Below are 127,156 nucleotides of genomic sequence, written 5' to 3'. Positions count from 1 at the left end.
TGTCTACCAATTGTTACCACGTTTTAACTGATGTTGTGTAACCTTATATACAGCTGTGCTTTAAATATTAAAAAAAAATCTAATTATAAAGCTTTGGAGCTCTAAGAGTTCTTGGGGATTATGAATTCTTCGCAAATATTGCACTCTCAAAATAAATTAATAATAAAACATGCAGGAATGTTGGTCAACATCAGAACATATTAACCACTTCCAGTTTCTCTTCATTCAAATACAAGCACATAGATGTACAATATTTTAGTGATCTTACCTTACAGCACAGTTCTTTAAGTAAGTGTCAAGATCCTTATCCTTGGTAGTAAATCTCTGGCCATTGACACCACTGAAGCTATCACCAGCATCTCCAGTATACCCATTAACCTCAACTTTATAAGAGGCACTCCGGTCATGGACATAAAAGAATTGGTACTGTGCCCATCGGATGCCATTGTCAAAGTCTGCCAGGTCAAAGTGTATTTGGTTGAGTGTCTGCTCAGTGAGGGCGTGAATGTGGTCGAGTCCAAGCCAAAACTCGCCAGAGAGATTACCAAAGCCCAAGGTGTATTCCATCCATGTGCGGTAGAATTCTTCCCGCGGGAGTATATCTTCTCGACGCTGAATTACAGTCCATCCTCCTCCATTAGAGTCCATATCACAATAGACACGAACAGGACGTTTTGGGCAGCAGTCGTACGGATAGATGGTGTAAACACCACTGGTCTTGTGGCCGTGATCTTGCAGTTCACGGCAATTACGATTTTGGAAGCCAAGCCGTAGCCACAAAGGCTCTGTCAGGTACGAATTAACAATGGTGTCCTCTGCTGCCACCAACAATAACATACTCCCTGTGCCTACTACCACCAGCATCCACAGTGGCTTACCCATCATCCACTTGATAAATCTGAAATATATGAGATTAATAAATACTTATTTTTAAAAGTTATCAAGTATAGTTCCTCTACTATACTAGATGTGATACCTGACACTGTTCAGGTAACGGAGGCCATCTGGGTCGACCTCTACTATACTAGATGTGATGCCTGACACTGTTCAGGTAACGGAGGCCATCTGGGTCGACCTCTACTATACTAGATGTGATGCCTGACACTGTTCAGGTAACGGAGGCCATCTGGGTCGACCTCTACTATACTAGATGTGATGCCTGACACTGTTCAGGTAACGGAGGCCATCTGGGTCGACCTCTACTATACTAGATGTGATGCCTGACACTGTTCAGGTAACGGAGGCCATCTGGGTCGACCTCTACTATACTAGATGTGATGCCTGACACTGTTCAGGTAACGGAGGCCATCTGGGTCGACCTCTACTATACTAGATGTGATGCCTGACACTGTTCAGGTAACGGAGGCCATCTGGGTCGACCTCTACTATACTAGATGTGATGCCTGACACTGTTCAGGTAACGGAGGCCATCTGGGTCGACCTCTACTATACTAGATGTGATGCCTGACACTGTTCAGGTAACGGAGGCCATCTGGGTCGACCTCTACTATACTAGATGTGATGCCTGACACTGTTCAGGTAACGGAGGCCATCTGGGTCGACCTCTACTATACTAGATGTGATGCCTGACACTGGTCAGGTAACGGAGGCCATCTGGGTCGACCTCTACTATACTAGATGTGATGCCTGACACTGGTCAGGTAACGGAGGCCATCTGGGTCGACCTCTACTATACTAGATGTGATGCCTGACACTGATCAGGTAACGGAGGCCATCTGGGTCGACCTCTACTATACTAGATGTGATGCCTGACACTGGTCAGGTAACGGAGGCCATCTGGGTCGACCTCTACTATACTAGATGTGATGCCTGACACTGGTCAGGTAACGGAGGCCATCTGGGTCGACCTCTACTATACTAGATGTGATGCCTGACACTGTTCAGGTAACGGAGGCCATCTGGGTCGACCTCTACTATACTAGATGTGATGCCTGACACTGTTCAGGTAACGGAGGCCATCTGGGTCGACCTCTACTATACTAGATGTGATGCCTGACACTGTTCAGGTAACGGAGGCCATCTGGGTCGACCTTGTGCTTTAATCAATCTAGCATGAAGACTGACACTAAATCACTTATGAATCACCAGTCCAGAGATCTAGGAACTTGGCCAGTCACCTTCCAACAATTTCACTGAAGGGAGCCACAGTGGGACTGACCCCAACCTGCCAATGTTGGGTACATAACCCACTGCTATCACTGTGCGAAGTTGGATCAGGGTTGCCTCCAAGCATAAAGGCTTCAGACTCTGTGGTATAGGTATATACAAGGCAACATACATTGCATTCATATCCTAGACCAGTGATATAAGTGAATTTGTGAGATCTTACAAGAGCACTTAAGAGACTCCATTGGGATTCAGATCGTAAATTTACCGAAGGCGTCAGCCAATGGGATACTCTTGCAGGCTCTTCACCCCAACTCCAGATGACTGGAAACAGACCCACTGCAATAGGCCAATAATGGAGAACATTGCTCCAGCAATGCTGGAGGCAGCTTCTAGGAAGAATACAGCATACCGCACTGTGCAAGCCCCTCATGTTGGGGACTTCCTGTTGGCTATCCCTAATTCCTCCTTGGGCATCCATCTGGGCCATCAGGTCTTAAGTATTGGTGTTGCTCTGATCTTTGCCATCCCTCTCTCCACCGAGCACTGGTGTATCTGCAGCTGGTCTTAAGTATTGGTGTTGCTCTGATCTTTGCCATCCCTCTCTCCACCGAGCACTGGTGTATCTGCAGCTGGTCTTAAGTATTGGTGTTGCTCTGATCTTTGCCATCCCTCTCTCCACCGAGCACTGGTGTATCTGCAGCTGGTCTTAAGTATTGGTGTTGCTCTGATCTTTGCCATCCCTCTCTCCACCGAGCACTGATGTATCTGCAGCTATGCATCAACAGACCAATGCGGCAACAATGGTCTCATCTGTTGCAAGTCAGGAAGACTATCAAACATAAAACAGTCGATGACATTACGAGGGTTGACTACAGCCAAGTGTCCAGCACAAAGGGAGCCTCAAATGTGCAGACCTAACAACAATCACAAGTGCCCAAATGGAGCTACCCTGTAACCTTGGAGAGACGGTAAATAGGTTGTGTGGGACTACATGTGTGCATCTATATTAGCTAATACCAAACAATGGCACATTTAAACTGAAGGTGGTGGGGCTGCCACCTTCAGAGAGACCCAGAAAACCATTAAGTATGGGGACTTTAGTTCAGGACTGCCATGGGTGAACTGACTCCTATCGACCAAGATATCACCCACATCACTTCTGCGGACTAAAAATGTGACATAACGACCATTTGGAAATGCAGGATGAAAGAACTAACAGCTGGATCCATCAAGCACAAATAGATGAATAAAAATATGGTTACTAAACACTATTCAAACACCAGTAAACTACATAGTTCAACACTTGCAGAGGGTGGACCAGTACTTGCAGAGGGTGGACCAGTACTTGCCGAGGGTGGACCCGGTACGTGGTTCAACACTCACTGCTTGCGAGAGTAGAGGTTATGCTGGAGATGAAGTGAGGCTGTGTTGATATATATATATAGTGGCGCTCATTTTGTTCTCTCACGTCTCGCCTAATACAATGTAAAGTCTGTCCTGACATTCTCAGAAAGAACTCCTCTGCCCCGCCTACCACCTTGGGAAACCCTGCTAGGCTGGGGAACCTTGGGTCACCCTGCTAGGCTGGGGAACCTTGGGAAACCCTGCTAGGCTGGGGAACCTTGGGAAACCCTGCTAGGCTGGGGAACCTTGGGAAACCCTGCTAGGCTGGGGAACCTTGGGAAACCCTGCTAGGCTGGGGAACCTTGGGAAACCCTGCTAGGCTGGGGAACCTTGGGTCACCCTGCTAGGCTGGGGAACCTTGGGAAACCCTGCTAGGCTGGGGAACCTTGGGAAACCCTGCTAGGCTGGGGAACCTTGGGAAACCCTGCTAGGCTGGGGAACCTTGGGAAACCCTGCTAGGCTGGGGAACCTTGGGAAACCCTGATAGGCTGGGGAATCCACACATTCTCCATCTCCACAATCCACCAAAGTTTTAATGTAGCAAATAAATTTTTCTTGTAACTTTGACTGGTCAGTATAAACACGGTGCTGCTTCTTACAAGTCGGCATTCGGTCAACGATAGTAAGTGTTTGGACGGCGTTCCTTTATCCCAGCTTCTATCCTGCCATTATATACCACTTCTAAGTGCTATATCATCATGCTGGCTTAGCGCTTTCTCGTGGCAATTACCCTGCAACTTTATCACTTAACACGAAAGTCCTTGTATACAAAATAGGATATTTTTGAAAATCATATGCATCTGTTTAATTGTTTGTAATAATATATTAGTGCAGTGCGTGTAGTTTGCTAAATGAACACAAATCTTTGTGTGGGTTGTACATCAGCTCATGGTCCCCGACCCAATTAACCAAGAGGTTCTCTTCCCAAGCCTTACTGTGTAGTTCCCAAGAGACACTCCCGGGCCCCCTACGTTGCTACACAGACTCTCCTCCCTTCCTCCCCCGACGTTTTGCGTCGCTACAGTGACCCCCGGGACCCATGAACTACCCAAGCCCCCCTCCCCCCCGGCACCCACCTCTAAGTTGCCACAGAGTCGACACAGTTTGTCGTTTGTTGTTGTTTTAGACTCAGTTACTCGGAACAAAAAGTTCAAAGCAGCACAGGCTATGGTGAGCCCGTAGCGGACAAAAAAAATTTAAGTTTCACGTGTCGCTGCTGAAATCCTCAGGGATTTCTCATTCCCCATCATACAACTTAGGCACCAAACTTTTTTATTTAATATTTAATATATATATATATATATATATATATATATATATATATATATATATATATATATATATGTTTCATTGAATATGACCGCATATTCTGTATTTATAATTTTCTGGTTTAGGGCTTCTATCCCTCTAACTATTTTCTTAGCATCAGGGCTTAGTTGAAATAGGAGTTCTCCAAAACTCATTTTCGTACTTTTAAGGTGAAGAAAAGAAGTGATTTACTATAGAATGAATTACACATTTATACAATTTGCACAACGTTTCGAACCTCCATGGTTCATTCTCATGTGATGCGATTTTACATAGCTAGTTGATTTTATACCCGCACTGGGTCAGTTGATAAGACAATAAAGGTGAAAACATGGGGGGATACATTAGGGATAAATGTGGGGTGAAACATAAGAACATAAGAATAGAGGTAACTGCAGAAGGCTTATTGGCCCATACGAGGCAGCTCCTATCTAAACACAAAGATTAATCCAGTGTAATTGGCCTGTTATGTTGGACATTGTCTTCTGTGTTGGCATCGTTATGTTCTGGTCTTGTCCTTACTCTCATGGTGGGTAGAGTAAATAGTTCCGTGATTTGGCTGTTCATGGTAGGTTGTTCTATTCTTATGTGAATTGCCTCAAGAATTTGTAATCTTCTTGCATCTTGGGTTTTGTCTATTATGCAGGTATTCTTGTTCAACATTTCTCTTGTTAGAGTGATGTCATGGGCTTGTCTCATGTGATTTCTGGGGGGCACCGGATTGAAGATGGCAAATATATATATATATATATATATATATATATATATATATATATATATATATATATATATATATATATATATATATATATATATATATATATATATATATATATATATATATATATATATATATATATATATATATATATATATATATATATATATATATATATATATATATATATATATATATATATATATATATATATATATATATATATATGTATATATATATATATATATATATATATGTATATATATATATATATATATATATATATATATATATATATATATATATATATATATATATATATATATATATATATATATATATATATATATATGTCGTACCTAGTAGCCAGAACGCACTTCTCGGCCTACTATTCAAGGCCCGATTTGCCTAATAAGCCAAGTTTTCATGAATTAATTGTTTTTCGACTACCTAACCTACCTAACCTAACCTAACCTAACTTTTTCGGCTACCTAACCTAACCTAACCAATAAAGATAGGTTAGGTTAGGATAGGTAGGGTTGGTTAGGTTCGGTCATATATCTTCGTTAATTTTAACTCCAATAAAAAAAAATTGACCTCATACATAATGAAATGGGTAGCTTTATCATTTGATAAGAAAAAAAATAGAGAAAATATATTAATTCAGGAAAACTTGGCTTATTAGGCAAATCGGGCCTTGCATAATAGGCTGAGAAGTGCGTTCTGGCTACTAGGTACGACATATATATATATATATATATATATATATATATATATATATATATATATATATAATGTGTATTAATTATAAGTGCTAACCTCTAGAAGAGGTAGGATTATAGCCTAGTGATAGCAGATACCCTAGGCTACCATTAGTACTTGTTCAGCATTATGAGCAACCCAAGTACAAGCCCAACAAGGCTTCACCAACTAGCCAGTATGGATAATGCAGGGAGAATGAAAAGAACCCTTGCAGGTCTTAAAGGCCACTTAACAAGACAGATCAAGAAATGTGAAGATTTGTCACAATCTCCAGTTGATTATGCTGACCTGGAAAGCTATTATCAAGCAGCTGCAGGTAAATTTGAGCAAATCAAATGCCAAGTAGCAACATATGTGTCTGAACTTGCCAACACCAATTTATCAGAAACAGAAATAGACGACAGTATGACAGACCTAGCACAATATGAAGAAGAAACTCAAGCCAGGTTGGAGTACTTACACAGGATTATTGAATCAGAACCAATAGCAAGTACATCAAATAAAGTAGTTAATATTATGGATGATCTGGATCTTTTTGAGAATAAATGTCAAGTGAGATTAGATCCTTTAATCAACGAGGATAAAGCCTCACCCACTACAGCATCACCCAATATTATACCACCAGAAATTAAAGTTCTCAGACAATTTATCCACAGTCTCTGTGGATTCTGAAAACCCAATACCTGAGGCTACTAAGTTAACATGCCTCCAAGCTAGAGGTGAAGCTGAACCAGTAGTAGAAAATGTAAATGAAAATAGCGACAGCACTAATTTCCCAGTCCAGCCTCCTAGGAATAATGCTGGCAATGAGAAAACTGTCATATATCTAGTACTACAATTGCTGGATTTACCTCAACCTGATCAGACTGCTGACTCATTACAATCCTTCAGCATGGAGTTTGAGTCACTACTAAGAACATTGTCTTAAGGTTGATATAACTACTAGTGAATGGATGACCAAAGTAGTACTTCAACGAAAATTGTCCAGTGATATACTAGATGAATTATGCACATCAACATAACACTATCCTGACAGTACAGGACATCACTGAAGTTTTATATTCCATCATAGACAAACGACGAGCAAATGAGGTAGTTAAAGACTCTTGCGAGCCTTCAGAATAGAAAATAATAGTCAATTAAAGGGTAAAACAACTACCCTAAATAAACATCAACCAAGTACTCTCACATCTAATTGCAGAAAATCTGGTAATGCAGCAGAATCCTCCAAGCCTACTGTTACTAGTTCACCCAAACCGGTAACTTCCAAACGTGCAGTAGGCTGGGGGACATGTATGTTCTGCAAAAAGAAACATTCAACATACTGTTGTGCTAATTATCCAACCAGAGACATTCGTATGGAGCGACTCCAGGAATTAGGGAGATGTGCAAGGTGTCTCAAGTCACACAACATAGACTATTGTGATACCCAATTCAACACCTGCAACAGGTGTAGAAGAGGTAGGCACCATGCAGCACTGTGCAAACATACGAAATAAACATATTCAAGACCCAAGGTGGAAGATAGCATTCCCACCACAGTACAGTTTTGCAAAGTGCGAGAGAAAATTAGTGTCCAATCGGCAGAGTCCAAAAGAGATGCGACTCTGCCTACTGCACAAATTACCATCCAGAATAAGAGGGCCAAGGTCCATACCCGAGGGTTGTTTGACCAAGGGTCCCAGAGAACATGTATCACTAAAAGATTGGCAGATGAAGTACATTTAAGGCCTATAGCCCAGACGACAATCAACATCTCAGGGTTTCTAACAGATGCAGGACCTCAAGTCTACCAGGTGGTACAACCATCAGTACGTTTAGGCAGGTACGTCTGTCAAGTACAAGCCATTGTGGTGGACAAAATACCAGCAGACCTACAAGTTCAAGGTCTGAGAGCAACAGCCAAATTCCTGAGAAATAGAGGAATAAAATTGGCAGGTAATATTAAGTCTGATCACCTCACCGCCTTCGGTATCCTTGTAGGTACAGACTACTACCATCGATTCATCGGTAGCCCTACTAAATATCAGGGCATAACCATGCTAAATTCTGCAGGAGGCAAATTACTCTCAGGGCCAGTATTAAGCCAGAGGAGACCTATGCCTGCAGATAAACAATACCAGTAGAAATCTAAATTTGTCAGCTGATTATATATCTGCAGTAGCATTATTCTAAAGAGATTACAGCTGACTATAGCAACAGAGGTTAATGTTAATATCATTATTTAAAGCTGAAGATGAGTTCATGAGGCCTCAGTGGCTAATCAGTGAATTGTAGCCTAAACAGCTACAAGTCATTGCGACCAATGTCACTGAACCCACTGCAGTCTTAGAACCATACTTGACTTTAATGTTGAACTATTCAATCCTCTGAATTAACTAAATTAAACCCCAATAAATCTGATGACTGATTTGATACATTTATTATTTAATCAAGATGTATTCCATGGGCCTCAGTGTTTATATATCAGTGACCAGTTACCTGAACAAACTTCAAGTTATATCTAATGTCACTGATCTCACTGCAGTCCCTGAATCATACTTGAATGTAGTACTTGATCACATTCAATCTTCTGGGTTAAATAATATGTAATTAGGCTTGAATTTTAGCCTTTCAAGAGTTAACAGGGAAATGAAATCGCATTAGACTTCTAACCTCTGCAACTCTAGTACGGGACATCCGTCCTGTACGAACAGACGCACAAATGTGTGATTACTAACTTCTAACATCAAATTAATCTAATAATCCGAAGGAGGAGTATCGGTGTTCGTCTGTTCTAAATAGGACTTCGACCCGTGAGCAGCCCCCTGGGGAATTATGTCGGAAAATCTGACACCATTTAATAATATCATACAGGCAGATAATATTGCTGTGTTGTATAAACAAGTTAACCCATAGAAAATGTAACTTGTAGTGGAATTTCCATCTATAGAAAATGGGATATCATTACCACATACTATTATAAATTCACCACCTATTATGGTGGGAATTATTCTTAAATACATTAGTCTTTGGACTTTACCATCATAAAAACATCTCATATAAATTAACTTAATTATCAGAATTAAAATAGAGTAAATGTGACCCTTCTATTACTTACTGTCATCTGGATAATGTAGGCGAGTAGCGTCAGTGAGGAGGGAGTGGTCAGCCATTGTTATTGTACTTAGACCAGAGGCACGGGAGCAATTCGGCTCCTGTTAATTTTACTTGGACGAAGTGTTATGGAAACCAAAGGTGTACCATCATCAACACGCTGTCAACAAATGCAAGTTAAGTGTTCTGCCGAAACTCGTTTATCTAATTATTTGTGGCCATGAATATTAGGTAGATATAAAGGGCGAGCTGGTTAGAATACGAACTGTCTCTTAATAAAAGGTAATTAAGCCTAGGTCTTTACGGTTCAATGTACAGTGTTTTCTCTGATATAGCTGTCATATATTAGGATTCTGGCTTTATAGCTAGCGCCCTTTTGACAGGTCAAGACGAGGAAGCATGCTTTGTGTACCAGTTACTGGGTGATGGAAGCTACCTCAAAGAGGATAATTCGGTGTCTACATCCTAGTTATATCTGGTGAACTAAGGCCTGCTGTACAATAAGATAAGGAACCTCTTCAATGTTTAACAATATATGTAGTTTAATACTGTAGTTTGATTGACTGCATATATATAAATTCAATATAACCCCCCCCCCCCCTAATGTGTAGAGGATCGATTTGTGAGATTATTGCAGAAATACAGTCCACTTAACATCATACAAATTGCTATCGAAGTATACAAATTAACGTAAATATAAATGCTATATAAATTCATATAAATTAAATAAATATAAATCTCACAGGTCGGTTCCCACAAACAAGTACACAAGGCTGAAACAAACCCTTAAAAGATTGCTCCAGATGTTTATTGGATTATCTATTTTTACACTCCATCTCAAGATCACTTTGGCGTCATCTTCATGACAAGTGAAGCAGAAGCATATAGTAACTCGGGCCAGGGAAAACACAATAGGCTCTCAGGCTATTACAATGGTTGTATATTTGTGTTCCGTTCAACAATTACTTCTATTACCGTAAGACAAAACTAGTGACCCACAACCATAGTCTTACTACGACAAACACCAAGACTTAACATAATAGGTTTTGTTATCTTCAATCAGAGATATGGGGGCTGGTGGGAAGGTTACGCCTCTAAGGTTTGGAAGAAAATTAGATATGAAATACAGCAGTTTTCAGGCCACTCCCTTGCTGTTCTTATATAATTCCCTTGTGTTTAGACATGTGCACAAGATGAACGTCCACATAGCCATATCTCCAAGCTTTTAAGATTTATTTTTTCTGGTTTTACTTGATTTTTTATTTGCAAAAGCCGAGGCTGCTCTAGACACTTGCCGTTTTCTACGCGGTGTGACTGGGCGGGAACTCCGCCCAGACCGTCCATGTCCGGGAACTAGCGTACAGTCGTCGTCTGGGTCAATATGGAGAGCAATATAGTCAGCTGCACTTGTTGCCAGGGTAACCGTATGTTATTGGTTAGTTGTTTTATACAAGTAGTATTGCAGGCGGAGGGCATATTGCATTGTGAGCGTCATTATAGTGACTCAGATAGCCGTCGGCTTCAGTATACCCCGACTCCGTACCAGTGAAAAGCTGATCTTCAAGGCTATCATATGTTTGATCACCTGTTTTCATCTATATTGCTGAATCGTGCAGTCAATTATGGCAACGCCCAGGAACCAATAACAAAGCGAAGCAATTCTAGTCCCGGATGGTTAACTTGCGGGAGCCAGTGACGTCGTGCAGCTGGCGGGAGGCGAAGGAGGCGACCAAGCGGTGGTCTCCTGACCTGCGGGCCACGAAGGTGTAGCTGTAGGTGAAGGTCTCCCTCGGCCGGACCTCCCGAGTCACCCTCACGGTCCTGGGCCGGTAGGCGCCCCCGATCTCCATGCTGAAGAAGCAGTCGGTGAGGGCCACGTCGAGCGGGTTGCTGAAGGTGAAGGTGGCCTTGCACTCCTGCCCAACCTGGCACTCTGGCACCTGTGGGCGAAGACACGCAAGTTAAATGTGACAGGAAAAACTGAGTTAAAAACAAGATAACATCGACACCCGCGGATGGCTCAGTGTTCTGTGTGTACAAGCTGTGTGATCTTTACACTTGGAACCTTTAAACGAATATAACAAATTGTTGCACGAGTAGTACCTCGATGCTCATCCTTGGCTTCTCAAACTGGAAGTCGAACTCGTCGACGTAGGACTGTTTGCTCTCGGAGACATGACCCGAGGCGGTGACCTTGATGAAGCCCATGTCGACGAGGCGGTCCTGGTACTCTGAGGCGTCCAGCTTGAGGGTGAGGGTGTCCTTCTGGCCCCCGGCGAGGGTGAACTGGCCCGTCACCCTCTTCAGGTGTGACCCCAACACCCCGGTGTAGAAGGCGCTCCTGCAGGACCAGACCAGGACATGTCAAGCATCAGAAAATGGTTAATAGCAGTAGGTCTACTGGACCATGTTAGGCTGGTCTACTGGACCATGTTAGGCTGGTCTACTGGACCATGTTAGACCGGTCTACTGGACCATGTTAGACTGGTCTACTGGACCATGTTAGACCGGTCTACTGGACCATGTTAGACCGGTCTACTGGACCATGTTAGACCGGTCTACTGGACCATGTTAGACCGGTCTACTAGACCATGTTAGACCGGTCTACTGGACCATGTTAGACCAGTCTAGTGGACAATGTTAGACCGGTCTACTGGACCATGTTAGACCGGTCTACTGGACCATGTTAGGCCGGTCTACTGGACCATGTTAGACCGGTCTACTGGACCATGTTAGACTGGTCTACTGGACCATGTTAGACCGGTCTACTGGACCATGTTAGACCGGTCTACTGGACCATGTTAGACCGGTCTACTGGACCATGTTAGACCGGTCTAGTGGACCATGTTAGACCGGTGTAAACGGTCTCTCGCGGCCAGGTTGTGAGAGAGGAGGAGGACCCACCTGGTAGAGATGTTGGCCTGCACGGTGCGGGTCTCCGAGGTGTTGTTGTGGACCTGCAGGACGACGCTAATACTCTGGCCGGCGGTCACCTGCTTCGGTTCCTCCAGCACGAACTCCACATCATAGCTGCCCTGGTCCTGTGGAGGAGGGGGGGGGTTACTGTTGTGGTCCTGTGGAGGAGGGGGGGTTACTGCTGTGGTCCTGTGGAGGAGGGGGGTTACTGTTGTGGTCCTGTGGAGGAGGGGGGGGTTACTGTTGTGGTCCTGTGGAGGAGGGGGGGGGTTACTGTTGTGGTCCTGTGGAGGAGGGGGGGTTACTGCTGTGGTCCTGTGGAGGAGGGGGGGTTACTGTTGTGGTCCTGTGGAGGAGGGGGGGGTTACTGTTGTGGTCCTGTGGAGGAGGGGGGTTACTGTTGTGGTCCTGTGGAGGAGGAGGGGGGGTTACTCTTGTGGTCCTGTGGAGGAGGGGGGGGTTACTGTTGTGGTCCTGTGGAGGAGGGGGGGGGTTACTGTTGTGGTCCTGTGGAGGAGGGGGGGGGTTACTGTTGTGGTCCTGTGGAGGAGGGGGGGTTACTGTTGTGGTCCTGTGGAGGAGGGGGGGGGGTTACTGTTGTGGTCCTGTGGAGGAGGGGGGGGTTACTGTTGTGGTCCTGTGGAGGAGGGGGGTTACTGTTGTGGTCCTGTGGAGGAGGAGGGGGGGGTTACTCTTGTGGTCCTGTGGAGGAGGGGGGGGGGGTTACTGTTGTGGTCCTGTGGAGGAGGAGGGGGGGGGTTACTCTTGTGGTCCTGTGGAGGAGGGGGGGTTACTGTTGTGGTCCTGTGGAGGAGGGGGGTTACTGTTGTGGTCCTGGGGAGGAGGAGGGGGGGGTTACTCTTGTGGTCCTGTGGAGGAGGGGGGGTTACTGTTGTGGTCCTGTGGAGGAGGGGGGGGGGGGTTACTGTTGTGGTCCTGTGGAGCAGGGGGGGGGGGTTACTGTTGTGGTCCTGTGGAGGAGGGGGGGTTACTGTTGTGGTCCTGTGGAGGAGGGGGGTTACTGTTGTGGTCCTGTGGAGGAGGGGGGGTTACTGTTGTGGTCCTGTGGAGGAGGAGGAGGGTTACTGTTGTGGTCCTGTGGAGGAGGAGGGGTTACTGTTGTGGTCCTGTGGAGGAGGGGGGGTTACTGTTGTGGTCCTGTGGAGGAGGGGGGGTTAATGTTGTGGTCCTGTGGAGGAGGGGGGGTTACTGTTGTGGTCCTGTGGAGGAGGGGGGGTTACTGTTGTGGTCCTGTGGAGGAGGGGGGGTTACTGTTGTGGTCCTGTGGAGGAGGGGGGGGTTACTGTTGTGGTCCTGTGGAGGAGGGGGGGTTACTGTTGTGGTCCTGTGGAGGAGGGGGGTTACTGTTGTGGTCCTGTGGAGGAGGAGGGGGGTTACTGTTGTGGTCCTGTGGAGGGGGGGTTACTGTTGTGGTCCTGTGGAGGAGGAGGGGTTACTGTTGTGGTCCTGTGGAGGAGGAGGGGGGTTACTGTTGTGGTCCTGTGGAGGAGGAGGGGGGTTACTGTTGTGGTCCTGTGGAGGAGGGGGGGTACTGTTGTGTTCCTGTGGAGGAGGGGGGGGTTACTGTTGTGGTCCTGTGGAGGAGGGGGGGGTTACTGTTGTGGTCCTGTGGAGGAGGGGGGGTTACTGTTGTGGTCCTGTGGAGGAGGGGGGTTACTGTTGTGGTCCTGTGGAGGAGGGGGGGTTACTGTTGTGGTCCTGTGGAGGAGGGGGGGTACTGTTGTGGTCCTGTGGAGGAGGGGGGGTTACTGTTGTGGTCCTGTGGAGGAGGGGGGGTTACTGTTGTGGTTCCTGTGGAGGAGGGGGGGTTACTGTTGTGGTCCTGTGGAGGAGGAGGGGGTTACTGTTGTGGTCCTGTGGAGGAGGGGGGGTTACTGTTGTGGTCCTGTGGAGGAGGGGGGGTTACTGTTGTGGTCCTGTGGAGGAGGGGGGGTTACTGTTGTGGTCCTGTGGAGGAGGGGGGGTTACTGTTGTGGTCCTGTGGAGGAGGGGGGGTTACTGTTGTGGTCCTGTGGAGGAGGGGGGGTTACTGTTGTGGTCCTGTGGAGGAGGGGGGGTTACTGTTGTGGTCCTGTGGAGGAGGGGGGGTTACTGTTGTGGTCCTGTGGAGGAGGGGGGTTACTGTTGTGGTCCTGTGGAGGAGGGGGGTTACTGTTGTGGTCCTGTGGAGGAGGGGGGTTACTGTTGTGGTCCTGTGGAGGAGGGGGGGTTACTGTTGTGGTCCTGTGGAGGAGGGGGGGTTACTGTTGTGGTCCTGTGGAGGAGGGGGGGTTACTGTTGTGGTCCTGTGGAGGAGGGGGGGTTACTGTTGTGGTCCTGTGGAGGAGGGGGGGTTACTGTTGTGGTCCTGTGGAGGAGGGGGGGGTTACTGTTGTGGTCCTGTGGAGGAGGGGGGGTTACTGTTGTGGTCCTGTGGAGGAGGGGGGGTTACTGTTGTGGTCCTGTGGAGGAGGGGGGGTTACTGTTGTGGTCCTGTGGAGGAGGGGGGGGTTACTGTTGTGGTCCTGTGGAGGAGGGGGGGTTACTGTTGTGGTCCTGTGGAGGAGGGGGGGGTTACTGTTGTGGTCCTGTGGAGGAGGGGGGGTTACTGTTGTGGTCCTGTGGAGGAGGGGGGGTTACTGTTGTGGTCCTGTGGAGGAGGGGGGGTTACTGTTGTGGTCCTGTGGAGGAGGGGGGGTTACTGTTGTGGTCCTGTGGAGGAGGGGGGGTTACTGTTGTGGTCCTGTGGAGGAGGGGGGGGTTACTGTTGTGGTCCTGTGGAGGAGGGGGGGTTACTGTTGTGGTCCTGTGGAGGAGGGGGGGTTACTGTTGTGGTCCTGTGGAGGAGGGGGGGTTACTGTTGTGGTCCTGTGGAGGAGGGGGGGGTTACTGTTGTGGTCCTGTGGAGGAGGGGGGTTACTGTTGTGGTCCTGTGGAGGGGGGGGGGTTACTGTTGTGGTCCTGTGGAGGAGGGGGGGTTACTGTTGTGGTCCTGTGGAGGGGGGGGTTACTGTTGTGGTCCTGTGGAGGAGGGGGGGTTACTGTTGTGGTCCTGTGGAGGGGGGGGGTTACTGTTGTGGTCCTGTGGAGGAGGGGGGGTTACTGTTGTGGTCCTGTGGAGGAGGGGGGGGTTACTGTTGTGGTCCTGTGGAGGAGGGGGGTTACTGTTGTGGTCCTGTGGAGGAGGGGGGTTACTGTTGTGGTCCTGTGGAGGAGGGGGGGTTACTGTTGTGGTCCTGTGGAGGAGGGGGGGTTACTGTTGTGGTCACCTGGCAGTGGTGGTGTCACCTGGTAGTGGTGGTGTCACCTGGTAGTGGTGGTGTCACCTGGTAGTGGTGGTGTCACCTGGCAGTGGTGGTGTCACCTGGTAGTGGTAATGTCACCTGGTAGTGGTGGTGTCACCTGGTAGTGGTGGTGTCACCTGGTAGTGGTGGTGTCACCTGGTAGTGGTGGTGTCACCTGGTAGTGGTCGTGTCACCTGGTGGTGGTAATGTCACCTGGTAGTGGTGGTGTCACCTGGTAGTGGTGGTGTCACCTGGTAGTGGTGGTGTCACCTGGTAGTGGTGGTGTCACCTGGCAGTGGTGGTGTCACCTGGTAGTGGTAATGTCACCTGGTAGTGGTGGTGTCACCTGGCAGTGGTGGTGTCACCTGGTAGTGGTAATGTCACCTGGTAGTGGTGGTGTCACCTGGTAGTGGTGGTGTCACCTGGTAGTGGTGGTGTCACCTGGTAGTGGTGGTGTCACCTGGCAGTGGTGGTGTCACCTGGTAGTGGTAATGTCACCTGGTAGTGGTGGTGTCACCTGGTAGTGGTGGTGTCACCTGGCAGTGGTGGTGTCACCTGGTAGTGGTGGTGTCACCTGGCAGTGGTGGTGTCACCTGGTAGTGGTGGTGTCACCTGGTAGTGGTGGTGTCACCTGGTAGTGGTGGTGTCACCTGGTAGTGGTGGTGTCACCTGGTAGTGGTGGTGTCACCTGGTAGTGGTAATGTCACCTGGTAGTGGTGGTGTCACCTGGCAGTGGTGGTGTCACCTGGTAGTGGTAATGTCACCTGGTAGTGGTGGTGTCACCTGGTAGTGGTAATGTCACCTGGTAGTGGTGGTGTCACCTGGTAGTGGTAATGTCACCTGGTAGTGGTAATGTCACCTGGTAGTGGTGGTGTCACCTGGCAGTGGTGGTGTCACCTGGTAGTGGTAATGTCACCTGGTAGTGGTGGTCATGTCACCTGGTGGTGGTGGTGTCACCTGGCAGTGGTGGTGTCACCTGGTAGTGGTGGTGTCACCTGGTAGTGGTGGTGTCACCTGGTAGTGGTCGTGTCACCTGGTGGTGGTAATGTCACCTGGCAGTGGTGGTGTCACCTGGCAGTGGTGGTGTCACCTGGTAGTGGTGGTGTCACCTGGTAGTGGTGGTGTCACCTGGTAGTGGTGGTGTCACCTGGTGGTGGTGGTGTCACCTGGTAGTGGTGGTGTCACCTGGTAGTGGTCGTGTCACCTGGTATTGGTGGTGTCACCTGGTAGTGGTGGTGTCACCTGGTAGTGGTGGTGTCACCTGGTAGTGGTGGTGTCACCTGGTAGTGGTAATGTCACCTGGTAGTGGTAATGTCACCTGGTAGTGGTAATGTCACCTGGTAGTGGTCGTGTCACCTGGTGGTGGTCGTGTCACCTGGTAGTGGTGGTGTCACCTGGTAGTGGTCGTGTCACCTGGTGGTGGTCGTGTCACCTGGTAGTGGTGGTGTCACCTGGTAGTGGTCGTGTCACCTGGTAGTGGTAATGTCACCTGGTAGTGGTCGTGTCTCCTGGTAGTGGTGGTGTCACCTGGTAGTGGTGGTGTCACCTGGTAGTGGTGGTGTCACCTGGTAGTGGTAATGTCACCTGGTAGTGGTAATGTCACCTGGTAGTGGTAATGTCACCTGGTAGTGGTAATGTCACCTGGTAGTGGTGGTGTCACCTGGTAGTGGTGGTGTCACCTGGTAGTGGTGGTGTCACCTGGTAGTGGTAATGTCACCTGGTATTGGTGGTGTCACCTGGTAGTGGTAATGTCACCTGGTAGTGGTCGTGTCACCTGGTAGTGGTAATGTCACCTGGTAGTGGTGGTGTCACCTGGTAGTGGTCGTGTCACCTGGTAGTGGTAATGTCACCTGGTAGTGGTGGTGTCACCTGGTAGTGGTCGTGTCACCTGGTAGTGGTAATGTCACCTGGTAGTGGTAATGTCACCTGGTAGTGGTCGTGTCACCTGGTAGTGGTAATGTCACCTGGTAGTGGTGGTGTCACCTGGTAGTGGTGGTGTCACCTGGTAGTGGTAATGTCAACTGGTATTGGTGGTGTCACCTGGTAGTGGTAATGTCACCTGGTAGTGGTCGTGTCACCTGGTAGTGGTAATGTCACCTGGTAGTGGTCGTGTCACCTGGTAGTGGTAGTGTCACCTGGTGGTGGTCGTGTCACCTGGTGGTGGTCATGTCACCTGGTAGTGGTCAGTGTCACCTGGTGGTGGTAGTGTCACCTGGTGGTGGTAGTGTCACCTGGTGGTGGTCATGTCACCTGGTGGTGGTCGTGTCACCTGGTGGTGGTCGTGTCACCTGGTGGTGGTCGTGTCACCTGGTGGTGGTCGTGTCACCTGGTGGTGGTAGTGTCACCTGGTGGTGGTAGTGTCACCTGGTGGTGGTAGTGTCACCTGGTGGTGGTCAGTGTCACCTGGTGGTGGTAGTGTCACCTGGTGGTGGTAGTGTCACCTGGTGGTGGTCGTGTCACCTGGTGGTGGTAGTGTCACCTGGTGGTGGTGGTGTCACCTGGTAGTGGTAGTGTCACCTGGTGGTGGTCGTGTCACCTGGTGGTGGTCGTGTCACCTGGTAGGTGGTAGTGTCACCTGGTAGTGGTAGTGTCACCTGGTAGTGGTCGTGTCACCTGGTAGTGGTGGTGTCACCTGGTAGTGGTCGTGTCACCTGGTAGTGGTCGTGTCACCTGGTAGTGGTAGTGTCACCTGGTAGTGGTGGTGTCACCTGGTAGTGGTAATGTCACCTGGTAGTGGTCGTGTCACCTGGTAGTGGTAATGTCACCTGGTAGTGGTAATGTCACCTGGTAGTGGTCGTGTCACCTGGTAGTGGTAATGTCACCTGGTATTGGTGGTGTCACCTGGTAGTGGTCGTGTCACCTGGTAGTGGTAATGTCACCTGGTAGTGTTGGTGTCACCTGGTAGTGGTCGTGTCACCTGGTAGTGGTCGTGTCACCTGGTAGTGGTGGTGTCACCTGGTAGTGGTGGTGTCACCTGGTAGTGGTCGTGTCACCTGGTAGTGGTAATGTCACCTGGTAGTGGTAATGTCACCTGGTAGTGGTAATGTCACATGGTAGTGGTGGTGTCACCTGGTAGTGGTCGTGTCACCTGGTAGTGGTAATGTCACCTGGTAGTGGTAATGTCACCTGGTAGTGGTAATGTCACCTGGTAGTGGTGGTGTCACCTGGTAGTGGTCGTGTCACCTGGTAGTGGTAATGTCACCTGGTAGTGGTAATGTCACCTGGTAGTGGTAATGTCACCTGGTAGTGGTGGTGTCACCTGGTAGTGGTCGTGTCACCTGGTAGTGGTAATGTCACCTGGTAGTGGTAATGTCACCTGGTAGTGGTGGTGTCACCTGGTAGTGGTCGTGTCACCTGGTAGTGGTAATGTCACCTGGTAGTGGTAATGTCACCTGGTAGTGGTGGTGTCACCTGGTAGTGGTCGTGTCACCTGGTAGTGGTCGTGTCACCTGGTAGTGGTAGTAGACGTGGTCCTTCCTCACGCCTCTGCACGCGTTGAAGACTGTGAACCTCTCAGGCTCTGAACGCTCCAGGTCACGGTAGATCTTGGTGACGTCCTCACAGTCGGCGTCACCGTCGTCATCATGGCGACCCACAGCCTTCGTCACCACCGACCGACACACAGGCAGCCTGAGGGTGGTGTGGAGGAGGCGTTAGTGTGCAGCCTGAAGGTGGTGTGGAGGAGGCGTTAGTGTGCAGCCTGAAGGTGGTGTGGAGGAGGTGTTAGTGGGCAGCCTGAAGGTGGTGTGGAGGAGGTGTTAGTGTGCAGCCTGAAGGTGGTGTGGAGGAGGCGTTAGTGGGCAGCCTGAAGGTGGTGTGGAGGAGGCGTTAGTGTGCAGCCTGAAGGTGGTGTGGAGGAGGCGTTAGTGGGCATCCTGAAGGTGGTGTGGAGGAGGTGTTAGTGTGCAGCCTGAAGGTGGTGTGGAGGAGGTGTTAGTGTGCAGCCTGAAGGTGGTGTGGAGGAGGTGTTAGTGTGCAGCCTGAGGGTGGTGTGGAGGAGGTGTTAGTGGGCAGCCTGAAGGTGGTGTGGAGGAGGCGTTAGTGTGCAGCCTGAGGGTGGTGTGGAGGAGGTGTTAGTGTGCAGCCTGAGGGTGGTGTGGAGGAGGTGTTAGTGGGTAGCCTGAAGGTGGTGTGGAGGAGGTGTTAGTGTGCAGCCTGAGGGTGGTGTGGAGGAGGTGTTAGTGGGCAGCCTGAAGGTGGTGTGGAGGAGGTGTTAGTGTGCAGCCTGAGGGTGGTGTGGAGGAGGTGTTAGTGGGCAGCCTGAAGGTGGTGTGGAGGAGGTGTTAGTGTGCAGCCTGAAGGTGGTGTGGAGGAGGTGTTAGTGTGCAGCCTGAAGGTGGTGTGGAGGAGGTGTTAGTGTGCAGCCTGAAGGTGGTGTGGAGGAGGTGTTAGTGTGCAGCCTGAAGGTGGTGTGGAGGAGGTGTTAGTGTGCAGCCTGAAGGTGGTGTGGAGGAGGCGTTAGTGTGCAGCCTGAAGGTGGTGTGGAGGAGGTGTTAGTGTGCAGCCTGAGGGTGGTGTGGAGGAGGCGTTAGTGTGCAGCCTGAAGGTGGTGTGGAGGAGGTGTTAGTGTGCAGCCTGAAGGTGGTGTGGAGGAGGTGTTAGTGTGCAGCCTGAAGGTGGTGTGGAGGAGGTGTTAGTGGGCAGCCTGAAGGTGGTGTGGAGGAGGTGTTAGTGTGCAGCCTGAAGGTGGTGTGTGACCAAGAAGTAACCATATAAGGGCTGGAGGCCCACAAGAGAGGGCTCACCTGTGCTGCAGGCCCACAAGAGAGGGCTCACCTGTGCTGCAGGCCCACAAGAGAGGGCTCACCTGTGCTGCAGGCCCACAAGAGAGGGCTCACCTGTGCTGCAGGCCCACAAGAGAGGGCTCACCTGTGCTGCATGTAAGGGCTGGAGGCCCACAAGAGAGGGCTCACCTGTGCTGCATGTAAGGGCTGGACGCCCACAAGAGAGGGCTCACCTGTGCTGCAGGCCCACAAGAGAGGGCTCACCTGTGCTGCAGGCCCACAAGAGAGGGCTCACCTGTGCTGCATGTAAGGGCTGGAGGCCCACAAGAGAGGGCTCACCTGTGCTGCATGTAAGGGCTGGACGCCCACAAGAGAGGGCTCACCTGTGCTGCATGTAAGGGCTGTAGCCCCACTCGGAGTCGTCGTCCTCGTAGTAATATCTGACGAAGGAGTTAAGGGCCGAGAAGATGGCGCTGGTGTCGTGGGAGAAGCCAACATCGCCCCTCTTCACAGCCTCCGTCGAGGAGGGGCCGCACCCGCTCCACAACTCTGCAGGAACACCAAAGTAAAAGCTTTAGCCGTCAGTGGAAGAGGAGTGAGCTGGCCTCCATCCGGCCCCGAGCCGGGCGATCATGGCTTGGGTGACCAGTTAACAAAGTTCCTTATAGAGAGAGATAGAGTTTTGGTCTTATCTTTCTATACAACATGCAGCCACTGTGGTGCTTCTAACTCCTCCCTCACTGAGCCACACACTGCCGGGGCCCGGGAGCTGGAGCTCAAGCACTGTAAACATTGACTGGTACTCACTGTAGCGGTAGGCGCGGGCTGGGTCTGTGGTCTGCCACCCGGAGTACCCAGATGGCAGGTCTGGACGGACCATCCAGACGTCGCACCAGGTATGGAAGGCCCACAGGGAGTCGGGCTGGTCGCGTCCAGGTCCACGCTCGATCTGTCGGAAAATGGAGGTCAAGACAGGTTAACCTTGACAGGCCCTCTATCCCCTCTCCTCCATCCATCCCTACAAGGTCGTCAGGACCTCCTCCGGTCAAATTACTCACCCACAGGGTGGAAGAGAGAGGCCTCCGGGTTAACCGCCGGGGATCTCAGACCCCGTCAAGGTCAGTTGCACCTTCCTTGCCTCTTCCTGCAGGAGCTTACTGCTCCAGGCAAGGCAGCTCCTACTTATCCAACCTCTCCCTCTCACATTTATCTCAATGATGTTTGAAGCTTAACAGTTAAGTTTCTCAGTAACTTGATCTATATAACAGCAACCATATTTCAGCATCAGTGTTTGCCTGTTTATTGTCTTAACCCAAACTGATACAACTTCACCGCGTTGTTTAGTGTTTATAATGGGTTAAATCCTTGCTTTGCGCTACACGGGTCAACTTACGAGGTCACCGAAGCGATCGATGTATCGGTCGATGGTGAGCGTCTCCTGCGTCTCGTGGGCGGAGGTAAGGGCGGTGGTGGGGCGGGCAGGCATACCCAGGGCACGGCACACTGTGGGCGTGGGCGTGGTTAGTGAGCTGCATTTTAAGGGTGTGATGAGCAGTGGGTGTGCTCTGTTGGGTGGGTTTTGAGGGTGTGATGAGCAGTGGGTGTGTTCTGTTGGGTGGGTTTTGAGGGTGTGATGAGCAGTGGGTGTGTTCTGTTGGGTGGGTTTTGAGGGTGTGATGAGCAGTGGGTGTGCTCTGTTGGGTGGGTTTTGAGGGTGTGATGAGCAGTGGGTGTGCTCTGTTGGGTGGGTTTTGAGGGTGTGATGAGCAGTGGGTGTGCTCTGTTGGGTCGGTTTTGAGGGTGTGATGAGCAGTGGGTGTGCTCTGTTGGGTGGGTCTCGAGTGTGTCAAGCTGTGTGTTGGGAGTGTGAGCGTCACGAGACTGACGCTCAGACCCAAGGCCTGAGTAACATTGTAAGTTGACCAAGGAAGTGATCACTTTCCGGGATATGTGTGTTATTGTCAGTGTTTCATAAAGTGCTCCCTAACACTCTAATGTCGTCATAAGGCAGGCATTCACCCTCCCAAACACTCACCCGTCGTCATGAGGCAGGCCGTCACCCTCTCAAACACTCACCCGTCGTCAAGAGGCAGGCCGTCACCCTCCCAAACACACCCGTCGTCAAGAGGCAGGCCGTCACCCTCTCAAACACTCACCCGTCGTCAAGAGGCAGGCCGTCACCCTCTCAAACACTCACCCGTCGTCAAGAGGCAGGCTATCACCCTCTCAAACACTCACCCGTCGTCAAGAGGCAGGCCGTCACCCTCTCAAACACTCACCCGTCGTCAAGAGGCAGGCCGTCACCCTCTCAAACACTCACCCGTCGTCAAGAGGCAGGCTATCACCCTCCCAAACACTCACCCGTCGTCAAGAGGCAGGCCGTCACCCTCTCAAACACTCACCCGTCGTCAAGAGGCAGGCCGTCACCCTCTCAAACACTCACCCGTCGTCAAGAGGCAGGCTATCACCCTCCCAAACACTCACCCGTCGTCAAGAGGCAGGCTAGTCACCCTCTCAAACACTCACCCGTCGTCAAGAGGCAGGCCGTCACCCGCCCAAACACTCACCCGTCGTCATAAGGCAGGCCATCACCCAGCAGTGACCATACTTGACGGGGTTGGCACCGTTAAAGAGGAACTCCTGGATGATCTTGACTGAGCCTGTCCACAGGTGGGGGTTTTGACCCCCGCGATACTCGTCCTCGTAGTGGGGCTCCAAGAGGCCAGCCCGAGCATCGTTCTCGTGGTCTCTGCGATTGCGAGACGCTTGGATCTGGGGGAAAAGGTGCGAGAATTTCTGTTACTGCTACTATTTCTGCAGTTGTGGGATAGGACACGTTAATATAGAACATTTCACTACGGCTCCAGGGTTTGGTCTCTGGCCCACCGACAAGGCGGCCATACTCTATAAATGGTCTTATTCGTCAGCACCTTTAAAGTCGAGATCAACTTCCTACACACACACATGGCATAATGTTTTAACATACCACTGTTACGGCGGACACGTGGTGTTTACCCAAAGATCATAAATTACGGCTAAACAAAGAATCCTTTCTCAAATACCAGTTCTTTTCCCCCTACGCCAATACATACTAGACTATGCAAGAGCTACAATACTGGACTCTGTGAGGGGGCTACACATGCTAATACATACCAGGGTATGTGAGGGGATTATACTTGTCAAACGAACATTACAGATTTAATATCACCTTCGTCCCTCACATAATAATTATGTTGTTATCGACATTATGGTGATATCGACCAGTGGATCGGATGAGCCCTGGCTGCACGGGGCCAGCAAATGGCGGGCGTTGCCGATGAAGTGGATATCATGTTATGAGGAATCTAGTAGTAGGCATCTATCAGTCTCAGGAGACTATGGCGTAGTGCTCTGGAGTGGCCTCTCCAGGGAGCAAAAGCCGTGACTAATATTTAGTACAGTCATTGCCCGCACCAGCTCCATCGAACGGAATGGAAACTGTGAGGCGAGAGATTTGCAATTGCGGAACATCGCACTAGATGCCTCGTAAACATCTAGCAATATAAATGTTTCTCCTTGGTTGGGTTCCACTGGCAGTAGGAAGAAGCAGTCAATCAAATTCGAGGAGTATACACTGAGAGGAAGGAATTATAACCGATCCCTAGGATGGGTGTGCGAGGACCCCCTCGTCGAAGCTTATTAAAGATGATACACAAAGGCCAGGGGGCCAGTTCTGCCTCTCAGCATGCATGACAGGCCCTCTGGATTGACGGGGATATGTCTGAAGATTCAGAGGTCTCTATGAACCACAGCAGATGATAGTAAACAAGGCATCCCATTAATTTAGAAATACAAGGAAGGAGGCTGATGGATCTGTAAGAACTGGCGACAGGCGAATCTCGCCTGGGTCTGGGGAACGAAAGAGAAGTAGTGCACGTTTTCAAGGATTTGGAAAGATTTCAGAAGACCAGCATGAAGTGAAGACGACCAGGAGGTTACAACGAGCATCCGCTGGTGTCCGCCGGAAGACTGTTTGGAAGGCAGTCCACATTCTGCACTGTGCCCTTCAGGACCTCTTCCAGTTTCATTTGCTTAAAATGGTGATCAACGTCGTGAACAATGCCACGGCCCGGGTGAGTAATCCAGCAGACTGGGACGAAGGGGACTAATGGGAATCAGTCTCCTTAAAGTGATCAGTGACATGTTGGCTGTGCTTTACTTCCCCACCATCGTGCTCCCACTAGCATTCCGAAGCGGGAATGACAGTTGTGAATAGTGATCCATCATTTAGCATACAAAGGCCCAGGCAGCCGAAGAGGGGTTGGCATAGAGTAATACGCAGGTCATGCCTCGCGTTCAGCATGGAAGACTTGCTTAGGATTTGTGGTATCCACCCAGCAGAACTCAGCGAAGGTGTGCCGGAGCGATACCACTCATCTCATGCACCTTCCTTGACTCACCTTACTACATCCAGAGGTCCTCCACGGGGCCTCATGGGTGGCTGTAGTGGGGGGTCCACAGCACATACAGCTCCGGACCGTGCTACTGCCGCCCCGTGCAACATGGACCAAGCAGTGATCAACCACGCCACCCACTCCTCCACGAAGACCCACTGTAGTCTATGGTTGTCGGGGCGCCATTTACATTTTGTGTGAATGGACACTGGCAGTCCATCTGCCAATGTCCATTCACTGCCCTGCTCATCATTCACCGAAGAGAATGATGAGCAGGGAGTCGCCACACAGTTAGAGCTGTCCACACCGTTACCATGCAGAGGTCGAGTATGTTACCATGCACAGGTCGAGTATGTTACCATGCAGAGGTCGAGTATGTTACCATGCAGAGGTCGAGTATGTTACCATGCAGAGGTCGAGGATGTTACCATACAGAGGTCGAGTATGAATGCCCGACTCGTGAGAAGTCAGCAGGAAGAGGTCCAGCCGTCTATGAGAGGGATAAGGCCCTTCCTGCAGTGTTCTGATCAGGACTGAAGTGCACCTTGCCAAGACTAATGATCAACAATCAAATCACCAATGACTCGGTAATTGTCTATGATCTGGCCCAAAAAATAAGAAACACCCCCCCCCCCCAATGTAAACGGTTTACAAAGGTTATAGAGGATACCATAAGTAATCCAATCACTGGAAAGTGTCAACTTTATCGCTATGAACTCCAGGTTACCTCTGGTAAGTTGGGGAATTGGAGTACTGAACTGGAAGCCCACTCCTGGACCAACACTTCCGGGTTACTTATGCCCGTGCCACCTCTTGGGTGGCTTAATCTACAGCAGTCACCTGGACCAAGGGGGGGGGGGGCAAGCACCCCCTCTCCCTCTGCATCTGACCGGCCGGTTCTGCTCCCTGGCACCAAACATGAGTCGATCCCATGGCCACGTTTCCCAGAGCCCACAACTGTTCCTTTTTTTTTGCAGGGATATTCCTGCGCGGGCCCTAAGCCTCTGGCTGGCCCACTACGCGGGCCCTAAGCCTCTGGCTGGCCCACTGTGCGGGCACTAAGCCTCTGGCTGGCCCACTGCGCGGGCCCTAAGCCTCTGGCTGGCCCACTGTGCGGGCACTAAGCCTCTGGCTGGCCCACTGCGCAGGCCCTAAGCCTCTGGCTGGCCCACTGCGCGGGCCCTAAGCCTCTGGCTGGCCCACTGTGCGGGCACTGAGCCTCTGGCTGGCCCACTACGCGGGCACTAAGCCTCTGGCTGGCCCACTGTGCGGGCCCTAAGCCTCTGGCTGGCCCACTGTGCGGGCACTAAGCCTCTGGCTGGCCCACTGTGCGGGCCCTAAGCCTCTGGCTGGCCCACTGTGCGGGCACTAAGCCTCTGGCTGGCCCACTACGCGGGCACTAAGCCTCTGGCTGGCCCACTGTGCGGGCCCTAAGCCTCTGGCTGGCCCACTGCGCGGGCCCTAAGCCTCTGGCTGGCCCACTGTGCGGGCACTAAGCCTCTGGCTGGCCCACTGTGCGGGCACTAAGCCTCTGGCTGGCCCACTGTGCGGGCCCTAAGCCTCTGGCTGGCCCACTGTGCGGGCACTAAGCCTCTGGCTGGCCCACTGTGCGGGCACTAAGCCTCTGGCTGGCCCACTGTGCGGGCCCTAAGCCTCTGGCTGGCCCACTGTGCGGGCACTAAGCCTCTGGCTGGCCCACTGTGCGGGCCCTAAGCCTCTGGCTGGCCCACTGCGCGGGCCCTAAGCCTCTGGCTGGCCCACTGTGCGGGCCCTAAGCCTCTGGCTGGCCCACTGTGCGGGCGCTAAGCCTCTGGCTGGCCCACTGTGCGGGCACTAAGCCTCTGGCTGGCCCACTGTGCGGGCCCTAAGCCTCTGGCTGGCCCACTGTGCGGGCACTAAGCCTCTGGCTGGCCCACTGTGCGGGCCCTAAGCCTCTGGCTGGCCCACTGTGCGGGCCCTAAGCCTCTGGCTGGCCCACTGTGCGGGCCCTAAGCCTCTGGCTGGCCCACTGTGCGGGCCCTAAGCCTCTGGCTGGCCCACTGTGCGGGCCCTAAGCCTCTGGCTGGCCCACTGTGCGGGCACTAAGCCTCTGGCTGGCCCACTGTGCGGGCCCTAAGCCTCTGGCTGGCCCACTACGCGGGCACTAAGCCTCTGGCTGGCCCACTGTGCGGGCACTAAGCCTCTGGCTGGCCCACTACGCGGGCACTAAGCCTCTGGCTGGCCCACTGTGCGGGCACTAAGCCTCTGGCTGGCCCACTGTGCGGGCACTAAGCCTCTGGCTGGCCCACTGTGCGGGCACTAAGCCTCTGGCTGGCCCACTGCGCGGGCCCTAAGCCTCTGGCTGGCCCACTAAGTGTTGCTTGTTTCTGTTTTACTTGGGCGGAGTATGAGTATTTAAGACTCGTAAGGTCGCTTCAGGAAGATTTTGTCCCATGTGTTTAACAACTTCTTATCTTAGTGAAGCAGAAACAAGCAACACTTAGTGGGCCAGTCAGAGGGTTAGGGTCCGCGCAGGAATATCCCTGAAAAAAAAAATAATTCCGCTCTGTTGAATCTAAGTTAGAACCTTAACGGGTTTGTAACTGTGCACTGTGTTAGATAATGTTCCAGTGGTCTGTTGTGGTTGTAACTGTGCACTGTGTTAGATAATGTTCCAGTGATCTGTTGTGGTTGTAACTGTGCACTGTGTTAGATAATGTTCCAGTGATCTGTTGTGGTTGTAACTGTGCACTGTGTTAGATAATGTTCCAGTGATCTGTTGTGGTTGTAACTGTGCACTGTGTTAGATAATGTTCCAGTGATCTGTTGTGGTTGTAACTGTGCACTGTGTTAGATAATGTTCCAGTGATCTGTTGTGGTTGTAACTGTGCACTGTGTTAGATAATGTTCCAGTGATCTGTTGTGGTTGTAACTGTGCACTGTGTTAGATAACTGTGCACTGTGTCAGATAACGTTCCAGTAGTCTGTTGTTGTTGTAACTGTGCACTGTGTCAGATAACGTTCCAGTAGTCTGTTGTTGTTGTAACTGTGCACTGTGTCAGATAACGTTCCAGAGGTCTGTTGTGGTTGCAACTGTGCACTGTGTCAGATAATGTTCCAGTGGTCTGTCGGGCATTTCTCCATAGTCTTGACATTTCCTCTCATCTTCCGGAACCTGTAAGCCTATTTCCCATGCACATGGGTATCCAAGCCTGATGCGATGTAAGTGTACTTCTGTTGCTTCTACTGCTCCCTTTCATCAAACTAAGTGGTTCGTAGTTGGTTGAATTCTTGTACCAACCCCGAGCCCACAACTGAAGGTTCCAAACCGGATAGAAAGTTGCGAAGCTCCGACGTTCTCTTGAAGAGGGAATATGCATGCCATGATACCAATGTGTTCCGCTGGTGTGGCTGCCGGTATTAATGAAACACAGTGACTACAATGTCAATCACCACCACCCAAACCCGTTCGTGTACGAACGTGTGGTACGCGAACGGGTTTGTACCGTAAAAGTACGTGTGTTACTTTTCTTAAAAAGTAAGAAAAGAATGGGAGAGAATATATTGCATTTCTAGCGCTTTATCTTTAATTGTATTTTTCGACAATTTTTGTGTTGACAAATATTTTGTCTTGATGGAAGGTTTACTAACCATAGAGCAGAGGGCCTGGGCGACCTTGATGGGGTTGCCCCTCTCGGTGTGGGCGAGGCCTGACCGCTCCAGCAGGAGGCAGACGACGGGCAAGACGCAGTCGTCGAACTGACCGTAGACCCAAGGGCGCCCGTGTGTGTAGCGGGAGCCCCCACGGTACACCTTCCCGCTCTCCGTCAGCACATACTCCGTCCTCTGGGCCTCGTTCTCCAGGTAGACTGCGTCATCTGGTGGTGGTGAGGGAGAGTGGTGGTGAAGGGGGAGTGGTGGTGAGGGAGAGTGGTGGTGGTGGTGAGGGAGAGTGGTGGTGAAGGGGGAGTGGTGGTGAGGGAGAGTGGTGGTGGGGGAGAGAGGTGGTGAAGGGGGAGTGGTGGTGAGGGAGAGTGGTGGTGGGGGAGAGTGGTGGTGAAGGGGGAGTGGTGGTGAGAGAGAGTGGTGGTGAAGGGACAATTAGATAAAGACAAGATCTAAGACCACTGACCTCTGGAGAGGTACTTCAAGACCACTGACCTCTGGAGAGGCACTTCAAGACCACTGACCTCTGGGGAGGTGCTTCAAGACCACTGACCTCTGGAGAGGTACTTCAAGACCACTGACCTCTGGAGAGGTACTTCAAGACCACTGACCTCTGGGGAGGAACTTCAAGACCACTGACCTCTGGAGAGGTACTTCAAGACCACTGACCTCTGGAGAGGTACTTCAAGACCACTGACCTCTGGGGAGGTACTTCAAGACCACTAATCTCTGGGGGAGGTGCTTCAAGACCACTGACCTCTGGGGAGGTACTTCAAGACCACTGACCTCTGGGGGAGGTGCTTCAAGACCACTGACCTCTGGGGAGGTCCTTCAAGACCACTAATCTCTGGGCGAGGTACTTCAAGACCACTGACCTCTGGGGAGGTACTTCAAGACCACTGACCTCTGGGGAGGTACTTCAAGACCACTGACCTCTGGAGAGGTACTTCAAGACCACTGACCTCTGGGGAGGTACTTCAAGACCACTGACCTCTGGGGAGGTGCTTCAAGACCACTGACCTCTGGGGAGGTACTTCAAGACCACTGACCTCTGGGGAGGAACTTCAAGACCACTGACCTCTGGGGAGGTACTTCAAGACCACTGACCTCTGGGGAGGTACTTCAAGACCACTGACCTCTGGGGAGGTACTTCAAGACCACTGACCTCTGGGGAGGTGCTTCAAGACCACTAATCTCTGGGGGAGGTACTTCAAGACCACTGACCTCTGGGGAGGTACTTCAAGACCACTGACCTCTGGCGAGGTACTTCAAGACCACTGACCTCTGGAGAGGTACTTCAAGACCACTGACCTCTGGAGAGGTACTTCAAGACCACTGACCTCTGGAGAGGTACTTCAAGACCACTGACCTCTGGAGAGGTACTTCAAGACCACTGACCTCTGGAGAGGTACTTCAAGACCACTGACCTCTGGCGAGGTACTTCAAGACCACTGACCTCTGGAGAGGTACTTCAAGACCACTGACCTCTGGGGAAGTACTTCAAGACCACTGACCTCTGGCGAGGTACTTCAAGACCACTGACCTCTGGAGAGGTACTTCAAGACCACTGACCTCTGGAGAGGTACTTCAAGACCACTGACCTCTGGAGAGGTACTTCAAGACCGACTGACCTCTGGAGAGGTACTTCAAGACCACTGACCTCTGGAGAGGTACTTCAAGACCACTGACCTCTGGAGAGGTACTTCAAGACCACTGACCTCTGGGAGAGGTACTTCAAGACCACTGACCTCTGGAGAGGCACTTCAAGACCACTGACCTCTGGGGAAGGTACTTCAAGACCACTGACCTCTGGAGAAGGGGTTAAAGATGACGAAGACATCCTCTGGGGCTCGGTACTGGATCCTGTTCTTCGGGTAGTTCTTGGTGGCCGTCTCCACCACACAGCGCCACACTCCCACCTGACACGTCACTGGGATGTGTACCTGTAGGGAGGTCATGGGTCAGGCCAGGTCACAACAGGTCACAACAAGTCCCCACAGGTCACAACAGGTCACAACAGGTCACCACAGGTCACAATAGGTCACCACAGGTCACAACAGGTCACCACAAGTCACCACAGGTCACCACAGGTCACCATAGGTCACAACAGGTCACCGCAAGTCACCACAGGTTTTTGGCTGTTTGGTCCCGTGTCTCAGTTGTCAATCAACCCCCCGTCCTTCATTACCGACAAAACCACTCCTCTCCCTTCCCTTTCTTTAATACATTGTAGTCTTGGGGAAATGCTGAATTCGTTATAGTTCACTCAAAAGAAATTGTCAGGTGCGCTGTTACATCCGGGTCTCTTGTGAACGTTCACCAAGTTTGATTACTTTATTTGTAATCCCATCGACGTTTGAGTACTTTACTTTCAGGTTAAATTTCATATGAGCGGCCTCACTCTCATCCTTCCCCTGGTGTAGGAGGCACAGTGGTTGATATTCCATGGTGAGGGGGAGACAATGGTGAGTGTGAGGCATCAGGTGGAGGGGAGGAACGTGGAGGGTGTTAAGGTGGGGTGCGGGTAGGGGTTAGTTGTTGTAGGGGGTTATTAATTCTTATAATTTCACGCGGGAAGGCAAGGGGGGATTTTGGATTGAGGACAGGGCGGGCCAGGGGTATGGGGCAGGGAGGTGGGGTTTTGGAGGTGAGGTATTGGAGGTGGGGTTTTGGAGGTGGGGTCTTGGGGTTGGGGTCTTATAGGTGGGATAGGGAGGAAGAGAAAGGGCATGAGAAGGGAACACTCAATATGGGATGGTTGGACGGGGTGGTGTTCTGGATAGGAAGATTACTGGCGAGATGGATGGTGGGTGGTTCATCACTGGCCTGTGGTTGGTGGGTTCATCACTGGCCTGTGGTTGGTGGGTTCCACACTGGCCTGTGGTTGGTGGGTTCCACACTCACTCTAAAGTTACTGAGTTGAGGACTGTGATTCTTCCATTTCCTTGCCTCTCCCTGCACCTCTTCCCTCCCTCTCCCTGCTCCTCTTCCCTCCCTCTCCCTGCACCTCTTCCCTCCCTCTCCCTGCTCCTCTTCCCTCCCTCTCCCTGCACCTCTTCCCTCCCTCTCCCTGCTCCTCTTCCCTCATAAGGTACTTATGCAGGAAACATTTCTCTATTGTTACATGCTGAAGTTTTATCGTGGATAAGATTACCGCTTTTGTGGTCTCGTTTGTGAACACTGTCCTTATCTATTGGTTCATTTCCTTTTTGTAAAAACCCAACCTTAAAAATGTTTCTGCATTACTTTCCGCTCCTTCCACCTGTATCCCCACCAGGATCTGTGTCACAGTCACTCTGTCCACCTGTATCACCACCAGGATCTGTGTTACAGTCACTCTGTCCACCTGTATCCCCACCAGGATCTGTGACACAGTCACTCTGTCCACCTGTATCACCACCAGGATCTGTGTCACAGTCACTCTGTCCACCTGTATCACCACCAGGATCTGTGTCACAGTCACTCTGTCCACCTGTATCACCACCAGGATCTGTGTCACAGTCACTCTGTCCACCTGTATCCCCACCAGGATCTGTGTCACAGTCACTCTGTCCACCTGTATCACCACCAGGATCTGTGTCACAGTCACTCTGTCCACCTGTATCCCCACCAGGATCTGTGTCACAGTCACTCTGTCCACCTGTATCACCACCAGGATCTGTGTCACAGTCACTCTGTCCACCTGTATCACCACCAGGATCTGTGTCACAGTCACTCTGTCCACCTGTATCACCACCAGGATCTGTGTCACAGTCACTCTGTCCACCTGTATCCCCACCAGGATCTGTGTCACAGTCACGCTGTCCACCTGTATCACCACCAGGATCTGTGTCACAGTCACTCTGTCCACCTGTATCACCACCAGGATCTGTGTCACAGTCACTCTGTCCACCTGTATCACCACCAGGATCTGTGACACAGTCACTCTGTCCACCTGTATCACCATCAGGATCTGTGACACAGTCACTCTGTCCACCTGTATCCCCACCAGGATCTGTGTCACAGTCACTCTGTCCACCTGTATCACCACCAGGATCTGTGTTACAGTCACTCTGTCCACCTGTATCACCACCAGGATCTGTGTCACAGTCACTCTGTCCACCTGTATCACCACCAGGATCTGTGTCACAGTCACTCTGTCCACCTGTATCACCACCAGGATCTGTGTCACAGTCACTCTGTCCACCTGTATCACCACCAGGATCTGTGTCACAGTCACTCTGTCCACCTGTATCACCACCAGGATCTGTGTCACAGTCACTCTGTCCACCTGTATCACCACCAGGATCTGTGTCAAGTCACTCTGTCCACCTATATCACCACCAGGATCTGTGTCACAGTCACTCTGTCCACCTGTATCACCACCAGGATCTGTGACACAGTCACTCTGTCCACCTGTATCACCACCAGGATCTGTGTCACAGTCACTCTGTCCACCTGTATCACCACCAGGATCTGTGTCACAGTCACTCTGTCCACCTGTATCACCATCAGGATCTGTGTCACAGTCACTCTGTCCACCTGTATCACCACCAGGATCTGTGTCAAGTCACTCTGTCCACCTGTATCACCACCAGGATCTGTGTCAAGTCACTCTGTCCACCTGTATCACCACCAGGATCTGTGTCAAGTCACTCTGTCCACCTGTATCCCCACCAGGATCTGTGTCAAGTCACTCTGTCCACCTGTATCACCACCAGGATCTGTGTCAAGTCACTCTGTCCACCTGTATCACCACCAGGATCTGTGGCACAGTCACTCTGTCTTTCTCTATTCACAAGTGGAGCCGTCATGTTCCTTGGCTCTTAACACTATCACAACTCTCTTCATTTCCACCAACTTGTTGTTTTGTGAGTGGCATGTTGTGTAAGGCAAGGTGAGTGGCGTGTTGTGTAAGGCAAGGTGAGTGGCATGTTGTGTAAGGCAAGGTGAGTGGCGTGTTGTGTAAGGCAAGGTGAGTGGCATGTTGTGTAAGGCAAGGTGAGTGGCGTGTTGTGTAAGGCAAGGTGAGTGGCATGTTGTGTAAGGCAAGGTGAGTGGCGTGTTGTGTAAGGCAAGGTGAGTGGCATGTTGTGTAAGGCAAGGTGAGTGGCGTGTTGTGTAAGGCAAGGTGAGTGGCGTGTTGTGTAAGGCAAGGTGAGTGGCGTGTTGTGTAAGGCAAGGTGAGTGGCGTGTTGTGTAAGGCAAGGTGAGTGGCGTGTTGTGTAAGGCAAGGTGAGTGGCGTGTTGTGTAAGGCAAGGTGAGTGGCATGTTGTGTAAGGCAAGGTGAGTGGCGTGTTGTGTAAGGCAAGGTGAGTGGCGTGTTGTGTAAGGCAAGGTGAGTGGCGTGTACTTTCATGCAGTGTGAGTGTGTCGTCCTCCCCTCACTACTGTCCTCCCCCCTTGTGCCCACCTGCAGTGTGAGTGTGTTGTCCTCCCCTCACTACTCTCTTCCCCCCACCTCCCCCCTTGTGCCCACCTGCAGTGTGAGGGTGTTGTCCTCCCCTCACTACTGTCCTCCCCCCACCTCCCCCCTTGTGCCTACCTGCAGTGTGAGGGTGTTGTCCTCCCCTCACTACTGTCCTCCCCCCACCTCCCCCCTTGTGCCTACCTGCAGTGTGAGGGTGTTGTCCTCCCCTCACTACTGTCCTCCCCCCACCTCCCCCCTTGTGCCCACCTGCAGTGTGAGGGTGTTGTCCTCCCCTCACTACTGTCCTCCCCCCACCTCCCCCCTTGTGCCTACCTGCAGTGTGAGGGTGTTGTCCTCCCCTCACTACTGTCCTCCCCCCACCTCCCCCCTTGTGCCTACCTGCAGTGTGAGGGTGTTGTCCTCCCCTCACTACTGTCCTCCCCCCTTGTGCCCACCTGCAGTGTGAGGGTGTTGTCCTCCCCTCACTACTGTCCTCCCCCCACCTCCCCCCTTGTGCCCACCTGCAGTGTGAGGGTGTTGTCCTCCCCTCACTACTGTCCTCCCCCCTTGTGCCCACCTGCAGTGTGAGGGTGTTGTCCTCCCCTCACTACTCTCTTCCCCCCACCTCCCCCCTTGTGCCTACCTGCAGTGTGAGGGTGTCGTCCTCCCCTCACTACTGTCCTCCCCCCTTGTGCCTACCTGCAGTGTGAGGGTGTTGTCCTCCCCTCACTACTGTCCTCCCCCCTTGTGCCCACCTGCAGTGTGAGGGTGTTGTCCTCCCCTCACTACTGTCCTCCCCCCTTGTGCCCACCTGGAGTGTGAGGGTGTGGCCCTCTTGAGCCTGGATGCGGACGTCCCACTTCTGAGGGGTGCGGGTGAACTCCTTCTGGATGGTGACCGGGAGCACCACCCTCGTCCTCTTGGGCACGGAAGGTTGGGGCCCGAAGTAGAAGTTGAGGTACAGCTGGTCCCGCGTGCAGTCGAACTCCCTCTCCCGCGTCACCTGTTGAACGACCAGACGGGCATGTTAACTCTTGGTCCACCTGTTAACTCTTGGTCTACCTGTTAACTCTTGGTCCACCTGTTAACTCTTGGTCCACCTGTTAACTCTTGGTCTACCTGTTAACTCTTGGTCTACCTGTTAACTCTTGGTCCACCTGTTAACTCTTGGTCCACCTGTTAACTCTTGGTGTGGAGAGAAATTTAATTTGAAATATCAAGTGCCTGAGAGAAATATTAAGTGCTGCAGTTGTGCTATTGATGGGAAGAGGCGTTTTAGATGGTAGGAACACGTGTAGAGAGAGCAGAGGAAGAGGGAGATATCACAGCATGACAGAAAAAAAAGTTGGCATAGAGGACCATTTTTGTTTAAAAGATTATGTTAAGCTATTGGGATCTTGCACTGATGTGATGCCACCATGGCGAGGCCTCAGAGTGTGATACTTGCTGGCCCAGTGTTACGAAGTGGAGATTTTGTTTGCAGGGATATTCCTGCGCGGGCCCTAAGCCTCTGGCTGGCCCACTGTGCGGGCCCTAAGCCTCTGGCTGGCCCACTGTGCGGGCCCTAAGCCTCTGGCTGGCCCACTGCGCGGGCCCTAAGCCTCTGGCTGGCCCACTGTGCGGGCCCTAAGCCTCTGGCTGGCCCACTGTGCGGGCCCTAAGCCTCTGGCTGGCCCACTGTGCGGGCCCTAAGCCTCTGGCTGGCCCACTGTGCGGGCCCTAAGCCTCTGGCTGGCCCACTGTGCGGGCCCTAAGCCTCTGGCTGGCCCACTGCGCGGGCCCTAAGCCTCTGGCTGGCCCACTGTGCGGGCCCTAAGCCTCTGGCTGGCCCACTGTGCGAGCCCTAAGCCTCTGGCTGGCCCACTGCGCGGGCCCTAAGCCTCTGGCTGGCCCACTGTGCGGGCCCTAAGCCTCTGGCTGGCCCACTGTGCGGGCCCTAAGCCTCTGGCTGGCCCACTGTGCGAGCCCTAAGCCTCTGGCTGGCCCACTGTGCGAGCCCTAAGCCTCTGGCTGGCCCACTGTGCGGGCCCTAAGCCTCTGGCTGGCCCACTGTGCGGGCCCTAAGCCTCTGGCTGGCCCACTGTGCGGGCCCTAAGCCTCTGGCTGGCCCACTGTGCGGGCACTAAGCCTCTGGCTGGCCCACTGCCCGAGCCCTAAGCCTCTGGCTGGCCCACTGCCCGAGCCCTAAGCCTCTGGCTGGCCCACTGTGCGGGCCCTAAGCCTCTGGCTGGCCCACTGTGCGGGCCCTAAGCCTCTGGCTGGCCCACTGTGCGGGCCCTAAGCCTCTGGCTGGCCCACTGTGCGGGCCCTAAGCCTCTGGCTGGCCCACTGTGCGGGCACTAAGCCTCTGGCTGGCCCACTGTGCGGGCCCTAAGCCTCTGGCTGGCCCACTAAGTGTTGCTTGTTTCTGTTTTACTTGGGCGGAGTATGAGTATTTATGACTCGTATGGTCGCTTCAGTAAGATTTTGCCCCATGTGTTTAACAACTTCTTCTGCTCTGTTGAATCTAAGTTGGAACCTTAATGGGTTTGTAACTGTGCACTGTGTTAGATAATGTTCCAGTGGTCTGTTGTGGCTGTAACTGTGCACTGTGTTAGATAATGTTCCAGTGATCTGTTGTGGTTGTAACTGTGCACTGTGTTAGATAATGTTCCAGTGGTCTGTTGTGGTTGTAACTGTGCACTGTGTTAGATAATGTTCCAGTGATCTGTTGTGGTTGTAACTGTGCACTGTGTTAGATAATGTTCCAGTGATCTGTTGTGGTTGTAACTGTGCACTGTGTTAGATAATGTTCCAGTGATCTGTTGTGGTTGTAACTGTGCACTGTGTTAGATAATGTTCCAGTGGTCTGTCGGGCATTTCGCCACAGTGGAGATAATTATTCTCTTGTCTCAGTGGCTCTGACCAGGGACTTCTTCCACAGTATTAACAAGCCTCATTAGCCTTATGTTGTGAAGTTGTGTAAGATGTTAGTCCAAACTTTAGCACTGACATGTTCACTGGCGACCAGTCGGTGAACCTCCCTCTCCTATATTCCCTCTCATCTCCCCCCACTCTTCCTCCTTCTCCTAGAACCCTCCCTTGCTCCTTGACCATCATGAAGTAGCTGGAGGTTTAAGTCGAGTAGCACTCCAAGTAGGAGCAGCACCTTACCAGGGAGAGGTGGAAGGCTTGTCCCCTGCGGAGGACCGGGGTGGAACGGTCGAGGTCCTGAACCAGGTCGTACTGGAAGGTCCGGTGGTCTTTGGCGTTCTCTTGAGGTCGGAAGTCGACGTAATCCACTTTCAGGATGTCAGCTGGGGCGCCAGTGTGGTGGCCTGGGGGAGGGGAAAGTTAGTGGTATGGTTGCTGGCGGGGAATAATGGGGTGAGTATGGTTGCTGGCGGGGAATAATGGGGTGAGTATGGTTGCTGGCGGGATGAAAGTGAATGCCTGTTAGGGAGATGATAAGGTTTCCGGAAAATAACTAATTTATATCTATCGTTTCGAGTTCTTTTTGTGTTGATATATTTAAAACCTTGTTTAACTACCCATTCATCCATCTATTTACCTCAGTCTTGTCACCCATTGCTCGTTGTCTTTCTATAGCATGCAAGTTAAGCCTTCATAATCTCTCAGCATACAGAAGGTTTCTAATTCCCAGACTTACCATTGCCAGTCTTCCCTGTACGCATTCATTTCATGTTCTTTCTATAATCCAGACATGAACACTAAGCTTCGTGATCTATATGGAGCCTAGTATGAACAAGATCAAGCTGAAGAACATCATTAGATGTGTTCCTTGTATATCTTATAGATATAATTGTCAATATCTTGTTTTGATTAATTCCATAAAGCAAATGCATTGATGTTCTTGGCTTAAGATTGCTATTAATGACGACTCATTGGTGTCTTCCGCATTCAAACTTCGCAATTGCAACATTGTTTAGCTGATATTTGGGAGCGCTATTGTTATTACCTGAGCTCGTACTCTACATTTTGAGCATTAACTCGTATCTGCCAATATTTTTGCACCACTTAAAAGCCTCTCTAAATTGTCTTGAAGCGATTTTGTCTTGTTCTGAACTGATTCCCAGCCCTGTTGTTGTGTTGCCAGCAAGTCTTAAAATGTTGCTGTTCAATCCTGTATATAAATCGTTTTAATGTATGGTAAACAGCACAGGTCCCAGGGTAGACCCCGGAGCACTCCACCTAATACAGTCTTCCACTCGGACTTAAGTCTGTTTATGCTAAGTCATTGTTGTCTCTGAAATACTCTAGCTGTAATCCTACTTAAGGTATCTCCTTCACCCAGTGCCACGGGCCTCTAACTTTTAGTGAGTTTGGTGAGGCATAGTATCAAAGGCTATGTTAAAGTCAATACATAAAATGTCGAAGTCCTTCCTGTTGTGACCTGCTTGAAATGTACTAGACACAAATGACTGCTAATTTGTTGAAGGCGAGCGACCCTTCATAATCCTGAATTGTGAAGCCTTTATCAACCCATCTTCTTTCAAAGGAAACGAATGGCTTTTGAGATTTTCCATTCAAGTAATTTTCGTACAATAGACTTTAGGCTAACTAGACGATAGTTCGACGCAAGTCATCTATCGCCCTTCTTAAAAATGGGCACCACATTAGCAACCCTCCACGACTCAGGTCATTTATTACACACATGCAAGTCGAGGCCTCACTAAGCCTCTTTTTTACATTCATAAAGTTGTGGTAAAGACTTGGTCGGGCCCGGGGACTTGCTTGATATATCTGGGGGAACCATTTAGGATTTGTCTATAATACAAATGACAAAATACGTAACATTAATGTGGCCTTTGCCCCTTGCTTCCTCGTATTACAGAAGTTGGAATTTGAAACGGCCTCATGTTGGGCCATGTTTTGGTCACATAATGTTACTTCACGGACACTTCCTGCCGCTCAGACCTACTCCTCAACACCTGCAATATTGAATATTATAATCACTCACACATCATAGTAACATGTCCGGAGTTTAGGGATGATCGGAAATGTTGCTAACCCACTGTACCTGTGCTCATAGTGTCCTTCAGTCACATCCTCAGTCATTCTGACTCCGTTGATATCGCCCATGTTATGACTTACTGATATCCTGAACGATATCTTGGGACTCTTGAGTACTGTGTACCATAGACGGGGGTCGTCAGCCACCCCGCCGGACCGTCGTCGACAGCCCCTCCTTACTTTCTCTAGGGGGACTAGACCCCACATAAGGTCCTTCCCCCCCCCCCTTATACTCTGGCGGGCTTCTCCCTAGACCCCACCTTACTCTAGTCACCTTATTCTGCCCGTGACCCATTACTTACTGTGGGAGGCGGGGTCTGCTTGGCTAGACCCAGTACTTACTGTGGGAGGCGGGGTCTGCTGGGCTAGACCCAGTACTTACTGTGGGGGCGGGTTCTGCTGGGCTAGACCCAGTACTTACTGTGGGGGCGGGTTCTGCTGGGCTAGACCCAGTACTTACTGTGGGGGCGGGTTCTGCTGGGCTAGACCCAGTACTTACTGTGGGGGCGGGTTCTGCTGGGCTAGACCCAGTACTTACTGTGGGAGGCGGGGTCTGCTTGGCTAGACCCAGTACTTACTGTGGGGGCGGGTTCTGCTGGGCTAGACCCAGTACTTACTGTGGGGGCGGGTTCTGCTGGGCTAGACCCAGTACTTACTGTGGGGGCGGGGTCTGCTGGGCTAGACCCAGTACTTACTGTGGGGGCGGGTTCTGCTGGGCTAGACCCAGTACTTACTGTGGGAGGCGGGGTTCTGCTGGGCTAGACCCAGTACTTACTGTGGGAGGCGGGGTCTGCTTGGCTAGACCCAGTACTTACTGTGGGAGGCGGGGTCTGCTGGGCTAGACCCAGTACTTACTGTGGGGGCGGGTTCTGCTGGGCTAGACCCAGTACTTACTGTGGGAGGCGGGGTCTGCTTGGCTAGACCCAGTACTTACTGTGGGAGGCGGGGTCTGCTTGGCTAGACCCAGTACTTACTGTGGGGGCGGGTTCTGCTGGGCTAGACCCAGTACTTACTGTGGGGGCGGGTTCTGCTGGGCTAGACCCAGTACTTACTGTGGGAGGCGGGGTTCTGCTGGGCTAGACCCAGTACTTACTGTGGGGGGCGAGGTTCTGGGCGGGGTCTGCTGGCTAGACCCAGTACTTACTGTGGGAGGCGAGGTTCTGGGCGGGGTCTGCTGGCTAGACCCAGTACTTACTGTGGGGGCGGGTTCTGCTGGGCTAGACCCAGTACTTACTGTGGGGGGCGGGGTTCTGGGCGGGTTCTGCTGGGCTAGACTCATTACTTACTGTTGGGGGCGGGGTTCTGGGCGGGGTCTGCGGGCGTCTCGCTGTAGTGGCGGCGCCAGAGGTCGTAGCAGGCGCGCATGGCCACCTGGTGGGCGTGGTATCTCTCACGTCCTCCTCCATACCCCCACTCGTCCTCGTACTCGTGCTCCTGAAGGCAGCGTGTAGGGGTGAGTGTGTGTACTCGCCTAGTTGTGCTTGCGGGGTTGAGCTCTGGCTCTTTGGACCCGCCTCTCAACTGTCTGCAGGTCGACCTCTCCATTTCTCTTCTTCCCATCTTGGGTCAATCGTTTCCCAATCAGTTTAGCCATGGTTGAAGTCTCTCATTTCTACCCGAGTGCTCAATATGTTCAGCTTTGAGTTCATACATATGATGATGTGTCCTTAAGTGGAGATACAGTGAGGGGGGGGGGCAAGAAGGAGGGACCTACCACCGAAGGGGGGACCTACCACCGAAGGGGGGGACCTACCACCGAAGGGGGGACCTACCACCGAAGGGGGGACCTACCACCGAAGGGGGGACCTACCACCGAAGGGGGGACCTACCACCGAAGGGGGGGGACCTACCACCGAAGGGGGGGACCTACCACCGAAGGGGGGACCTACCACCGAAGGGGGGACCTACCACCGAAGGGGGGACCTACCACCGAAGGGGGGGACCTACCACCGAAGGGGGGGACCTACCACCGAAGGGGGGACCTACCACCGAAGGGGGGGACCTACCACCGAAGGGGGGACCTACCACCGAAGGGGGGACCTACCACCGAAGGGGGGACCTACCACCGAAGGGGGGACCTACCACCGAAGGGGGGACCTACCACCGAAGGGGGGACCTACCACCGAAGGGGGGACCTACCACCGAAGGGGGGACCTACCACCGAAGGGGGGACCTACCACCGAAGGGGGGACCTACCACCGAAGGGGGGACCTACCACCGAAGGGGGGACTATAATAAAGGTAGACTACAGTGAAAGGGATGTTGCTCTGAGAGTGTGCAGGAGAGTGCTTGACACAGCGCGCGAAGAGAGCAAGGTTATCCTGCTGGCATGACAGTGGGTGGGCTGCCAGCACTCCTTCTCAATGAAGAGAACTCATATATGTATGGGCGGGTATGAGGGTCGTGGGGGTGTATACTCACATATATGGGTGGGTACGAGGGTCGTGGGTGGGTATACTCACATATATGGGCGGGTATAAGGGTCATAGGCGGGTATATTCACATATATGGGCGGGTATACTCACATGTATGGGCGGGTATGAAGATCGTGGGCGGGTATACTCACATGTATGGGTGGGTATGAGGATCATGGACGGGTATACTCACATGTAAGGGTGGGTATGAGAGTCGTGGGTGGGTATACTCACATGTATCGGCGGGTATACTCACATGTATGGGCGGGTATGAGGGTCGTGGGTGGGTATACTCACATGTATGTACGGGTATGAGGGTCATGGGTGGATATACTCGCATGTATGGGCGGGTATGAGAATCGTGGGCGGGTATACTCACATGTATGGGTGGGTATGAGGGTCGTGGGCGGGTATACTCACATGTATGGGCGGGTATGCGGGTCGTGGGCGGGTATACCTACATGTATGTGCGGGTATGAGGGTCGTAGGTGGGTATACTCACATGTATGGGCGGGTATGAGGGTCGTGGGCGGGTATACTCACATGTATGGGCGGGTTTGAGGGTCGTGGGTGGATATACTCACATGTATGGGTGGGTATGAGGGTCGTGGGCGGGTATACTCACATGTATGGGCGGGTATGAGGGTCGTGGGTGGATATACTCACATGTATGGGCGGGTATGAGAGTCGTGGGCGGGTATACTCACATGTATGGGCGGGTATGAGGGTCGTGGGCGGGTATACTCACATGTATGAGTGGGTATGAGGGTCGTGGGCGGGTATACTCACATGTATGGGTGGGTTTGAGGGTCGTGGGCGGGTATACTCACATGTATGGGCGGGTATGAGGGTCGTGGGTGGATATACTCACATGTATGGGCGGGTATGAGGGTCGTGGGTGGGTATACTCACATGTATGGGCGGGTATGAGGGCCGTGGGCGTGAGAAAGGAGGGACGGGCGGCGGCATTTGCTGCTGTTGCTGCTGCAACTGCTGCTGCTCCCTGGACTTGCTGCTGAGCGGGTGCATCCTGCAGTGGGTGAAGACTCGTGAGTCAGGTGAGGCTCACGCAACACAAGAAAGTCAATGTCTTACAACCACCGCTCAAACCAACTGTCAAACCTCCTTCCATCTTGAAGCTGTCAACACACCCATCCTCAAGTTGTGGTCGCAGCTTGCACCATCTTAGAATGAGAATGTGTTTCAAGCCTCATCAAAAACTTAATACCAGTTAAAATATATAATATTGAGCAGTCACACCGAGGGAAGATATTGAGCAGTCACACCGAGGGAAGATATTGAGCAGTCACACCGAGGGAAGATATTGAGCAGTCACACCGAGGGAAGATATTGAGCAGTCACACCGAGGGAAGATATTGAGCAGTCACACCGAGGGAAGATATTGAGCAGTCACACCGAGGGAAGATATTGAGCAGTCACACCGAGGGAAGATATTGAGCAGTCACACCGAGGGAAGATATTGAGCAGTCACACCGAGGGAAGATATTGAGCAGTCACACCGAGGGAAGATATTGAGCAGTCACACCGAGGGAAGATATTGAGCAGTCACACCGAGGGAAGATATTGAGCAGTCACACCGAGGGAAGATATTGAGCAGTCACACCGAGGGAAGATATTGAGCAGTCACACCGAGGGAAGATATTGAGCAGTCACACCGAGGGAAGATATTGAGCAGTCACACCGAGGGAAGATATTGAGCAGTCACACCGAGGGAAGATATTGAGCAGTCACACCGAGGGAAGATATTGAGCAGTCACACCGAGGGAAGATATTGAGCAGTCACACCGAGGGAAGATATTGAGCAGTCACACCGAGGGAAGATATCATCAGTTCGTTGTATGTTGCGTGGAAATACAGTGTTGATGATTGTTTAGTAAACTGTACTTTTTTACCGCAGGGATATTCCTGCGCGGGCCCTAAGCCTCTGGCTGGCCCACTGTGCGGGCCCTAAGCCTCTGGCTGGCCCACTGCGCGGGCCCTAAGCCTCTGGCTGGCCCACTGCGCGGGCCCTAAGCCTCTGGCTGGCCCACTGTGCGGGCACTAAGCCTCTGGCTGGCCCACTGCGCGGGCCCTAAGCCTCTGGCTGGCCCACAGAGCGGGCCCTAAGCCTCTGGCTGGCCCACTGCGCGGGCCCTAAGCCTCTGGCTGGCCCACAGAGCGGGCCCTAAGCCTCTGGCTGGCCCACTGCGCGGGCCCTAAGCCTCTGGCTGGCCCACTGCGCGGGCCCTAAGCCTCTGGCTGGCCCACAGAGCGGGCCCTAAGCCTCTGGCTGGCCCACTGCGCGGGCCCTAAGCCTCTGGCTGGCCCACAGAGCGGGCCCTAAGCCTCTGGCTGGCCCACTGCGCGGGCCCTAAGCCTCTGGCTGGCCCACAGAGCGGGCCCTAAGCCTCTGGCTGGCCCACAGAGCGGGCACTAAGCCTCTGGCTGGCCCACTGCGCGGGCCCTAAGCCTCTGGCTGGCCCACTGCGCGGGCCCTAAGCCTCTGGCTGGCCCACTGCGCGGGCCCTAAGCCTCTGGCTGGCCCACAGAGCGGGCCCTAAGCCTCTGGCTGGCCCACAGAGCGGGGCCTAAGCCTCTGGCTGGCCCACTGCGCGGGGCCTAAGCCTCTGGCTGGCCCACTGCGCGGGCCCTAAGCCTCTGGCTGGCCCACTGTACGGGCCCTAAGCCTCTGGCTGGCCCACTGCGCGAGCCCTAAGCCTCTGGCTGGCCCACTGTACGGGCCCTAAGCCTCTGGCTGGCCCACTGCGCGAGCCCTAAGCCTCTGGCTGGCCCACTGTGCGGGCCCTAAGCCTCTGGCTGGCCCACTGTACGGGCCCTAAGCCTCTGGCTGGCCCACTGTGCGGGCACTAAGCCTCTGGCTGGCCCACTGTGCGGGCCCTAAGCCTCTGGCTGGCCCACTGCGCGGGCCCTAAGCCTCTGGCTGGCCCACTGTGCGGGCCCTAAGCCTCTGGCTGGCCCACTGTGCGGGCCCTAAGCCTCTGGCTGGCCCACTAAGTGTTGCTTGTTTCTGTTTTACTTGGGCGGAGTATGAGTATTTATGACTCGTATGGTCGCTTCAGTAAGATTTTATCCCATGTGTTTAACAACTTCTGCTCTGTTGAATCTAAGTTGAAATCTTATCGGGTTTGTAACTGTGCACTATGTTAGATAATGTTCCAGTGGTCTGTTGTGTGTGTAACTGTGCACGGTGTTAAATAATGTTCTAGTGGTCTGTTGTGTGTGTAACTGTGCACTGTGTTAGATAATGTTCCAGTGGTCTGTTGTGGGTGTAACCGTGCACTGTGTTAGATAATGTTCCAGTGGTCTGTCGGACATTTCTCCACAGTGCTGACATTTCCTCTCATCTTCCGGAACCTGTAAGCCTATTTCCCATGCACATGGGTATCCAAGCCTGATGCGATGTAAGTGTACTTCTGTTGTTCTACTGCTCCCTTTCATCAAACTAAGTGGTTCGTAGTTGGTTGAATTCTTGTACCAACCCGCAGATCCTGATGTTGCAACTGCTGTGTTGTGGTCACTGTACATCAGCTGCATTGTTCTGTTTCTAATTACTTTCTCAATCTGTGATAGACTCTGTGGTATGTAAATGTCTACATTTCTCCTCTTAGTTGCAAGTTTTGCAGCTTCGTCTGCTATGTCATTTCCAATTATTCCCACATGACTTGGCCTACACTGTACTAACAGCGTCTACCCGTATTGCCCTTGTAAACGATAGATCAGTTTCTCATTGGGTAATATAAGTATTAACGAAAACTGACAAACAATTACAGTTCCTCATTTAACTAACAATAGTACAAGGCTGAGGGTAGTAATGATTAGTGTGAGCGTTAATGACCAGCCGTTTAGGAGGACGTAGAGGTGACTGTGGCGCAGGTCATGGGTCCACCTGGTCGACCTGGTCGACCTGGTCCACCTGGTCCACCTGGTCGACCTGGTCCACCTGGTCCACCTGGTCGACCTGGTCCACCTGGTCCACCTGGTCCACCTGGTCGACCTGATCCACCTGGTCGACCTGGTCGACCTGGTCGACCTGGTCCACCTGGTCCACCTGGTCCACCTGGTCGACCTGGTCCACCTGGTCCACCTGGTCCACCTGGTCCACCTGGTCGACCTGGTCCACCTGGTCCACCTGGTCGACCTGGTCCACCTGGTCCACCTGGTCGACCTGGTCCACCTGGTCGACCTGGTCGACCTGGTCCACCTGGTCCACCTGGTCCACCTGGTCGACCTGGTCCACCTGGTCCACCTGGTCCACCTGGTCCACCTGGTCGACCTGGTCGATAGATAAAGTGGAAACAACAATATACATAAAGTATCCAAATGAAAACTTGAGAAAAGTCTTAAAACAAAAAATATATTTTGTTCCATGTTCGCAGTTTATAATTGCAAGTCGACTTTGAATACATTCAAGAAGCTGCAACAGGTTTATATGAATAAATTATAATGTATTCCGCTTCCCAGTTTATATGCACCGAGACTGACTGTGTTCAGTACTCAGTCCCCGTGGCGCAGTGGTAATACACTCGTCTGGCGCTTCGCAAGCACTTTAGCCTGGGTTCGTATCCTATCAGGGAAGGATTGACTGGGCGTCAATCCTTAACTCTAGCCTCTGTTCACTCAACAGTTAATGGGTTGTTAAACGATTTGGCGGGTCGTATTCCGGGGAAAAATTAGGATTAAGGAACCACCCAAAATGCCATGCATATATATATATATATATATATATATATATATATATATATATATATATATATATATATATATATATATATATATATATATATATATATATATATATATATATATATATATATATATATTATTATATATATATATTATATATATATATATATATATATATATATATTGTGCATTGATCGGCCTAAGAACGGTGTTTTCAGTTTTTGGAAAGTATAGTTTTGTCTTGAACGTTTAGTATTTTCCCGCTCGGAGCCGCCGCAGACTTCACAAAATGCTCCTGACGCCCGCACGGGGGAAGCGTGCCGGCGACACTGAAATGTGTGTGCTCGTTTCAGTGTTGTCACCTTAATTCTCGTGCTACGTCATTCGTTTTGATATCAATGTGTTCGCAATAGAATTCCCTACAGGGATGTATGCATATAAGGTCCAAAAGTTCGGCGCGACCCCCTCACAGCAAAGCCTAAGTCAGCCAACCGTTACCAGTGAGCCAGCACCAGTTGCCACACCTGCAACCTAATGTATATACTCGTTCAGTTTGATAACATCAATGTTCGTGTTACGTCTTTCATTTTGGTATCAAATTGTTCGCAATATAACGGCGCGTATTTTTAAACCTAGTCCTATAATAATAGAACAATAAATGGAATTTTAACATATTTTAATTTTGGACGCTCATCATCACAAGAGTATTTATATCTTTCCAATGTTCTGACCTCAGTTGTCAGGCTACGTCGTCATTATGGTATCAAATTGGGCGCAGTCTAAAGGCGCGCATTTTGAACCCGGTCCCAGACTGATCGGATAACATTTAGATTTGTAACAAATAGAACGCGACTCGGACACGAGAGAAAAATATCAGACGCACGCTCATGCCTTCCGGCGCGAAAGGGATTAACTAATGACTGTTGTACAGGTGAAGACTTTAAGCTGAAGACTAAATCTTAGCAGAACTACCCTGGCACTCCCTGGCACTGCCTGTCCCTCCCTGGCACACCTTCCTCCTGTCTCAACAGCTTAGGCCTACATAGGCCTTGGGATTAAATTGGAATGTTGAAACTGTATTGGAGTGTTTGAACAGCTTCCACACCTGCACACACACACACACACACACGACCCCACTTACCACCAACTCTTCAATGTACACTTTGTAGGTCTATCGAGATAAAACTGTTTTCTGGCTAACAGTACTTAGTAAGTACTTACTCAACTAAGTCTGAGAAACTATTTTGGTGTACGAAGTTGCTACGCTCACGCCAGCTTGTCAGACACCAAGTGTTCGCCCGTCGTAGTTCCCACTGTGTGTGAGGACGATGGTTGGTGGGAGTTGTTGGGCCTCACCTGGTGGGTGGCGTCGTGCCAGCGAGGGGCGGCGGTGGGGGTGTGGGCGTGGGTGGTGAAGGCTGTGTGGCACTCCTCCGCCTCCACCACCGGCTTATGTACGGGGTGTTCCGCCCGCTGGCTCCAGGACTGGTCACACCAGCACCACAATCCCTCGCCTCGGGTTACTGCAGTCACCCCGCCTGTCTACCTCTGTCATCCCGCCTGTCTACCTCAGTCATCCCGCCTGTCTACCTCAGTCATCCCGCCTGTCTACCTCAGTCATCCCTCCTGTCTACCTCCGTCATCCCTCCTGTCTACCTCTGTCATCCCGCCTGTCTACCTCAGTCATCCCTCCTGTCTACCTCTGTCATCCCTCCTGTTATGTACACGCCTATTATGATAAATATCATGAGGAGACCTTCACATATGGGACTAATAGAACAAGAACCCGGCAATGTGATGTTATAGTGGCCAGAATACGCCTGGGATATAGACGTATCTGGCAGCTTTCTCAAAACCCAAATGTCGAGTACACAATGTGTCAAATAAAACTTGCACTCTTGAACATTATATTGTAGAATGTCCCATATTGACTGACTTTCGCCCTCCTGGGCTAAGGTATGCTGAACTCTGTAACTACTATATGAATACTGGAACACTTGATGATATATTGGACTTGTACCCTAGATTGACCATGTAACGTATCAATTATACAATGTATGTATGCGATGTAACTATATAACCTGAGCTTGTAAAAGCACCTTCATCACCTTCAGTGATTAAGTGCTTAATTGCACACTAGTTTCTCTATCAGCTATCTCATTCTGTCAGAGTAAAAGACACAAATGTATGTGAATGCATGTGTGTTTATATATGAATGTATATATGTATATGAATGTATATGTGCGTGTATGTATATAAAGTATATATGGAAGTTGATCATAATTACATTTCTCCTTTGTAAATGCACATTAATGACACTACGTAAAAGACACATCGAACACTTTATGTATGGCATACGTAAATATATGTATCTATGTATTTATGTATGTAGGTTAGCTTAGCATTTTAAAAGCACCGAATCACCTTCTGTGGTTGATTGTTCAATAAACCCTTGAACTATATGTTTAACACATCTCTAACCCTGTCCATGGAGGACAGAAGAAAATGTATATATGATGGTTAGCATTGTAAATGTGTGGCCACGTCTGTGGTAGAAAATAAATATTACCTGCCCACAGTCACTCTTCCTGTCTACCCACAGTCACTCTTAATGTCTACCCACAGTCACTCTTCCTGTCTACCCACAGTCACTCTTAATGTCTACCCACAGTCACTCTTCCTGTCTACCCACTGTCACTCTTAATGTCTACCCACAGTCACCCTTAATGTCTACCCACAGTCACTCTTCCTGTTTACCCACTGTCACTCTTAATGTCTACCCACAGTCACCCTTAATGTCTACCCACAGTCACCCTTAATGTCTACCCACAGTCACCCTTAATGTCTACCCACAGTCACCCTTCCTGTCTATCAACAGTCACCCTTCCTGTCTACCCACAGTCACCCTTAATGTCTACCCACAGTCACCCTTAATGTCTACCCACAGTCACCCTTAATGTCTACCCACAGTCACCCTTCCTGTCTATCAACAGTCACCCTTCCTGTCTACCCACTGTCACCCCTCCTGTCTACCCACAGTCACTCTTCCTGTCTACCCACAGTCACCCTTCCTGTCTACCCACAGTCACTCTTTCTGTCTACCCACAGTCACCCTTCCTGTCTACCCACAGTCACTCTTTCTGTCTACCCACAGTCACCCTTCCTGTCTACCCACAGTCACTCTTCCTGTCTACCCACAGTCACTCTTCCAGTCTACCCACAGTCACCCTTCCTGTCTACCCACAGTCACCCCTCTAGTCTACCCACAGTCACTCTTCCTGTCTACCCACAGTCACTCTTCCTGTCTACCCACAGTCACTCTTCCTGTCTACCCACAGTCACTCTTCCTGTCTACCCACAGTCACCCTTCATGTCTACCCACTGTCACCCCTCCTGTCTACCCACAGTCACTCTTCCTGTCTACCCACAGTCACTCTTCCTGTCTACCCACAGTCACCCTTCATGTCTACCCACTGTCACCCCTCCTGTCTACCCACAGTCACTCTTCCTGTCTACCCACATTCACCCTTAATGTCTACCCACAGTCACCCTTCCTGTCTACCCACAGTCACCCTTCCTGTCTACCCACAGTCACCCTTAATGTCTACCCACAGTCACCCTTCCTGTCTACCCACAGTCACCCTTAATGTCTACCCACAGTCACCCTTCCTGTCTACCCACATTCACCCTTAATGTCTACCCACAGTCACCCTTCCTGTCTACCCACTGTCACCCCTCCTGTCTACCCACAGTCACCCCTCCTGTCTACCCAGACTCACCCCTCCTGTCTAACCACAGTCACCACCAGTGACAATATCTTTCAGGACCCTTTCCTCCGTTTTATGAGCTGTGGAAAAGAAGTTCCTGTAAAATAGTCTAATAGGGGGTATAGGTGTTGTGTTAGTTGTCTCTTCAGAACACTAACACAAACTAACTAACACAACTCTTATAGCCCCTATTAGACTATTTTACAGGAACTTCTTTTCCACAGCTCATAAAACGGAGGAAAGGGTCCTGAAAGATATTGTTAATAGAAACGTTATCCCTACAGACAAAAATCAGAGGATACAACTGACGATTAACTATAAAACCAAAAAAACGGCCAGCCTACTCATGAGAAACTCTCCAGACACAAAGCAGAACGCTTTAAAAAAGACCAACGTCGTCTATGCCTTCAAATGCCCTCTTGGGGACTGTAAGCCTAAAAAAAAACAGTATATAGGCAAGACAACAACAACTCTTTCCAGGCGTTTAACGATGCAAAAGCAACAGGGCTCCATTAAGGAACATATAATCTCTTCCCACTAACAAACCATCACCAGAGAAATCTTAGTAAACAACACAGAAATCATCGATAGATACAGCGATAGCAGGCGGCTTGACGTATGCGAGGCACAACACATCAAGAAGTCAACACCAGCAATCAACAGCCAATTATTGCACAACTATATTCTACCCACTTCAAGACTCTGCTCCAATATAGAAGCATAAAAAAATATGGACCAATAGGCTTTCTACAATTACTTCCATTCAATACCCATTGTTTCGTGTTCTGTCTTGTGTTTGAATTTAATACCCATTCAATACCCATTGTTGAAAGATTGTTTTCACCTCATCCACCTCACCCAAATGTAGATATAAACTCGAAGATGTGTAAGCTTTATTCGGTTTCAGTTGTGTGTTTGTAAACTAAAGTCTTTGAAAATGTAATAAGTTTTACGAAACGCGCTCAAGTGTCGCGTCAGACTAGAAATAAAAATGAATTTTATAGAATTGATCTTTGAATTACCATCAATAGTGAAAAGAAACGTAAGAAAGATAGAGAAAATTCGTGTTAGAATTATTAATCTTACTTTTTTCTTAATTATTAATAAATATATATATATATATATATATATATATATATATATATATATATATATATATATATATATATATATGTATATATATATATATATATATATGAGTGATATATATATATATATATATCAGTTATGATCTTATATGAGTGGGATTGGGTGGTTATAGAATAGGAGCTGCCTCGTATGGGCCAATAGGCCTTCTGCAGTTACCTTTGTTCTTATGTTCTTATGTTCTTATATATATATATATATATATGTATATATATATATATATATATATATATATATATATATATATATATATATATATATATATATATATATATATATATATATATATATATGTCGTACCTAGTAGCCAGAACTCACTTCTCAGCCTACTATGCAAGGCCCGATTTGCCTAATAAACCAAGTTTTCCTGAATTATTATATTTTCTCTATTTTTTTTCTTATGAAATGATAAAGCTACTCATTTCATTATGTATGAGGTAATTTTTTTTTCATTGGAGTTAAAATTAACGTAGATATATGACCGAACCTAACCAACCCTACCTAACCTAACCTAACCTATCTCTATAGGTTAAGTTCGGTTAGGTAGCCGAAAAAGTTAGGTTAGGTTAGGTAGGTTAGGTAGTCGAAAAACAAATAATTCATGAAAACTTGGCTTATTAGGCAAATTGGGCCTTGCATAGTAGGCTGAGAAGTGCGTTCTGGCTACTAGGTACGACATATATATATATATATATATATATATATATATATATATATATATATATATATATATATATATATATATATATATATATATATATATATATATATATATATGCGAACAAGCCTGAATGGTCCCCAGGACAATATGCAACTGAAAACTCACACCCCAGAAGTGACTCGAACCCATACTCCCAGGAGCAACGCAACTGGTATGTACAAGACGCCTTAATCCACTTGACCATCACGACCGGACAAAATGAGGTGATAGCCGAGGCTATTTGAACCACCCCATCGCCGGCACTCGGATAGTAATCTTGGGCATAGCATTTTACCAAATCACCTCATTCTTTGGGGCACACGTGAGGAACACAAATGCGAACAAGCCTGAATGGTCCCCAGGACAATATGCAACTGAAAACTCACACCCCAGAAGTGACTCGAACCCATACTCTCAGGAGCAACGCAACTGGTATGTACAAGACACCTTAATCCACTTGACCATCACGACCGGACAAAATGAGGTGATAGCCGAGGCTATTTGAACCACCCCACCGCCGGCACTCGGATAGTAATCTTGGGCATAGCATTTTACCAAATCACCTCATTCTTTGGGGCACACGTGAGGAACACAAATGCGAACAAGCCTGAATGGTCCCCAGGACAATATGCAACTGAAAACTCACACCCCAGAAGTGACTCGAACCCATACTGCCAGGAGCAACGCAACTGGTATGTACAAGACGCCTTAATCCACTTGACCATCACGACCGGACATAATGAGGTGATAGCCAAGGCTATTTGAACCACCCCACCGCCGGCACTCGGATAGTAATCTTGGGCATAGCATTTTACCAAATCACCTCATTCTATGGGGCACACGTGAGGAACACAAATGCGAACAAGCCTGAATGGTCCCCAGGACAATATGCAACTGAAAACTCACACCCCAGAAGTGACTCGAACCCATACTCCCGGGAGCAACGCAACTGGTATGTACTAGACGCCTTAATCCACTTGACCATCACGACCGGACAAAATGAGGTGATAGCCGAGGCTATTTGAACCACCCCACCGCCGGCACTCGGATAGTAATCTTGGGCATAGCATTTTACCAAATCACCTCATTCTTTGGGGCACACGTGAGATTATATATATATATATATATATATATATATATATATATATATATATATATATATATATATATATATATATATATATATATATATATATATATATATATATATATATATATATATATATATATATATATATATATGTCGTACCTAGTAGCCAGAACTCACTTTTTGGCCTACTATTCAAGGCCCGATTTGCCTAATAAGGCAAGTTTTCCTGAATTAATATATTTTTTTCTAATTTTTTTCTTATGAAATGATAAAGCTACCCATTTCATTATGTATGAGGTCAATTTTTTTTTATTGGAGTTAAAATTAACGTAGATATATGACCGAACCTAACCAACCCTACCTAACCTAACCTAACCTATCTTTATAGGTTAGGTTTGGTTAGGTAGCCGAAAAAGTTAGGTTAGGTTAGGTTAGGTAGGTTAGGTAGTCGAAAAACAATTAATTCATGAAAACTTGGCTTATTAGGCAAATCGGGCCTTGCATAGTAGGCTGAGAAGTGCGTTCTGGCTACTAGGTACGACATATATATATATATATATATATATATATATATATATATATATATATATGTCGTACCTAATAGCCAGAACGCACTTCTCAGCCTACTATTCAAGGCCCGATTTGCCTAATAAGCGGAGTTTTCATGAATTAATGTTTTTTCGTCTACCTAACCTACCTAACCTAACCTAACCTAGCTTTTTTGGCTACCTAACCTAACCTTACCTATAAATATAGGTTAGGTTAGGTTAGGTAGGGTTGGTTAGGTTCGGTCATATATCTACGTTAATTTTAACTCCAATAAAAAAAAATTGACCTCATACATAGAGAAAAGGGTTGCTTTATCATTTCATAAGAAAAAAATTATAGTAAATATATTAATTCAGGAAAACTTGGCTTATTAGGCAAATCGGGCCTTGAATAGTAGGCTGAGAAGTGAGTTCTGGCTACTAGGTACGACATATATATATATATATATGTATATATATATATATATATATTAGTTATATATATATATATAGTATATATATATTAGTATATTTTGGTAGCAGTCTTTCCTGTAGACATATATTATTAAATATGACCGAAAAAGTAAGATTAATAATTCTAACACGAATTTTCTCTATCTTTCGTACATTTCTTTACACTGTTGGTGGTAATTCAAAAATCAATTCTCCAAAATTCATTTTTATTTCTAGTCTGACGCGACACTTGAGCGCGTTTCGTAAAACTTATTACATTTTCAAAGACTTTAGTTTACACATACACAACTGAATAGAACTTACACATCTCCGATTTGTTTATATCTACAATTGAGTGAGGTGGATGGGGTGAGGTGGTATTAATAGGGTATTAAATTCATCAACACAAGACAGAACACGAAACAATGGGTATTGAATGGAAGTGATTGTAGAAAGCCTATTGGTCCATATTTCTTGATGCTTCTATATTGGAGCGGAGTCTTGAGGTGGGTAGAATATAGTTGTGCATTAATTGGCTGTTGATTGCTGGTGTTGACTTCTTAATGTGTAGTGCCTCGCAAACGTCAAGCCGTCTGCTATCGCTGTATCTATCGATGATTTCTGTGTTGTTTACTAGGATTTCTCTGGTGATGGTTTGGTTGTGGGAAGAAATTATATGTTCCTTAATGGAGCCCTGTTGCTTATGCATAAGCAACAGCTTACTCCCTGTCACCCCCTGGCCTAAGACCCTACTTACTCCCTGTCACCCCGTGGCCTCAGACCCTGCTTACTCCCTGTCACCCCCCTGGCCTCAGACCCTGCTTACTCCCTGTCACCCCGTGGCCTCAGACCCTGCTTACTCCCTGTCACCCCCCTGGCCTCAGACCCTGCTTACTCCCTGTCACCCCCCTGGCCTCAGACCCTGCTTACTCCCTGTCACCCCCTGGCCTCAGACCCTGCTTACTCCCTGTCACCCCCTGGCCTCAGACCCTGCTTACTCCCTGTCACCCCCTGGCCTCAGACTCTGCTTACTCCCTGTCACCCCCCCTGGCCTCAGACCCTGCTTACTCCCTGTCACCCCCTGGCCTCAGACCCTGCTTACTCCCTGTCCCCCCCCTGGCCTCAGACCCTGCTTACTCCCTGTCACCCCCTGGCCTCAGACCATGCTTACTCCCTGTCACCCCTTGGCCTCAGACCCTGCTTACTCCCTGTCACCCCCTGGCCTCAGACCCTGCTTACTCCCTGTCACCCCCTGGCCTCAGACTCTGCTTACTCCCTGTCACCCCCCCTGGCCTCAGACCCTGCTTACTCCCTGTCACCCCGTGGCCTCAGACCCTGCTTACTCCCTGTCACCCCCCTGGCCTCAGACCCTGCTTACTCCCTGTCACCCCCCTGGCCTCAGACCCTGCTTACTCCCTGTCACCCCCTGGCCTCAGACCCTGCTTACTCCCTGTCACCCCCTGGCCTCAGACCCTGCTTACTCCCTGTCACCCCCTGGCCTCAGACTCTGCTTACTCCCTGTCACCCCCCCTGGCCTCAGACCCTGCTTACTCCCTGTCACCCCCTGGCCTCAGACCCTGCTTACTCCCTGTCACCCTCCCTGGCCTCAGACTCTGCTTACTCCCTGTCACCCCCCTGGCCTCAGACCCTGCTTACTCCCTGTCACCCTCCCTGGCCTCAGACTCTGCTTACTCCCTGTCACCCCCTGGCCTCAGACCCTGCTTACTCCCTGTCACCCCCTGGCCTCAGGCCCTGCTTACTCCCTGTCACCCCCCCCCCTCTGGCCTCAGACCCTGCTTACTCCCTGTCACCCCCCTGGCCTCAGACCCTGCTTACTCCCTGTCACCCCCTGGCCTCAGACCCTGCTTACTCCCTGTCACCCCCTGGCCTCAGGCCCTGCTTACTCCCTGTCACCCCCTGGCCTCATGCCCTGCTTACTTCCTGTCACCCCCCCCTCTGGCCTCAGACCCTGCTTACTCCCTGTCACCCCCTGGCCTCAGACTCTGCTTACTCCCTGTCACCCCCTGGCCTCAGACCCTGCTTACTCCCTGTCACCCCCTGGCCTCAGGCCCTGCTTACTCCCTGTCACCCCCCCCCCCCTCTGGCCTCAGACCCTGCTTACTCCCTGTCACCCCCCTGGCCTCAGACCCTGCTTACTCCCTATCACCCCCTGGCCTCAGACCCAGCTTACTCCCTGTCACCCCCCTGGCCTCAGACCCTGCTTACTCCCTGTCACCCCGTGGCCTCAGACCCTGCTTACTCCCTGTCACCCCCCTGGCCTCAGACCCTGCTTACTCCCTGTCACCCCCCTGGCCTCAGACCCTGCTTACTCCCTGTCACCCCCTGGCCTCAGACCCTGCTTACTCCCTGTCACCCCCTGGCCTCAGACCCTGCTTACTCCCTGTCACCCCCTGGCCTCAGACTCTGCTTACTCCCTGTCACCCCCCCTGGCCTCAGACCCTGCTTACTCCCTGTCACCCCCTGGCCTCAGACCCTGCTTACTCCCTGTCACCCCCCTGGCCTCAGACCCTGCTTACTCCCTGTCACCCCCTGGCCTCAGACCATGCTTACTCCCTGTCACCCCTTGGCCTCAGACCCTGCTTACTCCCTGTCACCCCCTGGCCTCAGACCCTGCTTACTCCCTGTCACCCCCTGGCCTCAGACTCTGCTTACTCCCTGTCACCCCCCCTGGCCTCAGACCCTGCTTACTCCCTGTCACCCCGTGGCCTCAGACCCTGCTTACTCCCTGTCACCCCCCTGGCCTCAGACCCTGCTTACTCCCTGTCACCCCCCTGGCCTCAGACCCTGCTTACTCCCTGTCACCCCCTGGCCTCAGACCCTGCTTACTCCCTGTCACCCCCTGGCCTCAGACCCTGCTTACTCCCTGTCACCCCCTGGCCTCAGACTCTGCTTACTCCCTGTCACCCCCCCTGGCCTCAGACCCTGCTTACTCCCTGTCACCCCCTGGCCTCAGACCCTGCTTACTCCCTGTCACCCTCCCTGGCCTCAGACTCTGCTTACTCCCTGTCACCCCCCTGGCCTCAGACCCTGCTTACTCCCTGTCACCCTCCCTGGCCTCAGACTCTGCTTACTCCCTGTCACCCCCTGGCCTCAGACCCTGCTTACTCCCTGTCACCCCCTGGCCTCAGGCCCTGCTTACTCCCTGTCACCCCCCCCCTCTGGCCTCAGACCCTGCTTACTCCCTGTCACCCCCCTGGCCTCAGACCCTGCTTACTCCCTGTCACCCCCTGGCCTCAGACCCTGCTTACTCCCTGTCACCCCCTGGCCTCAGGCCCTGCTTACTCCCTGTCACCCCCTGGCCTCATGCCCTGCTTACTTCCTGTCACCCCCCCCCTCTGGCCTCAGACCATGCTTACTCCCTGTCACCCCCTGGCCTCAGACTCTGCTTACTCCCTGTCACCCCCTGGCCTCAGACCCTGCTTACTCCCTGTCACCCCCTGGCCTCAGGCCCTGCTTACTCCCTGTCACCCCCCCCCCTCTGGCCTCAGACCCTGCTTACTCCCTGTCACCCCCCTGGCCTCAGACCCTGCTTACTCCCTATCACCCCCTGGCCTCAGACCCAGCTTACTCCCTGTCACCCCCCTGGCCTCAGACCCTGCTTACTCCCTGTCACCCCCTGGCCTCAGACTCTGCTTACTCCCTGTCACCCTCTGGCCTCAGACCCTGCTTACTCCCTGTCACCCCCCCCCTGGCCTCAGACTCTGCTTACTCCCTGTCACCCCCTGGCCTCAGACCCTGCTTACTCCCTGTCACCCCCTGGCCTCAGACTCTGCTTACTCCCTGTCACCCTCTGGCCTCAGACCCTGCTTACTCCCTGTCACCCCCCTGGCCTCAGACCCTGCTTACTCCCTGTCACCCTCCCTGGCCTCAGACTCTGCTTACTCCCTGTCACCCTCTGGCCTCAGACCCTGCTTACTCCCTGTCACCCTCCCTGGCCTCAGACTCTGCTTACTCCCTGTCACCCTCTGGCCTCAGACCCTGCTTACTCCCTGTCACCCTCCCTGGCCTCAGACCCTGCTTACTCCCTGTCACCTCCTGGCCTCAGACTCTGCTTACTCCCTGTCACCCCCTGGCCTCAGACCCTGCTTACTCCCTGTCACCCCCCCTGGCCTCAGACCCTGCTTACTCCCTGTCACCCCCTGGCCTCAAACCCTGCTTACTCCCTGTCACCCTTTGGCCTCAGACTCTGCTTACTCCCTGTCACCCCCTGGCCTCAGACCCTGCTTACTCCCTGTCACCCCCCCTGGCCTCAGACCCTGCTTACTCCCTGTCACCCCCTGGCCTCAGACCCTACTTACTCCCTGTCACCCCCTGGCCTCAGACCCTGCTTACTCCCTGTCACCCCCTGGCCTCAGACCCTGCTTACTCCCTGTCACCCCCTGGCCTCAGACCCTGCTTACTCCCTGTCACCCCCCCTGGCCTCAGACCCTGCTTACTCCCTGTCACCTCCCCCCCTGGCCTCAGACTCTGCTTACTCCCTGTCACCCCCTGGCCTCAGACCCTGCTTACTCCCTGTCACCCCCCCTGGCCTCAGACCCTGCTTACTCCCTGTCACCCTCCCTGGCCTCAGACTCTGCTTACTCCCTGTCACCCTCTGGCCTCAGACCCTGCTTACTCCCTGTCACCCTCCCTGGCCACAGACCCTGCTTACTCCCTGTCACCCCCTGGCCTCAGACTCTGCTTACTCCCTGTCACCCCCTGGCCTCAGACCCTGCTTACTCCCTGTCACCCCCCCCTGGCCTCAGACCCTGCTTACTCCCTGTCACCCCCGGGCCTCGGACCCTGCTTACTCCCTGTCACCCCCTGGCCTCAGACTCTGCTTACTCCCTGTCACCCCCTGGCCTCAGACCCTGCTTACTCCCTGTCACCCCCCCCTGGCCTCAGACCCTGCTTACTCCCTGTCACCCCCTGGCCTCAGACCCTGCTTACTCCCTGTCACCCCCTGGCCTCAGACCCTGCTTACTCCCTGTCACCCCCTGGCCTCAGACCCTGCTTACTCCCTGTCACCCCCTGGCCTCAGACCCTGCTTACTCCCTGTCACCCCCTGGCCTCAGACCCTGCTTACTCCCTGTCACCCCTTGGCCTCAGACCCTGCTTACTCCCTGTCACCCCTTGGCCTCAGACTCTGCTTACTCCCTGTCACCCCCCTGGCCTCAGACCCTGCTTACTCCCTGTCACCCCTTGGCCTCAGACTCTGCTTACTCCCTGTCACGCCCCTGGCCTCAGACCCTGCTTACTCCCTGTCACCCCTTGGCCTCACACTCTGCTTACTCCCTGTCACCCCCCTGGCCTCAGACCCTGCTTACTCCCTGTCACCCCTTGGCCTCAGACCCTGCTTACTCCCTGTCACCCCCTGGCCTCAGACCCTGCTTACTCCCTGTCACCCCCCCTGGCCTCAGACCCTGCTTACTCCCTGTCACCCCCTGGCCTCAGACCCTGCTTACTCCCTGTCACCCCCTGGCCTCAGACCCTGCTTACTCCCTGTCACCCCCCTGGCCTCAGACCCTGCTTACTCCCTGTCACCCTCCCTGGCCTCAGACCCTGCTTACTCCCTGTCACCCCCCTGGCCTCAGACCCTGCTTACTCCCTATCACCCCCTGGCCTCAGGCCCTGCTTACTCCCTGTCACCCCCCCCCCTCTGGCCTCAGACCCTGCTTACTCCCTGTCACCCCCCCTGGCCTCAGACCCTGCTTACTCCCTGTCACCCCCTGGCCTCAGGCCCTGCTTACTCCCTGTCACCCCCCCCCTCTGGCCTCAGACCCTGCTTACTCCCTGTCACCCCCCCTGGCCTCAGACCCTGCTTACTCCCTGTCACCCCCCCCCCCTGGCCTCAGACCCTGCTTACTCCCTGTCACCCCCCCTGGCCTCAGACCCTGCTTACTCCCTGTCACCCTCCCTGGCCTCAGACCCTGCTTACTCCCTGTCACCCCCCCCTGGCCTCAGACCCTGCTTACTCCCTGCCACCCCCCCCCCCTGGCTTCAGACCCTGCTTACTCCCTGTCACCCCCCCCTGGCCTCAGACCCTGCTTACTCCCTGTCACCTCCCCCCCTGGCCTCAGACCCTGCTTACTCCCTGTCACCCCCCCCTGGCCTCAGACCCTGCTTACTCCCTGTCACCCCCCCCCCTGGCCTCAGACCCTGCTTACTCCCTGTCACCCTCCCTGGCCTCAGACCCTGCTTACTCCCTGTCACCCCCCCCCCTGGCCTCAGACCCTGCTTACTCCCTGTCACCCCCTGGCCTCAGACCCTGCTTACTCCCTGTCACCCCCCCCTGGCCTCAGACTCTGCTTACTCCCTGTCACCCCCTGGCCTCAGACCCTGCTTACTCCCTGTCACCCCCTGGCCTCAGACCCTGCTTACTCCCTGTCACCCCCCCTGGCCTCAGACCCTGCTTACTCCCTGTCACCCCCCCTGGCCTCAGACCCTGCTTACTCCCTGTCACCCCCTGGCCTCAGACCCTGCTTACTCCCTGTCACCCCCTGGCCTCAGACCCTGCTTACTCCCTGTCACCCCTTGGCCTCAGACCCTGCTTACTCCCTGTCACCCCCTGGCCTCAGACCCTGCTTACTCCCTGTCACCCCCCCTGGCCTCAGACCCTGCTTACTCCCTGTCACCGCCCCCCCTGGCCTCAGACCCTGCTTACTCCCTGTCACCCTCCCTGGCCTCAGACCCTGCTTACTCCCTGTCACCCCCCCCTGGCCTCAGACCCTGCTTACTCCCTGTCACCCCCTGGCCTCAGACCCTGCTTACTCCCTGTCACCCCCCCCCCTGGCCTCAGACCCTGCTTACTCCCTGTCACCCCCCCCCCCTGGCCTCAGACCCTGCTTACTCCCTGTCACCCCCCTGGCCTCAGACCCTGCTTACTCCCTGTCACCCCCTGGCCTCAGACTCTGCTTACTCCCTGTCACCCTCTGGCCTCAGACCCTGCTTACTCCCTGTCAGCCCCCCCTGGCCTCAGACCCAGCTTACTCCCTGTCACCCCCTGGCCTCAGACCCTGCTTACTCCCTGTCACCCCCTGGCCTCAGACCCTGCTTACTCCCTGTCACCCCCTGGCCTCAGACCCGGCTTACTCCCTGTCACCCCCCCTGGCCTCAGACTCTTTTTACTCCCTGTCACCCCCTGGCCTCAGACCCTGCTTACTCCCTGTCACCCCCTGGCCTCAGACCCTGCTTACTCCCTGTCACCCCCTGGCCTCAGACCCTGCTTACTCCCTGTCACCCCCCTGGCCTCAGACCCTGCTTACTCCCTGTCACCCCCTGGCCTCAGACCCTGCTTACTCCCTGTCACCCCCTGGCCTCACACCCTGCTTACTCCCTGTCACCCCCTGGCCTCAGACCCTGCTTACTCCCTGTCACCCCCCTGGCCTCAGACCCTGCTTACTCCCTGTCACCCCCCTGGCCTCAGACTCTGCTTACTCCCTGTCACCCCCCTGGCCTCAGACCCTGCTTACTCCCTGTCACCCCCCTGGCCTCAGACTCTGCTTACTCCCTGTCACCCCCTGGCCTCAGACCCTGCTTACTCCCTGTCACCCCCCTGGCCTCAGACCCTGCTTACTCCCTGTCACCCCCTGGCCTCAGACCCTGCTTACTCCCTGTCACCCCCTGGCCTCAGACCCTGCTTACTCCCTGTCACCCCCTGGCCTCAGACCCTGCTTACTCCCTGTCACCCCCTGGCCTCAGACTCTGCTTACTCCCTGTCACCCCCTGGCCTCAGACCCTGCTTACTCCCTGTCACCCCCTGGCCTCAGACTCTGCTTACTCCCTGTCACCCCCCTGGCCTCAGACCCTGCTTACTCCCTGTCACCCCCTGGCCTCAGACCCTGCTTACCCCCTGTCACCCCCTGGCCTCAGACCCTGCTTACTCCCTGTCACCCCCTGGCCTCAGACCCAGCTTACTCCCTGTCACCCCCCCCTGGCCTCAGACCCTGCTTACTCCCTGTCACCCCCCCCTAGCCTCAGACCCTGCTTACTCCCTGTCACCCCCCCCCCTGGCCTCAGACTCTGCTTACTCCCTGTCACCCCCCTGGCCTCAGACCCTGCTTACTCCCTGTCACCCCCCTGGCCTCAGACCCTGCTTACTCCCTGTCACCCCCCCTGGCCTCAGATCCTGCTTACTCCCTGTCACCCCCCCCCCTGGCCTCAGACCCTACTTACTCCCTGTCACCCCCTGGCCTCAGACTCTGCTTACTCCCTGTCACCCCCTGGCCTCAGACTCTGCTTACTCCCTGTCACCCCCTGGCCTCAGACTCTGCTTACTCCCTGTCACCCCTTGGCCTCAGACCCTGCTTACTCCCTGTCACCCCCTGGCCTCAGACTCTGCTTACTCCCTGTCACCCCCTGGCCTCAGACTCTGCTTACTCCCTGTCACCCCCTGGCCTCAGACTCTGCTTACTCCCTGTCACCCCCTGGCCTCAGACCCTGCTTACTCCCTGTCACCCCCTGGCCTCAGACCCTGCTTACTCCCTGTCACCCCCCTGGCCTCAGACCCTGCTTACTCCCTGTCACCCCCTGGCCTCAGACCCTGCTTACTCCCTGTCACCCCCCCTGGCCTCAGACCCTGCTTACTCCCTGTCACCCCCCCCTGGCCTCAGACCCTGCATGCTTACTCCCTGTCACCCCCTGGCCTCAGACCCTGCTTACTCCCTGTCACCCCCCCTGGCCTCAGACCCTGCTTACTCCCTGTCACCCCCTGGCCTCAGACCCTGCTTTCTCCCTGTCACCCCCCCCCCTGGCCTCAGACCCTGCTTACTCCCTGTCACCCCCCCTGGCCTCAGACCCTGCTTACTCCCTGTCACCTCCCCCCCTGGCCTCAGACTCTGCTTACTCCCTGTCACCCCCTGGCCTCAGACCCTGCTTACTCCCTGTCACCCCCCCTGGCCTCAGACCCTGCTTACTCCCTGTCACCCCCCTGGCCTCAGACCCTGCTTACTCCCTGTCACCCCCCCCCCTGGCCTCAGACCCTGCTTACTCCCTGTCACCCCCTGGCCTCAGACCCTGCTTACTCCCTGTCACCCCCTGGCCTCAGACCCTGCTTACTCCCTGTCACCCCCTGGCCTCAGACCCTGCTTACTCCCTGTCACCCCCCCCTGGCCTCAGACCCTGCTTACTCCCTGTCACCTCCCCCCCTGGCCTCAGACTCTGCTTACTCCCTGTCACCCCCTGGCCTCAGACTCTGCTTACTCCCTGTCACCCCCTCTGGCCTCAGACCCTGCTTACTCCCTGTCACCCCCCCTGGCCTCAGACCCTGCTTACTCCCTGACACCTCCCCCCCTGGCCTCAGACTCTGCTTACTCCCTGTCACCCCCTGGCCTCAGACCCTGCTTACTCCCTGTCACCCCCCCCTGGCCTCAGACCCTGCTTACTCCCTGTCACCCCCCCCCCTGGCCTCAGACCCTGCTTACTCCCTGTCACCCCCTGGCCTCAGACCCTGCTTACTCCCTGTCACCCCCCCCTGGCCTCAGACCCTGCTTACTCCCTGTCACCCCTTGGCCTCAGACCCTGCTTACTCCCTGTCACCCCCCCCTGGCCTCAGACCCTGCTTACTCCCTGTCACCCCCTGGCCTCAGACCCTGCTTACTCCCTGTTACCCCCCTGGCCTCAGACCCTGCTTACTCCCTGTCACCCCCCCTGGCCTCAGACCCTGCTTACTCCCTGTCACCCCCCTGGCCTCAGACCCTGCTTTCTCCCTGTCACCTCCCCCCCCTGGCCTCAGACCCTGCTTACTCCCTGTCACCCCCCTGGCCTCAGACCCTGCTTATTCCCTGTCACCTCCCCCCTGGCCTCAGACCCTGCTTACTCCCTGTCACCCTCCATGGCCTCAGACCCTGCTTACTCCCTGTCACCTCCCCCCTGGCCTCAGACCCTGCTTACTCCCTGTCACCCTCCCTGGCCTCAGACCCTGCTTACTCCCTGTCACCCCCCCCTGGCCTCAGACCCTGCTTACTCCCTGTCACCCCCCTGGCCTCAGACCCTGCTTACTCCCTGTCACCCCCTGGCCTCAGACCCTGCTTACTCCCTGTCACCCCCCCCTGGCCTCAGACTCTGCTTACTCCCTGTCACCCCCCCTGGCCTCAGACCCTGCTTACTCCCTGTCACCCCCCCCCTGGCCTCAGACCCTGCTTACTCCCTGTCACCCCCCCCCTGGCCTCAGACCCTGCTTACTCCCTGTCACCCCCCCTGGCCTCAGACTCTGCTTACTCCCTGTCACCCCCCCTGGCCTCAGACTCTGCTTACTCCCTGTCACCCCCCCCCCCTGGCCTCAGACTCTGCTTACTCCCTGTCACCCCCCCCTGGCCTCAGACCCTGCTTACTCCCTGTCACCCCCCCTGGCCTCAGACTCTGCTTACTCCCTGTCACCCCCCCTGGCCTCAGACCCTGCTTACTCCCTGTCACCCCCCCCCCTGGCCTCAGACCCTGCTTACTCCCTGTCACCCCCCCTGGCCTCAGACCCTGCTTACTCCCTGTCACCCCCCCCCTGGCCTCAGACCCTGCTTACTCCCTGTCACCCCCCCTGGCCTCAGACTCTGCTTACTCCCTGTCACCCCCCTGGCCTCAGACTCTGCTTACTCCCTGTCACCCCCCCCTGGCCTCAGACCCTGCTTACTCCCTGTCACCCCCCTGGCCTCAGACCCTGCTTACTCCCTGTCACCCCCTGGCCTCAGACCCTGCTTACTCCCTGTCACCCCCTGGCCTCAGACCCTGCCTACTCCCTGTCACCCCCCCTGGCCTCAGACCCTGCTTACTCCCTGTCACCCCCCTGGCCTCAGACCCTGCTTACTCCCTGTCACCCCCTGGCCTCAGACCCTGCTTACTCCCTGTCACACTCAACCCCCCCCCCACCCCCCGAAGGGCGCTGCCCTTACCCCCGGGACCCGACCCCCAGAGCATGCGTCTCCACCCCCACCTGCTGCACCTGACCCGTGGTACCCTCCCTCACCCTCACAACCCCAGCCCTCAAGAGAATACTTACTCTCCCATTCCCACAAACCAGGCCCCCAGAGCATGCGTCGACAACGCATGCTCTGGGGGGCGAGCGACGGTCGTGATTCATGTAGGTCGGCGTTCAATTCCCGACCAGCCGAATGGTTGGGCACTATTCCTTCTCCCCGTCCCATCCCAAATCCTTATCCTGACCCCTTCCCAGTGCTATATAGTCGTAATGGCTTGGCGTTTTCCCCCTGATATTTCCTTAACCGCCTCAATAACCCTGGCCCATTAACCAGGCTTCTAAAGCGTGCTTACCTTCGTCTGATAAACAACACCATGCACATCACAACAATTTATGGCCCACTTTATATTGTATGATTAATATGCATGAACTTCGCATTGGCAAAAATATATATCTTCCGTAATATGTGAAAGTCATCAGATCCGGTGGACTTGTGCCGGCCGGAGTTCAGTGAGGCTCCGTGCAGCTGCACACCCAACACTAAGCTGGGGGAAATGCTGCACGTATACGTGTATATTTTGTGTGCGTGTGTAATGAAATTCCTTCCCGTTGTAAAAGGATAATAAAAGCTATTATGAGCCCAATTACGTTTTGAACATTCAAAATTGCAAGCAAGAATTACCTTAGCTTTGTTATTCATTGTTTATGTGGTGGTTTTGCATTTAGCAAGTTAATATTTTCGCCCCGGACTCCCCTATTAACAAGGTAATTGTTCTCATTAGGTTTTTTTCCGGTTTCGTAATGGAACTACGTGCCTAAACTCACAACCTCAAAAGTTAAAATGTGTTCGATATAGATTGTTACGGAGTTCAGCATGTATTCCCCTATTCCTGCACATAAGAGTCACTAACTCCCTGTTTGTACATATGTATTAGAAGCTTTAGTTGATTTTATACACTTGAGAGGAAGCATGATGTTCCATTTGGGAGAAATTGCGATTTTAAGTTTATTTTGAGATGAGGCTTCAGGCGCCTCCGCTATGTTAAGATGGAGGTGCAAGCCAAGGGAGGAGGCACGGATTCCCACACGAGAGCAAGGCCCCCCCCCCCCCCCGGTGCATTCTGGGTATGGCGCCTGTCATGGCAAGATTGGTTAGCGGCGTGGGCCTGGGCTGGAGTACCAATGGCGTCACGCCCCGGACGTGACGTAGGCATGACAGCAGGCGCCCCTGCAGGAGGCGGGAGAACTAAGATCACTTGCTACCAGGTAGTCGAGCTGTGAAGAATTGCGCTGGAGAGCTAACCTGTCAGGGAAACATACAGTCCTCCAGAGGGGTACAAATGAAGCAGCTGACGTGTACCAACGAAGAGGAAGATCTGTCGACTCCCGAAGGAATACTGTGGCAAAGCTTTGCTGGCGTGAGGACACCACCAAGGGCTCCATGCCAACAGTGACCTGAGTAACTTACTGATGCAGCACTGGAAAGAGTGTTGGACATTACAGTGGGCTGCGCACGTCGGAAGCTGTGTGAAACAGAATCGGTAGCAGTCCTGGACCTAGATTCAGGAAGCTCTGTGTATTTCTTCGTAAGTGGGTTTGCTACGAAGGTTCCTAAGTGCGCCCTAAGAAGATGCTTAGGTGCGATTCAATAAGGTCTACTTAGGAAGAAAATTGTTGGTTCACCTGCGTGCCGATAGAGGTCACTACTGTGTTTCGTTTGGCCAATCAGAGAGCAGCAACATTCTTCATATTGAAGATTTAGCGCTGGCTTATCGGAGCTCTACTGCCTCCTATTTACGTCGAATTTCCTTATAAAATTAGTATATTTCGAAGTAAAACAATGTTTTTTCAACTTCTACAGCCAGCACCGACATTGTAGTAAACAAATATGTTACATTTGCTGTTTACCTACGTAATTCTAAGAGATACTGTGTAGCTGTCCTTGTTGCTCGGAAGATTCGCTGACAATTATTGTATATATTTACTGAATTTACCCAAGGGCCACTAACTATCTAGTGACCTCGAAGAGGACAGAAAGCCGGCGGCTTGTTAAAGGGCCCGCCAATTGTCTTAATGATATTTTTTAGCTGGAATTTGGCATTTACGGCTTCAGCGGGTAGGCGGTTCCATGGGTTTATAGCCCTCTTGGTGGAAAAAAAACATCTGTTTTCAGTCCTACTTGAGAGAACATACTCTCCAACACTATATCTGTGATTGTCCTGTTATCAGTGACTTCATACCAAATGGTATGAGGTATTTTGAGCTCTGTAATTACTTCATACACTCAGGAATATTGGAAGATTTTCTTGTGCTGCACCCAGATTTTGCCAGTGGAGGCTAATAGATCAGCATTAAGTATTTTGTTCTCTCCTAATTCCATGTATGACTGGCCATCCAGTGAGGTGAGGATGTTGGGTGAGCTTGTAGCTGGTTTTTGATCTACACTGTGTGGTCCTTTATACAGAATAGGGAAGCAGCACATTGCTGTGTATACCTAAACATGTTTAAAAATACATTGTTTGAGAGGAGTTTTGTAGAAACTGGTAAGAGTAATTATAATATAATGTTTCCATGTTTCAGTGCTTACCTCTTGTGAAAATTGCTTAGAGTTATTTAGTCAGAGTTGATTTGTTTTTTGTATTGAGGCTGGTATTTTCTAAATTGATTCCATGTACAGTATGTCTAACCATCCTGTGAGATGGGAGTATTAGATAAACTTATAGCTAGTTTTTTATCTACACTGTGTAATATTCCATATAGAATAGGGTAGCAGCACATTGCTGTGTATACCTAATCTTCTTAATAAAAAAAATCAGTAATAAAGATTTTAAATTATAGTTTGTATTATTACAAATACAGTACTGTATTATCCTTATTAAATCATGTTGACCATGGATCATTAAGATCTCATGTTGATATGTAATACAAGTCATATTTCTTTTGAACTGCTAATCCATGCTAATCATTCATTAAATTGTGCATTATGTCTCAATTTTTCACTTCCTTGGATATACTGTACAGTACAAAAAGATAGGATAAAAATAAACCAGTAATATTTCTTTCATTATATTTTTCATTTAAATAACTGCATCAATATTTTTACAGCTGACAGGATTTGTTTTCCCATACAGGTGCATTATTTGTTAAAAAAAATTTGGTTCATTGTTACACACAATGGTGCTACATAGCCTTCCCAGCTTGGTGCCTTCTTTTAATACTTACTGATTAAAAAATAATAATAAATACATTTTATTCAGGAAAAGTGCATACAGTTGATTTACAAACATAATGTTGGATTTATAGGCAGAGCTACTACATACAATACCTAAAGCCACAAATACTCATAGCATTTCGGGCGAGGTGTGGGGGGAAAAAACACAGACTAAAACTTAATAGTAATCGGGATTAGGTATAAATTGTGTTGAAAGAAGGAATAAAAAATACAAAAAGGGGGTTAACATAGCATAAATCAGCAATTGCACATATTGGTGAACAGCGTTGTTTAAAAAATAGCAAGACATGGGTTGACATTTAGGAGGTAAGTTAGGATACATGGAGTTAATTAGGCAGTACTTGGTTTAACTCTTAAACTGGTTGAGAGAGGTACAGCCTTTGACATGATTCGGGAGGTCATTCCACATTCTGGGTCCCTTGATTTGTAGAGCACTTCTAGTTTGGTTACACACAGCCAAATTGAGTAACAGGAAGAGGTCTTGGACACAAATTTGTTCCATGCTAAATGTAGAGGAATCAGCTGAGTATTCCTCAAATAAAATAAGTTGCCTCAGCTTATAAGGTAAATAAAATAAGCATTTCTCAAATAAGTAGCTGCCTCACCTCACTGTCTTACTGCTACATAGCCTTCCCGGCATGGTGCCTTCTTTTGATAATTACTTGTTCCACACCCAAATTGTATAACAGGAAGAGGTCTTGGACCCCTACTTCCCTCTCTCTTTTTTAATAATTTATATAGTCATAATTATAGCTTTAAGTATTCAATGAATAAAGTTTTTGACATTTTTACCCTTTTCCTTACCTACCATCATTTGTGCAGCATATTTTTATTTTATGTCTCACCCAGATTTAATTTCAAAATAAAACCAAACTAAATAAATTAGAAATGGGTATGTATAGCTAAGGTACACCCTTACTACTAGGTGAACAGGGGCATTTGGTGATAGTAAATGATCCCATCAGGCAGGGCTCATCACCTTCTCTCATATTTCATGTTCACCAGTGTTTATTTACTTAATAACTACTGGTATAATATCTTGCTATTATAAAACTAATTCTACTATCATCAAACACATATTTACTTCAAGTTTCAAGCAGAGAATGCATATATAACTAACACGAAGGATTCCTCTTCACTAGATTCACCAGCTATAATATTTTGGTCATGTTCCAATATCATAAATCGATCCCAGTGTTATGTAATAGAGAAAAAATGACTTATATCCAGTTTACGTAAAGCTACGAGTGGTCGAAACCACACTTAAATCCCGGAATGAACTTACGAAGGTTTTTCCACTTAGGGTAGTTAATTGAATACGGACGTAGCCGCCACGAAGGCGCTAAGACGGAAAACGCTCTTAGCTAAGAGGAAAAACCTTCGTAAGTACCTTCCTGAATCCGGCCCCTGGTCTGTTGAAACTCAACAATCCTTTACCCATGCGACGAGGCTGTGTGTGAGGCAGGGGACCATTGTGTCTAGGTGAGCCAGGCAACATCAGTCTCAACCTGTCATCCTGGGGAGGAACACCTGGTGCAGGAGCGGCACCCGACGAGGACCACGGCAACTGTCGACACGGTCAGTTGTTGTTGTTGTTGAAGATTCTCTACCTGGAACAAAAAGTTCCAAGTAGCACGGGCTATTGTGAGCCCCTAAACACACTCAGGGAGGAGGAGCTAGGTCGTCCTGGCTCTATTAGAAACCCCTCTACGCCTCTTCGTGGCTCCTCTTTACCGTAAATGACACGTGTATTTTTTTTTTTTTTTTTTTTGAGATATATACAAGAGTTGTTACATTCTTGTACAGCCACTAGTACGCGTAGCGTTTCGGGCAAGTCCTTAATCCTATGGTCCCTGGAATACGATCCCCTGCCGCGAAGAATCGTTTTTTCATCCAAGTACACATTTTACTGTTGCGTTAAACAGAGGCTACAGTTAAGGAATTGCGCCCAGTAAATCCTCCCCGGCCAGGATACGAACCCATGACATAGCGCTCGCGGAACGCCAGGCGAGTGTCTTACCACTACACCACGGAGACTGCAGTGACTGCAAGTGACACCTGAATACCACAAGTGACACCTGTATACCGCAAGTATCACCTGTATGATGATCAAGTGATCGTTGATCACTTGATCATCATGAAGGTCACCATGACTATTACACTCCCAACATCATCACCATGACTATTACACTCCCAACATCGTCACCATGACTATTACACTCCCAACATCGTCACCATGACTATTACACTCCCAACATCGTCACCATGACTATTACACTCCCAACATCATCACCATGACTATTACACTCCCAACATCATCACCATGACTATTACACTCCCAACATCGTCACCATGACTATTACACTCCCAACATCGTCACCATGACTATTACACTCCCAACATCATCACCATGACTATTACACTCCCAACATCATCACCATGACTATTACACTCCCAACATCATCACCATGACTATTACACTCCCAACATCATCACCATGACTATTACACTCCCAACATCGCCACCATGACTATTACACTCCCAACATCTTCACCATGACTATTACACTCCCAACATCATCACCATGACTATTACACTCCCAACATCATCACCATGACTATTACACTCCCCACATCATCACCATGACTATTACACTCCCAACATCATCACCATGACTATTACACTCCCAACATTATCACCATGACTATTACACTCCCAACATCATCACCATGACTATTACACTCCCAACATCGTCACCATGACTATTACACTCCCAACATCATCACCATGACTATTACACTCCCAACATTATCACCATGACTATTACACTCCCAACATCATCACCATGACTATTACACTCCCAACATCATCACCATGACTATTACACTCCCAACATCATCACCATGACTATTACACTCCCCACATCGTCACCATGACTATTACACTCCCAACATCATCACAATGACTATTACACTCGCAGCATGTTACGGCCCTATTGGGTCGCAACGGGGTTCTTCTCTGATGTTATTAGAGTGTGGGTATCCGGCCCCAAGTTAGTAGTGGCTTTCGAGGGGTGGGTTCCGTAACGCAAGTAAATTAAAGGGGATGGGATAAAAATGCACTAATTTAAATATATATATTACCACCACCAATAAATAAATATATAAACTGTCACACGAGGGGTATAAACACTATAATGTACAGAATGGCCTTCCCCTGAAGACACAGGATGCTCCACGGTGCTCAACGATGCTTAGCCCTGGTTCTCTTCTTGTGGCCTCACGATGAATCCTTCGATTCCTTAGGCGAGTCTACCCTGGCCACAGGCCAGCCAAATCACAGTCCCACTGGGTGCACCGTCGTGGAGGCCTTCAACCACAAATCCAGCCTGTAGCTGGCAGGTTCCAATCAGCTCCGCTGCGTAGGCCACTCCAAGACCGATACTAGGGTTGCGAGCACTAGGCAGGAGCCTCGTGTGATTCCGCTGAACACTCTCCTCTCTCAACACCCCAGTGGCTAGTCTTCTCCACCAGTCAGCCCCGGGTACGACAATTCCTGGTTCTGCCACGTCACAGGCAGGCTAACACAACAGTGTTCATCCGGGGGATGACTCACAGTTTCTGCAGCAAACACGTGGAGATACTATGGCTGCCTTGGGAAGACTGCCCATCGTCCAATCCAACAGTCCCAGGTCGACTCTGTAATCAGACACGTCATCAGTACTAGGGACACCCTAGGGCACCTCACTTACATGCTTAGACACAAATGCCCACCTATCCACTCTATAGATGGCGTTGCTGTCTAAGCGTCACCTCACCAGAGGTCAGCAGCGGCTATGTTACGAGCTGATTAAGACGGGAATCCAGCCCCTGTGGCCGGTATATCTCGTCCTCAGTAGATGGCGTCGTCCATTTGGAGGGGGTTTCGGGAGCTGACCCACAGATGGCGTGGTCGTCACAGCTCCGTGCTACGACGTTGGGCTCGAATCCGTAACACCTCCCCACCAAAAGGAATTTGGTTTGGGTTTCTATAAAAGAACAAACAAACCAAATTAGTACATAGGTACTCTTCCAAACGGACTCACGTACATTACAAACTTGAGTGGCGAGGATGTCTTGTCCGCAGAACTGTTCTAATGGGAAACACAAAGGAAACTTGCAGATGGAAGGCAATGACCTGCCTGATGTGATCTTCCACACCTCCACTGAGACGGCAAGCAGGGACATTACCATCTCACGTGTCTCGAGTAAGGATCGGTATGGACGCGATCTGGGGTGAATCGACACTTCCCTGTGTCGTGACACCGTTGATGGCTGATCACAGACGGCATTTCTAGTACCGGTCCGGTAGTCCTTCAGGGAGACGGGAACCTGGAATACAGGGGTCTGATAATTTAGAGTGACAGCGACAGTGGGTAAGTCAGTACTTACAGCATACGCGCCTACTAGGCCTACACCTAGTTCCAACAGGGCTGCTTGTACAACGAAGATGGTGTCTGCTCTACCACCGTCAGGTCGACCCACGTTCCGCATAACGCTACCTCCAGGCTCAACTCCAGGGGTGTCAACCTGTCGGAAACAGTCACTCATATTATCACATCTCGTACCTCCTGTATCTACCATCACCTTCTAGGTCCCTTCTTCGACTGCACTACTCACAGTGCATGTCTCCAATCCCTGGGGTCTCTTCACGATGTTCAAGGGAGCCACCATCCGTCGGGTCGTCCACTGGTCCTTACTGAGAACACACACGAGAACAAAAAATACCACTAGGAAACATTTGGTTAACTTAGGGACAAGTTTCATGAGCCTGTAATGTCCATAGCCAGCTATATCCATTAGCCTGGTTTGGACCGAAGAGGGCACTAGAACCTTCACACATACCTCACATACCTCCGACGTCTGGGGAATCTCTGGCCGGTTCAGTATACATTGTACTTTGCCATACCGCAAGTACTCGTCCGCCTTCACTCCAGACTCTTGGGTATCCGTGGGTGCTTGTACACGAGGCCTATCTTCTCGCTCAGTCGCTTCTGCCTCCTTAACCTCATGCTTCTTGTCGGGAAACGATTCAGGAGACTCTGCTAGAATGTTGTCGATCTGTGGGTGAGAGGAAGGATTAAACATGTTATTTAATTCCGGGTCTGTCTGTACCTGGACATTACCACTGCCTGTTTTTACCTCAGACCTTGCTGTTCCGGCTGACTCGTCCGCGACCTTGGGATGATTGTTGCTCCAATCTGTCACCAAGTCGTTGGCTAGTATCACGTCAATCCCAGCTATAGGTAGGGTATCACTACTGCCAACGCACATGTGCCGCTGAAGTAAGGCGAGTATAGATGTACCGGCACTAAGGGGGCGACATACTGCGTCCTAGGAAACCTAACCAGGACAACCTTTTGTCTCTCGTCCACACTCACTCCCTCGGGTAACGAGTTTCTCACGATCAGGGACTGGGCTGCTCCACTATCTCTGAGCACTACAACTGATCTACCAGTATGATCGCTCGATACATACCCGTCTGAAGTGTGAGGGGAAAACAATCTTGGTTCTTCCTGAGTAGTCATAGATTGGCTTCCTGCTGGTGGTGTCACACAGCTCATCAACATCACCTCCCTACGTGGGCCGCTACCTCTTCTGCCTCGGCACATAGCAGTTACATGCCCTTTCTGCCCACAAGTCCAACACACCATATTCCTCCTCGGACTGCGGTGTTTCGGACTGTTAGGACTCGTCCTTTGAGGGCTACTTGGGGGCGTCTTCAGTGCTTTGTGGGACGAGTCTCTCCTCTTCCTGACGAGGCTTGCCAAACAGACGGGGGTAATTCCTAGGAACATACCTAGTGGAAGACCTATGCGTCAGGATGTATTCCTCAGCCATGGTGGCTGCCGCACTCAAGGTCTCTACCTGCTGTTCCTCTAAGTACGTCTCTAGTTCTCCTGCCAGACAGTCTTTGAAGTCCTCTAACAGTATGAGCTGCTCGAGGTCTTCTTTGGTCTCCATCTTCCGAGAGGCACACCATTCTTGGAAAAGCCACTCCTTGATGGTCGCGAATTCGGTGAAAGTGTGCTCTGAGGTCTTTTTCAGGTTTCTGAACTTCTGCCTGTAAGCCTCAGGTACCAATTGGTAAGCCATGAGCACTACCTTCTTCACCTTGTCGTAATCGCCAGAGTCATCAAGGGACAACGTGGAGTAGGCGATTTGGGCCTTCCCAGTCAAGACGGACTGTATCATGATGGCCCAATTCTCCTTTGGGCACTCCAAAGAGGCTGCGACTTTCTCGAAGGCCGCGAAGAACTTCGAAACTTCCTTCTCGTTGAACTTCGAGACCATTTTGATGTTCCTTACCAGATCGAAAATACTTGTGTCCGTTGTTTGCCTCCAACCACCTAATTGCAATACTTCTAGCTCATGTTGTCTCTCTTTTTCCTCTCTGTCTCGTCGTTCTTGCCTGTCTCGTTCTTCTCTTTCTCTTTCTCGTTCTTCTCTCTCTCGTTTCTCTTCTCTTTCTCGCTCTTCTCTTTCTTGTTTCTCTTCTCTTTCTCGCTCTTCTCTTTCTTGTTTCTCTTCTCTTTCTCGTTCTTCTCTCTCTCGTTTCTCTTCTCTTTCTCGCTCTTCTTTCCTTTCTTCTAATTCTAAACGCCTCATCTCCATTTCTTTATCTTTTCATTCTCGTTCTAATTTCTTCCATTCTATCTCACAATTTATTTCTAAGGCACGTAATTTGACTGTAAGTAAACTTATATTCAGTTCACTCTCATCACTTTCGACATCACTGCCCTTACCTTCCTTTTCAGTGGAAGCTATCTCCTCACTTTCCTGTATACTATGTGCCTCGCTTTCCTGTTTCTTCTCGGCCTTCAAATGCCGGTGAATCTTGGGCAAGATCTCCACACGGGAATCACTGGCACGTATCTTGATCTCCAGATAGGCACTCACTAATACAAGTTCCTGTTTCCCCAGATATTTCAATTTGGCAAGACAGTCCTCCTTGTTCAGAAAGGCCTGAACGTCGTCCAGATCGTCGATGGTCGCTTTTTCTGCCATTGTCACTTAGATGGAACACTAGCACTTAACACACCGCTTTCACTTTAGCACTTAACACACCGAGCACTGTTCTACGTCAATATTGCACTTTATCGCACCTAGCGCCTCACTTGCCAATATTGCACATAATTACACCGGGCACCGCACTACACAATATTGCACTTAATCACAGCGAGCACCGCACTCTACAATATTGCACTGAATCACTCTGAGCACCGCACAGGACGTATAACGTCCTAATAGTCACATGCAGGGGGAATTATTTACAGGGATTGCGCCACTTCACAACCCCTGTCAAACATACTTGACAAGGGGTCGAATCCCGCTGGGGATGCCAATTATGTTACGGCCCTATTGGGTTGCAACGGGGTTCTTCTCTGATGTTATTAGAGTGTGGGTATCCGGCCCAAAGTTAGTAGTGGCTTTCGAGGGGTGTGTTCCGTAACGCAAGTAAATTAAAGGGGAAGGGATAAAAATGCACTAATTTAAATATATATATTACCACCACCAATAAATAAATATATAAACTGTCACACGAGGGGTATAAACACTATAATGTACAGAATGGCCTTCCCCTGAAGACACAGGATGCTCCACGGTGCTCAACGATGCTTAGCCCTGGTTCTCTTCTTGTGGCCTCACGATGAATCCTTCGATTCCTTAGGCGAGTCTACCCTGGCCACAGGCCAGCCAAATCACAGTCCCACTGGGTGCACCGTCGTGGAGGCCTTCAACCACAAATCCAGCCTGTAGCTGGCAGGTTCCAATCAGCTCCGCTGCGTAGGCGACTCCACGACCGATACTAGGGTTGCGAGCACTAGGCAGGAGCCTCGTGTGATTCCACTGAACACTCTCCTCTCTCAACACCCCAGTGGCTAGTCTTCTCCACCAGTCAGCCCCGGGTACGACAATTCCTGGTTCTGCCACGTCACAGGCAGGCTAACACATCAGTGTTCATCCGGGTGGTGACTCACAGCTTCTGCAGCAAACACGTGGAGATACAATGGCTGCCTTGGGTAGACTGCCCATCGTCCAATCCAGCAGTCCCAGGTCGACTCTGTAATCAGACACGTCATCAGTACTAGGGCACCTCACTTACAGGCTTAGACACAAACGCCCACCTATCCACTCCATAGATGGCGTTGCTGTCTAAGCGTCACCTCACCAGAGGTCAGCAGCGGCTATGTTACGAGCTGATTAAGACGGGAATCCAGCCCCTGTGGCCGGTATATCTCGTCCTCACTAGATGGCGTCGTCCATTTGGAGGGGGTTTCGGGAGCTGACCCACAGATGGTGTGGTCATCACAGCTCCGTGCTACGACGCTGGGCTCGGGTCCGTAACACAGCATCACAATGACTATTACACTCCCAACATCATCACCAAAACTATTACACTCCCAACATCATCACCATGACTATTACACTCCCAACATCGTCACCATGACTATTATACTCCCAACATCACCATGACTATTACACTCCCAACGTCGTCACCATGACTATTACACTCCCAACATCATCACCATGACTATTACACTCCCAACATCATCACCATGACTATTACACTCCCAACATCACCACCATGACTATTACACTCCCAACATCATCACCATGACTATTACACTCCCAACATCGTCACCATGACTATTACACTCCCAACATCATCACCATGACTATTACACTCCCAACATCATCACCATGACTATTACACTCCCAACATCATCACCATGACTATTACACTCCCAACATCGTCACCATGACTATTACACTCCCAACATCTAACTCTTCACTACACCATTGCCAGCAGTGCCAAGATCTTCACTGCTCAGTGATCATCATCATCACGACTTCTCACAATAAATCTTTTTCTTGCCTACTTCTTTGCATATTTATCATCAGTATTTCACTCACAGCTTCGTCATGAGTACTTCAATCATCGTCACCATGACAAACATGAGGGTTGGGTTACTCTGAGACTATAGCACCTTCCCTCACTCATACACTACTCTTATTCCCCCCCCCCCTCACTCTACTCTTTCTACCCTAAAAAAGTGCCCAACTGCTTGGACTGGACGGTATAGAGACAGTCTCGCTTCCTACAGGTCGTCTTGAACTCCCAATCTCTGTAAACCATTCCTTTCCTCCATTCTGTCCTAGTTACTTATCACCCTTATCCTTTGTAAGTATAAGGTCGAAATATCTGTATAGACGTAAAGATTTAGTGGTTTCTCCTGATAATTACCTAGCCTTACGCTAGAAACACTATCACCTTGACTAAATATTCACCATCTGGGATATTTACCTGAGCCTCACTGAGTCCTTCAGGACTCTTTACTTAGACCTCAGTCAAGGATGGATGAGTCTGGCAGGAACCCAGACTTGCCTGAAGGTTATGGAGAAGGGGTCCCGCCTTGGCTCATAGGTCATGATGGAGGATATGAGGCAGGGTCAGGTGTGAAACGCAGGTATGCAGAGGTTGTTCCCCCGGGGTCACATGACCCACGAATCAAGCGAGCCAGGCAGGGAGTGGTGGGCTCAGTGCCCAGTGCTCTCGCAGAGAAGCTCGCACGCATGAAGACCAAGCTTCAGAAGGTGGAGAAGAACCCACGGAAGAAAGAACACCGGCAGAACCACGAAGAACAACGGCAGGCAGAAGTGAAGCAGGGACAAGAAAAAGATAAGCAGCATGGGCAAGAAAAAGATAAGCAGCATGGACAAGAAAAAGATAAGCAGCATGGACAAGAAAAAGATAAGCAGCATGGACAAGAAAAAGATAAGCAGCATGGACAAGAAAAAGATAAGCAGCATGGACAAGAAAAAGATAAGCAGCATGGACAAGAAAAAGATAAGCAGCATGGACAAGAAAAAGATAAGCAGCATGGACAAGAAAAAGATAAGCAGCATGGACAAGAAAAAGATAAGCAGCACGGACAAGAAAAAGATAAGCAGTATGGACAAGAAAAAGATAAGCAGCATGGACAAGAAAAAGATAAGCAGCATGGACAAGAAAAAGATAAGCAGCATGGACAAGAAAAAGATAAGCAGCATGGACAAGAAAAAGATAAGCAGCATGGACAAGAAAAAGACAAAAATCATAAGCAGAAAAATAATAAAGAACGTAAACAGGAAAAGGAACTAAAAATGAAAAAAAATAAATTATTGAAAAGACATTTTTATATTAAAAATCATTGATGTTATTACTAGGATTAAATAAAATATTTTATCTGAGTTATTTAACTGTTGTTTCCTTATTCCTTGATTTTTTAAGCTGAAAATTAAGTGTGTACGGTTACGTTGGTATGTAATAAAGATGGTTACTGTGAGAATGTTTGTACCTAATAAAGGTTATAGTAATGAAAACTGTACAATTAAGATGGTTACAGTGATGCCGGTTGTGTGTAGTATAGATGGTTACAGTGGTGAAGGTTGTGTGTAGCAAAGATGGTTACAGTGGTGAAGGTTGTGTGTAGTAAAGATGGTTACAGTGCTGAAGGCTGTGAGTAGTAAAGATGGTTACAGTGATGAAGGCTGTGTGTAGTAAAGATTGTTACAGCAAGGAGAACTACAGTCCCAGCATCATCACCATGACACTTACAGTCATGACACTTGCGATCCAGAGGGGAAATGCTTGCTGCGTCCTCGGTTCCTGTCCGGAAGCGGAGGAGCTTCAAGAGATCCATAACCTTTAGGCATTTGTCTTGTATGGTTTTGTAACCTTTAAATACACAATAAAGCAAAAAAGGAAGGGGGTGGTAGGAGAAAAGCACACAGAAACTGTATTGGAGGGGACCTACATTCCCACAATGCGTTATGTGTGGTTTCCTCCGAGGCTATGGTTCCCCCTTCTTCCAGCCAGAGGTGGTACTCCCTTCCCTTAAAAAAAAAAATATATATATAAATAAATATATAAATATATATATAAATAAATATATAAATAAATATATAAATATATATATATATATATATATATATATATATATATACATATATATATATATATATATATATATATATATATATATATATATATATAAATATATATATATATATATATATATATATATATATATATATATACATATATATATATGTATATATACATATATATATATGTATATATACATATATATATATGTATATGTCGTACCTAGTAGCCAGAACTCACTTCTCAGCCTACTATGCAAGGCCCGATTTGCCTAATAAGCCAAGTTTTCATGAATTAATTGTTTTTCGTCAACCTAACCTACCTAACCTAACCTAACCTACCTTTTTGGGCTACCTAACCTAACCTAACCTATAAAGATAGGTTAGGTTAGGTTAGGTAGGGTTGGTTAGGTTCGGTCATATATCTACGTTAATTTTAACTCCAATAAAAAAAATTGACCTCATACATAATGAAATGGGTAGCTTTATCATTTCATAAGAAAAAAATTAGAGAAAATATATTAATTCAGGAAAACTTGGCTTATTAGGCAAATCAGGCCATGCGTAGTAGGCTGAAAAGTGCGTTCTGGCTACTAGGTACGACATATATATATATATATATATATATATATATATATATATATATATATATATATATATATATATATATATATATATATATATATATATATATATATATATATATATATATATATATATATATATATATATATATATATATATATATATATATATACAACTTTAGAACACTTTCCCACCAGGAGACTCGAACCCTCGCCAGCACAGAAGCCTTCCAGCAACTGGCATAACAGGTACGCCTTAACCCGCTCCACCACCTGCTCAGACCCTTAAAAGAGATGGTAATTTCGAAGTATTTATATATTCCAAAGATCACCACCTCCCAAGAGCACTAGAGCAAGTGAGGGGTCATTTATACGTTTATTTCATCAAGTCCCTGTTAATATGGGAGATATGGGTCCCTGTTATGCCAGTTGCTGGAAGGCTTCTGTGCTGGCGAGGGTTCGAGTCTCCTGGTGGGAAAGTGTTCTAAAGTTGTATACTTCACTCTCGTGTTTAGGAGAGTTGTGCCTTAAGTTCATAGACACAGTGTTCTCCCATATTAACAGGGACCACTGTCCCTGCGACCCACTGTCTACCATATTGAGTAAATCAATAGAGTCAGGCAGAGTGCCAGAGTTATGGAAAGTTGCTAATGTGATACCAGTTTTTAAGAACATAAATTATTGATTTAGTTATGTTAGTTTAGGTTAGGTTAAGATAGGTAGGGATGGTTAGGTTCCGTCATATATTTACGTTAGTTTTAACTCAAATTTAAAAAAAAACTCATACATATTGAAATGAATAGCTTTGTCATTTCATAAGAAAAAAAATTGAAAAATATTGAAATTCTGAAAAACTTAGCTTATTGGGCAAATTGGGCCTTGCATGGTAGGCGAAGAACTGTGTTTTGGCTAATAGGTACAACATATATATATATATGTATATATATATTATAAAATATAAGGCAACTGCAGAAGGCCTATAGGCCCATACGAGGCAGCTACTATTTATATCCACCCCAATCCCACTCATATACATGTCCAACCTATGCTTGAAACAATCGAGGGACCCCACCTCCACCACGTTCCGCGGTAATTGGTTCAACAAATCAACAACCCTGTTACTGAACCAGTATTTACCCAAGTCTTTCCTAAATCTAAACTTATCCTATTTATACACATTGTTTCACGTTCTGTGTTGTGCTGATACTTTTAATTCCCTATTGATATTCCCTTTGTTACGTCCATTCATCCTCTTGTAAACCTCTATCATGTCACCCCTAACTCTTCGCCTTTCCAGTGAATGCAACTTAAGCTTTGTTAATCATTCTTCATATGAAAGATTTCTAATTTGGGGAATTAACTTAGTCATCCTACGCTGGACACGTTCAAGTGAATTTATATCCGTTCTATATTACGGCGACCAAAACTGAACTGCATAATCTAAATGGAGCCTAACCAGAGCAAGATATAGCTTAAGAACCACACCAGGTGTCTTGTTACTAACGCTTCGATTAATAAATCCGAATTTCCTCTTTGCCTTATTACGATCATTCATGCATTGATCCTTTAGTTTTAAATTCTTACTAATCATAACTCCTAGATCTCTTTCGCAATCCGACTTCGCAATCTCAACACCATCTAGCTCGTATCTTGTAACTCTATCATCATTACCAAGCATCGGAACTTTACATTTATCAGCATTAAACTGCATCTGCCAATCTTTTGACCATTTCAAAACCCTATTTAGATCAACTTGAAGTGATTGTGAGTCTTCTTCCAGGTTAATTTCTCTAAGGATTTTTGTATCATCTGCAAATTTGCAAATGTTGCTACTCAAACCTGAATCTAAATCATTTATATATATTAAAAACAACAGAGGATGGCATAGTTAATTCCCAATATTAGAAATCTTTCATAAGAAGAAAGATTAACAAAGCTTAAATTGCATTCACTGGAAAGGAGAAGAGTTAAGGGTGACAGGATAGAGGTTTACAAATGGATGAAAGGACATAACAGAGGGGATATTAATAAGGTATTAAAAGTATCAACACAAGACAGAACGCGAAACAATGGGTATAAATTGGATAAGTTTAGATTTAAGAACATATAAACAAAGGTAATTGCAGAAGGTCTATTGGCCAATACGAGGCAGCTATTATCTATAACTACCCAATCCCACTCATAAACATTTAATTCCTTCATAATAACAAATTTATATTTCTCCTGTAAATTAAATGGTTTAATTATGAGTGCATCTCAAACTGCTTTCAACACCACATCCAATGCAGATAATATTTCAACAAAATGGTTGACTACAGAAATTATATGTTAAATAAGGTTCTAGGAGGAACAAAAACAGAAAAATCTTACTCGTGCATATATGAAGAAAAAACAGATAAAACTTTGCGTTATCTTTGTTAAGATAAACAAATATTTATTTAACTTTGAACAATCTTGAGTTGTTGTACACTAACACCTCCCTTGTATTATCTTGTGCTACTTCACATGTCTAAGCTGCTTGAATCTCTTCCCACACTCTAGACACTCATAGAGGACGATCACCAAAATGCACAAGCTCGTAAATGACGTATTATAGCTCCACGTGTTCTAAAATGTTTGCCACACTCGGCACATTCAAAAGGTCTTTCACCTGTATGCACCATCCTGTGAGTCTTCATCCCTACTAGATGCTTAAATCTCTTTCCACACTCTGGACACTGATGAGGTTTATCACTTGAATGCACTACCATGTGGTTCTTCATATTTCCAAGCAGATTGAATAGCTTCCCACACTCGGCACATTCAAAACGCCTATCACCCGTATGCACCATCCTGTGAGTCTTCATAGAGTCTCCGTGGTGCAGTGGTAAGACACTCGCCTGGCGTTCCGCGAGCGCTGTCATGGGTTCGTATCCTGGCCGGGGAGGATTTACTGGGCGCAAATCCTTAACTGAAGCCTCTGTTTAACTCAACAGTAAAATGTGTACTTGGTTGTAACAACGATTCTTCGCGGCGGGGATCGTGTTCCAGGGACCTGCCCGAAACGCCACGCGCGGTCCATAGAATTACCCCAATCACCCCAAATCAGGCCAAAACTACCCAAATCGTCCTAGCATTACGTAAGTAATGAAGAAATATGGCATATTTACTTACTGTAATGTTGGTGCTACACATAGAACATGATCAAACCTATTTTTACTCTGAAATAATCTAATTTCATAACGAAATTAGACGTAAATATGTGAGAGGTGACGCCATAGGAAGTCGACGGTCCAAGCGACAATTGTGTGGAGCGACTTATCCAAGAAATATGGTCGCCAGGAGAGTGTTTGCTGCCATATCAGCCTCCTGTACACAGTGATCCAGTCCTTTTCGTTCATTGAACACCGAACCCTACACGCCCTCTGATATATTGCTTAATTAACAAATATTCACAAATAAAGATTATATTTGTATATGTTATCAGAAAGGCAGATATAAAATAGTTTTTGTGAATCCATCACAGAGATTATACCTTATTAGAGAGGAAAAATATTCATACTTTAAACAAGGCTTCATGGCCGACGCTCTCCTTACCGATATGGGAACTATGACCTTCCGAAGATCAATGTTAATTTAATCTAGATATTGTAATAAACGAAGTTTTCTATGTCATCATAAAGACATAAATATAAGCTGCATGTTAATACTTTGGCATAAATATAACTGAGTTGAAAGTTAAGATATATGCCTTTTTATAGTTACTTGATGGCTCGCTCAGGGAGTGTGAAGGCCTCCACACAAGCCAATCAATTTTATAATTACTTTGCATATATGCAAAGTAACGCCATAGGTCTTTATGTCAGAATAAAGCCATGTAGACGATAATGTAACTACATTTCAAGGAAAACATATCTTAATATAATTATTAAATGAATGCAAAGTTATGGTTAAATAAATAGCCAATACCACACAATCGCCGGTGTCCGGACACATGAATAGTCGCATTAGGTGAAAGGAAATGTACCCAACCATTTCCATTTACCCAACCAGTTTGTGCACCCTATACTCATCCTCTGTGCGGTAATTTATTGTGCATCCCATACTCATCTTGTTACCAGTAGTTTGTGCAACCCATACTCATCCTGTGACCCGTAATTTATTGTGCATCCCATACTCATCCTGTTACCGGTAGTTTGTGCAGCCCATACCCATCCTGTGACCTGTAATTTATTGTGCAACCCATACTTATCCTGTGACCTGTAGTTTATTGTGCAGCTAATACTCATTCTGTGAGTCATAGGACATTGCGCAACCCTTTCTCATCGTGTGAATCTTTGTTTACTTTGCTCTCCATATTCATCCTCTGCGCGAGTTTCTTGTGCAACCCATACCCATGATGTGAGTGGTAGTTTATTGTGTACCCTATATTCATCCTGTGAGTATAGGGTACACAATTCTTGTTTGGATTCTTGTAATGTTATTTGTCTATTTGTAGTCACAGTATTTGTGCGCCCCTTGAGGGACTTGAATTAGAGGGGGGTTGAAATAACCTAAGCTACTCTATCCCTTTGAGATGTATTTATTGCTTATCTCAATAAACATACTTGAACTTGAACTTGGGTACACAATGAGTTCATTTGTACTCCATACTCATCATCAAGAAGTGTATTTTACCAGCATTGTAATATAAATTAAGAATAAAAGCTTAACTGGATTACGGACCCATAATCAAAATAAGAGTCATCACTAATTATCATGACAAATTGTCTAGGCTACACTTCCGCCTTCGACAAGCTGCCGCCGGATGTGGGTATAGTTTATTGTACACCCCCGCACCCCCAGTCCTGGAAGGGCGGGCATTGGGATGTGGACATGTGTACCATAATACCCCCCCCCCCACACACACACACACTCGATCCTCTCCTGTTAATAATAATACTAATAATAATAAAAATTAAAAATAATAACGTTAATAAATATTATAATTAAAACACTTACTGTAATACCCTAGTGCTTGAATGAAGGTGAAGGAAAGACCCAATAAATGTGTAAGTGTATTAAAAACCAAATTTTCGTTGGGTGAGCTGGCAGGTGAGCACCACCTGCCAGCTCACCCAGTAATGAACATCACCTGCACACTGCACCGAACCACTTGCCAGCAGGTGCAGAAGTACGATGGAGAGAGCAAAGTATACAATATTTCAAGTATAATATTAAAGATATATTTAGGATTTAATGTTTTCCTATAAGTTTCAATAATACCTTTATTTGATTTTTTGTATTATTTTCTACCACAGACGTGGCCACACATTAACAATGCTAACCAGCATATATACATTTTCTTCAGTCCGCCATGGACTCTAACCCTTTCCACTACCGCCCACAAGATGGGTATAGGGTGCATAATATAAGAACTAAACTAACTAACTCCATTGATAGGGTTAGAGATTTGTTAAACATATAGTTCAGGGATTTATTGAACAATCAACCACATAAGGTGATTGTAGTGTTTTTAAAATGCTAGGCTAAGCTACATACGTAAATACATAAATACACAGATTTACGTATGCCCTACATAAAGTGTTCGATGTGTCTTTTACATAGTATCATTAACGTGCATTTACAAAGGTGAAATTGAATTCTGACCAGCTTCCACATATACTTTATACACATACATATACACACACAGACGTATGCGTACATATACATATATATACATACATATATACACACATACATACACATATATTTGTCTCTTTTACTCTGACAAGGTGAGATAACTGATAGAGAAACTAGTGTGCAATTAAGCACTTAATCACTGAAGGTGATTAAGGTGCTTTCACAAGCTCAGGTTATAGAGTTACATCACATACATTCATTGTATAATTGATACGTTACATGGTCAATCTAGGGTACAAGTTCAATATATCATCAAGTGTTCCAGTACTCAAATAGTAATTACACAGTTCAGCATACCTTAGCCCAGGAGGGCGAAAGTCAGTCAGTATGGGACATTCTACAATATAATGTTCAAGGGAGTGCATATTTTCTCTTTCACAAAGTTGACACATTGTGTACTCGACATTTGGGTTTTGAGAAAGCTGCCAGATACGTCTATATCCCAAGCGTATTATGGCCACTATAACATCACATTGCTGGGTTCTTGTTCCATTAATCCTGTATGTGAATGTCTCCGCACGATATCTATCATAATATTTAATGCTACAATTTTCAGGTCTTTGTGAATTTGTTAGGTCGGTGAGATTTTCATTAGATGTTTGCTTAAGTATTCTCTTTGTCACTGCTAATGAAACACCCATATAAATTTCTACCACTGGTTTTCTACAGGCTGTCTTTGCAAGCATATCAACAGTGTCATGCCTTGAGATGCCAACATGTGATGGTATCCATAGGAATTTAATTTCAAATCTCTTTTCTTTGGCAGCTAAAATATTCATTCGAATATCACTGACTATTTTCTGGGTGTCACTACTATGTGCGTTCAATACCAGGAGTGCACTCTGCGAATCACAGTATATAAGTCGACTGCCTTTGTGTTTTAAAAATTCAGTGGCAAGGTATATGCCTGCAAGTTCGGTTTGAGTTGTACTTGCCCAATCATTGACGCGCTTCATTCATGTATGTACGAGAGAAGATTGTTCAAATATATTACATGCACATCCGGTACATCGTCCACCTTCTTCTACAGAACCGTCGGTATAGCACTGATACACATCGTTACCCATACCCTGAGTACTCTCAGTGATGCTTTTCAGTGTTAACTGTTTTAATAATGTAGAGTGTACATTATCTTTCTTGGGTGCATTTACAAAATCAACTGCTAGATCCAAGTTATCCCATGGAGTAATTGGTTGATTAATCGTTAATTGAGTTGGGTACATATTTAATATTTTGATGGAGTTGGCTACCTTGTAGAACCAAAATGCATAATCAGATTTCGCTCTTCTACGGACCTCAGGTGAGTGTAGCATATTAGAAAGTTTAGCTTGAAACTTCTTGTATTGCCGAGATCTACTCAATGCCTTCACGCCGAAAACTGTGCTAATAGACAAAATTATGTTAGAGATATGGATCTATAATTATCTGAGTGTGCTTTGGGGATGGGAACAATGACACTGTCCAATCATCAGGTAATACTCCTTCACTTAAACTCATTCTGTACAACACTAAAAGTGGATTACCTGGTACTTGTGAGACTAATCTCAGTAAACTGTAAGTAATACCGTCCTCTTCAGGAGCAGTAGACTTATTTTATTGTGCTACACAGCCTTCCCGGCTTGGTGCCTTCTTTGGTAATTACTTATCAAAGGCAGCTCCATACGAGGAGCTGCCTCGTATGGGCCAATAAGTCTTTTGCAGTTACCTTCATTCTTATGTTCTTACTTACATTTATTGAACTTTATCATCATCATCATTTACAGAAATAAATTAACATAAAAAGTAGCCATTTTAATACACAAAACAGAAGTAGATATTATGTAAATTATGATGCAGGATAGGATCACTATTAAGAACTTAATTATAAACCACAATATGTTTTATATCGTCAGAAATTCGGAAACATACCATATATTTTCAAATATTTACAATTAAAGTATTTATTTAGGAAATAAGTATTCTAGTTACCCTAGTTAGCTCTGAGAACACACATTCTTGCAGCAAGAATTTCTTCCCACTAATCTGAGAGATGCTAATGAGACCAGTCTCGACCCACTGGACAGGTCATGAACAACAATCAACTATAGCACCATCTATGTCAGAAGATATTCAAAATATTCTTGATATCATTCAAATTGTCAATACGAGAACAGAATACATAAGTTGAGTGATGTCAAAGGAATCATATTGACTGACCGAGCCCCATTGTAAATATCCGTGGCTTCCTGACCATAAAGGTACCGACGCGGTCGAGGGTAAGAGACCGGATGTACCCATATACCTATGAGGCCATCAAAAATAGTGAGTCACGCCAAACAAAAAGAAGTACTGGTAAACAGGTCAGACACAACCAGTACTATGATGATGCTAAACTGAAAGAGCTTAAATCAATTGCTAGACAGACAGGTAAAGCATATAAGAGCCTTAGAACTCCTCAAATGTTAAAACTGTTTCAGGTCGAGCTTGCAGCGGCAAGGGAGAGAATGACTGAACTGAGACAAAATGAATGGGAGGGTTTTGTTAGTGGACTTAACCTGCATACTCCCCTGGGCAAAGCCTGGAAAGGCATAAACAAAATTATTGGTAAAAATAGTAGACAAGTTTCACACCCAAACCCGCTACAGAAAGCCAATCAGTTAATTGCAAAATGGGCTCAGGTTTCCAGCCTTGGAATGCTACCAGCTAGCACTGGGGAGAAATTGCAGGCGAGGTCCACAGACAGAAATTCTCTCATAAATTTCATGTTGAGCAAGCAACATGATGAATGTGATGTTCCATATACAGATTATGAATTGGATGCAGCCCTCTCCAGGGGCAGTAGCACTGCTCCTGGTGAGGACGGTATCACCTATGATATTCTAAGACTCCTACATCGTGTACCCGGTAACCCATTATTAGAATTGTTTAATGCCAGCTATGTCTCTGGGCAGTTGCCTGTATCATGGACCACCAGTCTTACGGTACCTGTACCAAAGCCTGGCCAACCGGATGCTTTCCGTCCCATCTCACTGACCAGTTGCATGTGCAAAACCTTTGAGAGAATAGTAGACAATCAACTAAGCACCATTCTCTCTTTGAGAGAATGGTGCTTAATAGATTATTGTATAGAGTTAAAGAGCACATGTCACCTGATATCAATGGTTTCACACATGGTAAAAGTGTACACAACTGTATCACAACCTTTCTTACTGTTCATGGAGATAAAAGGCACAAGTACACAACATTTCTTGATTTAAAAAATGCCTTTGATATTGCTAATAGGGAAGTGATTATGTATGAATTAGCGAGAATGGATATAGGGGGACATTTATTACAGTGGATACGAGGCTATCTTACCAACCGGAAGTCCTCTGCGCTGTTCCAAGGCTACAAGAGTGAAACTAAAGTAATGCAACTAGGCACCCCACAAGGAGGAGTACTTAGTCCTACCTTGTTTAATGTTCTAATTAATGCTTTACTAAAATCAATCCCAACTAGTCCGGCAAACATCACTATCAGATATGCAGATGACATCCTTGTGCATACTAAAACCCACCGCAAAATGCAAACAGTCTTAAATTGTATACATACAGCTTGTGAGAGCCTTGGTCTTGTAATCAACGCTGCTAAAACTAAGGTATTTAACAGACAAATTGGCAACCGCAAAAGTGGACCACGAAAACTTAAGATAGACAACATACCAATAGACTATGTCTCTTCTTTCAAATACCTTGGAGTCTATGTCCCTTGTACCTCAACTGCAGTCAATAAGTTACATCAACAATGTAGAGACAGACTCAAGGCTCTCAGAACTGTAGTGGGGTACAGCCCGAAATATGGTGTTAATATTAGAATAGCAAGAATGATGTATTTAGCGTATATAAGGTCTCTGATAGACTATCATGCATCAGCTTTGGTCCTGCAGAATGGCAAAAGTATTGATAGACTGGAAAAAATGCAAAATGAAGCACTCAGAATTATACTTGGCTGTCCTATAACTACCAAAGTTCTCAACATGCGGAAAGAATTAAATATACTTAGCATTAGAGATAGAATATTTGAAAGGTTGAAAGAAAGAATATTTAGGGTTGGTTAGGTTCGGTCATATATCTACGTTAATTTTAACTCCAATAAAAAAATTGACCTCATACATAATGAAATAGGTAGCTTTATCATTTCATAAGAAAGAAATTAGAGAAAATATATTAATTCGTAAAACTTGGCTTATCAGGCAAATCGGGCCTTGCATAGTTGGCTGAGAAGTACGTTCTGGCTACTAGGTACGACATATATATATATATATGTCGTATATATATATATATATATATATATATATATATATATATATATATATATATATATATATATATATATATATATACACACACACATATATTTATAATATACACACACACACTCATCCTAATTTATTGTGCAACCCATACCCATCCTGTTACCAATAGTTTGTGCAACCCATGCTCATCCTGTTACCTTTAGTTTATTGTGAAACCCATAGTTGACAGAACCATTATTATTATTCACTATGATGAAGTTGCACACTTAATGCCTGAATATATATTTTGCTTGTATGTACTCGATATTTTTGTTCACTACCTTTTGTTCAAAATGGACTCGGTAAGAGATGCCGCAGTTTCGCATGATTACTAAATTGTCCTGGTTTCTAGGAACTGTGAGCATGGGTCTGAGGAAAAACTGTCCTTACTCTGAATACCGCAACGTCTGTGCTTATATGAATATATGTCACATACACATATTTTATAGCACACATTTAATTTGTATCTAGTTCTTTATTGTTAACTTACATAATCAAAGAACCTTGCAACATCTACATTCGAGGAAGGATTCCAGAAGCAGTTAACAACTGCCATTTCTTGTTTCTGGAATTCTTCTTTATGCTGTAGGTAAAGTAGTTAATAGAACTACTGTCTCCTGCTCCTGGGGTTAGTGGTTCGAGACTACTTGTGCCCAGGGTGAATGTGGAGGTCAGTAGTTCGACCTTGGAGGTGGACCTCGATATACACCTAACGAATAGACATGCACAAGCTGCCTGTCCTCAGTGTATATTTTACACACACACACACACACACACACACACACACACACACACACACACACACACACACACACACACACACACACACACACGTGAGTGTGTGATTATGCGAGACTGGCTAACATCAGAACAGCCTTCAGGAACCTGTGTAAGGAATCATTCAGAACCTTCTATACCACATATGTAAGACCAATCCTGGAGTATGTGGCCCCAGCATGGAGCCCGTACCTTGTCAAGCACAAGGCGAAGCTTGAAAAAGTTCAGATATGGCACTAGGCTAGTCCCAGAACTAAGAGGCATGAGCTACGGAGAAAGGCTGCGAGAAAAGCACCTCACGACACTAGAAGGCAGAAGAGTATGGGAGACATGATCACTACCTACAAAATTCTCAGAGGAATTGACAAGGTAGATAAAGATAAACTGTTTAACACGGGTGGTACGCAAACAAGGGGACACAGGTGGAAACTGAGTACCCATATGAGCCACAGGGACGTTAGAAAGAACTTTTTCAGTGTCAAAATAGTTAACAGATGTAATGCATTAGGCAGTAATGTAGTGGAGGCTGACTCCATACACAGTTTCAAATGTAGATATGATAAGAGTCCAATAGGCTCAGGAATCTGTACATCAGTTGATTGACAGTTGAGAGGCGGGACCAAAGAGCCAGAGCTCAACCCCCCAAGCACAATTAGGTGAGTACACACACACACACACTCACTCTCTCCCTCTCATAAGGGAGGTGGTGGCCGAGTGGACAGCGCTCTAGACTCGTGGACCTAGGGAGTAAATGTTACTCCTACTGCTATGTAACAAGATTTTGTTGGTACATTTTCATGTAAATTCACAACTCTTCGCGCCGGAAACAAGTCATGAGAGAGCCACACAATAATTTTCGGATCTAACCTTCATTCTTTCTCAATGTGTTGTATACAATGAAATGATAATACATTGCTCTGTTTTGAACATTGTATACAGTACCTCAAGATATACATCCCACAACAGTTAACTAGCTCCCAGATACCTAATTAATTCCCTACTCTCTGTAAATGTTAATGTGATGTCACCGAGCAGTAAATAGGTACCTGGAAATTAGACAGTTGCTACGGGTTGCTTCCTGGTGTGTGTGTACTTACCTATTTGTACTCACCTATTTGTGCTTGCGGGGGTTGAGCTTTGGCTCTTTGGTCCCGCCTCTCAACTGTCAATCAACTGGTGTACAGATTCCTGAGCCTACTGGGCTCTATCATATCTACATTTAAAACTGTGTATGAAGTTAGCCTCCACCACATCACTGCCTAATGCATTCCATCCGTTAACTACTCTGACACTGAAAAAGTTCCTTTTAACGTCTCTGTGGCTCATGTGGGTGCTCAGTTTCCACCTGTGTCCCCTTGTTCGCGTCTCACCAGTGTTGAATAGTTTATCCTTGTTTACCCGGTCGATTGTTTGTGTGTGTGTGTGTGTAATTACCTAAGTGTAATTACCTAAGTGTAGTTACAGGATGAGAGCTACGCTCGTGGTGTCCCGTCTTCCCAGCACTCTTTGTCATATAATGCTTTGAAACTACTGACGGTCTTGGCCTATACCACCTTCTCACTTAACTTGTTCCAACCGTCTACCACTCTATTTGCGAAGGTGAATTTTCTTATATTTCTTCGGCATCTGTGTTTAGCTAGTTTAAATCTATGACCTCTTGTTCTTGAAATTCCAGGTCTCAGGAAGTCTTCCCTGTCGATTTTATCAATTCCTGTTACTATTTTGTACGTAGTGATCATATCACCTCTTTTTCTTCTGTCTTCTAGTTTTGGCATATTTAATGCTTCTAACCTCTCCTCATAGCTCTTGCCCTTCAGTTCTGGGAGCCACTTAGTAGCATGTCTTTGCACCTTTTCCAGTTTGTTGATGTGCTTCTTAAGATATGGGCACCACACAACAGCTGCATATTCTAGCTTTGGCCTAACAAAAGTCATGAACAATTTCTTTAGTATATCGCCATCCATGTATTTAAATGCAATTCTGAAGTTAGAAAGCATAGCATAGGCTCCTTGCACAATATTCTTTATGTGGTCCTCAGGTGATAGTTTTCTATCTAGAACCACTCCTAGATCTCTTTCTTTATCAGAATTCTTTAAAGATTTCTCACATAATATATAGGTTGTGTGGGGTCTATGTTCTCCTATTCCACATTCCATAACATGACATTTATTAACATTAAATTCCATTTGCCAAGTGGTGCTCCATATACTTATTTTGTCCAGGTCTTCTTGAAGGGCATGACAGTCATCTAAATTTCTTATCCTTCCTATTATCTTAGCATCATCAGCAAACATGTTCATATAATTCTGTATACCAACTGGTAGATCATTTATGTACACAATAAACATCACTGGTGCAAGAACTGAACCCTGTGGTACTCCACTTGTGACATTTCTCCATTCCGATACATTGCCTCTGATTACTGCCCTCATTTTTCTATCAGTCAGAAAATTTTTCATCCATGATAGAAGCTTACCTGTCACCCCTCCAATATTTTCCAGTTTCCAGAACAACCTCTTATGTGGAACTCTGTCGAAAGCCTTTTTTAGGTCCAGATAGATGCAGTCAACCCAACCATCTCTTTCCTGTAATATCTCTGTGGCCCGATCATAGAAACTGAGTAAATTCGATACACAGGATCTTCCAGATCGAAAACCATACTGTCTGTCTGATATTATATCATTTCTCTCCAGGTGTTCTACCCATTTAGTTTTGATTAGCTTTTCCAATACTTTCACTATTACACTTGTCAATGATACAGGTCTATAATTGAGGGGGTCTTCCCTGCTACCACTTTTGTAGATTGGAACTATGTTAGCCTGTTTCCACATGTCTGCTACGATTCCTGTACACAGGGATGCCTGAAAGATCAGGTGAAGTGGAATGCTGAGCTCAGATGCACATTCTCTCAGAACCCATGGTGAAACGCCATCTGGGCCAGCTGCTTTGTTCCTCCCGAGCTCCTTTAGCATATTTTCCACTTCATCTCTAGACACCTCTATCCGCTCTATGTTGTTCTCTGGAATTCTTATTGTGTCTGGTTCTCTGAAGATTTCATTTTGTACAAACACACCTTGGAACTTTTCATTTAATGTTTCACACATTTCCTTTTCATTTTCCGTGAATCTGTTTCCCATTTTCAACCTCTGGATATTATCCTTTACCTGCAATTTGTTGTTTATGAATTTGTAGAATAGGCCCGGTTCTGTTTTACATTTATCTGCTATCCCTTTTTCAAAATTTCTTTCTACCTCTCTCCTTACTGCTGTATAATTGTTTCTCGCATCTTTGTATCGCTGGTATGTTTGGGGGTTTGGCCTCTTCCTATACTGATTCCATTTTTGTGTCTTTTGGTCTCTTGCCCTCTCACAATTTCTGTCGAACCAATCCTGTTTTCTGGTCCTGCATCTCTGTTTTGGTATGAATGTTTGTGTGCCTTCCTCGTATAGTTTTAAAAATTTGGCATACATTTCATTTACTTCCCTGCCTAGCAACAATTCTGTCCAATTACACTCATTAAAAAAATTTCGAAGTTCCCCATAGTTGCCTCTCTTTAAATCGAGTTTATCAACTGTTTCAATGTCCACATTTTCTTCTAGATGATATCTTAAAGCATATTTAATGTCTAACATGACGTGATCACTCTTTCCCAAGGGAGGAAGGTACTGGATGTCAAAAATCTCTTCTTCTTTCCTGGTGAATACTAGATCCAGTACTGACGGTATATCTCCTTCCCTCATTCTTGTGGCTTGCTTTATGTGTTGATACAAGAATGTCTCCAGAATGAGGTTCACAAATCTGCATGTCCAAAAGTCCTCCGTTCTTGCTTCATAGGCCTCCCAGTCTATTGCTCTAAAGTTGAAGTCCCTCAGTATCAACAGTCGTGATTTATCTTTATCTGCTTGTACAATAATATCTCTCATGACCATTATGAGGCCCTCTCGTTTGTCGTCCAGTTCTTCCTTTGTCCACGTGTTGCTTGCTGGTGGGCTGTAGGCATTTACAATTATCAGGTTATCATCCTGATTCCAGACCTGCAATGCCATTATGTCAATATCTCGAGGGTTTTCAAATATTAACTCTTTTACCTTCAGGTGTTTTTTCACCAGTACAGCCACTCCTCCTCCCTTCCTAGTTTTCCTGTCACGTCTCCAAACTGAGTAGCCTCTTGGGAATACGACTTCATTTATTATATTTCCTTCAAGTTTCGTTTCTGATAATGCAACAATATCTGGGACCCTAAGCTGGATTATATCTTGCAACTCCAAAGTTTTTGACCTCACTCCATCTATGTTGGTATATACAATTTTCAGGAACATGTTCCCTTTTCCTTTGCTCTTTACTCCCCCTTCCACTACTGATCTTGTTGCTTTGTTTTTATGTACCATTTCACAAGCTTTCCAGTCCCTGTCACTTTGTAAAAAAAAGAATTTCTGTCTTCTTCATTTCTGTCCCCATTTAGCCGTTTTGCCTCAATTAAGTTCATTTTCAGCTTTTCTCTGTCTTCCTTGGAGAGGTCTTGTCTTATTGACCAAGATTTGCCAACCTCATCACTCTGCAGTTTCCTGGCATTTCTTAGCACTTCCATCATGTTTTTCACTCCATTAAAGGTCACCCTTAAGGGGCGGTTCTTTTCTTTCTCATATTTTCCTATTCTTCTAAAATCACTGACATTTTCCTTTGAGCCTTCTCCTAAACCTACTATTTTCTCTATGATTTTCATCTCTTCTGCCGCTCGGTCCACCCTAGATGAAATTTCCTTCTCTAAACATCCAAAAATGATTATGGACTTAGTTCTATCTGCAGTGTTTTGTACCAGTTTACTGTTGGTAACCAGTTCTTTCCTAATTGCTTGCCTAATTTCTGCTTCTTGTTGGTCATTTCTGGTTTTGACTTCCGAACACACTTCTTTGATAGTCTCTTTCTCTTTTACAACTTGAGCATATGTCGCTTTTATTTCTTCTTTATACTTTTCTAGTTCTTTATTCACCTCCTCTATGTGAGTTGTCAGTGAAGTTTCCAGTTGGAGATCCTTACCTAACTCTATGTTAGCCCTTAGGCTTGCTTGGAGTGTGTGTGTGTGTGTGTGTGTGTGTGTGTGTGTGTGTGTGTGTGTGTGTGTGTGTGTGTGTGTGTGTGTGTGTGTGTGTGTGTGTGTGTGTGTGTGTGTGTGTGTGTGTGCGAGAGAAAAAAAATTAGTTAGTCAGTAATAGTTGATTGACAGTTGAGAGGCGGGCCGAATGAGCAGAGCTCAACCCGCGCCGACACAACTAGGTGAATACTCTCTCACTCTCTCTCTCTCTCTGTCTCTCTCTCTCTCTCTGTCTGTCTCTCTCTCTGTCTGTCTCTCTCTCTCTCTCTTTCTCTCTCTCTCACCACTCACATATGTGTTGTATGTGGATGCTGAAGTTCAGTCTCTTGTCTATGTATAGGTCAAGGAACTTTCCATAATCATTATTGCTAATGTTAACATTGTGTATCTGAAGTTGAATTTGGTTTCAGGATTTACTTTCGAACAAAAATAGTAGTTGGTCTTTTTTATGTTTGATGTGAGTTTGTTAGTTTACATCCATGAGTAGACTTTTTAAATCTATTATTTTCATTATTATATAGTGCGTTTGGGTTGGGGTCTGAATAGAGGAAGGTAGCATCGTCAGCACTTATGTTTACACTTATTGGAAGTATCTAAGTATCAACTAAAGTATCTTCACACTTGACTTAAACTTTAGTAGCTATTTTCTGGACCATTCCTCAAGTTTCGGAGGTCAACGAAGATGGAATTCACATGAAATGGCTTATGTTACCATCACTAATAATGTTGTGTTTTCTGTCTAGCTTCAGACACGGTCATGTTACAATTGTGTCTTAGAGAGTTGCGCGCAATTAAGCATGATAGAAATCACTTAAAATTAATGCAGGATGGTAGAAAATCACTTACAATTAATGCATCAAGTTTGGAGACTTGAATTGAAATTGAAATTGAAGTAAGTTTATTGAGGTAAAATACACACAAATGGATGAGGTAGCTCAAGCTATTCTCACCCCGTTCAGTACATCGTGTTAATACATACATAGACACACACACTTGTACACATTTTAGTGTAACAAGCAAGGCAAATAGTTCTGTCTGATGGGTAGAGGCAACTGCACTTGCAGCTGCACCCGTGAGGCGGTGTAGGAAACCATCAATGTATATGATTTGAGAGAGAGAGAGAGAATGATCTGTGGACAGAGCATCAATATGGCGTAAGGTATTGGGCTTTGCCTCAAGATGAAGCATAATAAAGAACCCGAATATCAGGAGAAAAAATTACATTAAAAACTGTCCACATGATACATATATATAATCACGTTTTAAACATTTTAATTGTATTATTTGCATATATATATAATTAGGAAGTAATGTTTATCTGGGTAAGTTGTCAGCTTATATGAACTAATAGCTAGTGCGGCTTGTATATGGGGTACATCCGGTCTCTTACCCTCTGCGGCGGTAACTTTATGGTCAGGAAGCCACAAATATTTACAGTTCAAGTTCAAGTATGTTTATTGAGACAAGAAAAAAATACATCTCAAAGGGATAGAGTAACTTAGGCTATTTCTACCCCCTCTACTTCAAGTCCCTCAAGGGGCGCACAAATTCAGTAAGTACAAATAGACAATTAACATTACAAGAATCCCATTTAACATTGCAGGTTAATATAGTAAGTACAGCATACAATTGTTACACTCTTGGGGCAAAATTTTTGTAGCTCCTAAGTATACTGTCTATCATACCATTATCACACAAACAATTTGATGTGGTACATTACTTATTTCTATAGTTATCAATAAGTTGACACTATAATACATAATGTTCTAAGGTGTGGGCGTGCGGCATACTACATAATTTACACTCCTTATCTTTTTCACTGACATCAACTCCGTATTGCCAGATATATTTGTATCCTAATCTTAATCTCATGTAAATTGAATCCTTCCAAGTTGACTTTCCTTTATCATAGGTGAAGGACGAGTTTGTATTTATTACTGAATAATTCTTAAGTGTGTTACTACTATCCACTATTGCCATTCTTTTTATCATTTCTTCATCTTCATTTCCTCTTATTAATGTTATATATACATGTACACATAATCATACATACATGTACATATATATACATATGCGGTAAATCCACAGAAATGAAATATGGAATTTTCCGCATACAAATGATTATTGTTTCGTGATCGTCAATTGCATATATACATATACATACATATACATTCACATACATATTCAATCACCCACACAAATACACACATCAATAATCTTTGTATCACAAGTGATTCAACAAGAGGCTCACAAGTCACTATACTAGGCACTTTACATCTCCGGTGAGTCGTCCAATTACTAGTCTTGCTCTACACCCACCCAACTGGGCGGCAGCTTAACAGTCATGTGCTCCACACCCACCCAACTGGGCGGCAGCTTAACAGTCATGTGCTCCACACCCACCCAACTGGGCGGCAGCTTTACAGTCATGTGCTCCACACCCACCCAACTGGGCGGCAGCTTAACAGTCATGTGTTCCACACCCACTCAACTGGGCGGCAGCTTAACAGTCATGTGCTCCACACCCACCCAACTGGGCGGCAGCTTTACAGTCATGTGCTCCACACCCACCCAACTGGGCGGCAGCTTAACAGTCATGTGCTCCACACCCACCCAACTGGGCGGCAGCTTAACAGTCATGTGCTCAACACCCACCCAACTGGGCGGCAGCTTAACAGTCATGTGCTCCACACCCACCCAACTGGGCGGCAGCTTAACAGTCATGTGCTCCACACCCACCCAAATGGGCGGCAGCTTTACAGTCATGTGCTCCACACCCACCCAACTGGGCGGCAGCTTAACAGTCATGTGCTCCACACCCACCCAACTGGGCGGCAGTTTAACAGTCATGTGCTCCACACCCAACCAACTGGGCGACGGCTTTACAATCATTTGCATGAATTACTTACAGTAAGCAAATTTTAGATACTTCGCTAAGATTTCGGGCAGCACATCATTATAAATGAAGTACTTACACTTTTCTTGGACACCAATGATGGTGTTATCTCTGAATTCCGCGATTTTTTTTAAATTCCAGTACTGTATATAATGACGCAAAGTATGCGAATAGTTCTGCAATAGTGATCCTATCCTGCGTCATAATTTACATACATATCTACTTCTGTTTTGTGTATTAAAATTACTACATTTTTATGTTAATTTATTTCTGTAAATGATGATGATGATAAATTTCAATAAATGTAAGAACATAAGAACGGAAACTGGTCAAAATGTACCCATGGAAATGGTTGGGTACATTTCCTTTCACCTACCTAATGCGAATATTCATGTGTCCGGACACTGGCGATGGTGTGATATTGCCTATTTATTTGACCATATCTTTGCTTTCATTTAAGATATGTTTTCCTTGAAATGTATTTACATTATCGTCTACATCTGTCTTTATTCTGAAATAAAAACCTTTGACGTTACTTTGCATATATGTATATTAATTATAAAATTGATTGGCTTGTGTGCAGGCCTTCACACTCCCTGAGCGAGCCATCAAGTAACTATAAAAAGGCATATATCTTCACTTTCACTTCAGTTATATTTATACCAAAGTATTAACATGCAGCTTATATGTCTTTCTGATGACATAAAAAACTTCGTTTTTTACAATATATAGATTCAATTAACATTGATTTTCAAAAGGTCATAGTTCCCATCGAAAGGGAGAGCGTCGGCCAAGAAGCCTTGTTTAAAATATGAATATTTTTCCTCTCTAATAAGGTATAATCTCTGTGATGCATTAACACAAACTATTTTATATCTGCCTTTCTGATAACATATATAAATATAATCTTTATTTGTGAATATTTGTTAATTAAGCAATATATCAGAGAGCGTGTAGGGTTCGGTGTTCTATGAACGAAAAGGACTGGAGTAGTTTAAATAGCGAACGCATACCAACGAATAACGCTAGTATCTATATAACAAATTTATTGTCATGTGGAATTGATTTAACTTCCAAACACTTTTTTTTAATAAATATTAAATATTTTGTGGCTGTTTATGAAAAATATTATTATAAATACACATTCTACTTGTTAATATTACCAATTAAATTTGCGACAATTTGAGCCATGAAATACGACGACTGGATCACTGTGTACAGGAGGCTGTTATGGCAGCAAACACTCTCCAAGCGACCATATATCTTGGATAAGTCGCTCCACACAATTGTCGCTTGGACCGTCGACTTCCTATGGCGTCACCTCTCACATATTTACGTCTCATTTCGTTATGAAATTAGATTATTTCAGAGTAAAAATAGGTTTGATCATGTTCTACGTGTAGCACCAACATTATAGTAAGTAAATATACCATATTTCTTCATTACTTACGTAATGCTAATACGATTTGGGTAGTTTTGGCCTGATTTGGGCGATTGGGGTAATTCTATGGACCCCCCACGGCGGCCACCGAGGGGGAGATAGCTGAACTAATCATGTTGTTAGCCTGGCTAGTAGGGTTATTCTTGTTAGGTGTGCTATCTTTCTTAAGGGTCTTACCGGCCTTACTTTGCATGATAGCAGCATAAATGTAGGCAGGAACAAATAGGGAAGACTCGTTGATAGGCAGCAGTGAACGTCGGGTACAGCTTCTTAGCTCCAGGGAGCAACACTAATGAGGTCGAAATGAGAGAATTACGGGTTGGTCTTGTTGGTTTTTTCAATCACATATAGGTCACTGTGTACTTAGCTGCCTTCGGGTGATGCTACATCATTTGTTGGTAGCCGAGAGCTCAAGGATCAGCTGATAAAAGAGGAGGGAGGGCAGGGCCGACAGGTGTTGTTGACGTTCTGACGTCTGTTCTAATTAATTAACCAATTAGTAAAACTCAAACCAAACAAATTCCCAGGGCCGGATGAAGTGTTTGCCAGGGTGCTTAAAGAATGCAAAGAGGAACTTTGCGACCCACTGTCTACCATATTGAGTAAATCAATAGAGTCAGGCAGAGTGCCAGAGTTATGGAAAGTTGCTAATGTGATACCAGTTTTTAAGAACATAAATTATTGATTTAGTTATGTTAGTTTAGGTTAGGTTAAGATAGGTAGGATTGGTTAGGTTCTGTCATATATTTACGTTAGTTTTAACTCAAATTTAAAAAAAAAACTCATACATATTGAAATGAATAGCTTTGTCATTTCATAAGAAAAAAAATTGAAAAATATTGAAATTCTGAAAAACTTAGCTTATTAGGCAAATTGGGCCTTGCATGGTAGGCGAAGAACTGTGTTTTGGCTAATAGGTACAACATATATATATATATATGTATGTATATATACATTATAAAATATAAGGCAACTGCAGAAGGCCTATAGGCCCATACGAGGCAGCTACTATTTATATCCACCCCAATCCCACTCATATACATGTCCAACCTATGCTTGAAACAATCGAGGGACCCCACCTCCACCACGTTCCGCGGTAATTGGTTCAACAAATCAACAACCCTGTTACTGAACCAGTATTTACCCAAGTCTTTCCTAAATCTAAACTTATCCTATTTATACACATTGTTTCACGTTCTGTGTTGTGCTGATACTTTTAATTCCCTATTGATATTCCCTTTGTTACGTCCATTCATCCTCTTGTAAACCTCTATCATGTCACCCCTAACTCTTCGCCTTTCCAGTGAATGCAACTTAAGCTTTGTTAATCATTCTTCATATGAAAGATTTCTAATTTGGGGAATTAACTTAGTCATCCTACGCTGGACACGTTCAAGTGAATTTATATCCGTTCTATAATACGGCAACCAAAACTGAACTGCATAATCTAAATGGAGCCTAACCAGAGCAAGATATACCTTAAGAACCACACCAGGTGTCTTGTTACTAACGCTTCGATTAATAAATCCGAATGTCCTCTTTGCCTTATTACGAACATTCATGCATTGATCCTTTAGTTTTAAATTCTTACTAATCATAACTCCCGGATCCCTTTCGCAATCCGACTTCGCAATCTCAACACCATCTAGCTCGTATCTTGTAACTCTATCATCATTACCTAGCCTCGGAACTTTACATTTATCAGCATTAAACTGCATCTGCCAATCTTTGACCATTTCAAAACCCTATTTAGATCAACTTGAAGTGATAGTGAGTCTTCTTCCAGGTTAATTTCTCTAAGGATTTTTGTATCATCTGCAAATTTGCAAATGTTGCTACTCAAACCTGAATCTAAATCATTTATATATATTAAAAACAACAGAGGATGGCATAGTTAATTCCCAATATTAGAAATCTTTCATAAGAAGAAAGATTAACAAAGCTTAAATTGCATTTACTGGAAAGGAGAAGAGTTAAGGGTGACAGGATAGAGGTTTACAAATGGATGAATGGACATAACAGAGGGGATATTAATAAGGTATTAAAAATATCAACACAAGACAGAACGCGAAACAATGGGTATAAATTGGATAAGTTTAGATTTAAGAACATATAAACAAAGGTAACTGCAGAAGGTCTATTGGCCAATACGAGGCAGCTATTATCTATAACTACCCAATCCCACTCATAAACATTTAATTCCTTCATAATAACAAATTTCGATTTCTCCTGTAAATTAAATTGTTTAATTATGAGTGCATCTCAAACTGCTTTCAACACCACATCCAATGCAGATAATATTTCAACAAAATGCTTGACTACAGAAATTATATGTTAAATAAGGTTCTAGGAGGAACAAAAACAGAAAAATCTTACTCGTGCATATATGAAGAAAAAACAGATAAAACTTTGCGTTATCTTTGTTAAGATAAACAAATATTTATTTAACTTTGAACAATCTTGAGTTGTTGTACACTAACACCTCCCTTGTATTATCTTGTGCTACTTCACATGTCTAAGCTGGTTGAATCTCTTCCCACACTCTAGACACTCATAGAGGACGATCACCAAAATGCACAAGCTCGTAAATGACGTATTATAGCTCCACGTGTTCTAAAATGTTTGCCACACTCGGCACATTCAAAAGGTCTTTCACCTGTATGCACCATCCTGTGAGTCTTCATCCCTACTAGATGCTTAAATCTCTTTCCACACTCTGGACACTGATGAGGTTTATCACTTGAATGCACTACCATGTGGTTCTTCATATTTCCAAGCAGATTGAATAGCTTCCCACACTCGGCACATTCAAAACGCCTTTCACCCGTATGCACCATCCTGTGAGTCTTCATAGAGTCAACACGTTTGAATCTCTTCCCACACTCTGGACACTCATAAGATTTGTCACCTGAATGCACAAGCATGTGACGTATTAGAACTCCATTTGTTCTAAATTTTTTGCCACACTTGGCACATTCAAAAGGTCTTTCACCTATATGCACCATCCTGTGAGTCTGCATACCTACACGATGATTGAATCTCTTTCCACACTCTGGACACTGATGAGGTTTGTCATCTGAATGCACTAACATGTGTTGCTGCATATTTCCAAGCTGATTGAATACCTTCCCACACTCTGGACACATATAAGGTTTTTCACCTGAATGCACTAACATGTGAGTCTTCATTTTTCCAGGAAACCTGAATACCTTTCCACACTCTGGACATTGGTGAGTCATCTTCTTTATGAGAATTTTGTGAGAAGGTGTCCTCCTCCGGATGACTGCACAAGTGGTGATATCGAGCGTGGGGTACAGTGTCAATGTTGACGGTTATGCAAGGCTTCAATGTCGTTCCTTAGAGCTAGATTTGATGTTGACCAAACCACACACTAGAGAGTGAAGGGACGACGACGTTTAGGTCCGTTCATGACCATTCTCAAGTCGATTGTGATGAAGGAAGTTGTTGTTTTTGACAATAAATAGGCAAGATAGAGGTGAGGAGAAGGAAATAATAGATTTCATTTCTTTTATTTATTATGCATCCCGTACCCATCCTGTGGGTTGTGGTGTAAAGGCTTAAAGTGGCACATAAATAGGTTCAGGAACTGAACTCTCTAGTTCGTTAAGCTAAGCAAAAACCAATCTTTTGACGCTAGTTACACTATTATTAATGCTATATATACATGTACACATACTCATACATACATGTACATATATATATACATATACATACACATACTTATTCAATCACCTACTCAAATACACACATCGATAATCTTTGTATCACAAGTGATAGGACACTGGGATATATTATCCGAAGGGTTAGTAACAAGACACCTGGTGTTGTTCTTCATCTATATCTTGCTCTGGTTAGACCCCATTTAGATTTTGCTGTTCAGTTTTGATCGCCGTACTATAGAATGGATATAAAATCATTTGAACGTATCCAGCGTAGGATGACAAAGTTAATTCCCAATATTAGAAATCTTTCATGTGAAGAAAGGATAACAAAGCTTAAATTGCATTCACTGGAAAGAGTTATGGGTGACAGGATAGAGGTTTACAAGTGGATGAACGGACAAAGGGGATATTAATAAGGTATTAAAAGTATCAACACAAGACATAACGCGAAACAATGGGTATAAAATGGATAAGTTTAGATTAAAGAACATAACTGCAGAAGGCCTATTGGCCCATACGAGGCAGCTCCTTTCTATAACCAACCCAATCCCACTCATATACATGTTCAACACACGCTTGAAACAATCGAGGTACCCCACCTCCACCGCGATACGCGGTAATTGGTTCTACAAATCAACAACACTGTTACCGAACCAGTATTTACCCAAGTCTTTTTTAAACTAAATCTAAACTTATCCGTTGATTTTTGTATCATCGGCAAATTTGCAAATGTTGGTACTCAAACCTGAATCTAAATCATTTATATATAAATTAAAAACAACAGAGGTCCCAATAGAGTTTAGCAATTAACAAGGAGGATGTAATTAACCAATTAGTAAAACTCAAACCAAACAAATCCCCAGGGCCGGATGAAGTGTTTGCCAGGGTGCTTAAAGAATGCAAAGAGGAACTTTGCGACCCACTGTCTACCATATTGAGTAAATCAATAGAGTCAGGCAGAGTGCCAGAGTTATGGAAAGTTGCTAATGTGATACCAGTTTTTAAGAACATAAATTATTGATTTAGTTATGTTAGTTTAGGTTAGGTTAAGATAGGTAGGGTTGGTTAGGTTCCGTCATATATTTACGTTAGTTTTAACTCAAATTTAAAAAAAAAACTCATACATATTGAAATGAATAGCTTTGTCATTTCATAAGAAAAAAAATTGAAAAATATTGAAATTCTGAAAACTTAGCTTATTAGGCAAATTGGGCCTTGCATGGTAGGCGAAGAACTGTGTTTTGGCTAATAGGTACAACATATATATATATATGTATATATATATTATAAAATATAAGGCAACTGCAGAAGGCCTATAGGCCCATACGAGGCAGCTACTATTTATATCCACCCCAATCCCACTCATATACATGTCCAACCTATGCTTGAAACAATCGAGGGACCCCACCTCCACCACGTTCCGCGGTAATTGGTTCAACAAATCAACAACCCTGTTACTGAACCAGTATTTACCCAAGTCTTTCCTAAATCTAAACTTATCCTATTTATACACATTGTTTCACGTTCTGTGTTGTGCTGATACTTTTAATTCCCTATTGATATTCCCTTTGTTACGTCCATTCATCCTCTTGTAAACCTCTATCATGTCACCCCTAACTCTTCGCCTTTCCAGTGAATGCAACTTAAGCTTTGTTAATCATTCTTCATATGAAAGATTTCTAATTTGGGGAATTAACTTAGTCATCCTACGCTGGACACGTTCAAGTGAATTTATATCCGTTCTATAATACGGCGACCAAAACTGAACTGCATAATCTAAATGGAGCCTAACCAGAGCAAGATATAGCTTAAGAACCACACCAGGTGTCTTGTTACTAACGCTTCGATTAATAAATCCGAATGTCCTCTTTGCCTTATTACGAACATTCATGCATTGATCCTTTAGTTTTAAATTCTTACTAATCATAACTCCCGGATCCCTTTCGCAATCCGACTTCGCAATCTCAACACCATCTAGCTCGTATCTTGTAACTCTATCATCATTACCTAGCCTCGGAACTTTACATTTATCAGCATTAAACTGCATCTGCCAATCTTTGACCATTTCAAAACCCTATTTAGATCAACTTGAAGTGATAGTGAGTCTTCTTCCAGGTTAATTTCTCTAAGGATTTTTGTATCATCTGCAAATTTGCAAATGTTGCTACTCAAACCTGAATCTAAATCATTTATATATATTAAAAACAACAGAGGATGGCATAGTTAATTCCCAATATTAGAAATCTTTCATAAGAAGAAAGATTAACAAAGCTTAAATTGCATTTACTGGAAAGGAGAAGAGTTAAGGGTGACAGGATAGAGGTTTACAAATGGATGAATGGACATAACAGAGGGGATATTAATAAGGTATTAAAAATATCAACACAAGACAGAACGCAAAACAATGGGTATAAATTGGATAAGTTTAGATTTAAGAACATATAAACAAAGGTAACTGCAGAAGGTCTATTGGCCAATACGAGGCAGCTATTATCTATAACTACCCAATCCCACTCATAAACATTTAATTCCTTCATAATAACAAATTTCGATTTCTCCTGTAAATTAAATTGTTTAATTATGAGTGCATCTCAAACTGCTTTCAACACCACATCCAATGCAGATAATATTTCAACAAAATGCTTGACTACAGAAATTATATGTTAAATAAGGTTCTAGGAGGAACAAAAACAGAAAAATCTTACTCGTGCATATATGAAGAAAAAACAGATAAAACTTTGCGTTATCTTTGTTAAGATAAACAAATATTTATTTAACTTTGAACAATCTTGAGTTGTTGTACACTAACACCTCCCTTGTATTATCTTGTGCTACTTCACATGTCTAAGCTGCTTGAATCTCTTCCCACACTCTAGACACTCATAGAGGACGATCACCAAAATGCACAAGCTCGTAAATGACGTATTATAGCTCCACGTGTTCTAAAATGTTTGCCACACTCGGCACATTCAAAAGGTCTTTCACCTGTATGCACCATCCTGTGAGTCTTCATCCCTACTAGATGCTTAAATCTCTTTCCACACTCTGGACACTGATGAGGTTTATCACTTGAATGCACTACCATGTGGTTCTTCATATTTCCAAGCAGATTGAATAGCTTCCCACACTCGGCACATTCAAAACGCCTTTCACCCGTATGCACCATCCTGTGAGTCTTCATAGAGTCAACACGTTTGAATCTCTTCCCACACTCTGGACACTCATAAGATTTGTCACCTGAATGCACAAGCATGTGACGTATTAGAACTCCATTTGTTCTAAATTTTTTGCCACACTTGGCACATTCAAAAGGTCTTTCACCTATATGCACCATCCTGTGAGTCTGCATACCTACACGATGATTGAATCTCTTTCCACACTCTGGACACTGATGAGGTTTGTCACCTGAATGCACTAACATGTGTTGCTGCATATTTCCAAGCTGATTGAATACCTTCCCACACTCTGGACACATATAAGGTTTTTCACCTGAATGCACTAACATGTGAGTCTTCATTTTTCCAGGAAACCTGAATACCTTTCCACACTCTGGACATTGGTGAGTCATCTTCTTTATGAGAATTTTGTGAGAAGGTGTCCTCCTCCGGATGACTGCACAAGTGGTGATATCGAGCGTGGGGTACAGTGTCAATGTTGACGGTTATGCAAGGCTTGAATGTCGTTCCTTAGAGCTAGATTTGATGTTGACCAAACCACACACTAGAGAGTGAAGGGACGACGACGTTTAGGTCCGTTCATGACCATCCTCAAGTCGATTGTGATGAAGGAAGTTGTTGTTTTTGACAATAAATAGGCAAGATAGAGGTGAGGAGAAGGAAATAATAGATTTCATTTCTTTTATTTATTATGCATCCCGTACCCATCCTGTGGGTTGTGGTGTAAAGGCTTAAAGTGGCACATAAATAGGTTCAGGAACTGAACCCTCTAGTTCGTTAAGCTAAGCAAAAACCAATCTTTTGACGCTAGTTACACTATTATTAATGCTATATATACATGTACACATACTCATACATACATGTACATATATATATACATATACATACACATACTTATTCAATCACCTACTCAAATACACACATCGATAATCTTTGTATCACAAGTGATAGGACACTGGGATATATTATCCGAAGGGTTAGTAACAAGACACCTGGTGTTGTTCTTCATCTATATCTTGCTCTGGTTAGACCCCATTTAGATTTTGCTGTTCAGTTTTGATCGCCGTACTATAGAATGGATATAAAATCATTTGAACGTATCCAGCGTAGGATGACAAAGTTAATTCCCAATATTAGAAATCTTTCATGTGAAGAAAGGATAACAAAGCTTAAATTGCATTCACTGGAAAGAGTTATGGGTGACAGGATAGAGGTTTACAAGTGGATGAACGGACAAAGGGGATATTAATAAGGTATTAAAAGTATCAACACAAGACATAACGCGAAACAATGGGTATAAAATGGATAAGTTTAGATTAAAGAACATAACTGCAGAAGGCCTATTGGCCCATACGAGGCAGCTCCTTTCTATAACCAACCCAATCCCACTCATATACATGTTCAACACACGCTTGAAACAATCGAGGTACCCCACCTCCACCGCGATACGCGCTAATTGGTTCCACAAATCAACAACACTGTTACCGAACCAGTATTTACCCAAGTTTTTTCTAAACTAAATCTAAACTTATCCGTTGATTTTTGTATCATCGGCAAATTTGCAAATGTTGGTACTCAAACCTGAATCTAAATCATTTATATATATATTAAAAACAACAGAGGTTCCAATAGAGTTTAGCAATTACCAAGGAGGATGTAATTAACCAATTAGTAAAACTCAAACCAAACAAATCCCCAGGGCCGGATGAAGTGTTTGCCAGGGTGCTTAAAGAATGCAAAGAGGAACTTTGCGACCCACTGTCTACCATATTGAGTAAATCAATAGAGTCAGGCAGAGTGCCAGAGTTATGGAAAGTTGCTAATGTGATACCAGTTTTTAAGAACATAAATTATTGATTTAGTTATGTTAGTTTAGGTTAAGTTAAGATAGGTAGGGTTGGTTAGGTTCGGTCATATATTTACGTTAGTTTTAACTCAAATTTAAAAAAAAAAACTCATACATATTGAAATGAATAGCTTTGTCATTTCATAAGAAAAAAAAATGAAAAATATTGAAATTCTGAAAAACTTAGCTTATTAGGCAAATTGGGCCTTGCATGGTAGGCGAAGAACTGTGTTCTGGCTAATAGGTACAACATATATATATATATATATATATATATATATATATATATATATGTATATATATATATTATAAAATATAAGGCAACTGCAGAAGGCCTATAGGCCCATACGAGGCAGCTACTATTTATATCCACCCCAATCCCACTCATATACATGTCCAACCTATGCTTGAAACAATCGAGGGACCCCACCTCCACCACGTTCCGCGGTAATTGGTTCAACAAATCAACAACCCTGTTACTGAACCAGTATTTACCCAAGTCTTTCCTAAATCTAAACTGATCCTATTTATACACATTGTTTCACGTTCTGTGTTGTGCTGATACTTTTAATTCCCTATTGATATTCCCTTTGTTACGTCCATTCATCCTCTTGTAAACCTCTATCATGTCACCCCTAACTCTTCGCCTTTCCAGTGAATGCAACTTAAGCTTTGTTAATTAAACGAAAAAGCTAATAATATTAAACGAAAAAGCTAATAATATTATAATAGGAGTAATATATAGGCCACCAAATTTAGACAGAATGGAAGCAAAGCATCTATGGGATGAAATATCTAGAGCATCTAGATCTAACAGTATTTATGTCATGGGTGACTTTAATTTTAGCGGAATAAACTGGTTGAACAAAACAGGGAATAGTGAAGCAGAAGATTTTCTAGAATTAATTGACGATTGCTTTCTTACGCAACACATTAAGGAACCAACACGGGAAAATAATATTTTAGATTTAGTGTTAACTAACAGGGAAACGCAAATTAATGACATCGAAATAGGGAGTGAGCTAGGGAGCAGTGATCACAAAGAAATCAGATTTAGCATAGAATGGAATAGACCAGTAGGAGAAAATTCTGTTAAAGTGCCAGATTTTCGTAAAGCTGATTTTAATAGCCTAAGAAATTTTTTGGGTCAAATTGATTGGAAAGTCTTGGGTATGGGGTGTGGGCCGGTCTTGGAGCGAGACATGAACCCAGCGATAGGTGACTTAAATGGGGATTTCGATGTGGATTCAATATATAACTTATTTAAGAATATTCTAAACAAAGCACAGGAACGTAGTATACCATACAAATTGAATAGATCGAATACTAATGACCCAAAGTGGATAACAAAGAATTTGAAGAACCTTATAGGTAAAAAGAGAGCTTGGTACAAAAGGATTAAAAATGGGGAGGTCACTTTAGAACAGGAATTCGTACAACTGGTTAGAAATGTTAAAAAAGAGATAAGGAAAGCAAAAAGAAACTATGAAGTTCGCATAGCAGGGCAAGCAAAGACAAATCCTAAAGGGTTTTTTCAGTTATATCGTACTAAGACTAGGGAAAGGATAGGTCCATTAAAAACTGAGACAGGTCAAATAACAGATAGTGATGAAGAGATGAGTAGTATTTTTAATAAATATTTTGTATCTGTATTTACTAAAGAGGAACTTAACAATATGCCTTCAGCCGAACAAGTCTATGTGGGTGGGGACGAGGACAGGTTGACGAGTTTAACAGTTACCAGGGAGGATGTTCTTAAACAAATAGTAAAACTCAAACCAAACAAATCCCCAGGGCCGGATGAAGTGTTTGCCAGGGTGCTTAAAGAATGCAAAGAGGAGCTTTGTGACCCACTGTCAACCATATTTAATAAATCAATAGAGTCAGGCAGAGTGCCAGAGTTTTGGAAAGTTGCTAATGTGATACCAGTTTTTAAGAAAGGAGATAGATCACTTGCGTCTAACTATCGACCAATTAGCCTAACGTCTATTGTGGGAAAGTTACTCGAATCTATAATAGCAAATAAAATTCGTCTTCATCTTGAAAAACATAATTTAATAATTGAGTCGCAACATGGTTTTATAAATGGCCGTTCATGTTTAACAAATTTGTTATCTTTTTATTCTAGCATTGTTGAGGCAGTTGATAGTGGTAAGGATTGCGATGTTGTATACCTTGACTTTAGCAAAGCTTTTGATACAGTGCCACATGAAAGACTGATTAAAAAGATAGAGTCTCATGGTATTGGGGGTGCTATATTAAGCTGGATTAGGGCATGGCTATACCAAAGGAAACAGAGAGTTAGTATAAATGGAATCAAGTCAGAGTGGGAAAATGTTGTAAGTGGAGTGCCTCAAGGCTCTGTCCTGGGACCTCTGTTGTTTATAATATATATAAATGATTTAGATTCAGGTTTGAGTAGCAACATTTGCAAATTTGCCGATGATACGAAAATCGGTAGGGAAATTAATTCGGAGGAGGACTCACTATCACTTCAAGTTGATCTAGATAGGGTTTTGAAATGGTCAAAGGATTGGCAGATGCAGTTTAATGCTGATAAATGTAAAGTTCTGAGGTTAGGTAATGATGATAGAGTTACAAGATACGAGCTAGATGGTGTTGTGATTGCGAAGTCGGATTGCGAAAGGGATCTGGGAGTTATGATTAGTAAGAATTTAAAACAAAAGGATCAATGCATAAATGTTCGTAATAAGGCAAATCGGACACTTGGATTTATTAATCGCAGCGTTAGTAACAAGACACCTGGTGTGGTTCTCAATCTATATCTTGCTCTAGTTAGGCCCCATTTAGATTATGCAGTTCAGTTTTGGTCGCCATATTATAGAATGGATATAAATTCACTTGAACGTGTCCAGCGTAGGATGACTAAGTTAATTCCCCAAATTAGAAATCTTTCATATGAAGAAAGATTAACAAAGCTTAAGTTGCATTCACTGGAAAGGCGAAGAGTTAGGGGTGACATGATAGAGGTTTACAAGTGGATGAATGGACATAACCGGGGGGATATTAATAGGGTATTAAAAGTATCAACACAGGACAGAACACGAAACAATGGATATAAATTATATAAGTTTAGATTTAGGAAAGACTTGGGTAAAACTGGTTCAGTAACAGGGTTGTTGATTTGTGGAACCAATTGCCGCGTAACATTGTGGAGGTGGGGTCCCTCGATTGTTTCAAGCACGGGTTGGACAAGTATATGAGTGGGATTGGGTGGTTTTAGAATAGGAGCTGCCTCGTATGGGCCAATAGGCCTTCTGCAGTTACCTTTGTTCTTATGTTCTTATGTAATCATTCTTCATATGAAAGATTTCTAATTTGGGGAATTAACTTAGTCATCCTACGCTGGACACGTTCAAGTGAATTTATATCCGTTCTATAATACGGCAACCAAAACTGAACTGCATAATCTAAATGGAGCCTAACCAGAGCAAGATATAGCTTAAGAACCACATCAGGTGTCTTGTTACTAACGCTTCGATTAATAAATCCGAATGTCCTCTTTGCCTTATTACGAACATTCATGCATTGATCCTTTAGTTTTAAATTCTTACTAATCATAACTCCCGGATCCCTTTCGCAATCCGACTTCGCAATCTCAACACCATCTAGCTCATAAGAAGAACATAAGAACAAAGGTAACTGCAGAAGGCCTATTGGCCCATTCGAGGCAGCTCCTATTCTATAACCACCCAATCTCACTCATATACTTGTCCAATCCGCGCTTGAAACAATCGAGGGACCCCGCCTCCACCACGTTACGCGGCAATTGGTTCCACAAATCAACAACCCTGTTACTGAACCAGTATTTACCCAAGTCTTTCCTAAATCTAAACTTATCCAATTTATACCCATTGTTTCGTGTTCTGTCCTGTGTTGATACTTTTAATACCCTATTAATATCCCCCTTGTTATGTCCATTCACCCACTTGTAAACCTCTATCATGTCGCCCCTAACTCTTCGCCTTTCCAGTGAATGCAACTTAAGCTTTGTTAATCTTTCTTCATATGAAAGATTTCTAATTTGGGGAATTAACTTAGTCATCCTACGCTGGACACGTTCAAGTGAATTTATATCCATTCTATAATATGGCGACCAAAACTGAACTGCATAATCTAAATGGGGCCTAACTAGAGCAAGATATATGAACTTGAGAACCACACCAGGTGTCTTGTTACTAACGCTGCGATTAATAAATCCAAGTGTCCGATTTGCCTTATTACGAACATTTATGCATTGATCCTTTTGTTTTACATAAGAACATAAGAACAAAGGTAACTGCAGAAGGCCTATTGGCCCATACGAGGCAGCTCCTATTCTATAACCACCCAATCCCACTCATATACTTGTCCAACCCGTGCTTGAAACAATCGAGGGACCCCACCTCCACAATGTTACGCGGCAATTGGTTCCACAAATCAACAACCCTGTTACTGAACCAGTATTTACCCAAGTCTTTCCTAAATCTAAACTTATCCAATTTATATCCATTGTTTCGTGTTCTGTCCTGTGTTGATACTTTTAATACCCTATTAATATCCCCCCGGTTATGTCCATTCATCCACTTGTAAACCTCTATCATGTCACCCCTAACTCTTCGCCTTTCCAGTGAATGCAACTTAAGCTTTGTTAATCTTTCTTCATATGAAAGATTTCTAATTTGGGGAATTAACTTAGTCATCCTATGCTGGACACGTTCAAGTGAATTTATATCCATTCTATAATATGGCGACCAAAACTGAACTGCATAATCTAAATGGGGCCTAACTAGAGCAAGATATAGCTTGAGAACCACACCAGGTGTCTTGTTACTAACGCTGCGATTAATAAATCCAAGTGTCCGATTTGCCTTATTACGAACATTTATGCATTGATCCTTTTGTTTTAAATTCTTACTAATCATAACTCCCAGATCCCTTTCGCAATCCGACTTCGCAATCACAACACCATCTAGCTCGTATCTTGTAACTCTATCATCATTACCTAACCTCAGAACTTTACATTTATCAGCATTAAACTGCATCTGCCAATCCTTTGACCATTTCAAAACCCTATCTAGATCAACTTGAAGTGATAGTGAGTCCTCCTCCGAATTAATTTCCCTACCGATTTTCGTATCATCGGCAAATTTGCAAATGTTGCTACTCAAACCTGAATCTAAATCATTTATATATATTATAAACAACAGAGGTCCCAGGACAGAGCCTTGAGGCACTCCACTTACAACATTTTCCCACTCTGACTTGATTCCATTTATACTAACTCTCTGTTTCCTTTGGTATAGCCATGCCCTAATCCAGCTTAATACAGCACCCCCAATACCATGAGACTCTATTTTTTTAATCAGTCTTTCATGTGGCACTGTATCAAAAGCTTTGCTAAAGTCAAGGTATACAACATCGCAATCCTTACCACTATCAACTGCCTCAACAATGCTAGAATAAAAAGATAACAAATTTGTTAAACATGAACGGCCATTTATAAAACCATGTTGCGACTCAATTATTAATTTATGTTTTTCAAGATGAAGACGAATTTTATTTGCTATTATAGATTCGAGTAACTTTCCCACAATAGACGTTAGGCTAATTGGTCGATAGTTAGACGCAAGTGATCTATCTCCTTTCTTAAAAACTGGTATCACATTAGCAACTTTCCAAAACTCTGGCACTCTGCCTGACTCTATTGATTTATTAAATATGGTTGACAGTGGGTCACAAAGCTCCTCTTTGCATTCTTTAAGCACCCTAGCAAACACTTCATCCGGCCCTGGGGATTTGTTTGGTTTGAGTTTTACTATTTGTTTAAGAACATCCTCCCTGGTAACTGCTAAACTCGTCAACCTGTCCTCGTCCCCACCCACATAGACTTGTTCGGCTGAAGGCATATTGTTAAGTTCCTCTTTAGTAAATACAGATACAAAATATTTATTAAAAATACTACTCATCTCTTCATCACTATCTGTTATTTGACCTGTCTCAGTTTTTAATGGACCTATCCTTTCCCTAGTCTTAGTACGATATAACTGAAAAAACCCTTTAGGATTTGTCTTTGCTTGCCCTGCTATGCGAACTTCATAGTTTCTTTTTGCTTTCCTTATCTCTTTTTTAACATTTCTAACCAGTTGTACGAATTCCTGTTCTAAAGTGACCTCCCCATTTTTAATCCTTTTGTACCAAGCTCTCTTTTTACCTATAAGGTTCTTCAAATTCTTTGTTATCCACTTTGGGTCATTAGTATACGATCTATTCAATTTGTATGGTATACTACGTTCCTGTGCTTTGTTTAGAATATTCTTAAATGAGTTATATATTGAATCCACATCGAAATCCCCATTTAAGTCACCTATCGCTGGGTTCATGTCTCGCTCCAAGACCGGCCCACACCCCATACCCAAGCCTTTCCAATCAATTTGACCCAAAAAATTTCTTAGGCTATTAAAATCAGCTTTTCGAAAATCTGGCACTTTAACAGAATTTTCTCCTACTGGTCTATTCCATTCTATGCTAAATCTGATTTCTTTGTGATCACTGCTCCCTAGCTCACTCCCTATTTCGATGTCATTAATTTGCGTTTCCCTGTTAGTTAACACTAAATCTAAAATATTATTTTCCCGTGTTGGTTCCTTAATGTGTTGCGTAAGAAAGCAATCGTCAATTAATTCTAGAAAATCTTCTGCTTCACTATTCCCTGTTTTGTTCAACCAGTTTATTCCGCTAAAATTAAAGTCACCCATGACATAAATACTGTTAGATCTAGATGCTCTAGATATTTCATCCCATAGATGCTTTGCTTCCATTCTGTCTAAATTTGGTGGCCTATATATTACTCCTATTATAATATTATTAGCTTTTTCGTTTAATTCAATCCAAATAGTTTCTGTGTGTGGCTCTGTTTTGATTCCCTCTTTGAGACTACATTTCAAATTGTCCCTAACATATATGGCTACTCCACCTCCTCGTCTAATATATCTATCTGTGTGAAATAGTTTAAATCCATATATTTGATATTCAGCTAATAGTTCTCTATTTTCTACATTCATCCACGTTTCGGTAAGTGCAATAATATCTATTTTTTCTGTGCAGACAAGAGCATTTAATTCGTTAATTTTGTTTCTTAGACTTCTACTGTTTGTGTAATATACCCTAAGTGAATTGTTATTTTGCGGACCTTCTCTTTCCCTGATCGTTTTGCCAATTCCTTTCTCCCACAAACACATACTTTTATTACCTCCTTCCTCCAAATCAATTCCCATACCTCTATCTACTAACAGTTTAAACCCAAACAAACACCTCTAACCACTTCTTCTAGCGAGTTCGCAACAGCAACAACCCCAGCTCTCGATAGATGCACCCCATCACGAGCATACATTTCATTTCTTCCATAGAAGTGTTCCCAGTTGTCTATGAAAGATATTGCATTTGATTTGCAATATCTTTCCAGCCGGCAATTGACACCAAGTGCCCTCGATATCCATTCATTTCCCACTCCCTTTCTTGGAAGAATGCCACATATGATCGGGATTCCTCCCTTGCTCCTAACTAACTCTATGGCTGTTTTATACCTCTGAATCAGTTCCTCACTCCTGACTCGACCAACATCATTTCCTCCCACGCTAATGCAAATAATGGGATTGTTCCCATTACCAGCCATAATATCATTCATGTTGTTTATAATATCACCAATGCCAGCTCCGGGATAGCAAACCCTTAACCTGTTCCCCCTATCTCTAGCACAAAACGTTCTATCCAAATACCTTATCTGGGAATCTCCCACAACTAATGTTTGCTTAGGTACTTCCTTTACTTTCTGAGGGGCCTGCGCTTCCTTTCTCTTCGTTGCTTTCTGCTTCGTTTTAAATTCTTACTAATCATAACTCCCAGATCCCTTTCGCAATCCGACTTCGCAATCACAACACCATCTAGCTCGTATCTTATAACTCTATCATCATTACCTAACCTCAGAACTTTACATTTATCAGCATTAAACTGCATCTGCCAATCCTTTGACCATTTCAAAACCCTATCTAGATCAACTTGAAGTGATAGTGAGTCCTCCTCCGAATTAATTTCCCTACCGATTTTCGTATCATCGGCAAATTTGCAAATGTTGCTACTCAAACCTGAATCTAAATCATTTATATATATTATAAACAACAGAGGTCCCAGGACAGAGCCCTGAGGCACTCCACTTACAACATTTTCCCACTCTGACTTGATTCCATTTATACTAACTCTCTGTTTCCTTTGGTATAGCCATGCCCTAATCCAGCTTAATATAGCACCCCCAATACCATGAGACTCTATCTTTTTAATCAGTCTTTCATGTGGCACTGTATCAAAAGCTTTGCTAAAGTCAAGGTATACAACATCGCAATCCTTACCACTAAATCTTGTATCTTGTAACAAGCTCTTGTTATCTCTTGTATCAAGCTCGTATCTTGTAACTCTATCATCATTACCTAGCCTCGGAACTTTACATTTATCAGCATTAAACTGCATCTGCCAATCTTTGACCATTTCAAAACCCTATTTAGATCAACTTGAAGTGATAGTGAGTCTTCTTCCAGGTTAATTTCTCTAAGGATTTTTGTATCATCTGCAAATTTGCAAATGTTGCTACTCAAACCTGAATCTAAATCATTTATATATATTAAAAACAACAGAGGATGGCATAGTTAATTCCCAATATTAGAAATCTTTCATAAGAAGAAAGATTAACAAAGCTTATATAATAATAATAATAATTTTTATTTAGGCAAAGGTACATACATAAAGAGATTTTACAAAGTTTGTTGGCTTTATAGATAGAGCTAGTACATACAATGCCTAAAGCCACTATTACGCAAAGCGTTTCGGGCAGGAAAAAACACTACTGACTAAAGCTTAAAACTAATGGGTAAAAAGAAAAAAATGCGTTGAGTACAAATAAAAATAGAGGTAAAAGAGGGGGGGAACATTGTTGAAAAAACAGCACAAATACAATTATAAATTATTACAGAAAATTACATTAAAACAGCGTTGATTTGTAAAACAAAAAAAAAAACAAAAAACATACATGGGTTGACAATAGAAGGGTAATGTAGGTTACATGGAATTTATTAGGTATAGCTTCGTTTTTAACTTAAACTGGTTGAGAGAGGTACAGTCTTTAACATGGTTGGGAAGGTCATTCCACATCCTGGGCCCCTTGATTTGTAGAGCATTTCTTAAATTGCATTTACTGGAAAGGAGAAGAGTTAAGGGTGACAGGATAGAGGTTTACAAATGGATGAATGGACATAACAGAGGGGATATTAATAAGGTATTAAAAATATCAACACAAGACAGAACGCGAAACAATGGGTATAAATTGGATAAGTTTAGATTTAAGAACATATAAACAAAGGTAACTGCAGAAGGTCTATTGGCCAATACGAGGCAGCTATTATCTATAACTACCCAATCCCACTCATAAACATTTAATTCCTTCATAATAACAAATTTCGATTTCTCCTGTAAATTAAATTGTTTAATTATGAGTGCATCTCAAACTGCTTTCAACACCACATCCAATGCAGATAATATTTCAACAAAATGCCTGACGACACAAATTATATGTTAAATAAGGTTCTAGGAGGAACAAAAACAGAAAAATCTTACTCGTGCATATATGAAGAAAAAACAGATAAAACTTTGCGTTATCTTTGTTAAGATAAACAAATATTTATTTAACTTTGAACAATCTTGAGTTGTTGTACACTAACACCTCCCTTGTATTATCTTGTGCTACTTCACATGTCTAAGCTGGTTGAATCTCTTCCCACACTCTAGACACTCATAGAGGACGATCACCAAAATGCACAAGCTCGTAAATGACGTATTATAGCTCCACGTGTTCTAAAATGTTTGCCACACTCGGCACATTCAAAAGGTCTTTCACCTGTATGCACCATCCTGTGAGTCTTCATCCCTACTAGATGCTTAAATCTCTTTCCACACTCTGGACACTGATGAGGTTTATCACTTGAATGCACTACCATGTGGTTCTTCATATTTCCAAGCAGATTGAATAGCTTCCCACACTCGGCACATTCAAAACGCCTTTCACCCGTATGCACCATCCTGTGAGTCTTCATAGAGTCAACACGTTTGAATCTCTTCCCACACTCTGGACACTCATAAGATTTGTCACCTGAATGCACAAGCATGTGACGTATTAGAACTCCATTTGTTCTAAATTTTTTGCCACACTTGGCACATTCAAAAGGTCTTTCACCTATATGCACCATCCTGTGAGTCTGCATACCTACACGATGATTGAATCTCTTTCCACACTCTGGACACTGATGAGGTTTGTCATCTGAATGCACTAACATGTGTTGCTGCATATTTCCAAGCTGATTGAATACCTTCCCACACTCTGGACACATATAAGGTTTTTCACCTGAATGCACTAACATGTGAGTCTTCATTTTTCCAGGAAACCTGAATACCTTTCCACACTCTGGACATTGGTGAGTCATCTTCTTTATGAGAATTTTGTGAGAAGGTGTCCTCCTCCGGATGACTGCACAAGTGGTGATATCGAGCGTGGGGTACAGTGTCAATGTTGACGGTTATGCAAGGCTTGAATGTCGTTCCTTAGAGCTAGATTTGATGTTGACCAAACCACACACTAGAGAGTGAAGGGACGACGACGTTTAGGTCCGTTCATGACCATTCTCAAGTCGATTGTGATGAGGGAAGTTGTTGTTTTTGACAATAAATAGGCAAGATAGAGGTGAGGAGAAGGAAATAATAGATTTCATTTCTTTTATTTATTATGCATCCCGTACCCATCCTGTGGGCTGTGGTGTAAAGGCTTAAAGTGGCACATAAATAGGTTCAGGAACTGAACTCTCTAGTTCGTTAAGCTAAGCAAAAACCAATCTTTTGACGCTAGTTACACTATTATTAATGCTATATATACATGTACACATACTCATACATACATGTACATATATATACATATACATACACATACTTATTCAATCACCTACTCAAATACACACATCGATAATCTTTGTATCACAAGTGATAGGACACTGGGATATATTATCCGAAGGGTTAGTAACAAGACACCTGGTGTTGTTCTTCATCTATATCTTGCTCTGGTTAGACCCCATTTAGATTTTGCTGTTCAGTTTTGATCGCTGTACTATAGAATGGATATAAAATCATTTGAACGTATCCAGCGTAGGATGACAAAGTTAATTCCCAATATTAGAAATCTTTCATGTGAAGAAAGGATAACAAAGCTTAAATTGCATTCACTGGAAAGAGTTAAGGGTGACTCTTTCCAGTGAATTCCAGAGGTTTACAAGTGGATGAACGGACAAATGGGATATTAATAAGGTATTAAAAGTATCAACACAAGACATAACTCGAAACAATGGGTATAAATTGGATAAGTTTAGATTAAAGAACATAACTGCAGAAGGCCTATTGGCCCATACGAGGTAGCTCCTTTCTATAACCAACCCAATCCCACTCATATACATGTTCAACACACGCTTGAAACAATCGAGGTACCCCACCTCCACCGCGATACGCGGTAATTGGTTCTACAAATCAACAACACTGTTACCGAACCAGTATTTACCCAAGTCTTTTTTAAACTAAATCTAAACTAATCCGTTGATTTTTGTATCGGCAAATTTTTTTTTATCATCGGCAAATTTGCAAATGTTGGTACTCAAACCTGAATCTAAATCATTTATATATATATTAAAAACAACAGAGGTCCCAATTGAGTTTAGCAATTACCAAGGAGGATGTAATTAACCAATTAGTAAAACTCAAACCAAACAAATCCCCAGGGCCGGATGAAGTGTTTGCCAGGGTGCTTAAAGAATGCAAAGAGGAACTTTGCGACCCACTGTCTACCATATTGAGTAAATCAATAGAGTCAGGCAGAGTGCCAGAGTTATGGAAAGTTGCTAATGTGATACCAGTTTTTAAGAACATAAATTATTGATTTAGTTATGTTAGTTTAGGTTAGGTTAAGATAGGTAGGGTTGGTTAGGTTCGGTCATATATTTACGTTAGTTTTAACTCAAATTTAAAAAAAAAACTCATACATATTGAAATGAATAGCTTTGTCATTTCATAAGAAAAAAAATTGAAAAATATTGAAATTCTGAAAAACTTAGCTTATTAGGCAAATTGGGCCTTGCATGGTAGGCGAAGAACTGTGTTTTGGCTAATAGGTACAAATATATATATATATATATATATATATATATATATATATATATATATAAATATATATATATATATATATATATATATATATATATATATATATATATATATATATATATATATATATATATATATATATATATATATATATATATATATATATATATATATATATATATATATATATATATATATATATATATATATATATATATATATATATATATATATATATATATATATATATATATATATATATGTATATATATATTATAAAATATAAGGCAACTGCAGAAGGCCTATAGGCCCATACGAGGCAGCTACTATTTATATCCACCCCAATCCCACTCATATACATGTCCAACCTATGCTTGAAACAATCGAGGGACCCCACCTCCACCACGTTCCGCGGTAATTGGTTCAACAAATCAACAACCCTGTTACTGAACCAGTATTTACCCAAGTCTTTCCTAAATCTAAACTGATCCTATTTTTTAGATTCAGGTTTGAGTAGCAACATTTGCAAATTTGCCGATGATACGAAAATCGGTAGGGAAATTAATTCGGAGGAGGACTCACTATCACTTCAAGTTGATCTAGATAGGGTTTTGAAATGGTCAAAGGATTGGCAGATGCAGTTTAATGCTGATAAATGTAAAGTTCTGAGGTTAGGTAATGATGATAGAGTTACAAGATACGAGCTAGATGGTGTTGTGATTGCGAAGTCGGATTGCGAAAGGGATCTGGGAGTTATGATTAGTAAGAATTTAAAACAAAAGGATCAATGCATAAATGTTCGTAATAAGGCAAATCGGACACTTGGATTTATTAATCGCAGCGTTAGTAACAAGACACCTGGTGTGGTTCTCAAGCTATATCTTGCTCTAGTTAGGCCCCATTTAGATTATGCAGTTCAGTTTTGGTCGCCATATTATAGAATGGATATAAATTCACTTGAACGTGTCCAGCGTAGGATGACTAAGTTAATTCCCCAAATTAGAAATCTTTCATATGAAGAAAGATTAACAAAGCTTAAGTTGCATTCACTGGAAAGGCGAAGAGTTAGGGGTGACATGATAGAGGTTTACAAGTGGATGAATGGACATAACCGGGGGGATATTAATAGGGTATTAAAAGTATCAACACAGGACAGAACACGAAACAATGGATATAAATTGGATAAGTTTAGATTTAGGAAAGACTTGGGTAAATACTGGTTCAGTAACAGGGTTGTTGATTTGTGGAACCAATTGCCGCGTAACATTGTGGAGGTGGGGTCCCTCGATTGTTTCAAGCACGGGTTGGACAAGTATATGAGTGGGATTGGGTGGTTATAGAATAGGAGCTGCCTCGTATGGGCCAATAGGCCTTCTGCAGTTACCTTTGTTCTTATGTTCTTATGTTTCAGCATTAAACTGCATCTGCCAATCCTTTGACCATTTCAAAACCCTATCTAGATCAACTTGAAGTGATAGTGAGTCCTCCTCCGAATTAATTTCCCTACCGATTTTCGTATCATCGGCAAATTTGCAAATGTTGCTACTCAAACCTGAATCTAAATCATTTATATATATTATAAACAACAGAGGTCCCAGGACAGAGCCTTGAGGCACTCCACTTACAACATTTTCCCACTCTGACTTGATTCCATTTATACTAACTCTCTGTTTCCTTTGGTATAGCCATGCCCTAATCCAGCTTAATATAGCACCCCCAATACCATGAGACTCTATCTTTTTAATCAGTCTTTCATGTGGCACTGTATCAAAAGCTTTGCTAAAGTCAAGGTATACAACATCGCAATCCTTACCACTAAATCTTGTATCTTGTAACAAGCTCTTGTTATCTCTTGTATCAAGCTCGTATCTTGTAACTCTATCATCATTACCTAGCCTCGGAACTTTACATTTATCAGCATTAAACTGCATCTGCCAATCTTTGACCATTTCAAAACCCTATTTAGATCAACTTGAAGTGATAGTGAGTCTTCTTCCAGGTTAATTTCTCTAAGGATTTTTGTATCATCTGCAAATTTGCAAATGTTGCTACTCAAACCTGAATCTAAATCATTTATATATATTAAAAACAACAGAGGATGGCATAGTTAATTCCCAATATTAGAAATCTTTCATAAGAAGAAAGATTAACAAAGCTTAAATTGCATTTACTGGAAAGGAGAAGAGTTAAGGGTGACAGGATAGAGGTTTACAAATGGATGAATGGACATAACAGAGGGGATATTAATAAGGTATTAAAAATATCAACACAAGACAGAACGCGAAACAATGGGTATAAATTGGATAAGTTTAGATTTAAGAACATATAAACAAAGGTAACTGCAGAAGGTCTATTGGCCAATACGAGGCAGCTATTATCTATAACTACCCAATCCCACTCATAAACATTTAATTCCTTCATAATAACAAATTTCGATTTCTCCTGTAAATTAAATTGTTTAATTATGAGTGCATCTCAAACTGCTTTCAACACCACATCCAATGCAGATAATATTTCAACAAAATGCTTGACTACAGAAATTATATGTTAAATAAGGTTCTAGGAGGAACAAAAACAGAAAAATCTTACTCGTGCATATATGAAGAAAAAACAGATAAAACTTTGCGTTATCTTTGTTAAGATAAACAAATATTTATTTAACTTTGAACAATCTTGAGTTGTTGTACACTAACACCTCCCTTGTATTATCTTGTGCTACTTCACATGTCTAAGCTGGTTGAATCTCTTCCCACACTCTAGACACTCATAGAGGACGATCACCAAAATGCACAAGCTCGTAAATGACGTATTATAGCTCCACGTGTTCTAAAATGTTTGCCACACTCGGCACATTCAAAAGGTCTTTCACCTGTATGCACCATCCTGTGAGTCTTCATCCCTACTAGATGCTTAAATCTCTTTCCACACTCTGGACACTGATGAGGTTTATCACTTGAATGCACTACCATGTGGTTCTTCATATTTCCAAGCAGATTGAATAGCTTCCCACACTCGGCACATTCAAAACGCCTTTCACCCGTATGCACCATCCTGTGAGTCTTCATAGAGTCAACACGTTTGAATCTCTTCCCACACTCTGGACACTCATAAGATTTGTCACCTGAATGCACAAGCATGTGACGTATTAGAACTCCATTTGTTCTAAATTTTTTGCCACACTTGGCACATTCAAAAGGTCTTTCACCTATATGCACCATCCTGTGAGTCTGCATACCTACACGATGATTGAATCTCTTTCCACACTCTGGACACTGATGAGGTTTGTCATCTGAATGCACTAACATGTGTTGCTGCATATTTCCAAGCTGATTGAATACCTTCCCACACTCTGGACACATATAAGGTTTTTCACCTGAATGCACTAACATGTGAGTCTTCATTTTTCCAGGAAACCTGAATACCTTTCCACACTCTGGACATTGGTGAGTCATCTTCTTTATGAGAATTTTGTGAGAAGGTGTCCTCCTCCGGATGACTGCACAAGTGGTGATATCGAGCGTGGGGTACAGTGTCAATGTTGACGGTTATGCAAGGCTTGAATGTCGTTCCTTAGAGCTAGATTTGATGTTGACCAAACCACACACTAGAGAGTGAAGGGACGACGACGTTTAGGTCCGTTCATGACCATTCTCAAGTCGATTGTGATGAAGGAAGTTGTTGTTTTTGACAATAAATAGGCAAGATAGAGGTGAGGAGAAGGAAATAATAGATTTCATTTCTTTTATTTATTATGCATCCCGTACCCATCCTGTGGGTTGTGGTGTAAAGGCTTAAAGTGGCACATAAATAGGTTCAGGAACTGAACCCTCTAGTTCGTTAAGCTAAGCAAAAACCAATCTTTTGACGCTAGTTACACTATTATTAATGCTATATATACATGTACACATACTCATACATACATGTACATATATATACATATACATACACATACTTATTCAATCACCTACTCAAATACACACATCGATAATCTTTGTATCACAAGTGATAGGACACTGGGATATATTATCCGAAGGGTTAGTAACAAGACACCTGGTGTTGTTCTTCATCTATATCTTGCTCTGGTTAGACCCCATTTAGATTTTGCTGTTCAGTTTTGATCGCCGTACTATAGAATGGATATAAAATCATTTGAACGTATCCAGCGTAGGATGACAAAGTTAATTCCCAATATTAGAAATCTTTCATGTGAAGAAAGGATAACAAAGCTTAAATTGCATTCACTGGAAAGAGTTATGGGTGACAGGATAGAGGTTTACAAGTGGATGAACGGACAAAGGGGATATTAATAAGGTATTAAAAGTATCAACACAAGACATAACGCGAAACAATGGGTATAAAATGGATAAGTTTAGATTAAAGAACATAACTGCAGAAGGCCTATTGGCCCATACGAGGCAGCTCCTTTCTATAACCAACCCAATCCCACTCATATACATGTTCAACACACGCTTGAAACAATCGAGGTACCCCACCTCCACCGCGATACGCGGTAATTGGTTCTACAAATCAACAACACTGTTACCGAACCAGTATTTACCCAAGTCTTTTTTAAACTAAATCTAAACTTATCCGTTGATTTTTGTATCATCGGCAAATTTGCAAATGTTGGTACTCAAACCTGAATCTAAATCATTTATATATAAATTAAAAACAACAGAGGTCCCAATAGAGTTTAGCAATTACCAAGGAGGATGTAATTAACCAATTAGTAAAACTCAAACCAAACAAATCCCCAGGGCCGGATGAAGTGTTTGCCAGGGTGCTTAAAGAATGCAAAGAGGAACTTTGCGACCCACTGTCTACCATATTGAGTAAATCAATAGAGTCAGGCAGAGTGCCAGAGTTATGGAAAGTTGCTAATGTGATACCAGTTTTTAAGAACATAAATTATTGATTTAGTTATGTTAGTTTAGGTTAGGTTAAGATAGGTAGGGTTGGTTAGGTTCCGTCATATATTTACGTTAGTTTTAACTCAAATTTAAAAAAAAAACTCATACATATTGAAATGAATAGCTTTGTCATTTCATAAGAAAAAAAATTGAAAAATATTGAAATTCTGAAAACTTAGCTTATTAGGCAAATTGGGCCTTGCATGGTAGGCGAAGAACTGTGTTTTGGCTAATAGGTACAACATATATATATATATGTATATATATATTATAAAATATAAGGCAACTGCAGAAGGCCTATAGGCCCATACGAGGCAGCTACTATTTATATCCACCCCAATCCCACTCATATACATGTCCAACCTATGCTTGAAACAATCGAGGGACCCCACCTCCACCACGTTCCGCGGTAATTGGTTCAACAAATCAACAACCCTGTTACTGAACCAGTATTTACCCAAGTCTTTCCTAAATCTAAACTTATCCTATTTATACACATTGTTTCACGTTCTGTGTTGTGCTGATACTTTTAATTCCCTATTGATATTCCCTTTGTTACGTCCATTCATCCTCTTGTAAACCTCTATCATGTCACCCCTAACTCTTCGCCTTTCCAGTGAATGCAACTTAAGCTTTGTTAATCATTCTTCATATGAAAGATTTCTAATTTGGGGAATTAACTTAGTCATCCTACGCTGGACACGTTCAAGTGAATTTATATCCGTTCTATAATACGGCGACCAAAACTGAACTGCATAATCTAAATGGAGCCTAACCAGAGCAAGATATAGCTTAAGAACCACACCAGGTGTCTTGTTACTAACGCTTCGATTAATAAATCCGAATGTCCTCTTTGCCTTATTACGAACATTCATGCATTGATCCTTTAGTTTTAAATTCTTACTAATCATAACTCCCGGATCCCTTTCGCAATCCGACTTCGCAATCTCAACACCATCTAGCTCGTATCTTGTAACTCTATCATCATTACCTAGCCTCGGAACTTTACATTTATCAGCATTAAACTGCATCTGCCAATCTTTGACCATTTCAAAACCCTATTTAGATCAACTTGAAGTGATAGTGAGTCTTCTTCCAGGTTAATTTCTCTAAGGATTTTTGTATCATCTGCAAATTTGCAAATGTTGCTACTCAAACCTGAATCTAAATCATTTATATATATTAAAAACAACAGAGGATGGCATAGTTAATTCCCAATATTAGAAATCTTTCATAAGAAGAAAGATTAACAAAGCTTAAATTGCATTTACTGGAAAGGAGAAGAGTTAAGGGTGACAGGATAGAGGTTTACAAATGGATGAATGGACATAACAGAGGGGATATTAATAAGGTATTAAAAATATCAACACAAGACAGAACGCAAAACAATGGGTATAAATTGGATAAGTTTAGATTTAAGAACATATAAACAAAGGTAACTGCAGAAGGTCTATTGGCCATTACGAGGCAGCTATTATCTATAACTACCCAATCCCACTCATAAACATTTAATTCCTTCATAATAACAAATTTCGATTTCTCCTGTAAATTAAATTGTTTAATTATGAGTGCATCTCAAACTGCTTTCAACACCACATCCAATGCAGATAATATTTCAACAAAATGCTTGACTACAGAAATTATATGTTAAATAAGGTTCTAGGAGGAACAAAAACAGAAAAATCTTACTCGTGCATATATGAAGAAAAAACAGATAAAACTTTGCGTTATCTTTGTTAAGATAAACAAATATTTATTTAACTTTGAACAATCTTGAGTTGTTGTACACTAACACCTCCC

At 45.7% G+C, this 127,156-nt stretch overlaps 4 protein-coding genes across 5 annotated transcripts in view; 1 reads left to right on the top strand and 3 right to left on the bottom strand.

The window, feature by feature from the left end:
- Window positions 1-885, bottom strand: part of LOC123769101 (ficolin-1-like) — a 9,471-nt gene extending 8,586 nt beyond the window's left edge. The window contains exon 1 of the mRNA XM_069308996.1: window positions 269-885. Coding sequence (XP_069165097.1) covers window positions 269-885 — 617 coding nt within the window. The remainder of the gene's footprint in view (window positions 1-268) is intronic.
- A 9,326-nt stretch (window positions 886-10,211) lies between these two features.
- On the bottom strand, window positions 10,212-47,363 carry LOC123769026 (hemocyte protein-glutamine gamma-glutamyltransferase). 2 transcript variants are annotated; one of them, XM_069309240.1, is made up of 15 exons: window positions 47,298-47,363; window positions 42,150-42,267; window positions 40,110-40,257; window positions 36,964-37,127; window positions 34,622-34,813; window positions 30,228-30,363; window positions 28,406-28,632; window positions 22,910-23,114; window positions 21,736-21,845; window positions 21,150-21,291; window positions 20,726-20,891; window positions 19,068-19,248; window positions 12,323-12,459; window positions 11,522-11,759; window positions 10,212-11,358 (listed from the first exon to the last, which is right to left on the bottom strand). In XM_069309240.1, exons 2-15 carry the CDS (start codon window positions 42,264-42,266, stop codon window positions 11,080-11,082), a joined length of 2,442 nt encoding a protein of 813 aa, XP_069165341.1. In that variant the 5' UTR covers window position 42,267; window positions 47,298-47,363; the 3' UTR covers window positions 10,212-11,079. The 2 variants fall into 2 exon arrangements, with proteins under 2 accessions (XP_069165341.1, XP_069165342.1); XM_069309241.1 differs by having other exon boundaries at window positions 47,163-47,362.
- LOC138354792 (homeobox-like protein HDP1) lies at window positions 45,133-72,297 on the bottom strand. Its single transcript, XM_069309286.1, has 2 exons — window positions 72,196-72,297; window positions 45,133-45,531 (listed from the first exon to the last, which is right to left on the bottom strand). The coding sequence occupies exons 1-2, from the start codon at window positions 72,295-72,297 to the stop codon at window positions 45,133-45,135; spliced, it is 501 nt and encodes a 166-aa protein (XP_069165387.1).
- A 4,866-nt stretch (window positions 72,298-77,163) lies between these two features.
- On the top strand, window positions 77,164-78,003 carry LOC138354791 (nipped-B-like protein B). The gene has a single exon (XM_069309284.1). It carries the CDS (start codon window positions 77,164-77,166, stop codon window positions 78,001-78,003), a length of 840 nt encoding a protein of 279 aa, XP_069165385.1.
- The last annotated feature ends 49,153 nt before the right edge of the window (window positions 78,004-127,156 follow it).

Source organism: Procambarus clarkii, chromosome 64 (assembly GCF_040958095.1).
Source record: "Procambarus clarkii isolate CNS0578487 chromosome 64, FALCON_Pclarkii_2.0, whole genome shotgun sequence".
In the NCBI taxonomy this organism is placed as follows: domain Eukaryota; kingdom Metazoa; phylum Arthropoda; class Malacostraca; order Decapoda; family Cambaridae; genus Procambarus; species Procambarus clarkii.
The sequence above is the reverse complement of the archived record's forward strand: the minus strand, read 5'-3'. Positions and strand labels throughout refer to the sequence as shown.

Coding starts and splice junctions, on each gene's coding strand:
- LOC138354792 (XM_069309286.1), bottom strand. CDS start 72,297: ATGCGGAACGTGGGTCGACCTGACGGTGGTAGAGCAGACACCATCTTC. Junction 45,532..72,195: donor GCCTAGTAGGCGCGTATGCT/GTAAGTACTGAC, acceptor TCTATCGACCAG/GTCGACCAGGTGGACCAGGT.
- LOC123769026 (XM_069309240.1), bottom strand. CDS start 42,266: ATGCACCCGCTCAGCAGCAAGTCCAGGGAGCAGCAGCAGTTGCAGCAG. Junction 28,633..30,227: donor CTTTAACCCCTTCTCCAGAG/GTCAGTGGTCTT, acceptor CACCACCACCAG/ATGACGCAGTCTACCTGGAG. Junction 19,249..20,725: donor AGCCCTTACATGCAGCACAG/GTGAGCCCTCTC, acceptor CACCACCCTCAG/GCTGCCTGTGTGTCGGTCGG.
- LOC138354791 (XM_069309284.1), top strand. CDS start 77,164: ATGGATGAGTCTGGCAGGAACCCAGACTTGCCTGAAGGTTATGGAGAA.